Below are 144,179 nucleotides of genomic sequence, written 5' to 3'. Positions count from 1 at the left end.
AAACTTTTAAAAATTTTCCCCCAAACTTCACTTCTCACATTAATGAAATAACATTTTATTAATGATAGATATGTAATGAAATGCCCTTCCCTTAGCAGGTAAAGTCCCTCTAAACTCATTAAGAAAAATTACATTTTGCAGAGCTAATAATTTTGAAAGAAAAGAGGTCACAAAATATTAGGTAATACATTTGTATACTTGGGAACTATTGGGTAATACGATCCAGGTGAGCTGTAGAGTTAGTTTAGAGCTCACACTTGACCAAGAATGACGTCAATTTATTGTCCTTGAAAGATCAGAAGGTTGAGAAATTTTACTCGGCAAATTGGAGTCTTCTTTTCACTTAAGTTGGATCACCTTCAGTTGCATAGTTATTCTCCCCAGAAGTTGAAAGGTGATGGAAATTCTACCTCAGTGGTCATTTGCCAGAAAACATATATAGAATGGAAGTGATGTAGTGACCCGCCTAATGCCAGACATTTCTACAAAAATAATAATCAATCAAAGCAAATCTCAGAAGAACTAAAAAGAAAAAAAAAAAGAAAGAAAAAAAGGCATACAGTGAAAAACAATGAGAATTAGGGAGTGAAATAGGAAAAACAGAAGGAAGACATTAATATGAGAGTGGTCCTTATCCAAAATATTGAAGAAGGAAGAGGAGAAGGTTGAGCCAGTAACTGGCATATAGATAGAAATGTAGGAAAAGTTAGCAATACTTTAAAAAGTTATGGAATAACGTGAGTTAAAAAAATTTACCAATTCTTCTTCCCCATCCACCTGAAAAACAAAACGAAAAGATCCAAGAAAGAAAGAAAAAGAGAATTGAAAATTATTTTAAAATTTATACTTAAAATCAAATTCAATCTTATTCAAAACCAGAAATACACAAAACAGTAACACACATACAGAGAATGCACAACACAGAGGAGTGCGCTCACACACACACACACACACACACACAGTCACACATACCGAGTGACCAAACCCACACTTTTGCTCAAGGATATTCTCTAGAAATGGAGAGGGGAATAAACTGAATCATTTTACTACACTGAGAGAGAATTGTAAGGACATTAGTTCCAGAGGTAACCTTTTGAAAAAGTTTTTAATCAGTTTTGTTCTTAGTTTCTCATTATTTATTTTGTAGGATATAATCAGCTAATTGTACTTTCAAGTGGGAAACTAAATGAAGAGAACTTTCTATGGTGAAGTCTATAACTCACCATAGGACTAATAAGATCAAAGTGAACTCTAGAGTTAGCTTAGAGCTCACACTTGACCAAGAATGACATCAATTTACTGTGTTTGAAAGACTGGGGTTGAGAAATTTCACTCAGCAAATTGGAGTCTTCTTTTCACTTAAGTTGGATCACCTTCAGTTGCATAGTTATTCTCCCCAGAAGTTGAAAGGTGACGGAAATTCTACCTCAGTGATCATTTTCCAGAAAACATATATAGAATGGAAGTGATGTAGGCACCAGCCTAATGCCAGACATCTCTACAAAAATAATAGTCAATCAGGGCAAGCCTCTGAAGAGCTAACAGGAAAAAAAGAAAAAAAACATGTTTACAGAAAAGAAAAGGCATACAGTGAAAAACAAGGAGAATTAGGGAGTGAAATAGGAAAAACAGAAGGAAGACATTAATATGAGAGTGGTCCTTATCCAAAATATTGAAGAAGGAAGAGGAGAAGGTTGAGCCAGGAACTGGCATATAGATAGAAATGTAGGAAAAGTTAGCAATAGTTTAAAATTTATGGAAGAATGTGAGTTAAAAAATTTTTACCAAGTAGTTTTCGTAGTCCACCTGAAAAACAAAACGAAAAGATCCATGAAAAGATCCAAGAAAGAAAGAAAAAGAGAATTGAAAATTATTTTAAAATTTATATTTAAAATCAAATTCAATCTTATTCAAAACCAGAAATACACAAAACAGTAGCACACATATAGAAAACGTACATACAAACAGGAGCGCGCTCGTGCACACACCCACACACACACACACACTCTGAGAACCGAGAGATGAAACCCACACTTTTGCTCAAGGATGTTCTCCAGAAACAGAGAGAGGCATAAACTGAATCATTTCACTACACTGAGAGAGAATTGTAGGAACATTTGTTCCAGAGGTAATCTTTTGAAAAAGTTTAATCACTTTTATTCTTAGTTAGTTTCTCATTATTCATTTTTAAGATATAATCAGCTAATAGTACTTTCAAGTGGGAAATGAAATGAAGAGAACTTCTATGGTGAAGTCTATAATCACCACAGTTACAGTCTATAACTCAGCATAGGAGTGGATTGCAAGATCTTATGCTATCTGTATTTTCAGTTTTTAAAGGAACCTTCATAGTGTCTCCCATAGTGTCTACACCAATACACATTCCCACCACTCATTATACGTGTATATATCACTGAATCATTTTGCTATACTGGTGAAAAAATTACAGTATTGAAAATCAACTATAGTGCCATAAAAAAACTATTTTGTATTATGAAAGTCTTTAACATCATATTAGGTAATTGCCTCTCATGCAAAATGAAAACTGATATTTTAGAGATATATTTTAAGAGAGCTTTTCCTGAACTAGAAGTCCTTCTACCATTATTTATCAGGAAATTCAATTTGACACAATTAAAATTGTATTATTGAAAATGCAAAAATAGAAAAAGCAGTATCATTGTACATTAAAATTTTCCCAGGAGAATCACGTAAAATTATTGCTAAACCTGGAAATGCTTCAATAACATATTAAAGAGCAGTGGATAAAAAAGCCCCAAATTCACAATAGCTGATGACTGATATTAAGTCTTATTTGAGAGGACAATGGATGATAAACATCACTCACATGACAGACACCTTCTGTCACTGCTAAATGTTTGGGGAAATATCATTGGCAAAGCAATAGTCCCTTCAACTTGGTATATGTTACAGAGTTTCTGTGTTGGGACGTGTTTCATAAAGACAAACAAAATGTGCTTATCAACCTAATGCCTTTCATCTCACCAACTTCTCAGGAAACCTATTGTAAGTCTCCAGAAAACAGAAAAAGCCAATGTCATAGGGAAGGAACGGTATGGAATAAAAAAAGAAGGAATGGAAAATAATGGAAGGTTGGGAAATTGAAAGGAAGTTAACTTAAGGTAACTTAAGAAAGAACTGCATGAACATTTAATGTGAGGGAAAGGTAGGCATCCATGAGAAGAGCGAGACAATAGATAGACACAGATTAAAGGGCAGGAATTGTTAATTCAGTGAGAAACCATCATTCACATGGGGTTAGGAGAAACAGATCTTTTGAAAACTTACCTACTCTTTTCTGAGGTCTTTCTGAAAAATAAAATGGAGAGATCAATGTAAATATAATGTAAAATGGGAAAGTAGTTCAAATTTAACACAGAATTTATATTTCAATTTGAACCCACATGGATGTGCACACAGATAAAATCAGACACCATTGCATGAAGTCACACACACACACACACACACACACACTCACACACACTCATACATGTTCAGTGGTTCAGAGCTCAGTTTTATCGGAACAATGTTTCCCTCAAAATGAAAACAAAGATAAAATGAGTGAATATTCTTGTTTGAGAACTTTTTTACAAACAGCAGTTCTCGTGCTAAGCTTTCAGATGTTCATCATCCGTTTAGATACAATTAGGCTTTTCTGCTTGAGTTTATAAGATGTAGTAAGTAATTTTCCTTTACTTAATCTCATATTCAGTTGGATTTTTATGACATCTAAGTGATATAAAGCAGCCACAAACAATGAATTGAAGTATCTCACACCAGTGCTTCTAGAGGTACCATAGGGTATATCCCCTTGGTCTCACTATTAAGAATACTTTCATCAATCGATTAATACATAGCAGTTTGCATGTAAATTTCTCTTTCAACTATGTCTAAATGAAAATTTTCTTAACTAATTTCCATGAAAAGGAATAAAAGTATTAAATGGCAGTGAGATGAGCCTAAATCAAGTGACCTTAGCATGTCTCGGAAATAGTTTCACTTCAACCACTTTCAAAAGGCATTATTCCAAAGGTATATAATTAGTAAAGTGTACTTAACTCCAACAGAATACCTGCAAACATTGCAATTACAGGACAAATCAAAGAGCAGTTTTGTGGGATAATTGAATAGCCAATGTAGAGGGAAACTTCAGTTGCAAAAATATGACTGGAGAGGAAGTCGTGTAAAATAAGCACATATCGGAGTTGAGAAAGATGATCCTTGGAAGCTGAAGTGAAAGGCGTAAGTACATTTGAAACCATGCTTAGGTACACAGGGAGGTACATTCATGAGACTTACCATTTTCTTCTTCACATTTGTCATTAACTAAAGGAGAGAAAGAAATCATTCATTCAAAATGGGACACAGTGTCAGAAAGCAGAAGGACAAATTTTCAAGCATTTCCATAACTGTTTCTGAGACTTGTCTTCTGAGAATTGAAACTGCAAATTTTAGAAACCATCTGACCAAAGGAAATGTTATTTCACTTCCATACGTGGCAAAGGGACAAAGAGGGACATCCCAGAATGCAAGGCAGTAGAGCAGCACTCTCTCTGAGTTAATGGATAAGAGATATGTCAATTGTTGGTTTGTTTTGGGCCTTCTACCTTTTTTAGAATAAAATGAAGACACACTCATACACATACAAAAAAGTGGTCCTTGAAAAGAAAGAAAAAGAATAAATTACAAGCACCATATTTTGAATACTCTGGGCATAGCAGTACTCATAAACGGCTTCACACAAACATTAAATTGACATGTACTTGAAGTGAATTCCCTTTGAAATAGAAATTATCATTTAAAATTATTATTACATGGGGCATGTTAAAGTTCTAATTGAATTATATTTTTATTGTAATACAACATCTCAGGGAAAATCCCGGGATAATGGTTTCCATTTCTTTCATGTAAAAAATTGAGAATTGAGAGGTACCTAACAGTTAAAATTCCATGTGAACTGAATTCCCTTTACAAATATATAATAGGAATTGATGTTTAATAAAATTAAATTGTTTCATTGAAATGTTAAAAGAGAAAGAACAGTTAGCATGCTTGTATTTATAAAAATTTCTGTGAGAATCATAAAAACTTCATATACTTTGGAACACTTAGCTCATGCTTCATATCCGTGGAATAATGAGCCTCCAATCTAATACTTAACCAATGAATAGTATCTGAGTATACATGCCTTGAAAAGACAATGGATGGACAGACTGAAATCAGCAAGTGAGGCTCTTCTTTCCTCTCTTAGATTATGAAAGTATCAGTGGCATAAAATTTGGTCCATGAACATGAAATATGTGACAGGAGTCTTAATACTGGATGTGTGCCAGGAATATATACAAAATGGAAAGGATACTCCTATCAACCTAGTGCCCTACACCTCACCACTTTCTAAGTGAAATTATAGCAAGTGTCTGGAAAACAGAAAAAGCTAGCGTGCGTAGGGAAAGAATGCTATGGAATTGGGGGGGAAGGAATGAGAAAATATGGAAGGTGGAACTTGAAAGAAGGAGAATTTAATCTTGGAAAAGTCCATAAGCTATTTATTGAGGAAGCAAAGTTAGACATCCAGGAGACGTGGGAACTAATGGGTGGCATCAGATTAAAAGGCAGGGAATGTTAAGGCAACATGAGAGTAGTTATTTGGGGGGGGTTTACAGGTTTTCAGAAAATTTATACATAAAAATAAACATACAAGGACACAGATAACCACACACACACACACACACACACACACATGCGTGCGTGCACAAATATAGAGGTATAGAGACAATTTTGTCCAGAAAGTATTCTCTCTGGCAAGAAAATGGTACTAAATTAGTGAATTTATTGATCTGTGAGAAAATTTTAGGAACAGTAGTTCTCATGGTTGCTTAAAAATTTTTTCCTATTCCTTTTAGACATCAGTTAGGGTTTTATTATTCAGTTCGTACAATTTCTTAAATCCTTTGGCATTTAACTTACATGTATCATTGATTCTACTTTCGGAAGTAACTATGTTCCACAATAAATTCTAGGTGGGAAGATCCTGAGGCACTGCTTCTAGAGATAATAGAGGGCAATCTACCTGGGCTCCTTTATTCACAATATTCTCACAAACTGATAAATGCATAACCTTGTGTTTTGTAAATTTCTATTTTAAAAAATGCCTACCTAATGTTCTTATTAATCAAATTCCATGATAAGAAGGAAATGAAGTAGTACATGGCAAGCGAAATGGTCTAAGTCAAAGGACCTGACATAGCCTGGAAAAAACTTTCATATCAGTGTTACTGAAAGTGCTAATACTTCAGATGTGTATGTTTAATAAAAATTGGTTGGCTCAAAAGTAATGTCTGCACAGATTGAAGCAAAAAGTCAAATCATAAAAGACAAATCAGTTATCCCAGAATGTGGGAGGATAATTGAATAGCAAATAAAGATGGCAACCTTTGGTGCAAAAATAAGATTGGAGGGAAAATCATGCAAGCATATATGCTAGGTCCAATGAGAAAGATGTTTGTAAGGAATTTAAAAGAAAATACAAAAAAACAGATGAAACTTTGACTATGTACTCAGGGAAAAACCTTAATGTGATTTACCATTTTATTCTTCACATTTACTGAGAAAATAAAAGGAAGAAAGAAGCAATGAATTTAAAATGATGGCACATTGTCAGGAAGGAATGCAGATAAAAAATTCAAACACTGCTATAGTTTTCACTGAGATCCTAACTGACACACATTGGTGAGAATTGGAGCCACAAGACTGAAGATCATGTTACCAATCAGAAAAAAATGTGTTATTAATTTATTTATTTTTATTTCCATTCACCCACTGATGAAAAAAAGAACACAATTGGAAACACACCATGCAAGGAAGTTGGATGAAATGCTATTCTACCCGTCGAGGATACCAGACATATCAATCATGCACCTTACACAGGGAAAATTTAGTCACAGGACATCCAATGCACTTGGCTTCTGCTTCTTTTGACCCATAACTGATAAAAGGAGAGATACATCGGAATCAACATTCCAGCCAGAGTATATTATCTATCTCCACTGCAGCTTTATTTGGCTGTGTAATTAGTTCTTGACAGTGGAATATGAATAAAAGTTACAGGGGTTAATTCTTGCCTGAGTCAGTTCTCCGTTGTGACTTTCCCATGATCTCTTCTCTTTCTGCAGTAAAAATTGTTAAAAATTATTTATTTCATAACTTTTGTTAAATTTATTCAATTGTCCCAATTTAAAAAAATTGTGATGTGTATGTCAGATAATGTTTTAACTATATTTTCTTCTAGGAGGTTTATTGTATCTTGTCTTAAAAATGTTCTCCTATGACAGTCCACCCAATCAACAGAAATAAAAGCAAGAATAAACAAATGGGACCTAATTAAACTTACAAGCTTCTGCACAGCAAAGGACACCATAAATAAAATGACAACCTATGGAATGGGAGAAAATTTTTGCAAGTGAAACCGACAAAGGCTTGATCTCCAGAATATATAAGCAGCTCATATGACTTAATAAGAAAAAAACAAACAACCCAATCCAAAAATGGGCAAAAGACCGAAACAAGCAATTTTCTAAGGAAGAAATACAAATGATCAATAGGCACATGAAAAAAATGCTCAGTATCACTAATTATCAGAGAAATGCAAATCAAAACTATGATGATGTATCACTTCACAGCAGTCAGAATGGCCATCATTCAAAAGTCCACAAATGATAAATGCTGGAGAGGCTGTGGAGAAAAGGAAACCCTCCTACACTGCTGGTGGGAATGCAGTTTGGTGCAGCCACTGTGGAAAACAGTATGGAGAGTCCTCAAAAGACTAGGAATAGACTTACCATATGACCCAGGAATCCTGCTCCTGGGCATGTATCCAGAAGGAACCCTACTTCAAAGTGACACCTGCACCCCAGTGTTCATAGCAGCACTATTTACAATAGCCAAGACATGGAAACAGGCTAAATGTCCATCGACAGGTGACTGGATAAAGAAGGAGTGGTATATTTATACAATGGAATACTATTCAGCCATAAAAAACAACAACATAATGCCATTTGCAGCAACATGGATATTCCTGGAGAATGTCATTCTAAGTGAAGTAAGCCAGAAAGACAAAGAAAAATACCATATGAGATCGCTTATATGTGGAATCTAAAAAAAAAAAAAAAAGAACAGAAATACAAAAAAAAAACAGACTCATAGATATAGAATACAAACTTGTGGTTGTCAAGAGGGAGGAGGGTGGGAAGGGACAGACTGGGATTTCAAAATGTAGAATAGATAAACAAGATTATACTGTATAGTACAGGGAAATATATACAAGATCTTATGGTAGCTCACAGAGAAAAAAATGTGACAATGAATATATGTATGTTCATGTATAACTGAAAAATTGTTCTCTACAATGGAATTCGACGTAACATTGTAAAGTGATTATAACTCAATAAAAACTGTTAAAAAGTTGTGATGGAATAAACATAAAAATTTACTATATTAACCATTTTTCAGCATAGAGTTTGGTTGTATTAAGTACATTCATATTGTGCAAACATCACCAGCAACCATTTCCAGAACTGTTTTCACCTTGCAACACTGAAACTCTGTACCTATTAAACATTAACTCCCTATGATTTCTTCTCCCCAGCTCCTGAAAACAGCTATTCTTTCTTTCTTTTATTTCCTTTAAAAAAAAAAAACAATTCTCCCTATTCACCAAGCTCCAGTCTCTGGTAGCCACCATTCTACTCTGTTTCTATGAGTTTGGCTTTTTTTCGCCAAAGAGTCCACATATAAATTAGATCATGTAATATTTGTCTCTATATATCTGCCTTATTTCACTTAGCAAAATGTCATCTGGGTTAATCCATCTTATCAAAAACAGGTAAGATTTTATTCTCTTTTTAAGGCTGAATAATGTATCATTGCATACCTATGCACATTTTCTTTATACATTCATCTGTTGATGTTGTACACTTAGGCTTTTCAATATCTTAGTTATTGTGTATAATGCAGCGGTGAACATAAAGAGTACAGATGTTGCTTTGAGATCCTGATTTTACTTCTTTTAAATATATAACAGAAACAGGATTGCTGGATCATATGATAGTTTTAATTTTTGAGGAACTACCATACTGTTTTCCACGAGAATTGTAGCAGTTTACATTCCCACCAACAGTGCACAAGAATTCACTTTTCTCCACAATCTCCCCAACATTTGTTATCTTTTGTCTTTGTGATAATAGCCTTTACAATGAGTGTGAGGTGATATCGTGCTGCATTAGCTGGATGATTAAGACGTTGAGCACATTTTCATGTATCCCTTGAACATTTGTATATCTTCTTTGGAGAAATGTTTATTCAGGGTCTATGCTCAATTTTTTAAAAGTTTTGGTTTTGTTTTGTTTTGTTTGCTATGGGGTTGTTTGAGTTCTTTATATTTACTTACTATACTAATACCTATCGGATATATGATTTGCAGTTTTTTCTCCCATTTTCTCAGACGCCTTTTCATTTTGCTGATTGTTTCCTTTGGCGTGCAGAAACTATGTAGTTTGATGTAGTCCACTACTTATTTTTGTTTTTGTTACTTAATTCTTTTGGTGTTAAATCCAAACAAATCATCACCAATACCAATGTCAAAGAGCTTTTCCTCTTATGATTTCTTCTAGTAGTTTTATGACTTCAGATCTTATGTTTAAGTCTTTAATCAATTTTGGGTTGATTTGTAAGATAGGGTTCAAATTTCATTTTTCTGGATTTGGTTATCCAATTTTCCCTACACCATTTATTGAAGAGAGTACTCTTTCTCCTTTGTGTATTATTAGCATCTTTATCAAAAAGTAATTGAACTTACCTTCGTGAGTTTCTTCTGGGCTCATGATTATGTTCTATTGGTCCTTGTCTTTGTTTATATGCCAGTATCACACAACTTTGATTACTTTAGCTTTGTAATATAGTTTGAAATGAGGAAGTTTGATGCCTCCAGCTTTATTTTTCTTTCTTGAAACTTCAGTGGCTATTTGGGGTCTTTTGTGGTTCTGTCCAAGTGTTAGGATGCTTTTTTCTATTTTTGTAAAAAGTGCCATTGTAATTAAGGCAAGTATTACACTGAATCTGCAGATTACTCCGAGTACTATGGATTGTTAACAAAATTGATTCTTCCAATCCATGAACATGAGATAACTTTTTATATATTTGTGTCTCCTTCAATCCCTTTCATCAGTATTATTATCATTTTCAGTGTACAGATATTTCATATCCATGGTTAAATTTATTCCTAAGTATTTTGTTCTTTTCGAAGCTATTGGAAATGGGACATTTTTATATATCTTTTTTAGGTAGTTCGTCATTACTGTACAGAAATGCCACCAATTTTTATATGTTGATTTTGTTTCCTACAAATACTGAATTTAGGTATTAGTTCTAACAATTTTCTTATGAAATCCTTATGGATTTCTACATATACTTTTATGTCATCTGCAAACAGAGACAATTTTAAGTCTTCCTTTCTGATCAGATGCCTTTTACTTCTTTAATTTTTTATTTATTTTTGCCTTAATGATCTGGCTATGATTTTGAGTACAAACATACCTTGGAGATATTGCAAGTTCAGTTCCAGACCACCACAATAAAGCAGATACTGTAATAAAATGAATCATACAAATTTTTCGTGTTCCAGTACACATAAAAGTCATGTTTACACTATATTGTAGTCTATTAAGTGTACAATAGAATTATGCCTTAAAAATGCACATACCTTAATTAAAAATACTTTACTGCTAAAAAATGCTAACCATAATCTGACAATGCAGGGTTGCCACAAACACAATTTGTAAAAAAAAAATAAAAAAGCATTATCTACAAAGCACAATAGAGTAAAGTGCAATAAAAAGAGATATGCCTGAGCTACAATGAATAGAAGTTGCAAGAGTGGACATGTGTCTTATTTCTGATCTGATCTGAAAAACTTTTCAGCTTTTCACCATTGAGTAAGACGTTACTTGTGTATTGTTCACATGTGACCCACATATATTCATATTTCCTTTTGAGGTACCAAGTTTTGGTAAACATGTGAAGTAATTGGAATTTTCATAGCCTTCTGCCAATAGGTAAGTCACAGTGAACATTTTGGAAATCAGTTTGTCAGATATAAAGTGGGCTGGTATATGTTTAAGTTAAAGCAATGTCTGCCTCTAAATGGAGAATTAGCCTACTAACAAACTGACCCTCCTCACAGAAAGTAACTATAAACTTTGAATGAAGTATAAAAAGCAACTACTTGAGAGCCCTGGAGAGTTAACAAAAGCAGACAGAATTTGTTGGGGAGTCAAAACCTGAAGCAAGCGACCAGCATAAAGCAAGTTTTCTAATTTTTGTGCCTTTACCCTGAGGCGGCCAGTTAGCAGTGTTGCTTACATTCTAGTAGAAAGTCTCATATTTTTATTTATAGGGACCAGAGGAAGAACTAAGAACACAGGAGAATGAGAGAGGAATGCAGGATAGGGGAGAGCCAAAAGGGAAACCCAGAGTCTTGTACACATTTATGCCAAATCCCTCAGAGTTGTCAACCATGCACATGGGAATGACTTTCAAAGTCCCAACTGAAATCTAAGTTGGGCATCACAGTGTTTGCAGTTTGAGTTTAAGCAAGTTAACTGTCCAGTAAAGCAAATAATTCAATAGCCTTTGGAAATATATAAAAGACTTCAGAGTGTTTGTAACATAACATTCAAACTGTCCATGTTATAGTCCAATATTATATGATATATGAAGCATTAGGAAAATGTGACACACATTTTTATCTCGAGAGAAAAGGTAAATAATAGATGGCATTCCAGAAATGAACTAAGTGTTGGAAATTTCCAACAATGACTCTAAAGCTGCTATCATAACTATGATCAATGAGATAAATGAAAACATGTTCATTTTGAATACAAAGAGAAAATCTCAGTAGAGAATAAGAAAATACAAAAAGGAATCACATGGGAATTTTTAAACTAAAAAAAGACAATATAAAAATTTATCATAAATAGGCTTATGGAAGAAAGAATTTAACAAAAGAAAGTGTTAATAAACATGAACATAATAATTATCCAAACCAAGAAGAGAGAGGTGTAAGATGGGGGAAAACAACAGAGTCCAAGGGACTTGTGGGACAATAGCAAAAAGAATTACATATAGATATGTGGAATAAGAGAAAGAAAGGGGAGAGAGACTATGTTAGAAACATATTTGAAGAAGTAATGGTTCTTTTTCAAATTCTCCTCCTAAATTTAGTGAAAGACAACAATTTGAGGTTCCAGTCAGTTCAGAGAATCCCCAACAGGATAAATATGAAGAACATCATGCTTAGATACACGATATTGACACTGAAAAATCCAAAGATAAGGAGAAGAACTTCAGAATAGCCAGAAAAGTGACATATTCCATAAGGAAAACAATGATTTGGCAATGTAGAATGTTATCAGAAACTCTGGAAGGCCAAAGGCAGTGAACAATATCTCTATAAAGTTTAAAAAAAATAGTTTTCAACTCAAAATTCTAATTTAAGCAAAGATACCCTTCAAAGTTAATGACAAATAAAGATAGTTTATGGTAATTAAAAGCTATAAGAGTCACCATCAGACTCACACCTTAAATGCTAGAAGAAATTCTTTAGAATAAATGAAAATAATATAAGAAAAATCAGAGCTTCAGAAAAGAATGAAGAGCACTAGAGGTAGTAAATATCTAGGTATATGAAATAGTCCACTTTTCTTTTAGAGATGTACATATCTGTTTAAAAACACAGAACATTGTTATGTGTTCTTCATAAATTATGGAGGTAGAGGAGCTAAAAGGACCTATGTTGTTACTGTTTATATATTTTAAATAAAATACATATACAATAATAATGCAAAGGGTTGACGCTAAAAAGTCAAAGAATAAATTAAAATAGTCTCCTATCCTAAAAATGTTCAAGTAATCAAAAGGAAAATGAAAAGGGAGGACAGAGCACACAAATCAGAGGAGACAATTAAAAATACATGTGAAATGGTAAACGCAAATCCAACCATATCAATAATTACACCAACCTATTGCAGAATGTACCCGAGAAGCAAAGTGAATGCAAAGTATAAGTAGAAGAAAGGAAATACTTACACTATTTTGAGTGCTTGGGTACCAGCTTGTCAATTTCCACAAAACAACTGAAATCTACAAAATACAAGAGACAATAATTGAGAAAAAATTTTAAAGCCAAAAGTTGATTCTTTGCTAAGAGCAACAAAATTGATAAAATACTCATTTATGAGAGCAAGAATTTTGAAAGAGGTAACACAAATGACTAATATTAGGAATAAAGGAGGAGCTGTAACTATAAATTCTGTATATATTAAAAGGATAATGAGAGAATATCTTTTGTCAACTTCTAGAAACAAATTGGACAACCTTGATTAAATTTTAAAAATTCTTGAAAATACAACTTACTACAGGTGATGCAAGAGAAACATAAAATGTCATTATCCCTAAGTTATTAAAGAAATAGAATTTGTTAACAAAACCTTTCCACAGAAAAAGTTCAGAACAGTGATTTCACTGGGGAACTCTTTTGACCATCTAAAGCAGAAATAACACCAGCCTTTCACTAAATTCTTGCAGAAAATAGTGAAGGAGGGAACATTTATCAATTTGGGTCATGAGATCAGTATTAACTCCTAAAACAAAACCTGGCAAAAAGTAATTTCCACGTCAACAACACTCATAAACAAAGACACAGAATCCAATACATATGAGAAGATTGGGGTCAACAGAATGTATCTCAGCAATGCAAGAATGGTCAATATTCTCAAAGCAGTCAATGCAATTCATCATATTAACAAAATAAAAGGAAAAAATCACTTTAAAGGATTTTTCAAGAGCATTTGACAAAATACACCATCTGTTCATAGTTCAAAAAATTAAAATGCTATTAAAATAGGACTAGAGGGGAATTTCCTCCATCTGATCAATGGTGTTTATGATAAACCCTAAAGCTTAAGTCGTACTTGATGGGGAAATACTGAATGTTTTCCTCCAAGGTTGAAAAACAGGAAAGGAGCCCACTCTCACCACTTCTTCTCAATAATTTACTTGAGGTACTAGCCATTGCAGCAAAAAGAAAAAAAACATAAAAATCAGTAAGGAAAAGAATAGAACTATATTTGCAGATAATGTGTAGAATATACACGCAAAAAATTCTAGGGAATCTACAAAGCAGCTACAACAACTAATAAGTATATTTAGCAGGGACACAAAATACAAAGTTAATATGTAAATATTAATTTAAGTTTATGCAGTAACAATAAACAGATGATAAAGTGTAGAGAAAACTCCAGTTTTATTAGCAAAAATGTAAAATACTTAAAAATGTACATAACAAAAGCATATAGTATCTCTTCCTTGAAAACTACAGATTATTAAGGAAAGCATGAAAAATTTAAAAAAGCATGAAAGGAAAGAAATAACTTTTTTATGGATTGTGAGGCTCATTATGGTTAAAATGTCAATTCTCCCCAAATTCATCTATAGCATCAACATATTTCTCAGCAAAGTTTCAGCTGCCTTTTTCTTTTGTGGAAATTCACCGTCTGATAACAAAGGGCTTAAACTAGTCAACGTAATATTAAAAAAAAGAAAAAAGTTGGGGGTTTATATATATATTTTTTAATTTCAATAAAGCTATGGTAACTCCGAAGTTTGTTGTTAGCATTAGGAGAGATACATAGACTAATGTACCTGAATGATTAATACAGAAACCCATCCATATGTATACGCTTAATTGATTTGTAACCAAGATGCCAAAGCCATTCAGGGGGAGGAATGAATAATCTTTCAATAAAACAACTGGATAGCCACATGGGAAAAAATAATCAGCAACCTTAACCTTAACGATATTTTAAAAAATTCAAAAAAGCTCATAGAGCTTCATAGAAATACAAAAGTTATAAATCTTCTGGAAAAACACAAAGGAGAAATTTTTTGCAACTTTGGACTAAGCATGTATTTCTTAGAACATGTAAAGCTTGAATCAAAAAAAATTATGAATTGGACCTTAACAAAATTTAAAATTTTATTCTTCAATGGGTGTAGTGAAGGAAACAAAAGGGGAAAATATTTACAAAATAGCTGGCAAATATGTATGGTACAATACGGCCAATTCTGCAGGTAATGTATTTCCTTATGGAACGAAAGAAAACTGATAAAAAATAGTCAGCAAAAGCCTAACTGATACAGTTCTTTCGGTTTTGTTTTATTTTTAAATAAAATTTTTATTTGGGCATTTGTATAAGAAGAGAATTATGTTTTTAAATCTTATAGAACTCTTTCTACGTGCATTGTAATATTATCGTGATTTTCATATTCTGTTTTAGACATTATTATTAAATAGAAGACTATAAGGAAAAGGTCCCATTTTCCTAATTTGTTTATGAAGGATTGAGTTTAGGGAAAGAGGTACAATAAAGAAATGGGTCTCAGAGTGTTCTCAGCTGAGAAAAAAAAAAAAAGCCTGTTGGACAAACAATGATGGAAGGAGAACAGAGATATTAAAGAAGGACATAGAGACCATGGGAGGGATATAGAACCAACAGAGCCAGAGCCAGACAGGTTCTGAGGACCAGAGTGCCGAGGGGGGAGCCCAGGACCCAAGGTTGGAGAAGACACGGTTCTCCTAGAGGTCCCCTAGAAAACCCTTAAGGTTTTCTAACTATGGAAAGAAAGAAAGAAAAGATCAACAATTCATGAGGGTCAAAACGCTAAATTTAGGCCTTTGTTTTTTTCTAAATTTGTCACATCTACATTGACCTTTCTCAAGCCCTTCTCACACACGCGCGCGCACCCCCCCCCCCAACTCCACTTCTAATTCCCCAGCAAACAACATTCGTTTTTAACTCACCTGGCTGAATCTCCAACAAAGCAGTGTCAGTGTCCTCTCCTCCCCTCTTGAGGCCCCTCTGAACACTGAAGCCTAGCACCTGGAAGCTCCAGGCCACCCAGTTGTCTTCCTCCTTGTTCTGTAACCAGCGGAGGTAGGAGAGCAGCCCAAGGGCAGGAAGTACCAGAGAAGGGGACTCTGGACTGCACTTTACTCCTCTTTGTTCATATGATGGTAATAAATATGAACTGACATGAACATAAAGCTGATATGTGTGCTCCTATGAAGACACATACTCACACACACACACACACACAAAATTTATAAACCCTCTGAGGAATGGCTGTCCTTCCTATTTTTATTACTATTAATTTCAAGAGACTAACATAGAGATTTAAGTGAACTATTATTATACCAACTTTCTAGATTTATGCTTTTACCTTTTTCAGAGTAAGCATGGTGTGTATATACTGCCACTATAGTTTTGTGCAATCTAGACTTATTAAGCTTACAGTTTGTGGAAAATCGACCTGGGACATTGAAGGTAGCTGATTCTTAATTTTACATCTCCAGCCTTGAAAGGTGGTGGTTTTCACATCCCTTAACCTATGAGCTTAATAATTGCTATTAACTCTCTTACTACTGTTGAGATTGTTATTGCATACCAATGTAAAAACAAAGTCAAATGGGGAAAAATTAAGCCAGAAATAACTCAAGTCCTACCATAAAAATTCCATTGAAACTGTCAGGAATTTCTACTAAGTAAACCCTGTAATTCTAGGCTTCTCAGGTGAGAGACTTTGGCCTTTTGCTGACGACAGGGGTGGGGGATGGTTTCTCTACTGTTTACTCACTATGGAGTCCAGAAAAAAAGTTAGTAATGATAAAGGCATTTCTGGGAAATCACTCAGAAATCTTTCGCTTCGAATCGTAACCTTATTGGTAAAAACAACTGGTTCAGCTTCCCTAGTTGAGACTAGCCTGTGTCTCCCTCGGGTATGTCAGTCCTCTGTGTAACTTTCCTTCCATTTCAGTTTTTGGCACTTTTTCACTTTTTGATTTTGTGTTGTGTTGCCTCAAGTGTGAACTCCATGGCCCAACCTGTTGGTGTCACAGTGGGACTTGAGTCAGGTACACCTCTCATAAGGGCAGATGAGAAACCGCCATGGCATACACTCCTCCAAGTACATTGATTTCCTTCAAAATGTATTTTCAACAATAGGATTAAATCATATGTCAAATAAAAGGACAATCATTTATTTGTCCCTCCTAGTGCTCAGAAAACAATTTCCTTGATATCCAGCTTATTGTAATTTTGTTAGTTTATACTCACTTGCACAGTGTGAAACATGGCAAAAATTTGGTAAATGCATTTAGAACAAATGAGCAGTTGAATGAATTTCATATGCCTTTATATTTATTAATTTTCTTCACTCTATTGCAACCTACATTTTCAAAGTAGTTCAAATAGACTAATCCATACATCTGTTTCCAACGGTTGCTGATTTTCACATCTCTATTTGCTCTCCATGAATTCTCTACTGAGTGTCATAAGGAGCCTGTCTTTCTGTCATTCTCTTTCTCTTCTTTCCCTTCTTGGCATATTGTTGATCTTTGAACATAGAACTTTAGAAAATATGAGAAAGTCATATGAATGTTTTTATTGCCCAGATAAGAATAATTGCAAAAGTAAGTAAATCAGCCGTAACTGATGACTTAGCAAGGATATCTATCTGGGCTATAAATTGGTTCACCTTTGTAATTTATTCCGTGAGACTGCAGAGCAGTTATTTTTCTTATCACTGGGAGAGTAATCTGCTGTATAAATATTTTATGTGTTTCAGTTTTGAAAACTGAAGAATGTTATAGGGTTCATAAAAAGAAACTAAAACATTGGTACATTTCAGTGGCAAAGTCATGATAAAAATGGTGCACAAGAGTAATCAGAGGAAAAATTTGAAACCTAACAAACAAATATGCAATGCAGGTCGGAAGGAATTTCAAAAAGACTAAAGAGAAAATATCTGAAAGACCCCACAGAATATTGGAAGGTTATTTCTGCAGAGAGAAAGCAAGCATTGGCTATGGAGGTCATTATTAACTGATCGCTAGTGACTGGTTTTTAGTATCAGGGTCATGAATCTCAGCTCAGTCTGGGGTTGTTTAGATACCAACCTTATGGGACATGGTAATGTGCGAGTAATGTGTGAGCTCCCTTCTCAAAAAGACCAAATGGTGGCAAATCCTGAGAATAATTATAACTGAGAAGCAAAAGTGCAACTGGAACAATTTCTAAGATTACCTGCACAAACAATGCTACAATGTCTTGCCCTTTCTCATCATCTCAGGCTCTTGGAGATGTCCCTCTTTTCCAGAGCGTACTGTTCCCTCTGCTCTCAGGGTGTTTCTCTCAGGGTCTTGGCCTCTGGTGGCATTAACTCTCCACCAGATGCATTAATCCTGCAGATTATTTTAGTCAACTCATACATGCAGCCTAAGTGAGCATTTTAACCACTGGTAAACTGATATTCTTCTCCCTTAAAGCGCTTTTCCACGACACATCTTCTTATTCAGTCTTCAGTACTGGGCTCAAATATCACGGCCTCTGTTCTTTCCCAGGCATAATCACTTCCCGTAGTATCTTCTCTCCAATCACTTCCATCTTTCATGCTCTGCTCTCCTTTCTACCTAAACATATCTTTTGGTGTTTCCCATTTGAAAACAAAACAAATTTAAGCAAAGCTATTCAAAACAAGCACAAACTAAATTCCTTCCTTCTAACCTGCATTCTGTTTTAGATCCTGTCATATCTTTCTTTCTTTTACAGTCAGTGTTTCTTTGAGAGAGTGGTCTACACTCAGCTCTTTCGCTTCCCTAATATCCATGCACTCTTCAAACCCCATCAGTCTGCTTAAGTGCCTTAGCCAGGTCTCTTGTGCTCTGCTTGGACACTTGAACTAACTTGACCCTCCACAGCATTGGACATGTATGGTCACTAAGACCGTAACACTGAAGTCTTGTTTGATTACCATGAACTAGCATTCTTTTTTGTTTCTATGGGTCCCCATAGGCCAATCACAGGGTCTTTCTCTTCATCCTAGCCCTTAACCTCTTCCCTATACTCCAACTATGTATGTTAAGCGTTCATTCTGAGCTCCTGACATATATTTAACAACTTCTAGAACATCTTCTTTTGGTCATCTTGCTTGTACTTCAAATTCAGCATATGCAAACATGACCATTTGCTCCTCAAATTTTGTCCTGTGGCCTGTAAGCTTATCATCAGAGAATGCCAAATCATCCACTCATGATATTGCACATGTTCAACATTTTCTGATCATGAATATTTAGAAAAATGAATTTTGAAAGATACAATATTTTCTTTTTCTTTTTACTTTTTAGTATTTTAATAGACTTTTAATATTTTTGCCACTATTTTATTTTATTTTATTTTATTTTATTTTTTATTGAAGTATAGCCAATTTACAATGTTGTGTCAATCCCTGGTATACAACATAATAGTTCAGTCATACATATATGTACATATATTCATTTTCATATTCTTTTTCATTATAGGTTACTACAAGATATTGAATATAGTTCCCTGTGCTATACAGTATAAACTTAATTGTTTATCCACTTTATCTACAGTAGTTAGTATCTGCAAATCTCAATCTCCCAATTTATCCCTTCCCACTGTATTCCCCTGGGTAACTATAAGTTTGTTTTCTAAATCTGTGATTTTGTTTCTGTTTCGTAAATGGGTTCATTTGTGTCTTTTATCATTTTTTACATTCCACATATAAATGATGTTGTATGGCATTTTTCTTTCTCTTTCTGGATTACTTCACTTAGAATGACAATAAAATAATACCAATTGCAGCAACATGGATGGACGTGGAGATTGTCATTCTAAGTGCCCTCTTTTCCCCTCTGAATGCCACTAAGTTAGAAGACTGAGAACAATTGAATTATTTTTTATTTGAAACTTTTAATTTTATCTTTCTGCATATCACTTTGTAAATGTAGTACAAAACCCAAAGGTAAAAAAGAGTATAAAACAAAAAGTTATTCTTCCCTTACTCCTATCTTTGTCACTTTAAGTTTGTAATATTAAAGAAATTATAACACTGTATGGGTGATCACATGCACTAGTTCCTTGTGTATATTTATAATGATAATATGATTACATTAAATGAGAGTATGTCTATACATATATGTCTATGTATATATATTTCATTACACATACCACATGCAACACACAGTTTTTCACCCTGCACCATGCTTTGGGGGAGCTGTTTATGAAGGAGATAAAATAATAGGGAGAAGCATAAAAATGAATAAGAAAAAGTAACTTGCTTCTGGTATAGGAGAATTCATGTCATGGTCCATGCATCAATACACACTGACCCGCAGCTTAAATGGTGCTCCTAGCACAGGGGCACCTGTGCTGCTTCAGACACTGGACAGATGGTCAAATGCCCTGAATCGCTGGACCAAAGTCTGAAAAATGGCCTTAAGGGCCCATCAAAGGATCCTTGAGACAAGGTGTGAATGTGGGATTTATCTGTCATATTATAAAATGAGATACGCCCCTCCTCATATTCTAGGAAAATACATACTGTGGCAGGGTGCTCCTTTAAAGTAAGTTGTGTTTCTGGAGAGGTGAGTGCCCAGTACTCATCCTTATAAAACCTGATGGCCCAGAAACCATCCTCTGGTTTTATAGAAATCCTCCCCTTCCTCGTTACATGAGGCCTACAAATTCCCAGGTCCCAGGCTCCACTGTCCCCGACTTCTACTTCCCAGTAGCATCTCCCTGAAGTGATGACTTGATGACCCAGCACACAGGGAAGGGAGTAAAATCTCTGTGGATCCTCAGGTAGATCTTGAGGCTTCTCTCCCCAGATTATACGTCTGTTCTTTTCAGACAAGATGAGGGCAGGATGAGCTGTGACTGGATCCAGAGTAACGTCCACTGCAAAGACAATAACCCTTTCAATCTCTAAAAAAGAGAGATTCTGGAAGCAAAGATACAAGCCTGAGATATCTTTGAGCTTGCGGGATGGGAATATATACCCATGTGGAGGCTTTCATCAGCCCTCTTCCAACAAATCCTGAGACTGATCCTGGGAATAAGGAGTCGAGTTCCTCTTAGGTCATCAGGGAATGACTCACCAGCCTGGAAAAATTCCTTCCTCCAGTCTGAAAAGAAAATAAATATGCATTGTCAGACCTAGTATCTGAATTTCCTGGTGCAAGAGGTAATTTCTTCTTTCCAATACTTCTTTTGCTAATGACCCAAATTTATTCTATAACTTTTGCTTGAACTAAAGTTTCCACTGCTTTTCGTATTAAATATAATCATAATAATTAATTCCTCTATTATACTTTATGTAGTGCAGACTTCATATATTCCCAACATACAGTTATCTTCTTAAACAAATAGCAAAATTACATGTCTGCCTCTCAGCATCTTCACCGCATTTAGGTGAGACAATGTCACTGACTTGTGGCCAAACAAGTGTGCTCAGCAGGGAGCCATACCATTTCCAGTTTTGACTTTAAAATAGTTCATGTGAACTTTTTCACTCTCATTCTCATTCTAACACTTTCCTACCTATCGCCAGAACCGCAAGACCCTAAAAACAGAGCAGACAGAAGACTAGAAAAAAACTAGTTCTCAGAGTTGCCCAGGAGCGCTACTGACACAGGTATACTCATATTACCAGTATGAATGGGTTAAACCACAGAGATATGGGAGTTGCTTTTTATAAAAATCAAAGTTGATTACACTGATCAAGGCAGAAAGTGCTATCATAAAATGAAAGTGAAATACTGCAGCCAACACTTAAAAAAGTGTGATCTGGTTTCGTGCATAGGCAATAGAGTGATAAAACAGTTAAAACTAACTGCATGTGGAGACATCCATGATAGGAAGAGACAAAACTGATGCTAAAACTGTTTCCTACGACCGTTTAAAAAATATATCTTGTGCCCTAAACAGGACCTAAAGGAATGAACTTGAAAAGAGAGTATTCATTGGGTCTATTATTGACATTCTATTAAAAAATTCATTTTTAAAATATTCACCTTTGTTTCAAGAGTAAGTGCAAATTAGTTTTAAAAATTCCTAAAATGGGTAAATTTTCAGAGTTTAAAAAGGTAACTTTTTCTAGACCAAGAGTCAGCAGATTGGCCCAGGAGCCAAATTCAGCCTACCACCCGTCATTTGTGTACATACAGTTTTATTGTAACACAACCATACTAACTCATTATGCAGTGCCTATGGCTGCTTTTGTGCTAAAAGGGCACAGCTGAGTAATTGTGACAGAGACTACATAGCCCACAAACCTTAAAATATTTACAATCTTGGCTTTTACAGAACAAGTAAGGCAATCACTTTTGTAGGCCACCTGAAATAAAAGATGAAATTAAAAGTGCATTTTTAGCACAAAGGAATAGTGCAATTTCTTTAATGAACCAAATGACTTGGGAAAGTTAAGAATGAGCAAAGATCACAATGATGGACTTCTTACAATTTTACCAGGTAGCTTCAAGAGAGAAACCATGAAGAAGACACATAAGGAAAAAAATGAAATTGACAAATGTATCTACAGTTGTACTTTGGAAATAGCTATTGACACATGAAACTAACTGGTTAGAAGGAAATTTATGAGAAGTGCACTAAATTTGGAGAAAAATGTTGTCAAAAATAAGATTAAGAGTACTTCTGGAATGGTCGAGTGAATAGCTCAGCAAATCCCTTCCCCAAAAGCAACAATTAAGACTGGAAAGATTGTCCAAAATGACTACTTTACAGCACTGGAAATTGACAAAGGTACATATCAAATTGAAAAACACTCATTCATGAAAAAATATTTTAAATGATTAATAAAAGGCTGCCCATAAAAGGATGATTTCCAGTTACAAAAAAATTAAACTAGAAATAAAAATCAGAAGGAAATTTTAGATTTAAACAACATTTGGATATTAATTAATATATTTAAAAATAATCTGTGAATCAAAAAGGAAATCAAAAAAATTTTTGAAGATATTTTGGATTGAATAAAAATGAAAACGCTACCTACCAAACTTTATTGGATGCAGCTAAAAGTAATGCCTAGAGGAAATTTAGAACTTTAAATGTCTTAAGTAGAACAAGAGTATTATCTTAAATCAATAGCCTAAGCTTCTCTCTGAAGGAACAAAACAGAGAAGCTTAGCTTAAAGTAGTCAAAATAAGGAAATAATAAAGACTAAGTTAGAAACCTGTGATGAAAAACAAAATTCATTAGAGAAAATCAATAAATCAAATATTGCTTCTTTTAAAAGTCAGCAAATTTTACTAGACTGCTCAATAATAATGAGAAACCCAGTTATCAAAATCAGATATGAAAGAGGAGACATCACTATTGAATCTACAGAATTTAGAAGGCTCAAATGAAACTTCTACTAAAATTGCATGCCAATAAATTAGACTTAGATGAAATGCACAAATTCTTCAACGTACACAAATTACTCAAAATGACATAAGGAATAGAAAATCTGGATAGATCTATAACAAGTAAAATAATTGAATTGTTCACTGAAAATCCCACTAAAAAGTTCCCAGGCCCAGATGATTTTATTGGTGAGTTTCATCAAACATTTAAAGAATAAAAAAATACCAATATTCAACAAAATCTTCTAGAAAACAGAAGAGGGTAGAGCACTTCCCTTCTCATTCTGAGGCTAGTATCACCCTGGTACTAAAGCCAGACAAAGACATCACAAATATCCCTCATGAATACAGATGCAAAAACTCTCAGTAAAATAATAGTAAACCTAGTATAACAACTCATACAAAAATTATTATAGATCACCACCAAGTGAGGTTCATTCCCAGAATGCAAGATCAGCTTAACATGTAAAAATCAATTAATATAATAAACAATACTAATAAAATAATGGACAAAATAGCATAATCATCTCAATAGGCACAGTTAAAGCATTTGATAAAATCCAATACCTATTCATTATTTAAAAAACTATTAACAAATTAGGAATAGAAGGGAAGTTTTTCAACCTGATAAAGTCTATCTATGAAAAATTTACAACTGAAAAAATATGTCATGGTAAAATAATAAATGCTTTCACTCCATGATAGGAATCAAGGATGGATGCTTATGCTATTTCTATTCAACATTATAATGAAAATTCTATATAGTCCATTTTTTAAAGTCAGATTTGAAAAAAAGAAGCAAAATTCCTTTTATTCATAGTTGATTCATCTTACCCATAGAAAATCATAAAAGTATCTACAAAATCTACTGAAACTAAAAAAAGTAAATGGATTCAGCAAGTCATAGGATAAAAAAAATCAATATACAAAAATCTATTGCAGTACTATATATTAACAATGAAAAGTCTGAAATAAAATTAAGAAAACAATTCCATTCACAAGTGGATAAAAACATCAAATACTCAGTAAGACATTTAATAAAAAAGTAACAAAACTTGTAAACAAAAAAACTACAAAACATTTCTGACACAAAGAAGATATGAGTAAAAAGAGAAACATTTCAAAGTCACGAGGAGGAAGACTCACTGTTACTGAAACAGCAGTTGATCCCAAATTTATCTATGGAGTCAATAACATTCCTATCAAAATTCCAGCAGGCTTTTATTTTTCTGCAGAAATTTTCAGCCTCATCCTAAATTTCATATGAAAATGCAGAGGAACCAGAATAGCCAAATTAATCATTTAAAAGAAATTCAAAATGAGAAGACTTGTACTTTCCAATTTCAGAAAATACTATAAAGTCACAGAGATGAAGACAGTGTGATATTAGCCTAAAGATAGACAAATTGATCAGTGGAACAGAATTTTGAACCCGGAAATCAATTTATGATCAGTTGATTTTTTTTTAAAAAGTGACAATACAATTCAATGAGGAAAAGCATACTCTTTTCAAGAGCTGGTGTTAACACAACTGACTACCTACATATAAAAAGATGTATTTAGACCTTTCCCTCAACTCACACAAAACAATTAACTCAAAATTTGTTATAGACCTAAAGGTAACAGCTAAAACTATAAATTTTTCAGTAGAAAAAATTAGGGAAAAAATGTGATAATCTTGAGTTATGCAAGAAGTACTAATACATGACACCAAAAACTCAAAATGAGAAAAGAAAAAAAACCTGATAAATTGGACCTTATCAAAATAAAAACTTTCAAAATACACCAATAATAAAATGAAAGAAAAATACACAGATGGGGAGAAAATATATTTAAACCACTTATCTGATAAAAGATTTATATCCAAATATATAAAGATTTCTTACAAGTCAATAATAACATAAAGACATCCTAATTAAAAAACGGCAAAATAGTTAAACATTTCACTAAGGAACACATATAAATGGCTATAAACCATGTGACATAATGTTCAACATCATTGTACATTAGGGAAACTCAAATTAATACTGTGGTGAGATACATTTCACATTCAATAAGATGGCTATAATAAAAATTATGGATAACAAAGGTTGTCATATATTTCTGTTCAAAATGTAAAATGGTGCGAACTCTCTGGTAAACAGTTTGACAATTCAAATAAACATTAAACACAAATGTACTATGTGATTCAGAATTTCCACTCCTAAGTATATATTCAAGAGAAATGAAACACATTTTCACACAAAGATGTGTACATAAATATTTCCAGCAGAGCTGCTCATAAAACTTCAAAAGTAAAAGTGTTCTAATGCCTATCAACTGGGGAATGAAAAAGCACAATGTGGCGTATCCATACAATGGGATACCACCTGACAATAAAAAGGAACCAACTACTGAAACATGCTGAAATGTGATTCTCAAAAACGTTATGCTAAGTGAAAAAAACCAGACACAAAAGACCATATATTATATGATTTCAATTGTATATGTCCAGGAAAGGCAAATCTATACCAACAGAAAGTGGATTAGCAGTTGCCTGGGACTGGGAACCAGGACTGGCTGAAAACAGAAACTTGAGATCTCTTTGACGTGATGGAAATCTTCTAAAAATGGATTTGGTGATGGCTGTCCAACTATGTAAATATTTTAAAAATCACTGATTTTTTAAAAATGAGTAAACACTTAAAATGAACCAATGTATAATATGTAAACAACACTTCAATAAAGCCTTTTCAAAAAACAAGGTCAAACTAGCAAGTTCTTCAAGCATGAAAGCTACACACATATTTTGTAACACTGAATTTGCACAAGACAGAGAAGTGTGCTACGATACGATGCATTTGAAGGGGGCATGAGTGAAAAGTCACTAAAGACAATGAGAAGCAAGTTACACCTTAACAACAAAATAAGGGTCCATATAATCAGGAAAATTCTTCCACCCTCAGAAAAGAGGGTCTTCACAATGTCTGCCTGATGGGGGGGGTCTTAATGCTGTTGTTAAATGATGCCTCTTCTGTTTTCTCCTTCCTTATTCCAAATAGAAAAATTTATTCCACATTTTACTGCAGTTCATCTGATAATGAAGAGTGCCGATAACTCCTCTCCTTAAGTACACAGATTACAAGCTCTGAAAAGTCACATCTGCCTAAAGAAGAGGACTGGACATCCAGAGATCCTGGCCTTTGAGTAAACCGCAGTAACCGGACGGACCCTTGGCTAGGCTTTTTGAGGATGGATTGCATGAGTTATATACATGGGAAGAAGCTTTAAACTGATCTTTGGTTACCTCTAACAATATTTATTACTTTTTTTTTAATTTCTAGACAAAAAAGCTAAACATTTCCCAGCTCCCATTGTGTCTTGGTGAAACCACATGAATGAGAACTGGCCTATGTAGGCAGAAGTGGTAAGCACCATGCAGCCTCTGCCATAAAACATTTTTCTTTAGTGATCTTCACATTTTTTTCTTCCCCCCAAATTTTGGCTTAAATTAAGGGACATCTAGCATATTGAAAAGCTACACAAGGGGAAGAGTCCAGATCAAAATCAGTGCTTGGAGGACATCCTCCAAGTGGAGCTTCTTAACAAGGAATCTTTGTGTGTGCATAAGAGGTACCTGCTAGCTTGCTCAACCACTAGGATTTGGTGTTTGTTTGAAAAAGTAGCTGGAATTAATCGACATATATTTATATATAACCTCTTAGGAATTGTGAAAAAGGAAAAAAAGTAAATTTATTAGACTAAAATCAATACTGTTTTCACTTCTTAATATCTGCTTTAATTGACTAGTGTCTTATGAGATGCAGGTGAGAAAAAGATGAAAAGAAAAATACTTTAAAAGTTCTCATTCTTGCCATGTTTTCTATGGACCAGAACTTATGTTCTATATATTTGTCTCTCTCATATGGTAGTTAGTAGCTTGATGTTTTACAGAATTTAGGGCCTTAATTATATTAATTATATATCTTAGAATCATCTTCTTCAGAGCAATGTACTCACCTGGGTACAATGATGTCTTCTGCCAGCCTGCAAGTAAACAAAATGAGAAAATATGATTATGCTTTCCTGGTCCTTCTCATATCTTTTCACCTCTCCTCACCATCATTCTCTAAGTATTCAGTTACTTATTTACCTCTCCATCCCTTTCCTTCCTCACAATAGTATGTCCATACCTTTAACCTGAAAATGGCTGGGTTTGTGTATGTGTGTGGAAAAAATTAAGTCAGAAGGAAAGTCAAACAAAAAGCAAGAGAAAGAAGAAAAGGAAATAAGGGAAGGATGGAAAGAAAGGTAGATAGTTTGAGAAATGAAGACAGAAAGAATGGGTAATGGACAAAACGGAAGGAAGGAAGGGAAGAAGGAGGAAAGAAGAAAAGTAAGGAATTAGGAAGAACAGAGGTGAAAGAATAAAGAACTGAAAAGAGGGAGACAGAGTGAAACAGGAAAGAGTGGTAAGGGAAGGGAAGAGAAAAGGAAGGAAAACTTGGGAAATGTCCATTAAAGCTACATTTTTTTTCATGTCCATCTTGATAAAAGGACATTCTAAATTAGGAAGGAAAATGAATTAACTGAATTTGTTACAGATTCCCTTCCACTTCTGGGTCTACACAGTGAGCACATGCAGTGGTATATTATGCCTGACTCTTTCTGCAAAGGAGGTTTAGAGAAGGGTTAAGTGTCTTATTATTTGTGGAATTTGATCCCATGAGTTACTTACTGTTCCTAAACTGAGCTTTCCTCTCACCTGAAAGAAGAGGCACACATAAGACTGGGACTCTCAAATAGATGAAGATGCAGGAAAAAAAAATGCATTCTTCTGAGGAGTTTATTAGAATCATTACTGTCACATTCATCAAGCCATTGCTCCCTTCTGAAATTGTTTTTCATGGATAAAATTAAGTTGAATCACATGATTTTAAGCACTTAAGCAAGGTAAGCAGGTAAATTATTCCTAACATGATAGCTGCAATATAAAGAGCCAACAGGGAAATGCAGAAGATACCTAAAATAAGGAGCTAAGGGGAAAGAATGAAGTGAGGCAAGGGGCCACCATAGTCTGACACAATCTTGTAAGCATTTAACTATTAGAACACATTTACCAATTTCCTTTTGCAAGTTTCCTGAAAAACAAAAGTGAAAAGCCCATTTTAATGTTACAGAGAAAGAAAAATTAAAGTTGCTTGGAAAGATTACACACAATGACATATATTAGCTTATTAAGGTTTTAAAAAACCCTCCATTCTCTCTTTTATAACACATTTCAAAAAAAAAGAAAATAAGAAAACATACTACATGTTAATATAGATAATAGATAATATAGACAATTTTACAGTTAAAATTCAAGAGGGAACTTATCAAATCCCCCCATGAAGTATTCTTTTTAAACTAATTTAGAGTGCTGATGTTCGTGATTATCATCACCTGCAGTGTTGTCATGCTATACATCATCTGTGCGATAGAAGCTACAATTTATTCAGCATTTCCAATGACTTAAATATATGCTAAGGGCTTTAAGTAATTAATCAATATTTGCAAAGTAACTGTGATGTAATGCTGTTCGGTTCACAAAAGATCTGAGAATCAAAGGGGTTAAGTTTCTGTTGGTAAATGGACAGACCAATGATTTGAACCCAGGTCTGTTAACCTGCAAAATGAAGACTTCTTATCACTATGCCGTAAATCTCCACCCCTAGTCCAGCCAGCTGAGGCTTCAGTCACAAGGTGGAGAACAGTGGCGTTCTCTACAAGGAACAACCTACCGTATTTTTTAAAAAGTATCTTGCATAGAAGAGCTTTAAAGTTTTTCTTAGAATCAGATTGTGGGCGTAGTAAGTACCATGAGAGTTCTTTCAAATATGTTCTCATATTAGAATTTCACTCATCTCAGAGCCATGAGAAGGAGTTACTGTTAGCATCATGGAGACAACCAAAAAATAATACAGTAGAGAAAGAAGGGTGAGTGGGAAAAGTGAGTTAACCAGTGGGAGAATTAAGAGGGAAACAAGTAAGAGAAGTTGTAAGATAGTAAGAATGAATAAAAATCACAAAAGTGAAAATTATACAGAGGAAGTAGGAGAAATGGAAAAGGGAGGAAGCAAGAAAAATCACTATAGAAAGATCACATCTTATAAATTGTCGTTAAAGTTTACCATTTTCTTTCTTAAGTTGATCTGAAAAAATAAAAAGAGTAATATAAGAACTCTTAAGAAACAGCCAATAGGAAGATCATATTTTGTAAAGAGTCATTAAAGTTTACCATTTTCTTTCCTAAGTTGATCTGAAAAAATAAAAAGAGTAATATAAGAACTCTTATGAAGCAGCCAATAGGAAGATCGTATTTTGTAAAGAGTCATTAAAGTTTACCATTTTCTTTCCTAAGTTGATCTGAAAAAATAAAAAGAGTAATATAAGAATTCTTATGAAGCAGCCAATAGGAAGATCATATTTTGTAAAGAGTCATTAAAGTTTACCATTTTCTTTCCTAAGTTGATCTGAAAAATAAAAAGAGTAATATAAAAATCACTATGAAACAGAAACAAAAGAAACACAAAAATCTTGCCTAAATCTCTCTACCTATTCCAAATATAATAGGTTAGCCATTTCAAAGGGGAAAACTATACTTATTTTCTACGTATTTCACTGTGAAATATACAAGAGTCAAAGTTGCTTTATGCCAAAAGGTAAAGTAGATTAAAAATTTTTAATTTATCATTATTAAACTTAAAAATCCCACAGTGATTTTAGACATAATAACATCGTTGTTATCATCATCACCATCGTCACTGCCGTGACCACAATTACTATTGACATTCCTTGATTGCTTTCGCTGTACGAGACTCTGTGAAACATGTTTTAGAAGTACCATTACATTTTGTCATCAGAAGTGCTCTGGATAAGTTATTACACTTATGCAGAAGGGTAAACTGAGGTTAGAGCAAGGACACACTACTTGCTGAGTTCCCCACAGTTACTTATTTCAGAGTCAGAACTTCATCCAAAGTCTGTCTGATATGAAAATTAATGATTTTATCTAATGGAATAATCTGTTCTGTTTTCTGTATTATCTCTGGGCACTTCAGCATCATTTTAAAGAATAGCTTTTCATCTTCTGTGTTAAACAGCATGTCAAATGATCGATGAGGCTTAGTAATGAATTAATATTTAAAAGCAAACTGGACATCCTCTGTCCCTGGAAACAGCGTGATGAAAAGGTGAGATCCTAAATGGTAAGAGGCAGAGCTAGCCATTATTTTGGAGATCATCTAAGTAACAGATAGTGAAGAGTTGTTTTTTTTTTCTTTAGAGCAATTCAATTTTTATAAAGGTGAAGTGTTAGTTGTCTTTTGTTTGTGTGATGTGCAAGTTCCTAGATTATTAAGAGTATATGGCAGTAAAATTCATATAACTTGCTTTCATTTACACACTATTTTCAACTCCACAACGCACTCTCATTCTTCATTGCCTTTGACATGGATATATCTGGAGCTTATAAAGGTTTATATGGGTTAGAAGTAGACTTCCTCTTCTGTTTCATGATCCTAGTTGCTGTGCTATGTACTAAAGTCCCTATTCTGTTTTATACAAAATTTAAAACTATTTTTTCTGCATATGGCCTCTCTCTCATTGTCTTTGTTATTGTTTGTTTTGACCTTTATTAAAATATAATTCTCCCATTGTCTCCTAGGTAGAGAAGTTTTAAGCATATAGTTGTTTGTTATTTTTAACCAACCTACTCCAATGATTCATCAATATTATAGTTTATTTTCTTTCAATTTAACTTGATATGTGATAAAAGAGGAAAAAACAGGTCACACATTTACCTGTCTATTTTATTATTAGGAAAAGATATTTTCAGTGAAAGGAAAAAGCATTAGGGTAAAGCAGCACCCTGAGATACTATGTAGTACTGTGTAACACTGTGTAATGCACAGCAAGACTGTGTAAAGAGTTTGGCAGACCCTGAAAAAGTTAAACATAGTATATCATACTTTTGATTCTTATTTCAACCACATTATTTGAAAATCTAATTAGTGATTTAACATCTTGGCTCCTTTATTCTACTAGGACACTTATATTGCTACAAATATTAATTCATGTATGTAAGCCTCTCTTATTCGTTTTTATGTTCTATTGCATTCATAATATGTGCTCAAAATGAGTCAGACCTAAAAGCAAAAGCTTAAAACTGTAAAACTCTTAAAAAAAAACATAATGGTACATTTTTATGTCCTTGCATTTGAAATGGATTCTTAGAAATGACACCAATGCACAAGCAACAAAGAAAAAAAAACAACAGATAATTTAAACTTAATAAAAATCGAAAACTTCTGTGCATCAAAAGATCAGAAAGTGAAGAGACAAGATACAGAGTGGGAGAAAATATTTGCAAATTATGAATTTAAGGGCTTAGTATCAAGAATACATATAGAAAAAAAAACTCTGATTGCTCAATAACAAAAAGAACCCAGTTTCAAAATGAGCAAAGGACTTGAACAGACATTTCTCCAAGGAAGATGTACAAATGGTCAACTAGCATACGAAAAAATGCCCAACTTCTTTTGTCATTAGGGAGATAAAAATCAAAACCACAATGAGATACCACTTTACAGGCCATAGTATGGCTATAATTTTAAAAAATGAAAAATGACAAGTGTTGTTGAGATTGCAGAGAAACTGGAATTCTAATACATTGCTAGTTGTAATGTAAAATGGTGCCATCTCTATGCGAAACAGTTTTGCAGATGCTCAAAAAGTTAAACAAAGTGTATCGTATGATGCAGCAATTGCTAGGTATAAAGCCCCCAAGTTGAAAACAGGCATTAAAACAAATACATATATAGAAATATGCAAAGGAACACCATTCACAATGATCAAAATGTATGCAAAGCCCAAATGCTCACCAACAGTTTATGGATAAACAAAATGTGATATACCCATACAATGAAGTGTGACTCATCATTACTCAGGAACGAAGTAGTGATACATGCTACAACATGAGCGAACCTCAAAAACTTTATGCAAGTGAAAGAAGGAGGCAGACATAAAGGTGGCATATTGTATAATCCCGTGCATATGAGATCCTACCAGAATAGGTAAATTCACAGAGGCAGACAGCAGACTGATATACTAAGGGAAAGTTCTATTCTACCTAATGTGAAGATATTGGAATCCTTTCCTTGTTATTGTCTAAAACTGGCTTTGCTGCAATGATATCTTTGTAAGTGGATCAAAATTTGAAACTCACCATTTCCTTTTGTTTTCTCTGCAAAACAAGTAAGATAAATATTGATTAAAATATTTAAAGTAATTCACAAATAAAATTACAGAGCATCAAGTGTTAATCCTTTTACAGGCAAAACTCTATTCTACATAATGCCAAGTTACCAAGAACATTGCTTTTATATAAGCCAGGTCTGATTTTTCTTCAATTACTTATTTTCTATTTGGGTGGAGATAAACTCTCCTTTTACTTCCTTTCTCTGAATAATCAGACTAGACAGATTCATTTGTTTCCAATAAACTGATATAACTCACAAATGAATTGAGGTTCAAATTGATTAGGTTAATTAAATTAATTAGATTAATTAAATCCTTTGTATATGGATGAAGATAAAACACCTTTCTCTTTCTTCATGTTTTCTAAAAAAAAAAAAAAGGAAGAAATTTTTTACTTTCAGAATTGATAAACTCTTCATCTTATCTCTACCCACGATGGTCCTCCCTTTCTCTCTCTTACTCCCTCTCGTGCCATTTCCCTTAACTTTGCAGAACTTCCTTTAGAATTTCTCATCAAACATTCTGATAACAAACTCCATGACATTGCTTTCTTCCATTCATGATTGTCTTCATTTTGTTCTTTATTGAAGTCTTTTTCACTGAATATCTAGAATTCTGGGTTGACAGTCTTCTCATTCAGCATTTTAATGGTGTTGCTTCACTGTATTCTTGATCCTGTGATTTCTGAATGTGAAACCACCTAATCTTGAATAATTTCTCCTCTGTTGTCTTCCTTTAGATACTTTCAGGAATTACTTATTTATCTTTGGTTTCCAAGAAATATGACTGTGATATATCTAGGCATGTAGTTATTCTTGGAGTTTATTCTGCTTGTATATTGCCGAGCACTTTGCAACCTTTAATTTAAATCCTCACCAAGTTTGAGAAATTTTTGACATTCTTCTTCAAATATATTTTATACCTCAATCTTGCTCTTTCCTCTGGGAATCTCGTGATTTTTGTGTTAGAACTTTTGATATTATCTTAGTTTCTCCACAGCTCTGTTCATTGTTTAAATTTATTTTCTTTTCTATTCTTTAGATTTTAAAAACTCTGTAGATTTGTCCTCCAGTTTCTAGTCTTTTTTACTTTGTCATCTACCATCTGTTATATTTAAATTTCAGATATTATATTTTTCAGTTCTAAAATTTTGATTTGGCTATTTTTTCTAGTTTCTGTTACCCTAAGAAATTTCAACTGTTTATTTATTCATTCATTCATCTGTTAATTTTAAAGAAGTGTTTTCAGAAACTTTGCAATTTGTGGGAATGATACACTTGATGAATTGCAGTTTGTCAAAATTTTCCTAATCCATGTTGTCTAGAATTAAATAAATGAGTTCCTATCAAAAGTGAAAAGTAAACAATAGAGTGAGACTGTCACATCTCTTGCCTCCAATTCTGCTTTTATAATATGAAGGTCAGATCCTGCTCATCTTTGTTACCATCACTATTCAAGAACCATGTCAAAATGTGTGAGTGGTAGACAGTTCCCTTAAGATATCATGATTTCATTATTTAAATATTTAGTAACTTACCATTTTCATGGTATTCCTTCCAGAATACATAAGTAATAAAGAACACCCCTAAGAGGTAGAGAAGGCAATGTCCAAGGAAGGTGTCTACATCATCTGTTTTGAGGTGAGATCCTGAAAAATGCATGCCAGGGAGTTTTCTTATTAACGTCCATATCAATCCTATTGCTGTTTCTACAACAGAAGTTTTATTCCATACTTTGAGTAACCTGCAGGTCTATGACTAGGTTTCAGTCTTCATAAATAGACTTGAGGGATCTCATTACTTCTAAGTATCACAGGGGTGGATTGTAGCAGCCACTCAGAAGACAATGTGGGGCTGAATATCTCAGGACAGGCCAAGGGTTAGGGAGATGCTTCTCCTGTGTGTTGTGAAGGATTGTTGGGTGTGGACACCTCACAACAGTAAATGAGGGAATTGCTTCCAAATTCCAGAGATGCCCTCACCACTTTGCTATGTCCTATGAAACTAAACATGTTGTAAGGCAGGTTGGCTGACCATGGCCCACAGGCCAAATCAAGTCTGACATATATTTTTGGAAGGCTTGTGATTTTGAATGGATTTCACATTTTTGGATCATTGAAAAAATGAAAAGAATAGTATTTGTGACACAAAAATAAATTCAAACTTTGCTGTCCTTTGAATTCAGCTATGATTATTCATGTACATGTGGTCTATGGCTGTTTTTTCACTACAGTAACAGAGATGAGTAGTTGCATCAAGATTGTTTGTAGCACAGTGGCACAGTTGTAATTCAATATCATTGTGAGTGGCTGGACTATCACAGCATGGCAACACTTCATTTTATATCTTTGTTTTATTACCAGGGAATGCCAATCATGTCAAAACAAAAAAAGTAGACTTTGAATAAAATATTTTAAGGTATATTGGAGTGTGGATTATTTTATTATTGAATTATATTTATTTATTATGCAGTGATACTGTAGCTGTGCTAAAAAACAACAATAGATGTTGGCATTATCATCACAATACTTTCAGATTACAGTAAGGCAACTATAAGAAAAATTACAGAATTTAAAATTAATTCCCAAAGGAAACCTGCTCTTTGTGGTCAAAAGGCCAAGAAAGGGGAGTCTCACAAAACAAAAACTTTTAGACAATAACCCCCCTACTGCAACCCAGCACCACAGAGGAAACTGGGTCCCCACTCCCACTATTCAGCAAAGACTGAGGAGCCTACACATTCACCTTCACTTAACTAACAATGTACCCTTTCCCCTTCTGGTTGGTGTCAATGAAGGCAAAGTGGAGAGCTGGAACTTTCACTCCTGCTCAGTAAAAGAATAAAATTAGAATATTTTCTCACACCATATACAAAAATAAACTTAAACTGGGTTAAAGATCTAAAAATAAGACCAGAAACCATAAAACTGCTAGAAGAAAACATAGGCAGAACCCTCTTTGATATAAATCATAGCAATATTTTTTCTGGATCTGTCTCCCAAAGCAAAGGAAATAAAAGCAAAAATAAACAAATGGGACCTAATTAGACTTAAAAGCTTTTGCACAGCAAAGTAAATCATTGACAAAATGAAAAGACAACCTACTGAATGGGAGAAAATATTTTCTAATGATATGACTGATAAGGTGTTAATATCCAAAATGCATAAACAGCTCAACATCAAAAAACAAACACAACTCAACATCAAAAAAAAACCAACCTGATTAAAAATGCGCAGAGGACTTAAGTAGGCATTGTTTTCAAAGAAGACATACAGATGGCCAACAGGCACGTGAAAAGATGCTAACATCACTAATCATGAGGAAAATGCAAATCAAAACCACAAAACCTCACACCTGTTAGAATGGCTATCATCAAAAAGACAACAAATAATAAATTTTGACGATGATGTGGAGAAAAGGGAAAAACAATACACTGCTGGTGAAAATGTAAATTGGTACAGCTACTATGGAAAGCATTATGGAGGGTCCTCAAAAACAGAAATAGAATCACCATATGATCCAGCAATTTTACTCCTGGGTATGTATCCAAATAAAATGAAAACACTAATGTTATACGCCTTCCCCAGTATTCACAGCATCATTATTTACAATAACCAAGATATGGAAGCAACCTAAGTGTCCATCAACAAATGAATGAATAAAGAAGGTGCATATATATAAACATATAGAGATGTATGTATATAAGTATATATACGCATACATACATGTGTATGGAATATTTTCAGCCATAAAAAAGAATGAAATTTTTCCATTTGCAACAACATGGTATTCTGCTTAGTGAAATAAGTTACAGAAATAAAAATACTGTATATTTTCCCTTTTATGTAGAATCTAAAAAACAAAACAAATATAACAAAAGAGAAACAGACACAGATGCAGAGAATAAACTAGCGGTTATAAGTGGGAAGAAAGTTGGGGGAAGAGGGCAGATAGGGGAAGGGGATTAAGAGGTACAAACTACCAGGTATAAAATAGATAAGATACAAGAATGTAATGCACAGCTCAGGGAATATAGCCAATATTATATAATAATTTAAATGGAGTAAAATCTATAAAAATGTCAAATCAATATGTTGTATATTTGAAACTACTATATTATAAATCAATTAAAAATATATACCTCAGTTAAACCTCAATTAAAGACATATAGTAAAAAATTAAAAATATACCTCAGTTAAAAATATATAGTAAAAAATAATACACTTAAATATTTCAATTGTGTGTGTTTCACTTAATTACTTAAAACATCTAACTGAAAACTAATAGAGCTTAAGAGATGAGTTACCTCAAGATTTAAATTTGACTAAGAATCCAACAGAATTTTGTATAAAGAGTAATAGAAGGACTCACCTGTCTTTTCCAATTGATTTCCTAGAAATCAAAATGAGTACATATCATTACTTTAAAATAATATGTAAGATGAAATCTGAATTTTATTTGGTGAGGTACATGCATCACTATATGCAGAGACAGAATCACATCCAAGAGAATCAAATTTTAATGCAAAAAGCAGGAATCTGAGAAGTGAACAACAAACAGGAAACATCTTTTTTCATCTTTGAGTCTGATCTTTACTTTGAAAGCCTACATGAAAAAAACTCATTCATTCATTTTTTTAATACAATTTTTAAAGGGGGGAGGGGAAAAATAGGGGGAGGGAGTAGGAGGTACAAATTACTGGGTGTAAGACAGGCTACAAGGATGTATTATACAGTGTGGGGAATACAGCCAATAGTTTATAATAACTAACTGTAAATGGAGCATAATCTTTAAAAATTTTATGAAAAAATCATTCATTCCAAATGTAAATTTTACATATTAAAATTTTTTTCAGAAAGTGCATTTGAAGGTAATAATATGGTCTTACATGTCATTCAGATTATTTATTTGGTGTTTTCTTAAATAATTATTTAAATAATTGAGATAAATTCCAAAATTTGCAAGAGTTTAAGTAACTGAGATAAACCCATCTTTACTTAATTGAACTGGCTATAATATGACTCAATTATATTCTCACTTCTTTTTGTTTATATTATCATCTTCTTGCTAGGGACCTGCAGTTCTCTACTTCTCTCTCAAATGCCTGAGAGAATTGGACTTATTTACATAATTACTATTGGTACTGTTCAAGCAGGAAGTTTTGGTCCATTTCTAGGTAAATGGTCATATCTATTGGTACCTTTGTTCTTGCATCCAATCTTCTTCCTCAGAAAGTGACCAGATCACCTGCCTTTGTCTTATCTATCATGTACAATTACACTTTTTCTCCTAGTATTACACTGTAAATTCATTGGCAATGATCAACAGCAATGACTTATTACTAAATCAGCTGCTCATTTTTCAATAAATGTTCTTCAATTTTCTACAGCATGGATAATATGTACCACTTCATTCATTTTGAATATAAATTAATTTTTATTTCTATAACAACATTGTTTCCTACAACCACTTCTGTCCATATGACTCAATCTCTGTCACTTTTTTATCCTCATATTTTTCCATTACTGAATATTGCCTTTGAAATTAATCTGTTATCTATATGACATATATATATATATAATCATAAGTAAGGCAATGAGAAAATTGTGTTAAATTTTAAAAATTGTATATAATTATCACTGATGGAGAAAACATAACAAATTACACTTTTTCCTGTTATATTTGCATAATTTTAGATTCTAAAAAGATTAGTCAATAATAGCAAAAATATTTCTGCATAATATATGGTCTTGTACATAAGAAAACACAGAGGAAACTTACCTGCACACTTCAACGATTCTACTGAAAAGATAACAGCAACAAAAGATGTTCATTAAATATTGCAACTCAATTAAATGCTTAAAGTTAACATCAAAGTAGTCCAATGCCATATTCTTGCATGAAATGTTTTTAGAACATAATACAAATCTTTACGTTAGGATAATTTGAATGATACCCCACTGATGGCCAGAAATAACTTTTTTCTAATCTCTGTTCATGAGTTGTCCTTGATTGTTCATTTTTCCAATCAGAGAAGGTTAATTACTTACCCACAGTCTCATTATATATCAATTTTTTTCAGGACTTACTGTGAATTAGAATATTGACCACTATAGGTTGAATCTCTACTCCTAAAATGCAACTACTGCACATTAAAATGTATTCATCATGAATATTAAAAGCATCTTGGAATTCCACAACAACATGTTCCTTAAAAGAAGCCTTTATTTCATTATTACACAGAGTGGCCAGTATGAGAATGTTGGTTTTCAGTCCTATAAGGTAATTTTTCATGACTTTAGAATTCATATATCACACTTATTAATTGCTAATTTCTAGTTATATATTTGAAATAAATGACGTTCTAGTGACATATAGAAAAGGGTACATGGAAGTCAGGTTGAACAGATCTGAGAAAGTAAAAGATCCAAGTCTTATGCCTTGTACCCTGAGGTCTGCTCTATGTTTGTGACTCAAATACTTTTCTTAGAAGCGTTAGACATATAAGCACTCTCTCTCTTTCCTTTTCTCTTTCTCTTTCACACACACACACAGACACACACACAGTAGTATCAAAAAATAAAACTCACCTTCATAATTCTCATTCTTCATATATAATTTTATATGGTGATCTATTGGGTAAATCACCATTTTAGGAAGCAAATAGTTTTACGTCTGTTACTCGTGGCACAAAGAAAATTCCCAACTTGTTTCTGAGTTGTGTTGGCAGGATTTTGAAATGTCTTTGTGTTCCCTCTACAAACACAGGGGGAAGATATTACACAAGCCAGGGCAATATCCCTGAATCACAGAGAAGTTTCAGCCACGTGAATCAGGTTTTTCGCTCCTGAGCGCTGTAGCAAGGCGGAGTACGGAATTAGTAAGAAACAGGGCAGGAGACTCTGGACTCTGGTCCTTTGGGATTAAAACAATACTTTAGTTGCAGTTGTTCATTTGATTATTTGAATAAATGCACGAATAATTACAAATACATAGAAAATCCATTGATAAATGGGAAATTAAGGTTTTTTTTTTTAAATTTCTCTTCATGCAAAACAACCTTAGAGTGTCTAGTACCGAAAGAGGAAGACATTTTTTGTTGACTTGATAATTTATATAGACCAATAAAACTGAGCCAGGGTTTTTGCAGAGTAGGTTCCTCTTCTTTTTTCTCCAAATTTTATCCACTGATTCCAGTCTCCTTGCCTCAAGAGTTTTCTTCAGCAGTCCAAATTCAGTTGCACCTAGACTCTGCCATGGGTTCTCTTTGTATCTCTAATCCTTAACTAGGCTCTTCAGTGAAGTCCCTGGGACTCCACCTCTGCCCTCTTCCCACAGCCATTTGATCACTTGCTCTAATTTTTTCAATATTTCAGTATCTTTGCTTTGTGCTTACACTCTTACACTTTCCTCTGCCTGGGAAACTCTTCCTCCAGATACTCCCACAAATATCTCCCCTTCACTCTTTCAGGTCTTTATTCACCTTTGCAGTGAGACTTTCCCTGGACAAACTGTCCAATGTCACCACTCTCCTTCAGTCCATACATACCATTGCTATTCTATCTTCTCCTTAGCGTTTATCCCCAGTTAATACTCTCCATATTTAACTTATTTAATGTTTATTATCTCCCTTCACAAGAATATAAACTCCCTTAAAGTGGGAATTTTTGTCTACTTTCTTTCCTGCTCAGTATCCACAGAGCCTGTATAAAATATGAATTAATGCAATTTTTAAATTGGTTAGTTAACTTTAAATGTTACTATTTTTCTTGGTTTTCTGCTCTAGTGAGAACCTCCAATAAACTTCAGAATAGATAAACCAACATTTTACAGCCTTACTCTGTTTTTCACATCTGGCTAACTCCCTTGCCTTCTGAGACTTCTACTTTCACGAAGAAAAGACTCGAAGGTCCAGAATTCAAGTCCTTGCTTTTCTTTCAGGTCAATCACAGTCATGTTTGGAAGGCAAATTAGTATAAAGGGGACCAAACACAAAATGATGTCACATAGTAATATGTGTATTCGTATTTTTAGTAGAATTATATGGTTATTATATCAGGTATAATTGTTTATTAGCATTTCCCTAGTATTCTTGGCACTACAAGTGTATCTCAGATATTGAGGGTTCAACCTCAGACAACCTCAATGAAGCAAATATTGCAATAAAGCTAGTCATACTAATTTTTTGATTTTCTGGTGCATTAAAAGTTATGTTTGCACTATACTGTAGTCTATTAAGTATGAAATAGGATTATGTCTTTAAAAAGTACATATCTTAAGTTAAAAATACTTTATTGCTAAAATATATTAGCCATCATCTGAGCCTTAAGCAAATCTTAGTCTTTTTGCAATAGTAGCATCAAAGATCACTGATCACAGATCACCCAAACAAACATAATAATGAACAAGTTCGAAATATTGTAAGAATTACCAAATGTGACACAGAGACATGAAATGAGCAAATGCTATTGGAAAAATGGCACTGAAAGACTTACTCTATGCAGGATTGTCACAAACTTCAATTTGTAAAAATCTCAGTATCTGCGAAGCACAATAATGCAAAGCATAATAAAACCAAGTATGCTTCTATTCTAACTTCAGTGAATTTTACAGTGCCTGCTTTAATACAGTCATTTGAAAATGATAGTTTTCAGTAAAGACTTTCTATTTAATGAAAGATGAGTAAAAAGTGCTCATCTACTGTTGTTAATCTGTTTCTCTTTTCTCCATCTTCCTGTAATCCGCACCGGCTTCCACCTGTTCTCAAGGACGTTAAAAATGAGTAGTTGTGATCATATTTAATGCTCTTTTTTACACTTTTACGGTGTCATGTTAAATGGACTGTGTCTAATTAGAAGTTACAGCCTCTCTTCTCTCTCTCTCTCACTGTATTTCGCTTGCTTTTTTTTTTTTTTTTGCTCTCTTCCTGGAAAACAGGAATGCTACTTCTTATTTACAAGATAAAACATATCAAGGTCATATAATGGATTTCTGAGGGAGAAGGGGATTTTCTTTAGAAATGTGTTCTTTTCTTATATAATTCTGTTGGATATAAATAGTTTGTACTCTTAAAATGAGAACATGAAAATTCTGGCACACACAAAACAAAATAATAAGTAGAGTTATCTATGGAAATGGAAAGAAGAAAAGAGGAGTTGGGAAGTGGGAAGGGTGGTCAAAGGAAAGAGGGTTTAGAGGGAGGACCAAAAAGTGAAAAGGAAAAATAACAATTTGTGAGAGATGAAAGATAGGGGTCCATTTCATATTTTTGCATGTGATTATACTGTTTTCTCAACTCCAATTATTTAAGAGACTATCCTTTTGCTACTGGGTATACTTGGCTCGTTTAGCAAGTATTAGTTGACCGCATAGGCAGAGGTTTATTTCTGGACTCTCAGTTCTGTTCCATTGGTCTATGTGTTTATTTTTATGCGAGTACCATATTGATTTAATTACTATAAGTTCGTAGCTTAGTTTGAAATCAAAATATGGGATAACTTTGGCTTTGTTCTTCTCTCCCAGAACTGTTTAGCTATTCAGGCCCTTTTGCAGTTCTATACCAATTTAGGAGTTTTTGGTCTTATTTCCGTAAAAATTTCTATTAGAATTTTGATATAGATTGCGTATTGATTTTATTCTTGGCTTTGGGTTGTATGAACATTTTCGCAATATTAATTCTTCTAGTCCATGGAAAATCTTTCCATTTTTTGGTACCTTCTTCAATATATTTTATTAAAATATTACTCTTTTCATTGGACAGATCATAGATCTTTCACTTTTGGTAATTTTTCCATAAGTATTTTATTTACTTTTTTGATACTATTGTGAATGAAATTATTTTATTTCTTTTTCAGGTATTTCTATGCTAGTGTATGAAAACACAACTGATTTTTGTATATTGACTTTATATCCTGCAACTTTACTAAATTCATTGATTAATTTCAATCGTTTTTTGGTTGAGTCTTTAGTATTTTCTCTGTTTAAGATCTTATCTTTAAATAATAACAATACTGCTTCTCTCTTTTTGGACGGCTTTCAGTTCTTACTTATTTTAATTTTATTGATTTAGTTTACACTTACAATAATATTCATAGATTTTTGAATTTTGGCAAATATATACCACTGTGTTTCCATCAACTCAATAAAGGATTAGAATTTTGGTCATCCCAGAAAGTTTCCTTATGCCCCTTTTCAGTCCCCTCCTCCAACTTAAGGCAAATATTGTTCTAGTTTCTTCCATCATAATTTTCTGGTGTAATGTTGTTTCTATCAGAAATTTGTTTCTTTTATTGGTCAGTAATATTCCATTATGTAAATATATGACCATTATATAAACAATTTGCTTAAACCTTTACCTATTCATGGGCATTTGTTTTGTTTCCAGTTTGGGGCAATTATGAATAACTGCATTTGCATTGCTGTGCAACTCTTTGTGGATATTTGTTTTCATTTTGCTTGGGTAAATATCATAACCAGCTTAGTTAGTAATAAAATGAATTATTTTTCGTTTTTTGAGGACTCTCCATACTATTTTCCATAGTGGCTGCACCAGTTTGCATTCCCACCAACAGTATACGTGGGTTCTCTTTTCTTCACATCTTTGCCAACATTTGACTTTTTTTTAACATTTTTTTATTGATGTATAATCATTTTACAATGTTGTGTCCAATTCCAGTGTTCAGCACAATTTTTCAGTCATTCATGGACATATACACACTCATTGTCACATTTTCTCTCTGAGTTACCATAACATTTTGTGTAACATTTGACTTTTTGATGATAGACATTCTAACAGGTGTGAGGTGACATCTCACTGAGGTTTTGATTTGCATTTCTCTAATAATTAGTCATGCTGGGTTTCTTTACACATGCCTGTTAGTCATCTGTATGTTCTAGAACTGGGCCAATTCATAGCATCTCTTATTCACCTTGGGTGGCATGAGAAGACAAGTGGAGGGAATGGGATTAGGGAAATAACTGGGCAATTCTCCCCTTTCACAGCCATCAAAAAGTGTAAAAGTAATCTTAAACCACGCTTAGTGAAGGTACAAAAATCTTCTCATTTTTGCCCAGCCAACCAGCCTTGTATCAATCTTCACTGTTATTGCTGAGAAACACATATTCTGAGCAATACAGCACAATCACGTGTGGTGTCAAAGCCCATCTGGCTACTCACCTGTTTTGAAATATTAACCCTGTTTCTAGATCAACATATCTCAACTCCAGTTACCCATTAGAGTCACTAAGAGCTTTCTAAAAAATACCATCGCCACGATCCCACCTCAGACTAATCAAACAGAAATTGTTTGAGGGTGGAAGGAAGGAAGACAACATAGGGCTATGAATCAGTAATTTTAAATATCTTCCCAAGTGATTATACTGTGCACCTGTTGCCAAAAAGCTGGCCTCTGTACCCCAATAGCCAAATTGAGAGCTGGAGGCAGAGTTTGGGGAAGATAGAAAAGAACAGCTTTATTGCTTTGCCAGGCAAAGGGAGTCATAGCAGGCTAATGCCTTTGAGACTGTGAGCCCATCTTGGGGTTGGGGTCTTGACGTTTTATAGAAAAATTGGATTGAACAGAAAAGGTGATAACGATCAGGATGTTTTACAGGATGTTATATTCTCTTCATCTTGGTAAGAACTTGCTGTTGTTATGGAGGTTTAGAAGGGTCTGCCCATTTTCTTGAGGGTTAGTCCATGACCTTCTTTCAAGACCTGTAGGGTAAAAGGATAAGTTACTCTAAGAGGGCACAGGGAGGGGAGTGTGTTAGTCATAAGATCAGTTTAGCTAGAAGTACAGGCCTGAACATCTCAAGAGCCATCTTGTTAGTTTTCTATTCTTTCACACCCAGGATTAAGAATCACAGTGCTGGGCTGACATCTCCATGCCTCCTGTCCCTTATCTGTCAGCTCCTGCTGGGCCCTCAGGTCAAGGTGAGGTGAAAGGGAGTGCATTCAAGGACCTTCTTACCAACCAGCCAGAAATATTCTGAACTCTGTTATTCTTGTTAAGAGTTTCAACCACCATTAATTGAGTGTTCTTGATCCATATCAGTATGTTAATGGGTATAAAGATACTGTGGTGCCTCACCCAAAAATGTGTTATATGTCTCTAAAAATCATGAGGGTAGTTAATGTATAATTGGTCTTTGAGTAAAGGTAGGGCAGAGTCCTTTGATTTCATCTTGGATTTAGTATTTCATTTTCCTTATTCTCTAAATACTCTGACTTCAAAGAATACATAAGGCAAGAGTGATCTTTGAAACGAGATTACAAGAATATGAGCTAACTTGTGAAGAAATTGAGGGTCATTACTCTGTGATTACACCTAATAAAATTTATTGCTGTATTATAAATGTAGAGAAGCTAGTCCAAAGTTCCCTGTATCTGTTATATTAACTAGTCTATTTCATCTTTTTCTGTGTCATTTTGTGTAAAGTTGGATAGTGAGCTCTACCTGTCATTCTATGTTATTTCATGAATCAACTCTAGAGAATCTTCTGGTCAGAACTCTTCTTGCTTACCTGATTTTCACAAATCTTTCCTGCTATCTTCATTGTTTCTAACAAAATATTCTGTACAACCTTAGGATACTGGGATATCTAGCTTTTCATCTCAATTTATAACCTTTAGCAAGACCTTCCCACAATCTCAGATCTATTGATAACCATTAAAATTTTATCTCTATGTCAGAACTGTGGGATTTTAAAGGTTGGAATTTCCTCCTGCTGTTGAACTAATCTTGCCCAAGTGAGTATTTTGTGGTATGAAATGCAAGGCGCTGATCATTTTAGATATCCCTTGTGTATCTGTCTGTGAGCTCACAGAGGCATTTTATTTAAAGAAAAAAGTGAAAGGAAAAAGAAAAATTTCTTATAATTCCAGCCAAGCTAGGAATGGCTTAGATCTGATACATTTAGGGTAGTGAATGTAGAACCAATTTTTAAACCTCCAAAACAAATAGCTTGATCTTATCCTTTGTGGTTTTGGCCTCAGTCGCTAGTCACTCAATAAGAGGTGACTTGAGATTTATTTGGTTATGTTTTGTTTTTAATAGTCCATAGGGAGTGTTTGAGTTTGAGAGGGGGTCAGTGCAATAGATGGTTATGAGATAAGTCACCCCATGAAGAGAACTACAGTCCAGGGGGTTTCCATGGCAATGGCCAAGGAATGTATTTCTGCACTGCACCCTCTTATTTGGATTTACTAGTGTCAGGACAGCTGCACGTGCTATGCCCTGAACCCTTCTGTGTAGTAGATGGTGATGTCGAAACTAAACAGATTAGAGCTAGTCTAGATTCACCACTTTCCAATTTATCCATTTTCAGTGTCACTTTCCTCATCTATAAAATGGGAATAATGCCATATTCACAAAGTATTGTAAAGCTTGAGAGAGATATTGTACATAGAACTTAATATAATGTCAATTTGGCATTGTGAAAACATTCAATAAATATTAGTTTTGGTTTTGGTTTTGAATTTTCAAAAGGATACTTATAAAATAGATGCATCATTTATATCCTCTGCAGATAAAGTGAACGATCCATTTATGTTTCCTTGACCATTCTTGCTTCTGTTATTTCTCCACACTCTTAACTAGCTTCTGCTGTGTAGCCAGTTAAGTGAGTTCAAAGCTGGTGAATCAGCAGTGAAGGAGGCAAGTTAATCTTGGTTTGGGGACCTGTCAGCTCCTACAACCTTCCACACATAAATCAGTTGATATAACTTCTGTAGAAATTGAGTTAACTTTTAAAATGAATCCCTGCCCACCTTCTTCCCTCTAAAAAACCCCCTGGTTGTGCGCGTAAGTGAGGAGAAATTAGCAATTGAGATGAACTTGGAGTGCACAGCTAATGCAGTCTGCCAAAATTTTCTAACACACTTTAAATAGACTTTCTGGATCATCATATTCACTATCTGAAGGATTTGAGAGAACTCCCAGTCACACTCCTAAACCATATTCCAAATATATCTCATAATTTTATCAGCATATTTCTTCTACTTATTTTCAACTACCACAAACTACTTATATAGAAGAATGCATATCAATGTCACTCTTTAATCATATGTAATCTGACACTACGGCCCACCCAAAAGCCCTGGGATTAATGTATGGGCAAATTATAACCTTATCTTAAATACTTTCTTAACTTTTCTTATTAATAAAAAAATCCTCAGTTTTAGAAGTATGCATCTTTGCTTCATCTGTGTAGCTCCCTTATAGTAAATGAATAATGCTGTAAACCAAGACATATTCACTTAAAAATTACTATACACTTAAGTTTTTTTCCCCTCCTAAATTGGCAAGAGCCCTGTTCAAAGCACTATATACTACATGACTCCTGATACCCAACAACACAAACCAGATATCAGGAAAAAAAAAGATTTTGGCAAATAAATCCAAATGCAGAGATGATAGTCTTGGTATATAAAATTCAAAGGGACAGTGGGATGACCTTGCATGTGGGATGTGGAACATAGAATTGACTTCAGAGAGTCTAGGTCTGTATGATACATTGGCAGCATTTGCTATAAGCAATGGCATAGGCTGCCTGAATAAGACAGAAGAAAATTCTTGCAGTTATCAAAGATAATTTCTACACATGAAGTATACAACTAGAGTAATAAACAACTTCAATACAAGTGCTAGAGATTTTTTGTAGGGGAGGGTATAGCTTAGTGGTAGAGTGCATGCTTAACATGCATGAGATTCTGGATTCAATCCCAGTCACCTTCATTAAAAATAAATAAATATATAAATAAACCTAATTACACCTCCCAAATAAATAAATAAACTTTAAAAAATAAAATAGAAATCATTACAAAAATAAATGCTAGAGATTTTCTTTTAAAAGTGATGGAAAATCTAATGTATGCAAAAATTAAAATGAATTTAATGTCTTACGTGACAAAAAAAAAAAGTCAGAGCTGACTGCCTTCCAGATATGGCATGTTAGAACCATGTCTTCATCTTTTGGCTCTGCACTTCTTCAAATTCCTGTCAAATCGATGGTAGAGTTCATCTTTGGGAAGGTCCACGGTAATATTAGGCTCATATCTTAACAGATTTAAGTCCAGTAAAAGATACAAATCTTTCCATCTCTGTAGCTCCCTCATTAGTCCAGAGATTCCCTCTGAATGGAGCAACTTGGGTAGCATGCTTACTCCCATAACTATTACTGTAGCTAGGAAAATTTGATACATGAACTGACTCAGTCTTACCCATAGTTCTGGGTTGGAACCTTGGTCAAAATTTATATTCCAAAAGTAATTGGAGACACAGTTCCTCAAAAGAACTTTGGGATTCTCTTATGAGAATAATTGGGAGAAGATTCTAGATATGCAAATACAACACATATTCATTTTAAGATATTAGAGTAGAAATATCAATTACAGAGTGTGGAAAATTCTCCCTCTATCCTCCTTTCACATTTGCCATGGTATATAATATAAACCTTATTTCTTTAGTCAAAACAGTACTCTTTGAACCCCGATGCTTCCTCTTGTTTCTTATGTGCTCTCACTAGGGGTTTTTGTTTATACTTTTATCACAGATGGGTTTTTTGTGTTTTTGTTTTTTACTGAAGTAGTCAGTTACAAAGTGTCAGTTTCTAGTGTACAGCACAAGGTCCCAGTCATGCATATACATACATATATTCGTTTTCATAGTCTACAGATGGGTTCTACTACCTCTCTGCTTTCTCTTTTCTTTTTTCCTAAGCAAATATTGAAGCATCCTTCAGTATACTCCTTTCAAATGCCTAATTAACAGTTGTCATTAATAGCACCAAACTATTACAGGATCAGTTATCTTCCATCATTCCAGGAACACATACAAATTATCATTGTGCATAGCTTATGTATATACAGAGGGTTTACTATTTATAGACCTGTTTACATCAATTATTACTTTAGTAAATAGTTAAGTATAGTATATCAGAAGAACAACATAAAAATGCATCAAATAATTTTATATTTCTAATTAGAATTTAATCTAGATCTTATTTTAATGTTCCTAATCCCCATCATAAAACTTTCACTTTCATAAATAATGGAATAAAACAATATAAATCTATAAAATAAGTGGAATATAAAAATGTATTCACTACATCTTGGCTCATTGGAAATATTTTGAATATTATTTTTAGTTGTGGTTCAAATCAGTTCCTTTTGTCTCAAAACTCTTGGTTATCTGTGTAGCTCTGTATTATATTTTGTCTCCATCTGTGAAACTTGGCTGCTTGGGCATCAAGCCCCTTAATAATTCTTGTAGAAAATACAATTTTTTAAAGTTATTTTAGTCAGCCTAGGCTGATGTGTCTGCCTCATGTTGTCAGGAGGAGTCATTTATGCTTGGCAAATCTGGAATCAGACCTAGTATCCATTATGTCAGAGATCTCTCTCACACACACACACACACACACACACACACACCCCCAATGCATAGTCACCTTTTACAGCATGTTTCATTTGTGTACTTTTATTTATGTATTGTAGTGCACCCCATTATAGGCTGGAACAATAATTTTCAGGTATAGTTTTCTCAATCATTGAAATTAATTTTATTATTATTAATATTTTTAATAATTTGTTAAACTCCAGGGGATCAACTTTTAACCTTTTAAAAATTTTATTGAAGTACAGTCAATTACAATGTATAAATTTCTGGTGTGCAGCACAATGTCCCAGTCATGCATATACACACATTCATTTTCATATTTTTTCTCATTAATGCTTGTTACAAGATATTGAATATAGTCCCCTGTGCTGTCTGGTTTCACTAAAGCTTTTAATGTGATTCCACTTTGTTTGCTTTAGCATATCATTTTCAGTTCTTTTAAAAATGTATAGTAATTTACACAAGCTCCTTCACTCCTCCAGTCATGTAAGAACATAGTGAGAAAGCCACCTATGAACAAGACTCTCGTCAGACACCCAATCTGCTGGCGTTTTGATCTTGGACTTCTAGCCTTCAGAACTGTGAGAAATAAATGTATAATGCTTACAAGCCACTGGCCTATGGTGTTTCTATTATAGCAGTCTGAACAGACCAAAACTGATTTTGGGATCTGGAGTTTATAATGATCAAATTTAGAATATGTTTTAGACTCTCATTTTTTCAAATCTTTCTTCTGTCCACATGCCTCTCCCTTCAAGGTCTCCAATTACCTTTGTCTTATGCCCCTTTAAAGTTTTCGATCAACTCACGGGTACTCTTTATTTTGTTAATTATTTTCTCCTCTATGTTTCATTTTAGATAGTTTGAATTTCTGTGCCCTCAAGTTCACAAATCATTTATTTCTGCAATGACTAATCTACTGTTAATCATATCCAATAAAATTTTCATCTCACAGATCATACTTTTCATCTCTAGAAGTTCAATTTGGGTCCTTCTTTTAAATGTATATCTCTAGTGAACTTTTTGAACATCCAGAATACAGTTACAATTTCTGTTTTAATATCCTTGTCTATAAAGTTGAACACCTGTATCAGTTCCATGTCAATTTTAATTTATTGATTTTCTGCTCATTATATGTTGTATTTTCCTGCTTCTTTCCTTGCCTGGTAGTTTTTAACTGAACGTTACACATTGTGAATTGTACGGTGTTGATCTTTGCTCTGGGATGAGTTTAAGATACCTGTAAACAATTTGGTTCACTTGACACTTACTTTTAAATTTGTTCATCAATATTGAATCAATTTTTAGTCTAGTGCTAATTATTCCCCATTAATGAGGCAAGGCTTTTCTGGGTACTCTATACAGTGCCCAGTGCATTTAAAAGATTTTCTAGTCTGGCTCGTAGACCACATTCCCTTCTCACCCCTGTTTAAGCACTGGTTACTGCTTCTTCTAATCATTTCCTTTTAATATAATAGATAATTTTGATTGGAGGGAAAAGAAGAAAGGCCTTTCCTTACCTCTGCTAGTGGTCATACTTAGAATCGCCATGAATACAAAGTAGTCATTCTCCTTAGCAACATCTTGGGCAAAGCATTCAAATTTCTCTCTCATAATTCAGTGAGATCCATACCTCGATATGCTCTCATTTGATTCTGGTTTCCCCAGACAGCCATTATGTTGGCGTCATCACGTGTTAGAATTGGATTTTGATTGATATTTACTTTTTCTTTCTCAAATTATCCTTGCATTTAAGAAATAACTTAGCTTGTTATCAAAGTACAGTTTAACTTTTCTCCCTCGGCATTTGAAAACAGCACTCTTTTGTTATTTTTATTCAGTGTTACTGTCAAGAAATCTGAGGTATATCTAAGTTTTATTCCTTGAGCAGTGCCACCAAAGTGTGATCCACAGACCAGTGTATATTTACAACTGTTTCCTACTAGTTCTTTACGAAACAAACACAGAAATAGAGCATTACAAAAATTTAGAGAAATGACAGAAAATATTAGGTAAATTGTATCTAATAATAAAATTACTCCTTGTAATTGTATGCCTTTGTTTTTTATTCACTTCATTATGTTTCCAGTAATTTATTTCAGAAAAGTATGAGTCTGTGATATATAATGCATAACGCAAGAGATATTTACAACAATAACCAAAAGAGAAAAAAAAAAAGATTCTTCTCTGCAGATTGCTTGAGAAACACTGCTTGATGTGATTAGAAATTTTGCTCATGCAGATTCAAGGAGCCTTAAGCCAGGAGTCCTCCTAATCAGTGGCCCTGAGGACATCCATCAGGACTGGAGTCCTAGGGTTTACAGAGAATTTGCTACTGCCTTCATGGTATATAGATTCTTTTTCTGTGTCACTTACTATCATGCAGATGGGGAGAGCCCCATGGATTTAAGTTTGAAGTAAGGATAGAGTGACCCAGAGAAATCGGCCTGAGTGAAGGAGAAGATGTGGGTTCCATCAGTCATGTTATAGAAAGAAATGTCATTGTCCTCATAATCCAAGAATATCACAATCTTTTGTGGACACTCTTCCACCAGAAGCTTTTCTGGGGAAATGTCTGGGCGATAACCGGTGAGAGCACTGTATTCACGTCCTTTCTTCTCTAAGACTCTGTACTTCTTTAGTAGATCACTTTTTAAATCACTCCTCTCTGTGGGCTTCTCATAAATGCCTAGAGTCCATTCATCCGCATCCCCGACATCCACTTCCCAATAGTATCTCCCTGAAGTGAACCCTGTCGCTTTTAGTGCCGTAAGTTTGCAGTCTCCCTGCATGTCTTCTCTGAAGTTCTCTTTTCTCTCTGGGTAAGAATCGTCCTGATGAAAGTTTTCTTGATTTAAAGCCACAGGAGCTGGAATTTTTTTTAAAAAGGAAAGAAAAGGGCCAATATTGTATACTTCAGAGAACTGTTGTACAGGGCAAACCTTAACAAACAGAGCAAACGTGAAAGAACACTGCTCTGAACGTGTGTTGGGGGAGGTGGGTTTGATGTGCTCTCATCTTGAGTTCAAGGCTACTTACCTTCTCTTATCTACACTGTCAGTGTCTCAGCAGAACGCCAGAGTGAGCAGGGGACTTGCAGTATGTATTTGAGAATAGTGTACTATGTTCTCTGCCAATTAGACCTATGTTCCTCAGTTAGTAACAGGCTCCGTGTGAGCTGACCTCTCTGCAAAGAACAGCGCGATTACTCTTGCTGTTTTGAGCACTTTTCACTTAGTTTGCGGTCTCCTCAGCTGAGGGGCTCTATTAATTTCTATTTCAGAACCACGGGGACCCCACAGATGAGAAAGCTGTGTCCATATATGAAAGTAGAAGCGCTAGCAGAATAGCTAATCCTAGAGGTAATTTTCAGTCCAGGCTAATATTATTTTCATGTTCTTCCCTTGCTTGACCAGAACGGTGCCTCTGTCTTTTCAACAAGGAGATGATGTTAGGAAGGAAAAAGAGGGTCTCAGAGGGCAGATTGGAAGGGAGCCAAAAAGATAAATAAAGAACCACTTACCAGGTTGGAACTGTTCCTTTCTCCAATCTGAAAAAAAGTAACATAAATTGAAACTGAGATGGAAGCACCCCCAGGGAATGGAAAGGAGGTAAGACGCTTCCTCCCCTAACTCATCACCTTCTCCGCTCAACACTCTCTTCCTCCTCTAAGCCCCACAAACTCTGGTAGTGTCCAGAAACTACAGGACAAAAAGTATGTCTCCTGTGCTCTATGTCAGGCTAGAAACTATCCCACAATTCAGCCCGAAGCTGGGCCTCATTCTCCAGTCTGAGCCAGGCTGACCTGGGGCAGGGTCTGCTGCTCCACATGCCACTCTACTGTGCTCTCAAGACCTTTATGGACCTCCTCACTGATGTGTTTTTCATTTCATTTCATTTCATTTCATTTATGTTTTTTCCAGCTTATGACGTTCACAGAGTAAAGCATAAGTTTATGACCAAGGCATTTAAACTGACTCATTATTTTGACCTCAATTGTAATCAGATTGTTTATGTTTTTCTCCAGAGACAGATTCCTCATGGGAAATAGAATTGCATCTGTTTCTGCTGCGGCTGTGGTAGAATTACAGGGCTTGTGATTTTATTTAAAGATTGAATACTCTCATTAGAGTCTTAGGACAATAGGCAGGTAAGGACATATCCATAACTCTTGATTGGCGCAGCTCTGTGGCCTCTCACGAAACCGGCCTCCTGTGAGAAGTGTTAGCACTCTGATGCAGAGAATCTGTGAATATGCGAGTCAAGCAGGACATATGAGATCATGTAACCCAGTCTCTTCATCTTAGAGTTAAGGACACTGAGGCCAAGAAAGAGAAAATAGCCCGATTGCTCATCTGTAATTGGTAGAGTTGGAACTAAAACCCAAAGGCCTTCCTTTACACTTTGCTCGCTCCTTTAGAAATATAGGAACTTTTTTCAGCATCTTATAAAGAAAATGCTTAATAGAAACTGCTTAATCAGCTTTAATCCTTGGGAAGAGTTCCTCTGACCTCCTCTTATCTAAGCACTTAACAGGCTGTGTGTAGTTTACTGGCTCCTAGCTTACTTCCCTCAATGGACTTTAAGTTCCATAGGGTCAGAGATAATAGCTTATACCAACATCTAGCACAATGTCTAGCATATAAAAATTGCACACGTATACAGTCAAGGAATGACCTAGTATGTTTCTGAGGTCTAATTCTATATTACACACGCATGCACACCCAGAGTTAGAAAGCCACACAATACATAGACACAGATTTTAGAAGGTATAAAAAATAAGCAACTCCTCCTACCACCAGATAAACACATTTTTGCAAATGATATTAAAATATCTTGGAAGACTGTTTTTCAACTTTTTCAGACATAAACCTTTGTCCCTGTATATTGAATTTTACTTTATTTCAAATAGGTAAAATGAGTAAATTTACAGTTAAAGTATTTTTCCAAGTATTAAATATAAATACATTTTCTGTGTTTTAAACTTTATTTGTAGAATAGAAATGCTGACATAATATAGAGTATTCTTTAGTCTCCCAAATCTTATCAAAATCACTCTGTGTTCTGTGTCTTCCTTCTCCATAGTGGCTGGGCTAACAATTCATGTTGAGTCCTACCCTAGCTGTGTTGTAGAATTTACCTGTCACCAGTTACTTCTCCTTTATCATTAGCTCTGGAAAACAACTGATTATTTGAGCCTCCAAATACAAAATACTACAGAGTGATATCAAATAAATTGTCACAACTTTCACAAGTGTATGTGCGTGTGTGTGTGTGTGTGTGTGTGTGTGTGTTTATGATTCTGCTTATGACGCTCAGACTACCAGGGGCACTTGGAGAGATCAGGGCCAGATGGTTACGTACCAGGATATAGCAAGGCCTTTTTCCAATCTAAAACAGAAAAAATACAGATAAAATAAGATGAGACATTAATCTGGGGTCTCATATTTCTCTTCCTTTCCCTTGTCTCTCTTCTGCTAATCATCATTAAATCTCTTAGTCTTTCTTTTCCTCAAAGGATAGGGAGCTGAGAAATTGTTGGGCATCAGGACATCAGTTAGCATGAGAGTCCCTTACCTTCTTGGTATAATGCCTTTCGCCTTTCTGAAAGAAACAATGTTCAGTGAGAGATCCGGAACAGGTGTGAAAAGCAGAACAAATTCTACACAGGACATGAGAAGAAACAAGACTTACCAAGGTCTGCCTTGAGGTTTTCTGAAAGAGGAAGAGAAATAAAATCCATCAAATTGGGTTTTAGTTGCTCTTGAGTTTGGTGAGCAGCTGAATTAATTCTATTTGGCCATCTCTTATGGGTCCCATTGTTCAGTGGATGAGAAACATCAGCAAACATGTATGTCAAATGCAAAACACCAAGTGCTAAGAAAAGTTACATGGAAAGTTTCGTGGGGCCACACAGGAAGGAATGCCCAGGCTTCATGGGAATTTAAGATTCCTTAGTTATTTCTGAAGCTTATTCTTGAAGCACAAAGGGGAAGAGAAGATAAGGGAAGACATTTCTACAAAGAGAAACAGCAGCCGAGGCTGGGGCACAGAGGCATGAACAGGCTTGGGGCAGACTGGGGGCCTCATGACCCCTGCCCACAGCTCTCCTAACTCCCCACATGGTTTTCTCCTTTCCCTAAGACTTCCAGCTCAGTGGAATTCTTGGTACCCTGTGTTCTGCTTGGGGTTCTTTGGCAATCTTTTATTTCCCCAACCACCCTACGCAGCCTGTATCTGCAAGTTTTCCATAAACCTCTGATTTGACCTGCTGCCCTGATTTACCTTTGACTTCAAGCACCTGTTCCTTTTCTCCCCTCATCTTATCCTTTTCATGAGATTCTTTCTTCCTTTCCATTACTTCTCTTTCTTTGGCTTTATGTTCTCTCCAGCCGGCGTAGCTGATCCCAATGAGGAGAAGCCCCAGCACAGGGAGGGTCCCAGCCAGAGCTGCCTTCCATGGAGACGTCCTGGGGAAGAAGGCCTCTGACGCAGGCATGTGGAGACACGGTGAGAGACTGCCCCCTCTCCAAGGGCCTGCCGGCCCTCCGTGCCCTTCACACAGCCCAGCTCTGCCTTGGGGTTTGTGCCTTACTGACCTGGGAGGAAGACGGCCGACACTCTCTCCTGGCCGGAGAGGGTGTTCTGGATGGAGCAGGTCACGTTGCCCGCAGAGCTATCTGTGACCACAAGAGATGCCTCCACATGGAACAGCCCATCTCCATCCTGGGTCTGAGACTCAGAGAGGGATGGCAGCTTCATTCCCGCCATGCCGCTCCACTGCACCCTGGGTTTGGGGAACCAGCCACCCGAGGAGCACAGAACTCGGATCCCGCCATCCTCGGGGCCCCTCATGTGAACGTGAGGGGCAGAGCCCACGCCTGAGGAGAGAAGGCATGTGCCTGAGGCCTGAGGTCCTTGAGGGCTCAGGAGTCCCTGGGGCGGAAGGCCTAACTGCCCCTCACCAGGCTGATGAGAAAACGGAAACTCAGAGTTCAAGAAACTGCTCACAGCCAGTGCTAGGCTTAATTGTGATTCAGTTTTTAAATCAACTTAATGCCTTTGCACTTTACATGGACTGATAGCTCTGGGGTCATTCCAAAAGAGAAAAGAACAGGGACAATTACAGTCAGAAAAAAGGAGTTTAATTCTATTAAGTTGTCTTTCCCTACTGATTGAGAAAAAGAATATTTGAAGGTGTCAGTACCTATCTGAATTCATATAGTTAACTAATTTCTGAGATCTTTTTGGATATCAAAATATCCTCAGAAATATTTCCTTCTTTGTTTAAAAGCAAAGAGTGTATAGTCTTATCCTCACCATACAGTTTAGGAAATCGACATTCTACAAGGTAAAGTTGTATATCAACACGTGGACGCTCACAAGAAATGCCAGGTTAAGAGGGCTCTCATCTTCCCTTTTTGCTCTACACCGTGACATACACTGTGTGCTAAGTTAACATACCTACAACACGCAGCTCCACAGTGGCTTCTTGGGAGATGCGACCATCGTTAAAATGACACCAATACTGGCCATCATCAGAGGCACGGATGTTTTGGATCAGCAGGGCCACAGCCCCTTTGCCGATGGAGTCCCCCACCAACTCTGTCCTGCCACGGTACTCCAGCATTTGCTCCCCGTCTTGTTCCTGTCCATTCTGGTACACAAGCACAGCGGGGGAGAGCTGGGCTCGGTACCACCGGATCTGCATGTGGGCGGCATTCTGCTCAGGGGACAGCTGGCAGGGCAGGGTGGCATCTGCCCCTAGCAACACCATGATGGGCTGAGCTGGTCCCTTTACAGAAAACCCGGACACTGCATGAAAATCAGAGACAGATGGGGGAATGAGTGAGGGAGATGAGATGATACACCCACCTCCATTTCTTTATTTAGAGACTCAAACAGTTCTTTTTTTAATTATTCCTTTTTTTAATCCTTTTTTTTTAATTGAAGTACAGTCAATTACAATGTGTCAATTTCTGGTGTGCAGCACAATGTCCCAGCCATACATATACGTACATACATTTGTTTTCATATTCTAGTTCTTTCTTATTTGTATTATTTTCCAAAAAACAGTTACATATTATATTTTATAACCTAACTTCCTCAGCTGTATTCCCCAGAGGTAGCAACTGTGATATTTTGGCATTTGAGAAGACGTGTGTTTTCTATACATTTACAAACAGTATTTATATGTAAATTATGTAAATCCTATGTAAAAGAGATTTCTTGAGAATTAAACGTGGCAGTGTGACATTAAGCAAGTTTCCCTTTTTTGGTGGGAGGAGAATGGAAGGTACTTCTCTCCTCACTCATCCCTTTGTCTCCCACTGCTCTGCTCCTAGGAGGGTAAGTAGACATTTCTGACCTTGAGATTTAGGTTACTGTGCGTTGGGGGTTAGGCAGGATTAATGGCGTTTTATCCCAAAATGAAAAGCAGTATTTATAAAGTGAGGTAGACCTTTTTAAAAAAGTAACTATGAAGGCTTGAAATCATAGAGAATTTTTTTTTCATAAAAATTATTTTCTTGAGAGGAGTGCAGGACTTGGAGATCAGTGGCTCCAGGTGTTGAGGCAGGTCAGGCCTTGGCTGGATTCCCCAGGGAAAGGAAGGAGGATGCTGTAGACCAAAATGAGACTTTGTCTGAATTATAAAATATGCTCCTTTCTCAAGTAACTTACAATCATCTGCTTGAAAATGACTTTAGTATAGAAATCCACGATGTTTAAGAGGAAATGGTAACCCCTGGGCAGGACTTGCCTTGGCTTGCACTGGCAGAGGGCCAGGATATTGTGGATCTGTGAAAGGTCAGGGATTTTAGGCCTGCAAATGCAGTGACTCTGAGCTGGGAAGAGTTCAGAGAGGCGTGGCTGTGTGAGTGCCCACGTGTACTGAGCACACATGGCAAGAGCACATGAGCTTAGAGGAAGGTGCCTGTGGCCAGTCTGTCCCAGAGAGTGTGGATCAGGCCATCCGGGCAAAGAACGTGACATCGGCCATTCTGCTGGACTGAAGCCAAGGTCCCCCTTCTTTTCCATTCCTGTATAAAACCCAGGGTATTGGTATAACTAACAGATATACGTCCTTAGCTAAGTGATACAGAGCTATTGGCCACTCATGTTAAATGAGCCCTTTAATTTGAGAAAAGATATTTGACATTACTTAGAGGTACATGCAGTGGAAAAACTTCATTCTGTTTCACATAAATGGGATCATTATACACCAATTTCTTCAACAAGGAACTTGCAACTATTTTAGTACATGTAGCCAGCTCTACTGATTGTTTTGGGTACTGCCTACACCATCGTGTTTGAGCTTTTCCTATACTGGTGACTATTGCTTCCAATTTAGTGTTACTACAAACAGCCCTGCAATAAACATTTTAAACATACATGTATATAAACACAGACAGCTTTTCTTTAGGGTAAATTATTATAGAATTGCTGAGTCAACATATATGAAAATTAAATATTTTGATACTTACTGCCTAATCTACTTCAAATTTAGGAGACAATAACAGAAAAGTGTCATTATTGTGACCTCGTAGTTGGTTTCTCTTCAAACCTGGAGTCTGAACACTTTATCTTGAGGAGCCCTTTTATTTTATGAAGGAAGGACTTGTGTTCCAGGAATAATAAATCATTTGTCCAAGATTGTAACCAGATAGTGCCCAGTGATCCTGAGTCCAAATTCTTTGCACTGAAACTTGGGTTTTTTTGGCAGTGTAAACATTACAAAGTATATTTTAATGAACAGTTACATCAGATTTCAACAGGCTGAAATCACTTATATTCAATAAAGATTTAGATAAATATTACAGCTGACTTTTGTGAAGTCAGATCAAAGGAGTAAGGGATGTTGATATGAAGGAGATTACTCCCACCCTTGAAGCCTCTTGTTGGCTGCAGATGCAGCCACAGTTTCCCCAGATATAACTGCCTTTGAGAGGGTGCGGAATTGTGACTGATGGACTCATTATATGAGAAGAGCCACTGCAAACAAACCAAAAAATGAAATGCATGAGGGAGACCACTGACCTGCGGAGCACCACGTGGACATCTGGAGAAGGAGGAGAGTGGGGAGAAAGCCAGCAGAGAAGAAACAGGGAACACCCACCATCTTCTTCAGAGCAGAAAGTGGAGCACACTGGAGGCACCAAATGTTCATTCTGACAACGAGGTACTCTGTAGGAGAAGGTGGCGAGAAGCCAGGCAAGTGAAAGTTCTTAGGGAAGAAAAAACTCCCCTGTTCAAAGGCATACTTTTAGACACAGTTTTTGGTATGTTTTCCCTCACAGACCTTAAGACAAATACCACCAACTTCCACCCTTCCCAATGGGTTTTTTTTTTTTCTTTCCTCTTTTTTTTTTCTGAAAACTAACCGTTTCCCCAGCAGGTGTAGAAATCTGTAAAACGTTCTCTGGTGTCCCGTGGGCTCTCTTGCTTCTGTGTGGATTCACCTTCTCAGCAGGGCTCTCTTGAAATTGAAGCCCCTGAGTTCAAAGTTGAGAAATGAAGTCAGACACAAAATGGGTCCACTCCTCTCAGCCAAGCTACTTTCCTCCTTCATTCATTCATTCATTCATTCCTACATACATTTATTTACTTATTTTGACCACAAATACTCTTGTGGCTTAACTCCTTAAAGGGAAGGGAGTTTTCTCACCACATGACCCAGAACCCAAGCCCTTCTTTTTTCAGGACCCACATGTCCCACAAACACACCTGCACATCACCACACATTTCTCTCTCACCATCCAGATGAGCCAGGGGGTTTCTCAGAGGCTCCTGGGCAGCTCAGTGCCTCTACAAGGCCTGGCTCCAGAGACAGTTTGCACCTCGTTGTACTTGTGGTCAGCGTCCAAGAGTGTGTGCAGCTGCAGGGGCTGGAAACAGCAGGCTTCTAATCCGACTCTGGATTGGGAAAATATTCTTAGGAAGGGGAACAAACAAGGCTGCCAAGAGGCACTCGCACTTGAATGCTTCTCCTAGAATGGGCTCAAGGAGAAGATCACAACCTGCCTCCAGTGAAGTTCTAGTTACTTCGAAAGCGGAAGTAAAAAAGGTCATCCCAGGGGACTTTGGACTGGGCTGAGCTATAGAATGGCAGGAACTCTGAAGTTGTTTCGGTCGAAAATGCTCAGTGTAGGTCCTTCCTGCCACCTGTAAAGGGCTGAAATCACGTGATTCAGGGAGAAGGAATCATCTTCCTGTATATTCAGGTTGGTTGGTCATCCAAACGTTCAACTCGAATTTGGAGAATGAGCCCAAGAGAAGCACGCTTCCTCCTACCACACCGCCGCTGGCATCGGAAGCCGCGTGCAGAGCTGCACAGGGGCAAAGTCAGAGGTCGCAAATGGAAGGTTCTGTGCTCCGGGAAACTTACAGCTGTATTTCGAAAACCTTAGTGTTCCCAAAAGTAGAATAGATATAACAACACAGTTGTCAGTGCCAGATACAGAATGGCCAAAAGGCATTTTCTTTCCCTTTCACACTCTTTCCAAATTTAATTAGTGTTTCTTCATGTCACACAGGTTTACAGATAATCAGGGACACAGACAGCAATTGCATAAATATTCTTGTGAAAGCCCCTAACTGTCTGGCCAAGCAAAGACCAAGATCCTAAATAAATATTCTTTACAAACAGTGGGGATCCATTTGCTTTTTTTAAGAAATAAAAAGTATTGAGATATAATTCACGTACAATGGAATGCATGGTTTTAAAACATGCATTTCTATGAGTTTTCACAAATGCTTGCACTCATGTCACCACCACCTTGATCAAAATATGCATGATTTTGGTCTCTTGAAAATTTCCCTCATGCCCATCATCAGTCAGTCCATTCCGGGAAAAACAAACAATATCTGATATAAATCATCATCGCTTAGTCCTAGCTATTCTAAAATTTCAAAAACAACAAAATGGAGTCATAGAGTATGTGTGCTTTTGCGTTTGGCTTCTTTGGCTAAAAAAGAAAATGGTTTTTTTGAGATTCAACCACGTTATGTGTATCAATACATTTTAAATTTTTTATTGCTGAATAATGTCGCATTGTTTGAATATAGGACAATCTATTCTGCAGTTCTCTTTGGGGCTGCCTCCCCATCCCATGCAGGCCCTTCTCCTTCTATTCAAGTTCTTTCACACCATGCTGGGCAGCCCTCCACCTCCTCCCTAAGGCCCTCCTGTCTCATTTGGAGTCTGATACCCACCTAATGGTTAGGTCTAAATACTGAGGAGTGGGAAGGGAAAACTGAAGGAGAAAAGGATGGGCTGAAGACACGACTTGCCTCTTCTGTTTACTTGGAAGTGTATGGTATATGTTTGCATGTGTATTCTATCTCAAAATGGAAACACATTAATATACATTTCCAACAAAGCTTGAAAAATTAAGAAAAAACGAGCTTGAAAAATTTATATACATGTCTTGGACATTTTCCCCAATTACAGAGAATTGTTTGAGTAAAGCCAATTAATCTGTAGAAAACATTTTGAGGGAATTATACTGAATACATACCAGTGTTTGTGTGTTTAAGAGAGAAAGGTAAAGGGGGCGGGGAGGAGAGAGAGAGAGAACTACAAGGTATTATTGATTTCAAAGAGCAGTTTTTAAAACAGTGTGAACAAAATGACCTTATTTGTTTAAGAAAGATCAAAGGATAGACATCAAAATCACAGGAAAATAATGGTAAGGTATATATTTCTTACTGGCACAAGTGTGGGTGTTTCTATTATTTTTGCTTATCTCTAATTTTTAGATTTCTCTAACATAAAAAAGTAAAGAATATCATGTGTATATAAAGATTTGTAATCCAAATATAAAGTGTATTAGGAAGGATTCACTCATAGGAGATGCAGGATTGGGAAAACAATCAGCATTCTTGGGAATGAAAAATTGGCTTAAAGTAGAAAACAAATAGAAGTGTCACATATCAGAGTAGCCAATGCTGAAGATCAAAACTTTGGGCTAGAAAAAAATAGAGTTATTATATTCTCTCAGAATATGGTACGTTAAATCAAAGAGATAAAATTGAGGAAATATAAGTTAAGCATAATAAATCCAACACTTCAACATCCACCTAGTATGTTTTCCAAAATGGAAAGGAGATTAGGGACAAGAATCAGAAAAAAGGGCACTTCATAAAAAGTTGGACTATTGCAGAAAAAAAAGAGTCATTTATACATGAATTCTTGTAAAGCACAGTGGAGGAAGGGGTTAGATAAGTTTCACACTGGGTCATTCTGTTAATCCTAAGTGGATTTCTACTAATCAAAAAATAAGAGAAATTATTGGATCTCACCAAGTCATTAAGCAAAAGATTTGATGTAGCATAGTTGTTATATTATTTAAAACCTCTGTGACTTCATTTACATGTTCTAGAATGATTCTGTTCATTTCTGATTAATTATGATTTAAAAAATTTTTGAGTTCCCAACTGATTTTTGCATTTTTAAATTCCGCTATGTTTTTAGAACCATGCAATCCTTGAAAGTTACATGTTCTTAACGAACACCCTTATCTGCAGAGGAAACCTTGTTTCTTTTAATGATTTCTGTCTGAATGTTATTTTTATTTTAATTTTAATATTGTCATACGTAAAGTTTTGTTAGAATGTGTCTGGTTTATATCTGTTTATTGCTTCTTTTCCTATGTCTCCTACAAACCATACATAGTTGTTCAATCTCAGGTGCAGAATTTCAAAAATATAAATTAGAGCTTTCTTAATTCTTTCAGGCTTTAACTTGGAGTGTCTTTCTGTCATTCTAAGCAAGAAAAACAAATATTCTAGAACTCAAAGGATCTGAGGGATCTTCAAAACAAAAATGAATTCTGTAGACCCAGGACAGCAAAATCATCCTTGCCTCTCATTGTTTACAGTATGGAAGGAGGATGAATGTTTTTGGAGAACCATTTGGGGACTTTCATACTATTTTTCTGCCATCCTGGTTGCGATGGATGTAACCCAGATATCAGTGGGGGAAATTTCTACGTCTGAGAGAAGATACGAATGGGCCGTGTCTTTTCAATTCCCTGTCTAATGGAATGAGGGGCCTAACTGGGAGATGAAAATTTATTATCAGAATGGCAGATATATTGAGGTGAATTCAACAAAACATCAAAATAAAAATTGCCAACACTTATAAAGAATGTAAAAATTACTGACGCTCTTCTAAGTGCTTCACATCTATTAATTTATGTAATCCTTAGGATAGGTACTACTATTGAACCCATTGTCAGATGAGGAAACTGAGGCACGGAGAGTTTATGTAACTTGCTCAAAACTTTGAGCTTATAAGTAGTCTTACCAGGATTTTTAACTCAGGCCATCGAGTTCTAATATTTATGCTATTAACTTGGAAAATCTACTTCAGAGAGAAAGAAATCGCTTGTTTTTGATCCTCTCCTTGTAAGTATGTAATTATTAGATGAGTTTATTATTCATGCCTGGTCAAAGTTCTCTTTCCTTACTTTATTTTACTTTCAATTTTGAACATGTCTGCCTAGCAGACAAGAAGCACACTGCTGAGTGGTTCCTGAGTAGGGGCCATCTTTCTTCCCTTCAGAAAGAGTTTTCTGAAACACTTTTAATAACCACCTAAAGCTTCCTGGGGGCTCCAAGGTTTCCAACGTCTGATATTCCCTCGGCATCTTGGAGACCCGCAGGCAGCCGCGAGAGGGTGACCTGGAGGAACGGCGGAGAGTGCATCTTCCCGGTGCCTGCGGCAGTGAGGGGGAGAAGTTCCAGGATGCCTTCGTCCCTGTAAGAAGAACTCAGAAGATGTGAGTGGGGCAAGAGGGTGAGTGAGGGAATCTGGGCAAGGACACTGGGGGTTGACAGGGCAAGCTGAGTTACATCTGCTCCTTCATCATATAGGAACCTTGGGGAGAAAGTTTGCGGGGCCAGAGTAACATTTGTGCTAAAGCCATCTCTCTCAGTGGCTGCTTGTTCGCTGCCTTTCCTCTGTGTTCACATCCATTGAATAAAATGTTCTTGAGTTTAGAGATCTTGTGGTCAGCTTTATCACTGCAGAACACGGCTGTTGAGATGAAGACTGTTTTCTTGGCAAAGGGAAACGAAAGTTCTTTGTGAAAGTCAGTCTTCCCTGATGTTCCCTGAGACGCTACAGTTGTTTGAGAGCTTCAGGAGGTCATTTCTTAGAAGCACTGTGAACCACCTTAGCTGCAGTCTTTTCAACCTTGTGGGTCCCTTTTTTTTTTTTTTTCTTCTTTTTTTTTTTTTTCACTCTAGCTATTTTCAGGACCTCGCTCTGTGTCATACTGCTCTCTGCTCTGGGAAAGATGGTGTGTTCCTTGGATCTCTCTTTGCCGAGAGACTTCTTCTTTATCCTGCTTCTCCAGGTGTCCATGTGGGGCTCAGGTGAGAATATTTTATATTTCCTATATGTGGATTCTCTTGTTCTCTGAACAGAAGAATTAAACCACTTCATCATGTCTCATATCTACCTAGATTAATTTCAAATATTTTATTTTGATATAATAATGTATTTGCCCATACACGATGGCAAGTAAATCATTATATGGTCATTTTAGAGAGGAGGACCAGATAGAATTACTTTACTGATGACTTCTAGTTCATTCAGATCTCAGCTTCTGGAGGAATGCATTTTCTGATGCGCAAGACCTGATTAAAAACTCTAGCTCCCCTCCTCCTTCACTGAATTCACCCCCATGGCAATTTAAAAATCATTTGTTTAATACTTGATCATTCTGTTGATTATAAGATCCACAAGGGTAGAAATCCGCCTTGTCTTGTTCACTGCCATCTTCAGCCTGAATTTGTGCTGCAAATTATTGCTGCGTGAGTGGGAGAGAGAATGTCCATGGGGCTCTACTGGGCCAGTACTGACGCTGTTCTCAAATCCAGGCAGGTTATTCTGATATTCTTTTCATTTGTGGCTCTATTCCACAGATTCATTTTCGGTGATTGGCCCCTCGGAGCCCATTGTGGCCATGCTGGGTGCAGACACGGTGCTGCCCTGTCGCGTGTTCCCAGCCATGAGCCTGGAGAACATGGAGCTCCGCTGGTTCCGCTCCCAGTTCTCAGAGGCTGTGTACGTGTATCAGGACGGGATGGAGCAGACAGGAGAACAGCTGGCAGATTTCAGAGGGAGAGCAGAGCTGGTGAAAGACTACATCACTGAGGGAAGAGTGGCTGTGAGAATCCACAGCCTCCGCGTCTCAGACGATGGAATGTACAAGTGTTTTTTTAAAAAGGGAAGTGATTTTGAAGAAGCCGTTTTGGAGCTAAAAGTGATAGGTGAGTAATTATCTGAAAATGTAGATTACTCTAAGGGAAATGTAACTGTTCTGTGTTTGATTTGGAGGGGAGGATGGTGAACAGAACAAAGACAAAAAGACAGGTTTGCTTGGAGCTGGCCAACATCCTAAACACTGGAGTTAACCCCAAATCCTCTTACTCTGTTTATGCATGTATTGTGCTGTACTTTAAAATTGCACTATTTCCAGAAATATCTACCAAAAAATAGGTCACTTAATTCCCTCTATGTCTCCTCTCACACATTTTGAAGGAGGGCACCATGATTACCAAAACGTTCCATTAACCTCAGAGGCCAGATCCCATTTGGCTACTGTGATGCACAGAGGCTTACCCGGAACTGTCAGTGGTCAAGTACTAAATGCGCTGTTTGGAGAAAGTGACCGTGAGGGTTTGACAGAACAGACTGATACTGCAGAAAAAGGAACAAAAAAAGCATCATCCAAGGATTGAGGCTGGAAAATAATTAACATTCAGGAGCTTAGTGAAGCAGAAATAGAGAAAACCATTAACGGAGTGGCTTTCAGGGAAATAAAAAGGCCCTGCAGATAGGGGCAAATGTGAAAGGCTGGAATACACTGAGGATTGGCCCACAGAACATTGAATTGATCACTATGAGTGTTATCATCATTGGTGCTGTTTTGTTTTTAATTATAATAAAATTATAACTCATTGCATCAAACTCAAACATTTCAGAAAGGTAAGAATATAAATGATTATCTTTTTTTCCCTTCAATATTCCTTTTCTCTTCCTAGGTAACTCTTAATGCCAGACTGTTCTGTGCCATTTCAGTTATCTCTTTTTATATAATAAATTTTATATATAATTATATTTATATATAATTAAATTGAAAAATAATTGTGTATAAAATAATAAAATATATTATGTAATTATAATATGTAATATATTTATATAGCAGATCTTAATCTCTGTTCATAAACTAGTTTTCAAAAATGTTTATGTTTACTTATTTAAAAACAAAATTAATTCTGTCTTCAAGCCCTCAGCCAATCAGGCTCGTGTGAAGTTATATCTTAGTTTTTATTGGAGCTTCCTGTCCCTCTCTTGAATAATAATTGTGCAAAGATCCCTGGAGTCTAATGCAGCCCATCACATTCAGGACTCAGCGAATCTCCTCCAGGATTGGTCCCCCACTGGTTAGCACCAGGATGATCATCATCCCAGCCTTTGTTACATCTTTCCTCATTGACTCATGAAAGATTGCTACAAATATTATTAAAAACTTTAGATGCAGCTCTTCAAGAGCCACCTGAAGATCTCCGTCTCTTCCTTAGGTTTTGAGAAATCTCCCCTTCATTCTATCAAAATTTCTTTTTATTCCGCTTAAGGACACTAGCTCATCGACATTATTTTTTCTCACCCATATTATATAATTGCTGTAACTAACTTACGCATTCAGCAATGTAGGAAGAACGAGCTTTTTTATGCTGTTCCTGCTTTTATCACTGAAGCTGATATAATATAATTGGGGTCAGGAGAGAGAAAAACTTAGAGGACAATTCAAGTAACAGTTACTGAAGCACAGTTAAAAACACTATTAAAATGTCAATTAATTTTTGTTTCATATACGTATACTGGCTCCCTCGTGGACTCACTTCACCTTGTTACCTCCATCTTTGAGATAATCTTTACTCAGTGGAAGAAAGAAAACTTGGAAAATTACAAGAGGAAATTGTTTAAGGAAGAGACCAGAAGAAGTCTCAATTTCAGCGCAGAAAGATAGTCTTCCTTGAGACTCTAAGAAATGGAATAAGCATATGATATAGATATAGAGTAGATATACTGATTTTCTTTCTGAAAGAATTCAACATTGGCAAATTTTACTCTGCTCCTTTCCTATTATCCTTCTATGGCCAATTGCAGATATGCATGCATAGAGGAGATAAGACAGGCGTTGGTTATAAGTGTCAGTATCAGATTCATTGCTCTTACAATTTTTGAATCTCAGATACACACTTATCTCATGGAAAAAGAAAAGAAACCCCCTCCATCCATTGAGAACTATGGTGCTTTGTTCATCTCCCCCAACTGGTGTATCTGTGAAACATTAGGGACTTCTGGACAAAAAAAAATGTCCAAGTCTCAGATAAATGACTTTCCTCTCCAGGTCTGGGTTCCAATCCTCATATTTTCATGGTGGGTCCAGAAGATGGAGGAATACGGCTGAAGTGCACAGGCAAAGGATGGTTTCCCCAGCCTGAAGTTCAGTGGAAAGATGCAAAGGAAGAGAGGATCCCGTCTCTCTCTGAAGACCAGACGCAAGATGATGATGGGTTATTTCAGACTGAGGCGTCTCTCATTGTGAGAGACAGCTCAAAGACAGAAGTGTCCTGTTCCATGAAGAACCCCTTCTTTGGACAAGAGCAAGTGGAAACCATTTTTATCCCAGGTCAGTGTGCTCATTTGGGGGGGCAATTCACGTAACAGTTATTGAAGCACTGTTAAAAACATTAAAATGTAAGTAAGGGGGAAGTAAGGGGTGGGGGGGATACTGGGGACCTGGGATGGGATAGGCTTGCTTGGTGTACGTTTTTGATCAGGTTTTGGGCACCCTGTGTCAGAACCCTTCTTCCCTAGGACCTCTCCTTGGAAGGTAGCATTCACTGTGACTTTCGTGATACTTGGGATTTCCGTTGGTGCTATTGTGTATTTGGCTCTGAAAGAAAAACAGGAAAAGAAAAATGTATCAGAAGTTGAGAAGGAAAAGAAGAAAGAAAGAAAAGCCAAAGGTAAAACTGTGAATCAGACTTGGTGGGGATCTGTGAATTTATGGGTTTGTTAACATGGATGGCATCTTTTGGGAACACAGAAATATATATACGGTTGAGTTAGAGCCCCAAGATCTCCATGAGAAAAAAATATTATTACAGAGTTCATTGGAAAGAAAAAACTCACAGTATAAACATAGGGTTTTTCTTTAATAGTCATAATAAATTTCAATTAAGGTAATTTTTTGTTCTAGGTACATGGAAGTAGCATTCAGGATCTGGATTTAGGAACACAGTCTAGAAAATAAACCTTGGGTTTATTTTTTTTAACCTTAGGTTTATTTTCTGTTAAATCCATTTTATTATTTTCTTTCTTTTTTAGAATCACTTGAGAAGGAGCTTGGTAAGTTATCCATTTTCTTTGCTCTAATAGAGGAAATAGAGTCCTTATTCTATGCCGTATGTCTGGCATCTCACAGGCTGTTATTCCTTTTCAGCCAGAAGGAAGACATTATATCAGCAAGGTGAGTTATATTGATGTGATTGTTGGGTCGACCATCTCACCTGCCCCTCTGTTCTAGTCACTTCTTATTTACCTTGCTGGTGAGGAAGGGATCCCTACCCTAAATAGTATAAAATGGTCAAACATATGACACACAACACTGAACAGATGAGACTGACAGCAGTTTTTAAATTACATATACTCACGTCCTAGGGAGAAGGACACCATGAGCCATGCAGGACCACGTGGGGGTTGCACTTGAGAGCACAATGAGCTAGCAAGGGCTGTGGGAGGCAGGCTCCGTAGTTATAAGAGGATGAGATGCCTCTGTTTTCTGCGGAAGCATGAAATTGGCTTGTTTGAATAATTTTGCAGGCTGACGGTGAGGTGAAGCACATTAGGTTAAAGACCAGGTGGGGTTAGGTTGCCTTGGCCAACAGAGAAATTAGCTGATAGGGGAGTTTTCCGTGCTGGGTGGAGGGCATATCGGGTGAGAGCAGGCAAATTAGGCATTTGGAGTCCTGTGAAGCTCAAAAGTGTGAAGGCAGCACATAAAATTTTAAGCTTTCCAATACTTTCATAATTCAAGCCTATCCCTGCCTTGAAAAACAAAACAAACAAACAAACAAAAACAACAAAAAATTAAAAAAACAGAACCTCACATTTGATCACAAATGTGGAATGTGGAAAACGTGAGAAATAAAGCGGGAGATGTACAAGAGGACAAGCACATCAGAACTGTCACTGAGTGACGGACACGGCAGCGCAGCACCATCATAACCCTTCCGCTTCCACGTGGTCACAGCGTTGCCATGCTCTGAAGTGAAGTTCCAATGAATGGGAGAATCTACTTCCTTTGTTTTTTGGTTTTTTTTTTCAGATTGGAGAAAAGCGGAGTTATATGCTGGTGAGTAACTGGTGTTGTCTTGGGCTTCAGGTGCTTCAGGATTTCATGAGGCATTTCCAGGGCAGTTTTCAGAAAAGTGCCAACTTTTGGAGATTTTACTTTGAATCTGGGAGTTCAAAAAAATACAAGGGATAAGGGGATAAGTATCTCACTCGTTCAAAGGACATGTTCTTGGCATATTTTCCCTTTTTTGTTTTTTCTTTTTAGACTGGAGAAAGGAACTGTTCGAAGCAGGTGAGTGACCTTACTATTTTGTCTCACATAATCTTTTCTATACAAATGAGAAAACACTCTATAATACCTAGCTGGTTATTCACTTCGTGGCTTTTGCTTCAGTCTCATGCAGAAATGTGAACAGATTTCTTACTGTTCTGACATCATTCATTCATTCATTCAGCATAAAATTATACAACTATTTATTCAGTGCCAAATGAATAAAGCAGATCTTGTCCGACTTCATGGGAAAGTGCATGTACAAACGGTGATGAATATTATGGAAGGATAAGAGAATGCCATGAGAAAAAAAAATGGTGGATTCAAAGAATTCCCCTGAGGAATTGATATTTAATCTGAGACTTAAGTGATATTTAAGTGAGACTTTAGATTTATTCATGCAGATAACATTGACAGAGTAGCTGAGGCAGAAGGAAGTCTACTACATAACCAGTCTGAGACAGAGAAGGGTTTGTTGCATCTCAGCGCAAGTGGAAAATGGCCCCTGATCATCTTAGAGTCTTTCCAGAATTATGAGTCAACTGTTACTACTGTATGCTACTTAACTCTGAATATCCCTGTGTCCACAAACATTTCCTAATTAATGTAATCCTCCAAAAGTTAAAATATATTCTAATTCCTCACATACAAATTCTTATGAGAAAAATTTTCATTATTGAAGACGTGGGGTTTGCTACTAGAGTTAGCACTGGTGCCACTCGCACTCCTGGTGTTAGTGTTACTACAACCATTGGAAGCTACCATCTACCACGTGCTCATCACGGGCAGGGTAAAGCACTATGTTCTCTGCACACTGTCTCGTGTGCTTCTCACTGTGCTGTGCTGAGGTGTCATCATCATATGCATCTTCATGAGGTTACAGTGAGGCTGAGCAAGGCAAAGGAACTCCAAGATCACAGCTCCTAAAGACAGCGTGGTTATCACAATTCAGATCTTTCTGACCACAGAGTTGGGATTTCGACTATTAGAAATATAATAAGAGTGTGTGAGACTAGATGACTTATTTATTACATAAGCCCACAGAAAAATGACACCGAAGAAGCGCAAATGAAAGTAGACATGCTGTGATTGGCAATGTGACATCGCTTAGTTATTAAGAGCGGGCAGTAAAGCAGTCAGCGTCTGCATGAGGTTAGAGAAACCCCAACTTGAAATATCTGATCCTGAGGGTTTTCAGATGAGACATCCTTCTTGGCTAAATGGTCTCAGTCTGTCTGGAACACATGGTTATCTAAGGTCCAATTCAACCCTGACCTTCTTTGACCTACACAACATGTGTCTCCTATGAACTGACATAGAATAGAACATAAACTGTCTTACCTTATCTTCCATTTCTCTCCCTCTTGTTTTTCTTCATTTTCCTTTCCTAGTAATTTGAATCTTTCCTAAAGTCACCCCATCTCCATGGTGGAATGATATTCATTTTTTTCCCCCCAAACCTGCAGTGGATGTTACTCTGGATTTAGACACAGCTCATCACAAGCTCAAGTTATCTGAGAGCAGAAAACAAGTTTGTTTAAAAGAGAATGATCCTCAGAATGGTGACGCCTCAACACACCAAGAGCAAGAAGAGTCTGAAACCATCTCCAGTGTTTTGGGCCAGGATGACCTTACCCCAGGGAGACATTTCTGGGAGGTAGAAGTGAGTATGAAGACAGAAGCTGGATCTGGAACTAGATGTGCTCTGGGTGTTTGTGCAGTTACAGCAAAAAGAGAGGGGTGGTTTGCAGAAAGTCCAGAGAAGAATTTCTGGGTGGTAACATACAAGGAAGGAGAAGTCATTTCCCAGAAAGGGTCTCTGTCACTGAGACAGTGGCCCCGCAGGATTGGAGTTTTCCTGGACTGGGATGCTGGGAACGTGTCCTTTTACAACATGATCGATGGGTCCCACATCCATTCTTTTACTGGAATCTCCTTCTGTGGGAAATTTCGTCCTTATTTTAGTCTTCAGGGTGATGGCACATCTTTGACTATCTGCTCAGCTTCAGATAAGAATGAAAATTGTCCTGATTTTTCTGCAAAGTCTTCTGTAACTCATTTAAGTAGCTGTGATCTAAGTGTCCCCGAAGAAGCTAACTCTCTATTATGTCCATAAGAAGTGAAGTGTCAGCACATCTGCTGCCTCCGCCTGAACTTCTTATGGGTGTTTCTCCAAGAAAGCTGCCCTTCTCCAAGAGCAGGTCAGCCTCACTGGGTATGAACTCAGCCCCTTGCAAAGAGACAGGGAGACGGGGAGAGAAGTGGGAACAGCTGGAAAACGCCTGGGGGAGTTTCCTCTAGTGCTACCTTTGGGGAAGCCCTCTTTGTGGACAGCAACGATTTGTCACAAGAAAACTCCAGCTAAACGCGTGGGCCTTTCTTCAGTTCTGGCACTTACTGTGTTTTGAAGTAAATATGTTTACAGCTACATTTAAAAAGAAAATCTCTCTTCCTACTATTTTTGTTATCAAATATGGAGGAGGGTGTGGTGCATGAAGGGAAGGGTCCCAGTTGAGTAAATTCTTAATACACAGGCTGCGGTTGGAGATACACAGAAATCTGCTCAAGTCTTTTAAAAGTTAATGACTCAGCTTGTCTTTTCCTTAGACTTTGGTGTCCATCAGCTTCTAAACTTGGACTTTGCCAAGGGGTGGGGAGGACTAATAAACAACTATAAACCATTTGAGCAGGAGACCAAGCCTTCTGGGAAGGAAGAGCACACCCCTCCCCCCTTTTTTAAAACAAGTTCTCACTGATCAGCAAGTCCAGAATTGTGAGTATGTGAATATAAAAGGAAAGGGCTTTGCAATGTATGTTTTCGGAGAAAAAAGTCAGTTCTTTCTGACCATGTTCTTCCCGCTGTTGAGGGTTTCCTTTGCCTTTAATGCATCTAAGCCTCTGCAGCTGTTTATTACGAAGCTTGCGTCTTCCGGAATGTAATATACGAGCGTCTCCTGTCAAATAAACCCTCTCTTTCTGACAATAAAAGAGATCAACTTAGATCTACTTAGATTTTTCTGTACAGCCAGCAGATCCTTAAATGGCAAGTCCCTTTAACAATCTCTTTTGGAAGATAAACCTCTTTGGCAAAATTTCCCTAAAACACGGCCACTAGAGGGCAAAGCCAGTATTTGAACCCAAGAAGAATAAATCCAGATCCCAGAATATTAACTTTACTGAATTAAGGCAACGTCTTAAATGGCAAGAAGTAGTAAAAGCAGGAGCGAGGCAAGTGAATGGTGGGAAAATATTAGTAGGTATAATCAAATGGACATGGTGGCTGAGAGGATATGTGGGGATAACAGCAAAATGGGTACAAATGGTATTGGAAGTATGGCATGGAACAGGAAGGGCAGTGGGTTCAGTTTTGGGTATTTGACTTTTGTTTATACTCAAGACATTCAGCATGAGGTTACCAAATGAGTTTTCAGTATGTCTCCTGCAAGAATTAAATTCCTACTTTATTCTATAGCAGGATTCTTCTACCTGTCACTTCACTCCCTTTAGTGGTTTTTTGTCCTTCTAACTTAGACATTGGGGAGCAAAGGCTGGAGGTGTTCAGTGAAAGACTGTGTGACAGTTGATGCTCTACTGGAATCAGGGTTATAGAAATGTTTTCAGGGACAACACCATCCAGCATATCCTCATCTCTAGCTGCGGGTAAGTCAACAAGCAGTGAAGGGTCTCCGAGTAGCCCGTGGTTTCCAGCAATGTAATAATCTTAAATTCACCACCTGACTCCATCAATTGATTCCTATTGCTAGACTACTCTGGCAATCCCATTTTGAGTAGAGTTCAAGAAGATTTGGTAAGACATTCAAAAAACAAAGAGACTTCACTAGAAGAAAGAAATATCTTAGGGCAGGAATTATGTCTTATTAAGCATTTTACTCTAGGACCTAGCACAGTGAATTCTACAGATAAGGTATTTAATAAATATTCTATTTATGAATCTTTTCACACATTCCACAGATGTTTGTTGACCAACGAATAAATGCCATTTTTCTAGGTTGTGAGGATATACAGAAAAGAAAAATATCACTGCCTTAAAGGAACTTATAGTCTCTGACAAGTGAGGACAAAGTCCTGCACGGGGGTTGACAGAATTACTCTCTCTGGTTTCTTCCTGTCCTTTCCTTGAAACTGAGATCCGTCCAATCTGCACATCAGTTGTGAGAGTTGCCATGCTTTGCATGACTACAGCCAGCCCTCTGTGCATCAGCAGTGAGAAGGAACGGGATCCTTGATGGGCCGATCCAGTTACTCATCCATTAGTCACAGTAATTATTTCCATGTTTGGGGCGTCTTATCCAAGCACCAACCAGTCTCTTTCCCTGTGGTTTTTCTACCTGGAATTGGAACTGAGAAAGCAAATCAACCCCCAATTTGGGAAGCTAACAGAAAATATGTTTCTTAATACATAGTGAAAGATTTTGACTGATGAAAAACACATTTCATGACACTCTCCTAGGGAAAATGTATGTATTTATCTATTGGGCCTATACAAGCCCATAGGACTAACAAGTAAAAAATTAGGTTGAGTGGGCAGGCCAATTCAAAAAAAAAAAAAAAAGAAAGAAAGAAAAGAAAGAAAGGACAGTTAACCTCAGACATTATTAAATAAAATATTTTTAATTATATTAAATCATAACAAAGTAGCATCAAAAATATTTTAAAGCAAAGCTACTATATTTATTAACAAATTTGTCTTCAAAAATGTAAGGGGTACATAAAGGTGTGTCAGAAATGTTTGTACCAAAAACATGTAAATCATTTATGAAATCCCAGAAAATATAATACACAAAGTGAACCTTGATGTAACTCTGGACTTTAGTTGAAAATAGTGTATCGGTATCAGTTCATGAGTTGTAACAAATGTACTACACCGATCGAGCTGTTCATAGCAGAGGAAACAGAGGGGTGAGAGGAGAGGGATATGGGAGTGCTCCGGATTTTCCACTCAGTTTTGTTGTAAACCTAAAACAGCTCTTAAAAAAATAAAATCTTTTTATTTTTTTAAGGAATGAAGTACTGGTACATGCTACAACATGGATGAACTTTGAAAACATTATGCTAAGTAAAAAAATACAGACACAAAAAACCCACATATTTTACAACTGCATTTGCATTTATGTGAAATACCCCATATAGGTAAATTCACAGAGACAGAAAGTAGATTGGGGGCTGGAGGCAGGGGGAAATGGGTATGACTGCTTGACGGTTATAGAGTTTCCTTTTGGAGTAATCAAAATATTCTGGAACTGGATATTGAAGATGGTTGCACACTTTGTGAGGGTAAAAATACAAGTGAATTGTACACTTTAAAATAGCTTAAACAATGAATTTTATGTTATGTGTATTTTACCACAATTGAAAAAATGTAAAACTAAATAAAATAAATGTGTAAATACTTGTGAAAGAATAATGCATAGTTTCAAACGTAAAGTTAGGAGCTTAAAAATGGAGAAAGAAATTATGAACCAGAAGAGAAAACTCTGGAATGCTGCAGAAAAAAAATCTTCAAAGGACAGCAGGAACCGTGGTGTCTGCCTCCCTAGACGGCAGCAGAGTGTCATTTGCTGGTATTCCTCATTCTCACTTCAGATGATTTTCAGACTTTCTCCAAATCTTTATTTCTTCACATTCTTTCTTCTTCTACCTGTAGCTTCTCCTTCCTAATTCATTATAACTTTAAAATATTTTTATTTCCATTGCATTTTATTACTTGTGTTGCATTTATTGCTTATGTTTATTGTACAATTACTAATTTTAAGTTGTGTTTTTTTCACTCTAAAAAATAAGTTTGATGTTTACATATACATGACACATAACTAATTTTTCTCTTGGACTAGAATTTCTGAAAAGTTTCTTCACTCCGCATTCTCAATCAACTTTCTGAAAAAGTCTGGTGCCGGGATTCCACACTTCATGGGATTTTCAAGATTACATCTTGGTAATCAGGTTTTTCTCCTTGTATTCAGTTGTATTTTCTCTTCCTTGTTTTTAACTATATTTTTGTTTACTCAGCCCTCCTTGCATAATTAATTGTCACTTTCCTAAAGAAACCAATCAGATACTTGGTCATTCCTCTCACTTCCTCGTCTAGGCTAAATTGCATTTCCCATTGGATTTTCTAAGGGTCCTTTGTCATCAGATATCAGATTGTGATCAGTGGGCAGGATATCAGAGAGCTTGGATACAATAGGTCACTGAAAGAATCAGTCTCCTGGTCAGATTTGAGGCCAGAGTGTGGTTAAAGCCTCTTGATTTGGTACTTGGGTGATGGTGTGAGTTCCCTTCAAGTGGCTGGTGAAAGGAGAGAAAGGCTGGGATTCAGAATATAATCCCGGTTTCCAGAATCCTAGGTTATTATTTTCCTTGGAGGAGTTGCAGAGGCTCCCTTGGGTGCAGGAAAGATGTCAAGAGAACATACATTAGGGAACCAAAGAATGAAGTGGGGAATGCAGAATTTCAGAGAAGGAAACTGAGGGGAAGGTATACACAGGGCACTTGCTGTTCATGTTATAAAAGGAGAAGTGTCCAGAGGGCGTAGTCAAGGGTGATTCTAATCTGTCCTGGGAACATGTGCAGGGAGAGGAGGAGGAGAGGAGAGGTGATGGCCCAGTACTCATTTCCATAATAACCCATTGCTCAAACCCATTCTCAGATGGCATAGAGATGACTCCATGACATTGTCCTTGGCAACACTCAGGACCAGTGCTTCCCTGTCCCTAAACTCCACCTCTCAGACCCATCTGCCTGACATGAGCCCCTCCTGGCCCAGAGCATTGAGGAGGTTGTGAAGTCTCTACAGATCTCTGGCTGCTTGATTGACCTTGGGCCACATGCTCGTTTTCCTCAGAAAGGATTGCTTCTGGTGAGCTGTATTTGGGTCCAATGTCTCATTCACTGCAGAGAAAGAAAATTCATTCTGATAAGAATCAGTATGGGAGCATCTTAAAAATATTAATTTCATGATATTAACATCCAAATGGGCAAACAAAAGTTATAGTAACTTAAGAAATTCAAAGTGGAAGAAATTTCTAGGGCACACCAAACAACCTATCAATCCCTGGAAAGTCTTTCCTGGGCAGAAATAACCAATAAGCATCATATTTGTAATGATTTTAGTGAAATGTTCATGCCAATAGCATCCCAGTTAAGTCTCAGCTCTCAGCCTTGAAAGCAAGGCTGGCTATGCCACATTTTTTCTTCTTCTACCTTAACTGGATCACTTGGGAATGTGGACAGGGGTGGGAGGGTGAAATGATTGTCTTTTAATCCTTTTGCTTCTATTATAACTGTAAACTCTGATCTCGTTCAGCACTGATCCTCAATTACACGTGTGTAAGCCATGGACTCTCGTGTTTTACTGATCACTGAATATCCACTGAATGCCTCTGTGTGTGCCTGCTGAAAAGAGAGGCCAGGGAAAGTGTACAGTAAGGTTCCCACCACAAAGCGTGCTTCACACTGTTTCTGTTTGCCTGACTTACCTCGTCTACAGCAGCACCTCCAGATCAAGCCCACAGCTCCAATAAGAAGCAATCCCCAAATAATTGGTATCATCCGTGGAAAAGTCATCCTGAACTCTGAAACGGAAACCCCAGAATCACATTAAATCATGAAATTGGGAAAATGTCAAGATCTTCCTTTTCATCTGAGCAGCTCCTGGGCTGAGGAGGAGGGTTAGAATTGGTCCTGTCAAGAAGGAATTTGGTCTTCTCCTCCTTGCTCTGCAGACGCTGAGGAGAGACCAGAGGTTTATGCTGATTTTACTGTTTGCTCCTCTCAGAAACCACCCCCTCACACACACACACACACACACACACGCACACACTTCCCTTCTCTTTTCCAATTATATCATCACCATCACTGGAACAACAAGGGTGACAAAAAGATAAAATCACCAAGTCCAAGGCCATGAAGATAATGTTGAGGAAAATTAGTTTCTAATCCAGAAGAAAACCCATCATGAGGGGAAAAAAGTGATACCGTTTTCACAACAGAAGAAAAGAATTTGTAGATATAGTGACAAGAGAGTCAGTTCTTGGAATTTGGTATGTAACAATGTAACAATGTAACCTTAGAGCTTTAGCTGGGGATTTCTAGAAGAGACTCAAAAGAGTAGAATCTCTAGGTGTCCAGAAGACCAGCTTTGCAAGAGCCATCAAGAGGTTTCATCAGAAAGAAAAAAGGAAAAATAGAAAAGCGATATGATGAGTAAGTCTGGGTCGGTGTGCGTATTTATCTCCCAAATCTGAGAGGAACGCATGGAGTCACTAACCTGAAAGAGAGAAAGCTGTCACTTTCTCCTCACCGAGAAGGGGGTTGCTGATGGAGCAGGTCACGTTCACAGTGGAGCTGTTTGTGATCAGTAGAAACGCCTCCACGCGGAATAGCCCGTGGCTGCCTTGAGTCAGGTCCTGGGAAAACGATGGTATGGCCTTTCCTTCCACGTCCCTCCACTGTACATGGGGCTGTGGGAACCACCCTTCTGAAGTGCACAGTAGCTTTATTTCTCCATCCTTCCATTCCTCCACGGAGATCAGAGGGGAAGAACCAAGACCTGAGGAATAGAAACCAAGGAAGGCAACTTAGAGTCTCTGAAAGTGGTTATATAGCCAGTGACTTCACCGAGAGGAAAGAGGGGGAATCAGAAGCTTGGGGAAGAGACCAAAGTTTATTGGGAAATTACACTCCACTTAGGGATGATGCTAGCAGGAGTCTTTACTTGTTTCCTTTTGTTTACATATATAATATTTTTATTTTTATTTTATGTATTCCTAAAATCATCCTAGGACAGGTTAAGGGATCCAATACATTTCAAATCCATTTTTTTTTCTTCTATACCTGAAACAGAATAACTTTGACCAGGGCATGAGTCATATGGCCAAGAAAAAAAATGAAAGTGAATAAGAGAATACTCTCAAAGATCAAAATCCTATACATATATGTGTCCAATGGCAAAAATGATAGCTTTCTTTTTTTTAACATTTTTTATTGATTTATAATCATTTTACAATGTTGTGTCAAATTCGAATGATAGCTTTCATTTAACTTTTCAACATGCACTCCCATAGATAATTTTTAAATATATTTATTAATTTGGATACACCATAAGTGGAAGAAACAAGTAGATTATCCCTGATTTTGGCTATGAACACAATGGAATTTGCTAACATTGGAAAACCAATTTTCACTCATAAATAGAAGCAGTGGGACATCATGATGTGGGGAGTAACTTTGCCTTTCCTCTTCCATCCCTGCCAATACTGTCAATATTTATGATTTTTGCTTCTACAGTGGATCTGGTTTAGTCTTCATCATCATAATTTCTAATAACTATACATTTCCCAGAATTCTAACAACACACTGAAATAATGAGTCCTGTGTAGTTATGGAGTAAAATTCCCAGACTTCACTAGATGTACAGCCACTTTATGGAGATCTAGAGACGATACAAATTCTACACACACAGAATTAAATCTGGTCCACTTGTGTTTCTGGACTTGATGACATCTCTTGCACATTGGAGCGTTTAATATAAATTTGATGAGTGAATGGACATTAAGAAAATTTTAGTGCTAGAGACAATTTCCATGAACTAGGAAGTTAAAGCAGTAGAAACAGATGTTGAATTCAAAACATCTATCTAGAGTCCTTACCTACGATCTTCAGATCCAGATTGGCTTCCTGGTAGACACCATCTTTTTCAAAAAGGCACTGGTACTGTCCATCATCTGAAATTCTGGCATTGTTTATCTGCAGGGTCAGCCTCCCCTCATTGATGGTATCGCTCACCAATACAGTCCTGCCTCTGTACTCGGCCATCTGCTCTCCAGCCACATGGTCCCCATCCATGTAGACATAAACAGCAGGATCGGACCCACCTCACCTCCATGCTCTGTGCATTAGTCTTAGGGGACAGGGAACAGGTTAATCGTATGTCTTCTCCCACTCTGACCAGGATGGGCTGGGAAGGTCCAATCACCTTTAAGGAAGCTGAAAAAACACAATGAAAGATTCAAAATGGAGCCAAGAGTGTCATCAGCAAGAACATTTTGGGTTGTTTAGAACCCAGGGGCATCCCGGGGGGGGCTGATAATCTCATCATCATATCATTTAATCCTGTCTCAACCAGCTTATTCAATAAGTGGGCTATCTCATTCCTCAAATACAGTAAACCATGTCATGTCATATCATATCATATCATATCATATCATATCATATCATATCATATCATGACTCTTACTTAGAACCTGACACTACATTAGGGATTAAGTTCAATATGTTTATATTAAAGTGACAAAAAATAGAGACCAATGACTTACTAAAATCACCGATAAGTGATTAAAAGCACATACTCTTAAGTCAGCTAGACAGAGATTAGAAGGCAAATATCACAATTTCTTCGTGGTTTTCAGCAAACCACATAATGTCTCTAAGATTGTTTCCCACCTGTAAAATGAGGACAAATCTATTCATCTTTAAAATTATTGTAAGAAAAGAAAATAACTCCTGAAGAGGACTTGGCATAGTGCCGAGCATATAATTAACCTTTCAAAAAATTAGTCATAATTTTTAAAATCAGTAACATTATTTGACAGGGTGGGAAGTAGAAATTCAGCCTCAGGACTTCTACAGAAAGCTCAGCTTGCCTCTGAGCGCTTAGGCACAAGCCCTAACAACCAGAGGCGGCTGCGACTCTCCTGGTTCTCTCCATTAACAGCACACCCTTGAAGCTCCTGAGGGCCCAGCCCTCCTCCCGACCGGGAGCCAAGGGAAGCTCCAACTTTTCATCTTGTTTAACTGTGGTCCCAGAAGGTGTGCACAACACTAGGACATCAGGCTGTATTTTGTGTGCTGGGTTTCCAATGGACACGGCGATTTGGTTCAGATAACTCCAAGAAATGACTCTTCACCGAAAATCTTCCTAAGGGACAGAGACGTGGCTCGACCTGCCCCAGTCACAGGCTTGGCTCTCTGAGCCATAACTAACCAGTCAAGGTTTCCGTCCTGTCACAAGCAGATGCCACCCCAGGCAGGAGGGCGTCTGACTTGGAAGGTCAGGCTCACAGGTGTGCAGCTCTCCTCCAACTGTGGCGTTACCTTTGACCGTCCCAAGTCCTTCCCCTTTATCTTTATGGCCCAAAGGGGTCAGAAGTGTCACAACAGACTCTGGCAGAGATTGGGGTGTGTTTGCCACCCTAATTTTCCTCTAAAACTCCTACATGGGCTGAAAAGTGGGCTTAAACTCACCTAATGCGCAACAAGCACACATACACACACACCTACACACATTTTCCTGTAACCGGTGTTTTGAGGGAGAGTAGGGTATTGGAAGGAGAAAGTGAACGGGCAGGGAGCAGGCTGGCCATCATGGGCTGGGAGAAGAGGACACCGAAAGGAAGAAAAGGAGGAAGATGATAAAGCAATAAAGAGAAACCAAAAGTGGCTCAAAAATCAGTTGGTTATTGTTTAAACCACTTATCTGAGGTCCAATAAAATAATACCTGCATCCGACTATAAAGTAAAAAAAAAAAAAAAAACCAGAAAATGATCACCTCACAGGCTGCATCCAGGAAAGTAACAGCCCCTCCTGACAGTGATGAGGTTGGGCCCACGGGGTGAGCAGCAGGGGCAGAAACTGCAGCAGGGCCAGAGGCGGCAGGAGCGGGGGAGGACCACCGGTTCTCATGATGCCTCTGCACTTACACCAGAAACTCACACTAGGGCTCCCAGAGCTTGGCCGGCCGATCTGTGCCACCCTCTACACACACCAGACGCAGCTCCCTTTCCTCCCGCCCAGTAGGACGGAGCTGGCGTCTGCAGCCATCTTGGGCATCTCTCCGAGGCTCACTGGGGTCCCCACGGACACTGAAAGTGGTAGGTCATGGAGGGCAAAGGTGCCTGCGGGAGACTGCGCTTGCTTTGTGGGTCCCTCCAGTACTAACTGAACGTGAGACTGGGCAGGTCCTGCCTTGCTTTCTCATCTGGATCACGAGCAGTCGCCGTGGCTGCACATGGTTTGTCCAGGGAGCACCACCTCCCTCCGGGGAGGGCAGAGGCTCATCTAGACTCGTGCTTGCAACCACATCTACGTACCGAGCTCCGCCTGCAGTTTCTCTGGAAAAATAATGAGAATAACATATTAAACATTTTGGTCTAAGGGAAAGGAGAGAAAATGTTTCAAAAAATAATAAAATCAAGTCCTCCATTTTATTGATATGCTTGATTCATAAGAAAGAAACTAAATGCAGAAAAATAATAATTTTTTTCCCACCAATCTCCTAGTGGTCCAGCTGCTTTTCCTTTTCTCTGTGCAACAAAAATGCTCTTGGGTCAACCACCTACACACATTTCAACCGCCCTCTGATTCTGTTTGTTTCTGCCTGTATTTAACATACTAGTATTTAACTATTTTATTAAAATAATATTATGTTTATAAATGCATCAAATGTATAAAATATATGGACATAGACAATTATCACCCATAATTACACACTGAGAGATAAAACATATAAATATATGTATATGTTTTATAATTTATATATATATATAGTTGGCTCCTTTTGACATTAACATACAATATTTATTTTAACTTTTTTCCCTGTATCCATTTATATGAGTAACTGTGTACTTGCATCCTTATATCTAAATATAGAGTATGTCCCAAAACTCTTAGCACAGTTCTAAATTTATTTACAGCCAATAAACTTTACATGATTGGAAATCTCTATTTATAGATAGATAGATGAATAGACAGATATAATCTTTATCATTGAGGAGTCCGTCATGACAATTTTTTTCAACCATTAAATTTATTTGAAAATACCATTTTTCCTCAATGCTATAATGTATAGTAACATAATACACTTAACGCTCCACTGTTGTGTTGGGTTTCTGGCAGTAGTTTGTGTTGCTGTTTATAAATGAGGCTGTGATTACGATGCTACTATGTAAACAGCTGTCTCCATCTCTGATTAGCTTCAGATGATAGGTTCCAAGAAGTAACTGACACAAATTCAGCATAGGAAAACATTTTGGTTGAAAGAATGTAGTTATTTTCTTTACAATGTAACACATACTTGTGAGTAAAGTAAATTAATAAAAAAGAAAAAGAAGGACTTGAAAATTAATCAGGATATATAGTGTGTATATTTCTAGCCATAAATAGTTCTATAGTTTTTAATGTATATTACTAAATGTTAGATTTTTTTCTTGATTAAAAAATACTGGGTGCTATGGAACTGTCCCTGTGACCTTTCCTGCTAATCTGAGCACCTTGGTCCGGGAGGCAGAGCACTGACCTGGGATGGAGATATGTGACCCCTTCTCCTCAGTGAGCGTGGGGTTGTGGATGAAGCAGGACACGGCCTCTGGAAGGGGATTCCTGACCACGAGAGTGCTTTCCACATAGTACAAGCCGTCTTCATCTTGGACGTGATGCTCAGAGACAGTCAGCAACTTTTCTCCCGTGATGTCTTGCCAAGAAACCTGAGGTTCTGGGAACCAGCCTTTTGCAGTGCACACAAGCTGGACTCCATTCTCCACAGATTCCTCCATGTGGATGTAAGGGGCGGACCCCAGACCTGAGGAAAGACACAGCCCTGAGGCCCAGAGCCCACGGAGGCACAAATAGAGGCTGAGAGTCCAGTGACGGTGCTCAGAGGGAGCGCCAGGAGTTCAGCGTTTTGGGGAGCAAACAGTGGCCCAAAGTCTTCTTCCCATTCAAACTGGAGTTTGCACACACTTTATATGTACCCCAGTCTGATTCTTTATATTTTAGTATATGAGCAGTATTTGTATGCAGATCCAGACAGGAAAATAAGGGGAAAGGACATAATGACATTTTGTTTCCATCTCTAGTACTGCAAACAAAGATTTATTCATGAACTCTCTCATGCCACAAACTCTGCCTTTTTCATCTTATTGTAGCAGGCACTTTGTCTCACCTGTTGGATAATAGCTTGACTCTAATTTAAATAGAATATTTAATATAAGGGGAGAAATCACCTCCAGGGAAAATGTTCTTCCCCTCCCTTTTGTTGGTGGTTGTGACCTTGAGATGCAAACAGATAACCTGGGGTGTGTAAAGTGGCAAGCTTCATGAGGAGTTCCTCAGCCTAAATATTCCATTCCATGGGAAGATGTTTTTGAAACAGCCCAGTTTTATACAATCAGGAAATTCTTTCTGTATTCAACATAACTCTCAAACCCAAACAAAGGTGATTATATTTTCCATAGATGGTGATTCTGTCTCTATCACTTGCCGGAGGACAGAGACCCACTTCCTCAGTTAGGGCCTTAGAAAATGCATGTTTGGTTTTCAGATATTCCTGGTGAAACGCCTTGGTATGTGCCCTCCACTGTGCACATCTCACAAGTACGGGGATTTCCTCCACTTTGAATCACCCTGAACATATTAGCAGTAATAATCATAGTCACAGGTGGTACTCAAAAAGGTGTCAGGGAACAGCCTCATGGGGGAGCAAAGAAGGAAGCAGCATCGGCCGGAGACGTTAGCACCTCCAGAGAGCCATTTCTCCAATGAGGGAAAGAGATTCACCTGATTTTGTCTTTAGCACATGATGGAGTTACTCCTGCCAGGGAACCATGTGATAGTCCACTTTTCAGATATTTTGTTTTCCCACAGAGAAATCCTTTCTTCACTCTCCTTCTTCCAACTCCTCCCTACTTTGCCAACACAACAGCATCATACAGAACCTTGCCCTTCACAGTGGGCATGTCCAAGAGCATCCTCGATCCCCCAGTTCACTGAACAGGAGTATATGATAATCCCCACAAAACACAGTGTTCTTAACCTCTTCAGTCTCATCAGGAGCCTTCTAACGGGAGGTGTTACACAAAGAAACAAAGTGTTCACTTCTCAGTCCCTGTATTTTCAGGCTGAGTAGAGAACACAGATGTAACACAGCAACAGACCCGCCCTTGTGCACCAGTCCGCATGGCGTAGGTTCTTGCCTCCGCAAAACTGTTAAAGGCTACATGTCATCAACTGTAAATAGTCCTCAAGAATAGTCAAAACGTGTAACTTAAATCTGGGGAAACTGTGTATGGGTGAGCTCACTTTAAAGACTTCAGAAGCACTTGCCTTCAAGTGAATCGGGAATGGAGAACTGGGCAGTAGCAATTACCTTGATGACGCAAAGGGAATTCTTCCGTTGGCAATAAGCTCACCACAAATTAATATACCTCTCTTTCCAAGACCTTATGTCTTTCCCCCGATATTCACCTGCTACTCTGAGCCACAAGCTTGTCTCCCCACAGTAGTTTCCCTCTTGGAAGCGGCACCAGTACTGCCCATCGTCGGATGGTTGGATGCTGTGAATCTTCAGAGCCACGGTTCCCTCAGCAATGTTGTCCTGTATCCACTCTGCCCGGTCTCTGTATCCCTCCATCTGTGTCCCCGTCACCTCAGCTCCGTCCCGGTACGCGAACACAGGTGTGCTGGGCTCTGAGCGGTGCCACCGCACTTCCATGTGCGCCGCGGTTCTCCTGGGAAGGAGCTGACAGGTCAGGACGGCATCTTCTCCGACCACGGCCAGGACAGGACGGGCGGAACCAATCACTCTGAAGTCATCTACAAAAGAGGGACAACGAGAGCCAGGAAAAGCCAACTGGAGGATCAATATGTTTGCTTTGGGAGGTCCAGCCTCTCAAAATGGAGGCATCTGGAGGAGGGAAAGCTTTATTTTCAATGTTCTAGAGAAATCCAGCATTATGATGTGTGATGGGAAGTGGGGCAAATCCATTATTCTCAATGAGATTTTGAGATTTGGAATCTCAATTTCTTAATCTTTAAGATACTAAACCCTCCATCTTAAGGTTGTTTTTATTCTCAAATAAGTTAGTGTATAAATTGATTTTTCAGTTGGGAACTTTATTAGTTAGTGACTTACTTTTTATTTTATCGTGATTTATTTTATAGTCAGTAATTTCACTTCAGTGACTGAATTATAATCAGTCATTTTTCCTAAAATTTAGGTAATAGGTTTATCCAATAGACTATTCAGCTTTTTGGGACTGCTCTTGTCCTAGGTAAAGCTTTTTTGGTTGTTTTTCTTTTTTGTTTGTTTGTTTATTTGGTTGGTTTTTTGTTTGTTTGTTTTTTGGTCTGGGGCAGGCAAGACTCCAGCGACTGGGGCTATGTAAAGTGTTGTTTTTGCAAGGACATTTTGTAGTGAATTAAGGGTCATGATTTGTGTAAAGAGTTGAAGCCTCCCAATCAAATTTTAAGTCATGTTTGACCTCTTCGTTATCTGCAAATTGAAGAGATGCTGAACAGTTCTGTCTGTTACTACGCTTAATCATTTCATCTGTCGTGTATATGATGTTTTTTCCTCATCCTAAAATGCTCCAGGGCCATTGGCACTTTCTCTGTGCAGATCCAATCTTCCTAAGAAGGAATAGCATCTTGCTTAGTTGCTGCTCGATACCAAATAGATGGTGCTCAGAGGTGACTGTGGGACTTGGGTGGTGATCTGCTTGCGTTCTGCATGGATGCAATCTAGAGATAAAGCCAGAACTGGAGTCCTACCATCTGGTTGGCTTTTTCTTTTTCTTTTTTTTAACACGTTAGGAAGGAGTATCACACAGAGGTTTCTGGCAGCCTCACCACATCATGTAGTTTCTGGCAGCCTCAGTCTGGAGCCTGTGTCTCCTCGGGTCCTGTCCAGAGACTCCCCACTTTGCCACCCTGTGTGTTCCTTGGGCTCCAATGTTACCCACTGACATCAAATTTTCACAATCCTGTTTCAAGTTGCAATATTTTGACCAACAAACTTTAGCTACTGAGATTTCCAAGCCTAATTCTTGGAGGTCTCCTTCTAGTTTCTTATTTCCAAGTATTTTTATGCTGTTTAATTTATGGTTAAAAGCAGCCACTCTTTTCACCCCCAAAGTGCTGTTCTGAATAGAAGCACAAGAATGGATGACTTAACGTGTTCCAGTGTTTTCCACGTACAGCCTCATTTAATCTTAAAGCGTGTGCCAGCCTATGAGACATAGGTAGGCTGTTATCCTTATCATAGAGGTGAGAAAACTAAGGCAGAAGGTATTCAAGTAAGTTCCAAAGATAACACAGCTGAGAGTGGAGGAGCCCTTTTTGGAACACAGGTGCTCCGGCTCCTGGATCTCCACTCTTAACGTTGTACTGGCCTTTTGAATTTCGATCTCTGCACCCAGGCTGGACCTCTGAGACACTCGAGTATACAGTCAAAGGAAGAAGAGCGTCCTACCTGACTGCCTCATGCTGAGCAATACAAAGAGGAAGGAGGCAGCTATGCCAGACAGACTGTATCCCGGAAAATCCACCATCCTCCCTGGAGCAAACACAAGAGAAAACATGATGGCGCCTAAATGAGGCTGTGATACAGCAAGCGTTTCTGTGGTTCCCGATGGCTGTGCAGACACGAGGGATGACATCAGAGCCTTCCACTGTCAGATGATGCAATGGGCTTGGCTCCCTTTCTCTGCATTTATCCATCATTTCCACACTCTTACTTACTGTGTTGTACTTTAAGCTCTTCGGGGGCCCTGAAGGAAGATTTCTGACAAATGAAAATGTCTTCTGGGCTAAAAGGACAAAAACACTACCATAGACCACCTGCTGTCAGCGTGCTGAAAATCTTTGGCATTTTTTTTTTTTTGTAAATAAATAACCAGACTTAGATTGTAAGCTTTAAATCAAAACATTTTAATTATAAGTTTCTGACATCTCCATTTTACCATTTAATGTAACCACCATTGATATTAAAAATGGTAAACTTTGATACTGTCAAGCGATATGATCTAACATGCCTGTGTATCATCAAATTCTCAAAAACCCACGTTCCATTTACTCTTCTGTATAAAGTGCAAGTATTAAGATGCAGCAATAAATGCTGCTGCTGTTCAGTCAGTAGGTAAATAACCATTCCAGATTTCAAGGTCTATGCATGTACTGTTAAAATTCATGCCAAAGAAAATTACAAATTTCTAGATGTCCCGAGTCATTAGAGGAATTTTTTCAGTTAAAAAAAAAACAAAACTTCAAAAGTTAAATCCTCAGATTGCCAAGTAACCATAGAGGAAAATAAATCAATTCGTGAAGCTGGGAGCTCATTTATCCATATAAACTTAATAGACAAACGTTTTTAGGAGAGAAAGGAAAGGAAAGTGAGGGTTCTTGGAGATGAGGTGAGTTGTGTTTACCTCTGTGACCTTGGGCATCTTACTCTGTTTTCGTGAACCCCTCCTTTCTCTCGTCTCTGGAGGAGACAGTCACTCCTAACATTTCTGCAGCTGCACTGTCGCCAGACACAGAAGCAAGGCTCGGGGGCACAAGCCCAACGTCAGCCACGACAAACGAGTAACGTGGTCCTGGTTTTCTGAGTCTGGTCTAGAGCCCCTTCCTCGCCCAGCCTGCTTCACAGCAACCCTGTGAGGATCTGGTAAACTCTGGCAGCACTTCGCAAAGTTTAGAGTGGGGTGTGAGTGCAAAATACAGGAGGGAGGCATTAGGACAAGTGGCAGGGTTTCCCTGCCGGGTGCCTGCGCATCCGCATGTACACCACGTGTCTCTATGCCCCAGTTCCTCATCTTAGCCACCTTCCCCAGCCTCCCCTCACCATCCTCCACCAGCCACTCTCCAATCCACTCACGCGTCTCCCTCTTTCCTTGGGGACGAAACCAGGGGCTGCTGGGTCGTCTTCTCACTGGGTCTCAGGTGTACCCTTCATCCACAGGGCAGGTGTCCAAAGACAGGTCAGAGCCTGACGTGCTGACTGGAGGGAGAATTGAGCACAGCCAGAGCGGGTGGAGGGGCCCCTGTTTCCCAGGGGCTTTGGGTGAAGGAGGGTTTAAGCCGCCTCCCCTAAACTGAAGGAAGAGCCAAATCCCTGAAGATGAGCTTCCAATCAGACCTGCACGTTCGCCTCCTACAGCTGTAATCCTCTGAAAAGTGAAACTCAGATGGCGAGTGACCTTTGACTGGGCTGAGTTATGAGCTCCTTAGACCTGCAGACAAAACGGTGACACTGACCCTCCCCCTCTTCCTGGGGAAGCCAGGCCACGGCTGTGCCATCTCTCAGGTCCTCGCAGCGCACTGCACGCTGGGGTCTGTCTGGACCGTCCCCTCTGCCTCCCTACACATCAAGGACTCCTGTCTAATCCCAAATTTCCCCCAGAACACAGCGCTCCTGGGGCTTGGAGTCGGAAGCAATCTTGAATATCAAATACCCACCCCTTCCCCTCTTTTCATGGTAAGAAAACAGAGTCCCAGAGAAAGGAATTACCTTCTCCAGGCTCAGAGCGCCAGGCCAGGGGTCCATCTGAGCCAGTTTATTGCTCTTACAACTTTGGTCCTTTATCTCCCTTTGCTGGCAGATAAAGAGCTTAATTATTTTCAGACATTAAACGGAAGAAATCAAATAAGCTTCTTAACACGATGTTTGGGCACAAAAATTATGATAGAGACACTGTTGTGTTTGTGTTGGTTTAGGTTAGATTTTCCTTTAAATCTTCAGTTTTTCTTGAATCAGAGTCCAAGTACCCGGGGGGTCCGCAGACACAGGCATACCTCCCTTTGTCATGCTTCCCAGATCATTGTGTTTTGGGGGGGTTGTGTTTGTTTTGTTTGGGTTGGTTTTTTTTTTTTTTTTGGTTTTTTACAAATTGAAGTTTTGAGGCAACCCTGAATCAATCAGGTTTATCAGCACCATTTTTCCAACAGCGTTTGCTCTCTTCATGTCTCTGTGTCACATTTTCATAATTCTCTCAACATTTCTGACTTTTTCACTATTATTCTGTTTGTTATGCTGATCTGTGATCAGTGATCTTTGATGTCATCCTACAACTCACTGAAGGCTTAGGCGATGATGAGTATTTTTTAGCAGTAAAGTATTTTTTAATTAAGATATGTACATTTTTTAGACACAATGCTATTGCACACTTAGTAGACCACAGTGTGGTGTAAACATAACCTTTATATGCACTGGGAAGCCAAAAAATGTATGTGACTCACTTTATTATGATACTCGCTTTATCATAGTGGTCTGGAACCGAACCTGCAGTATCTCCAAGGTATGCCTCTATATACTCAGAAATTCAAGAGTTCGCTAGGACAATTTAAATTTAATTCTAGACGTTCACTTCAATGTAAAATACAAGCACATACAACATTGTGATGTGAGAGCATTTTAGTTGATTTTTTTTTTCCTGACGTTTCTTCTCCCCTGGTACGACAGCCGATAAGTATTTGGGCCACCTGACTTGAAATCATTATTCTTTCTTTCTTTCTTTCTTTCTTTCTTTCTTTCTTTCTTTCTTTCTTTCTTTCTTTCTTTCTTTCTTTCTTTCTTTCTTTCTTTCTTTCTTTCTTTCTTTTTTTTTTTTTTTTTTGGAGGTAATTAGGTTTATTTATTTATTTATTCTTAGAGGAGGTACTGGGAATTGAAAAAAATAATTAGGCATTGATGAAAGCTTCTTTGCCCTGTTTCTCTCAATTAGAGTGGAGAGGGCAGTGCCCCACTTCACCTTTGGGTCCCAGGGTGGCGATGGTGACACAGCTGTCTCTCTCCCACAATAGCTTCAAAGAGAAGAATTAAAGGGAAAGCTACCCAAGGCAAGAGGACAAAGTCCTGAAGGCTCAATGCTTGGAATGAAAGTTTGCTGCCTCGAACGTTGGCACGGGATGATGCAGCAAGGGGAGAGGGATGGCGTGCATGTAACATCATCACCACTGACATGCGGAGGTCGGGGCCGACCAGGGGCAGTGTGATCGTGACATACAGGGGGAGTCAATGCTGTAACATGAGGTGAGCCTTCCCCACCCACCCTGTACTATCTCCTACCTCGGAACTTAGAAATAACCCTGGGCGGAGGGCCGTTTTTCAACCATTAATAGTTGTGAAAGCCACAGAGTTTAACTGGAAATTACTAGATTAATGCCTTTGCTATAAGACAGTATAGGGTTTGACATAAAAATTAGGATCAGGAATAGGAAAATACAGAAATTTATTTTTTCACACCCAATTTTGTGGTTTGAAACTATTCTACCTGTTACACATAATCTGTATCATCTTGATGGTATATTGTGTTGGAATTTTCCCAGGACCTTAGGACTTGTCTTTGCATTTTGTTTAGATCAGTCATGCTACCACCAACCGACCACTTAAAGAAGCTCTGTTTAAATGTTCGTGCATCTCTTCTCAAAAAGCCCTTAAAAGGGACACCAGTTTTTTTTTTAATATTTTTTATTGATTTATAATCATTTTACAATGTTGTGTCAAATTCCAGTGTTCAGCACAATTTTTCAGTCATTCATGGACATATACACACTCATTGTCACATTTTTTTCTCTGTGATTTATCTTAACATTTTGTGTATATTTCCCTGTGCTATACAGTGTAATCTTGTTTATCTATTCTACAATTTTGAAATCCCAGTCTATCCCTTCCCACCCTCTACCCCCCGGTAACCACAAGTCTGTATTCTCTGGCCATGAGTCTATTTCTTTTTTTTTTTTTTACATTTTTTATTGATTCATAATCATTTTACAGTGTTGTGTCAAATTCCAGTGTTCAGCACAATTTTTCAGTCATTCATGGACATATACACACTCATTGTCACATTTTTTTCTCTGTGATTTATCATAACATTTTGTGTGTATTTCCCTGTGCTATACAGTGTAATCTTGTTTATCTATTCTACAATTTTGAAATCCCAGTCTATCCCTTCCCACCCTCTACCCCCCCCCCCCCCCGGTAACCACAAGTCTATATTCTCTGTCCATGAGTCTATTTCTGTCCTGTATTTATGCTTTGTTTTTGTTTGTTTTTGTTTTTTAGATTCCACATATGAGCGATCTCATATGGTATTTTTCTTTCTCTTTCTGGCTTACTTCACTTAGAATGACATTCTCTAGGATCATCCATGTTGCTGCAAATGGCATTATGTTGTCGGTTTTTATGGCTGAGTAGTATTCCATTGTATAAATATACCACCGCTTCTTTATCCAGTCACCTGTTGATGGACATTTAGGTTGTTTCCATGTTTTGGCTATTGTAAATAGTGCTGCTATGAACATTGGGGTGCAGGTGTCATCCTGAAGTAGATTTCCTTCTGGGTACAAGCCCAGGAGTGGGATTCCTGGGTCATATGGTAAGTCTATTCCTAGTCTTTAGAGGAATCTCCACACTGTTTTCCATAGTGGCTGCACCAAACTGCATTCCCACCAGCAGTGTAGGAGGGTTCCCCTTTCTCCACAGCCTCTCCAGCATTTGTCATTTGTGGATTTTTGAATGACGGCCATTCTGACTGGTGTGAGGTGATACCTCATTGTAGTTTTGATTTGCATTTCTCTGATAATTAGTGATATTGAGCATTTTTTCATGTGCTTTTTGATCATTTGTATGTCTTCCTTGGAGAGTTGCTTGTTTAGGTCTTCTGCCCATTTTTGGATTGGGTTGTTTATTTTTTCCTTATTGAGTCGTATGAGCTGCTTATATATTTTGGAGATCAAGCCTTTGTCGGTTTCACTTGCAAAAATTTTCTCCCATTCCGTAGGTTTTCTTCTTGTTTTATTTCTGGTTTCCTTTGCTCTGCAGAAGCTTGTAAGTTTCATTAGGTCCCATTTGTTTATTCTTGCTTTTATTTCTTCTAGGAGAAAATTTTTGAAATGTATGTCAGATAATGTTTTGCCTATGTTTTCCTCTAGGAGGTTTATTGTATCTTGTCTTATGTTTAAGTCTTTAATCCATTTTGAGTTGATTTTTGTATATGGTGTAAGGGTGTGTTCTAGCGTCATTGTTTTACATGCTGCTGTCCAGTTTTCCCAACACCATTTGCTGAAGAGACTGTCTTTATTCCATTGTATATTCTTGCCTCCTTTGTCGAAGATGAGTTGACCAAAAGTTTGTGGGTTCATTTCTGGGCTCTCTATTCTGTTCCATTGGTCTATATGTCTGTTTTGGTACCAATACCATGCTGTCTTGATGACTGTAGCTCTATAGTATTGTCTGAAGTCTGGGAGAGTTATTCCTCCAGCCTCTTTCTTTCTCTTCAGTAATGCTTTAGCAATTCTAGGTCGTTGATGGTTCCATATAAATTTTATTATGATTTGTTCTAGTTCTGTGTAATATGTCCTGGGTAATTGGATAGGGATTGCATTAAATCTGTAGATTGCCTTGGGCAGTGTGACCATTTTAACAATATTGATTCTTCCAATCCAAGAGCATGGAATATCTTTCCATTTTTTAAAGTCTTCTTTAATTTCCTTCATCAATGGTTTATAGTTTTCTGTGTATAATTCTTTCGCCTCCTTGGTTAGATTTATTCCCAGATATTTTATTACTTTGGGTGCTATTTTAAAGGGGATTGTTTCTTTACTTTCTTTTTCTGTTGATTTATCGTTAGTGTAAAGAAAAGCAACTGATTTTTGAACATTAATTTTGTAACCTGCTACCTTGCTGAATTCTTCGATCAGCTCTAGTAGCTTTTTTGTGGACCTTTTAGGGTTTTCTATATATAGTAACATGTCATCAGCATATAATGACACTTTTACCTCTTCTTTTCCAATTTGGATCCCTTTTATTTCTTTCTCTTGTCTGATTGCTGTGGCTAGGACTTCCAGGACTATATTGAATAGGAGTGGTGATAGTGGGCATCCTTGTCTTGTCCCAGATTTTAGTGGGAAGCTTTTGAGTTTTTCACCATTGAGAACTATGCTGGCTATAGGTTTGTCATATATAGCTTTTATTATGTTGAGATATGTTCCCTCTTTACCCACTTTGGCGAGAGTTTTTATCATAAATGGGTGTTGAATTTTATCAAATGCTTTTTCTGCATCGATTGAGATGATCATGTGGTTTTTGCCCTTTCTCTTGTTGATGGGATGTATTACATTGATTGATTTGCGTATGTTGAACCAGCCTTGTGTCCCTGGGATGAACCCCACTTGGTCATGATGTATAATCTTTTTTATGTGTTGTTGGATTCTATTTGCTAAAATTTTGGTGAGGATTTTGGCGTCTATGTTCATCAGTGATATTGGCCTATAATTCTCTTTTTTTGTAGTGTCTTTGCCTGGTTTTGGTATCAGGGTGATGGTGGCTTCATAGAATGAGTTTGGGAGTATTCCCTCCTTTTCAATCGTCTGGAAGAGTTTGAGAAGGACTGGTATGAGTTCTTCTTTGTATGTTTGGTAGAATTCCCCGGTGAAGCCATCCGGTCCTGGACTTTTATTTGTAGGGAGGTTTTTAATTGTTATTTCTATTTCCTTTCTAGTGATCGGATTGTTCAAGTGTTCAGTTTCTTCTTGATTCAGTTTTGGTGGACAGTATGTTTCCAGAAACTTGTCCATCTCCTCTAGGTTATCCAGTTTGGTTCCATATAGTTTTTCATAATATTCTCGTATGATATTCTGTATTTCTATTTTGTTTGTTGTAATTTCTCCATTTTCCTTTCTTATTTTGCTAATTTGTGCTCTCTCTTTTTTCTTCTTTGTGAGTTTGGCCAGAGGTTTGTCGACTTTATTTACTTTTTCAAAAAACCAGCTTTTGGTTTGGTTGATTTTTTTCTATGGCCTTGTTAATCTCTATTGTATTTAATTCCTCTCTGATCTTTATTATTTCCTTCCTTCTGCTGCTTTTTGGGGCTTTTTGTTCTTCTTTTTCTAATTGATTCAGGTGGTGGGTTAACTTGTTTATTTGAGATTGTTCTTCTTTTTTGAGGAAGGCCTGTATCGCTATCAACTTCCCTCTTAGCACTGCCTTTGCTGTGTCCCATAGGTTTTGAGTGGTTGTGCTTTCATTACCATTTGTCTCAAGGTATTTTTTAATTTCAGCTTTGATTTCCTCATTGATCCATTGTTTTTTCAATAACATATTGTTTAATCTCCATGCTTTCCTTCTTTTCTCCTTTGTTTCTCTGTTGTTGATTTCCAGTTTCATGGCATTGTGGTCAGTAAAGATGCTTGAGATAATTTCTATCTTCTTAAATTTGTTGAGGTTTCTTTTGTGTCCAAGTACATGATCGATCCTGGAAAATGTTCCGTGTGCACTTGAAAAGAATGTATATTCTATTTTTGGGGGGTGTAAAGCTCTGAAAATATCCACCAAATCTAGTTTTTCTATTGTAGTATTTAATTTCTCTGTTGCCTTGTTTATTTTCTGCCTGGAAGATCTGTCTAGTGATGTTAATGCAGTGTTAAAATCTCCAACTATGATTGTATTCCCATCAATATCCCCCTTTATCTCTGTTAGTAATTCTTGTATGTACTTAGGTGCTCCTATATTGGGTGCATATATATTAACGAGTGTAATATCTTCATCTTGTATCACTCCTTTAATCATTATAAAATGTCCTTCTTTATCTTTCTTTATGGCCTTTGTTTTAAAGTCTATTTTGTCTGAAATCAGTACTGCGACACCTGCTTTTTTGGCTTTTCCATTTGCATGGAATATCCTTTTCCATCCTTTCACTCTCAATCTATATGTGTCCTTCTCCCTAAAGTGGGTCTCTTGTATGCAGCATATTGAAGGTTTTTGCTTTATTATCCACTCTGCCACTCTATGTCTTTTGACTGGAGCATTTAGTCCATTAACATTTACAGTAATTAATGATAGATATGTGTTTATTGCCATTTTGAACTTATCTTTGCAGTTGAATTGGTACATCCTCTTTGTTCCTTTCTTCTTCCTTTTGTGGTTTGGTAATTTTCCTTTGTATTATCATGGATTTTATTTAATTTTTGTGACTCCCTTGTAAATTTTCGACTTGTGGTTACCCTTTTTTGTAAATCTATTAACCTATACCCGTTTTTAATAAATTGATAATAACATGATCTCAAACCCACCCTACTGTTAAAAAAATTTAAAAAAAGAAAGAAAAAAAATTCTATATTTCCCTGCCTCCCTCTCCCACTATCAGTGATTTGTATGTCTTCTTTTAAAATTTCGTGTTTTCTTTATTTGTAATTCATGAGTTATCACCTTTCCAGTTGTACGTTTCTCATTTCTGTAGCATCCTGCTGCTTTTCTATTTAGAATAGCCCTTTCAATATTTCTTTTAGCATGGGTTTAGTGTTGCTAAACTCCTGCAGCTTTTTTTTTTGTCTGTGAAACTCTTTATTTCTCCTTCTATCCTAAAGGATAGCCTTGCTGGATAAAGTATCCTAGGCTGCATCTTTTTTTCATTCAGGGCTTTGAATATATCTTGCCACTCCCTTCTGGCCTGTAGTGTCTGTGTAGAGAAATCAGCTGAGAGCCTTATGGGGGTTCCTTTGTAGTTCACTCTTTGCTTTTCTCTTGCTGCCTTTAGAATCATTTCTTTATCCTTGACTCTGGCCATCTTGATTATGATATGTCTTGGTGTGGGTCTATTTGGGTTCTTCCTGTTTGGGACCCTCTGAGCTTCCTGTACTTGGATATCTGATTCCTTCTTTAAGTTTGGGAAGTTTTCAGTCATGATTTCTTCAAAAACCTTTTCAATTCCCTTTGATCCTTCTTCCCCCTCTGGGACCTCTATTATGCGAAGATTGGGATGCTTTATATTATCCCATAGGTCCCTTGTGCTATTATCATTATTTTTTATTTGCTTATCTTGTAGTTCTTCTGAATGGGTGCTTTCTGTTGCCCTGTCTTCTAGATCACTAATTCGTTCCTCTGCATTAACTAGTTGGCTTTGCACCGCTGTTAGATCATTCCTCATCTCTGTCAATGAGTTTTCCCATTTTGCTTGGCTCTTCTTTATAGCTTCAATTTCATTTTTGACATATTTTATTTCTCTAAGCATTATCTCTTTTAATTCCTTCAGCAATTTGATCACTCCTTTTTTGAAATCTTGATCTAGTAGGCTATCGATGTCTATTTCATTGAGCTTTCTTTCAGGGGATTCCTCTTGTTCTTTTAATTGGGAAAGGTTTCTCTGCTTCTTCATCTTGCTCATACCTCTCTGGCACTGTGGTTTATGGAGTATCAGTTGTCTATTTTGGAGCTTAAGGATTTTATCTATCTAATGCCTATTTAGGAATACAACTTAGGGAAAAAAAGAAAAAAGAAAAAAAGAGAAAAAAATAAGAGAGAGAGAGAAAGATTTTTAAAAGAAGGGAGAAAGAGGGTTTGAAAACAATGTATAATGAATAATAGAAGAGCAGGTTGAAGCAGAGTATTAATCGGGTGGAGACATCCTTTTAAAACCTTTAAAAAAAAGGGGGGGGTGGGGAGATGAATATATGTGTTTGAAGCCTGTGTCTAATCAATAACAGGACATCAAAACCCAAGAGAAATAGAAATGAATTAAGAAGTAAAAATTAAGAGAGTAATTGAAAATAGAACAGGTAAAAACAGATTAAAAAAAAAAACAAAAACAAAAAAAAACAAAACAAAAAAATACCAAAAACAAAAAGGGGGGGGGGGGTTGTCAGTGTTCTCCTGGAGTGTGTGTGCTTTTAATGTGATGTCCTTCTGTCTTCGTCCTGTTTTGGAAACTCAGCTTGTTTTCACAGGCCCTCCGGTGGCGCCCTCTTCTGTGCTGCTCCCAGCACCTGTCGGCAAGCAGATCGCGCCTCCTCCTAACACGGGGTCAGATGCAGCTCTCCTCTGCTGCGGGCGGGCGGGTCACTGCCCCTCCGGATGCCGCAGTCAGATGTTGCAGACTGGCCAGGCTGGAGGGCGGGTCGTGCTCCTTCCCAGCACCTCGGTCAGGGGTTGTGTTCCTGCCCGACAGGCGGGGGGCCGCTCTCCCCCTGCCTGCGCCGCCGGTAGCTCCGCTGCTCTGTGCGGCTGCGCGCTCTGCGCCGGCGCTCCGCCCCGGTCGGCGCTCCGCCCTGGTCGCGCTCCGTGGGTGGGCTCGGGGAAGACCTAGGGGCAGCCTCGTCCCTGCTCTGAGCCAAGACCCAGCTGCTTGTTTGTCTTTGTGGAGCAAGTTCTCTGGGGGACCAGAATGGAAGGATCCTATCTGCCCAGGGCTGTAGGCCCGTCTCAGTCTGGCCCTTGAGGCTGCTAAGCCCTTCGGTGCGGACGCAGGTTTCGCCTCTGCCCCCGCCTGGGTGCTCAGCGCCGAAGAATATGGCGGCTCTGCCTGGGCCCCGCCCCTCTTCCCCTGAAAAGTTTCCTTGGGTTTTCAGAGATGGGGGTATGCACCCTTCCCCCAAGAGCACATCAACCTTGCTGTTTTATGGAGGGTCCAGGTTGTTCTGTCCTGTACACCCACAGCCCCGGCGCCCAGCCCCTTGCAGTCCCCCGGAGCTGCCTCCGTGCAGCCGCCCCCGTCCTCCGCCCGGCTTGTGCAGCCTGGCCCTGCCTGCTGCTGCCGGCCCGCATCTCAGGCTGGGTGTCGGGGGGACGCTCTGTGCCCGTTTAACTTAGTTCTGTCAGACAAGGGCTGCTCTGTACAGATCCGAGCCTTGGAGGCTCCCCCTCCGTCCCGCTGGCCTCTCAATTGGAGAGGGGAGACCCAGCGAGCAAGCGCCAGTCCTCCTTTGCCGCTTCCTCCCCGCGGGACCAGTCCCGCGCTGCTTTGCCTTTTGTTCTTTCTTTTTTCCTTTTCTCCTACCAGATTTTTGGCGTCTTTATCTTTTGAAGAGGGCGATGATCTGTTGGAGTCCCTCAGGTGCTCTGGTTGGCTGAGTGGGTCTGTAGATATGGGTCTTGGTGTATTTGTGGGAGAGGGTGACTTACAAGCGTCCTTCTACTCCGCCATCTTGCCCGGAAGTCCCTGTTTTCCTATTTCTTTTCACTGCTTTTAGGGCTGGAATAATTTAGAGTAGTGTTTTCCAGGGTATACTACAGCCTACAGGATTTTATCATCCTTACATTAGAAAAGAGTTTGCAAACTTTATTTGATCAAGAAGATTATCACAGAACTAATGTTCTATGAAGCCACATTTGGCGAATTAATAGCTTAGGGTTCTTTAAACTAAAAGGTCTTATGCCCATCCACCATTCACTATAACTGTCTTTGATTTTCACACTAGCAGAATCAACACTACTATTGATTTTGCTTTTTTAATCATAAGCCTGTAACTGGTTCTCAGCATGCAGTACGTGTATCAGGATGCTCTCTCTGGTCACTGTAAATAAGGAAAGAGTGAGTTTAATTTGGTAGTAGACATTGCCTTGTATTTGGGGAGTTAGAAGGCTGAGGCTCCAATTCCAGTTCTGGCATCTAGTAAAATATGTGATTTTGGACAAGTAAGTCAGATAATTTAATTTAAATAATCAAAGCCTTAATTTACTCATCTATAAAATAGGAAAAAACATTTACAAGATATATCCTTAACTTTAACATGAAACAACAGGTATAAAATATGTGAAATTGTGAACACTAAAATGCAAGACATAATTATCACAGAATTAAGTACTTTACATAAACTTATCAGAGTTGTACAATGTAAAACACTTTTATAATTTGTTGGTTTTCAACTGTGACATGAAGTTTATATAAATGTAGAAATTCCTTGGAATTTCTGTAACAGTTCTTCTCTTTTGGGTTATTTTTAAAGAAAATAAGTGATCAGATTGTATTTAACAAAACAGAACAAAAAAGAGAGTGGTATGCTAGGTCTTCTACTATAAAGTAATAAAATATCACACACTGAGTACCTTAAACAATAGACATTTATTGTATTGTAGTTCTAGAGGCAAGAAGTGTGATGTCAAGGTGTGGCAGGGCTATGCCCGCTGAAGGTGCTGGGGAAGAATCTGTTCCAAGCCTCTCTCATAGTGTCTAGTGGTTTGCCAGCAATCTTGGACATTCTTGGCTGTGGCAACAAAGCTCTGAACTGAAATGTCATTCTCCCTGTGTGCATGTCTATGTCCACATTTCCCTTTTTTATAAGGACAACAGTCTTATTGTTTTAGGGACCCACTCTGCTCCATCTTACCTAATGATATCTGCAATGATCTTATTTCCAAACAAAGTCACCTTCTGAAGGTTAGGACTTTCAACATATGAATTTAGGAGAAGTAGTGAGGGAGATACAATTTAACCTATAATATAGAGTATATTGAGAAGGAAATGGGAATCAGAGAAATAGAAACAGGGTTTTTAGATAATTATTTTGAGAAGTTTGATTGTGAAAGACCAAAGGGTATAAAGGAGGATCTAGAGTCGGTGAAAAATTGTATTGTTTTGATTTTCATATGGGCAAGATTTTGAAAAACGTAAGATTCATGGGAAAAAGCTAGGAGAAAGTTGAGAGAAAAAAATGATGGATCCCAGTACCAGAGAGGACAGTACAGGATGGATGGAGAGAAAGATGTGTTGGTGTTCCCTGTGCAGAAAGGAGGATACTCTAATATAAAACTCAGGGAGGAGTATTGGAGAGGTAGGGCTTTAGGTAGATTTGTTATATTTGTTACTACAAAGATGAGACAATTCTCTTCTGATTGATTCCAATTATTATTATTAATATTATTTTTCAAAGTGGGAACACAGTTATATATTTAGAGTAAGGTGGGAGTAGATTTGGAAGTTTAACAAAAATAGAATTGCTAATGAAATTGACAGTACAATAACAAGGAAATGCAGATTGCTGGAGAAGCATGGGAAGATTACTTGATAGTGCTGATATCCAAGCTGTGATACGTGATTACAGGGTATAGAGCAACAATCTGCTCATATATGTGGATCTGTATAGCATGAAAAGGGATAATTAGATTCATCCATATTTGGGGTTTTGCCAAGCAGATGTAAAATAAGGACAATGAGGCCAGGGAGTTTTACACAGTAGTAAGATAATACTTAAAATTATTAACTGTGGTACCTATAAAGGAAAAGGTAGGAAAAAGTCAGAAGGAATCGGTGATTCAGGAGAAACTGAAAGGCCCTCATGAGCCTGACACATTGGAGTAGCTAAGCAAGGAAGTACAGGGCTTTACACCTCCAGTTTCATCTGAATACTCAACTGTGATTGTCATCTGCTACCATCCTTAAAGGGAGGGTGCATGAGTTAGTACTGGATTCAATCACAACTGAGAAAAAAACAACATATAAATGTCTTAAAGATATAATAGTTTATTTCTTATTGAAAAGAATTGAGTAGTTCCATAAAGTTGTCACAAACCCAAGCTCATTCCATTTTCTTTTCCATCTGTGTCATATTACATGATCAGAGGTGTTCTTTAGAGTTCCATCCATCATGCTACATTCCAACCATCAGAACAATTAGAGAAAAAAAGAAAAGCACACAAGTTTCCTTTAAAGACACATCCCAGAAATCATACTGAATAGTTCAGTTTATAAAGCACTGACTATGATTTAGTCACATTCTGCAGGTAAGGCTACGAAATCTAATCTTTGTACTAGGCTGTCACAAGGCATAGTAATAAGAGAATAACATAAATTAAGAAGAAGGGAGAATTGATATGAGGGGCAGCCATGAGTCTGTGTCTTAGAGCTTCATCCTGAGAATAAATCCATAAGGAGTAAGAAAAAATCAATCTGTGACTAGCGGGGAGAATTGTGATCATATTTGGAAACGAAAGTCATTATTCGTGGAAGAGTAGGCATATGGATTACATCAGCATGTTCTACTCCACCTGGACAATGGTCAAGGGGCCTGAGTCAGAGGACCAAAGTCTGAAAAATGGTCTTAGGACATGATGGAATACGTTCTGGGAAAAGGTGAAAATGTGGGATCCATCTGTCATGTTATAGAAAGATACATCTCCACCCTCATAATCCAAGAATATCCCCACACCAAGGGGTTTTTCTTTTAGAGTAAGAAGAGCTTCTGGGGATGTGAGGGCCCAGTACTCCCCCTCATAGAGCCTGATGGCCCAGAAACCATTGTTTGGTGACATTATGACCTTCCTAGCCCTTTCAACATTATTCCTACAAATCCCCAGGTCCCAGGAATGTGTGTTCTCAACCTTTACTTCCCAGAAGTATCTCCCTTTGCTGATATGCAGGTTACCAAGCACACAAGGAAAAGAATGGAATCTCTCTGTGGAGTTGGGTAGATCTTGCTGCCTTTCTTGCCAGGTTACTCTTCTTCCCTCTTCAGACAGGAGGAGGGCAGGATGGGCAGTGTCTGCATCCAGAGTTATATTTACTGCAAAGAAATGTGACCATCACATTTCTAGGAAGGGTCTCAGTAGCCCTGGACCAGAGTGTCCCCATTCTGTGAGGGTGTCTCTGGCCCTGGGTGGATCCAGTTCATCTCCATCCGTCTTCCCCTGGTACTACCCTACATGGAGCAGGGTCCCTCTTGCACCACCATAGACTCACCAGTGTGGAACTCTTCTTTCCTCCAATCTGCAAGGAACAAATGAACATGAGAAGTCACTATCTGACAGCTAAAGCAGCCTATCTGTCCAGAATACTATGCTAATAATTTCCTTAGGAATAATTCAAGAATAACAGCAATTGAAGAAAATACTCTTTTATATACTTGAACCTCTATTTACAAGAGGTGAAATTATGTCTGACTTGAAGACTTGCCCCATCTCTATGCTCTCCTCACCAACATTAATATTTATAATCTATTTAGGATGTTTGAGAGGAAATAGGGGACATGGTGAGTCTGACCAAATAACTTATTTTTCACTTTAGTTTCCTCAGGTTTTAGCAGACAATAAGCATTTTACCTAAACTCAAAATGCAATGTTAGATGTAATTAAAGATAATAAAACTATTAAGATTTAATGTTTCAAATACATTCTGTTAAAATAGTGAGTAAACTACTGAATTCATGAAATGAATACTTGGAGTTTCTTTGATTATCAGCATATTGATTTGTATACAGTAGATGTTCATTTAAAATATCTCTCATAATATGACATTCTTCATCAGAGTTCATATTACTCACCAGGATACAATTTTGATTCCCTCCAAGCTGCAAAAGAACAAAATTGGAAACCATTTACCTTTTTTTTCCTTCCATATTTTCTCTTGTATTTTCCATTTCACCGTTTGTCACATTTCTTGTGAATTCTTTGGACTTCCTCTTTCTATCCTATATTTTCATATTCCATTTTTTCAAGCATATAGAAATGATCAGGTGGAGGACAGATAGAAATGTAGGACAACAGAAAGGTGGGGGTTGGGAGGAGGAGCGGAAAGGAAGGACCATAAAATGAAGGAAGGAAGGAGGAAGGAGGAAGAACATGTGGAATCACCAGTGGTTTGCACTTCAGAGAGAATTTATTGAAAGTACTGGAATTTATAAAGTTAATGCTTCCAATGCTGATTTGCCTATTATAAATATGTTTCTTATATTTCTGCATCCTGAACCACTGCTATAGGGGCAGACTGCGAGGAGAGACAGAATGAAGAATTCTGAGAGATAGATTTTACTCACCAGACTTGAATTGAGCCTTCCTCCTATCTAAGAGAAAAGACACAATTATGTGTGTGAAAAAAATATATATATATACAGGTTTCTTAACATCATAAAGAAAATGCAAGTAATGCCATACATTTGCCAATATTTATGTCTAAAAGTTGGTAAGTAATGTCCGTTTCAAAAGCAATAAAATTGCTAAAGTTAATTCCATTTGACAACTCCACTACAATTTGAAGATTATAATCGATATGTAGAAACATGAGAATTTAATAATTCTTGTAATGGGATACCAAAGATAATGTAGGATTATCTTAGAAATTAGCGATAGACTTTAGAGATATTTTATCAATGAAATCTATTAGAGAGAGTGAAAAATACATGTATCAAGACTTAATGGAAGAAGAAATTATTGAATTAATAATTAAGTGGATTAAAATAAAGATGAAAGAACAGTAATAATTATTGTTTTTTTTTAACATTTTTTGATTTATAATCATTTTACAATGTTGTGTCAAATTCCAGGGTTCAGCACAATTTTTCAGTCATTCATGGACATATACACATTCATTGTCATTTTTTTCTCTGTGATTTATCATAACATTTTGTGTATATTTCCCTGTGCTATACAGTGTAATCTTGTTTATCTATTCTACAATTTTGAAAAAAGAAAAAACATAGTCATACAAAAATATTTATATAACTGTGTCACTTGAGAATATGGTCAAGTGAAGTGGACTGACTAGTTTCAAGATTACACTTGACATCAGTGTATACAAAGTGAAAGGTCAGCAAAAGAGAAACTTATCTCACTCAGCAGCTTTGGAGTCTGACTGCTTCCCTTGAATACTGGATCAATGTCATATCTAAAGCAATAGGGACTCCATCTCAGAGCACATGTTGGGGAACCCAAGTTAAAGGAAGCTTTCTATTGAATGGAAACAACCACATTCTTCTTAACCTAATCCTCTGCATATCACCAACCTTCTAATGAAATTATGGTAAACACCAGGAAGATAGAATCCTAAGAATACAGCAAAGGAAGAAAAGAGAAAGAATAAAAACTAGAAGAGAGGATGAGAAGGAAACTTAGTATGGGAGGAATTCAGGAAGTCAAAACAAAAATGGATAGGTTAATTTAAATCTATAAGAAAGTGAAGGAAAGACAGGAGTAAGTAAGAGGTGAATGTTTAGAAAAGATAAGAAAAAACATTTCTAGGAAATACACCAGTTTTAAAAAGTCATAAAATTTACCAATTTCTTCCTGGAGTTCTGAAAAACAAATGGAAAACTCATGTAAATATCAAGGAAAATCAATAGAAAATTAAAATGAAAATAAAGTTTCCACTTCAGAATAAATAGATGGGTAAATGTAATTAGATAAAACAAATAAACAAAACAAAAACTGTGATGCCAAGAAATTACATTTTCATCTTAGAGAGAAAGTAAGTGATTTTTTTCTAATTGACTGAATAAAAGAAAAATGAAGTTTAGACTTGCAGACAAAAAATATTGCCTTTCATTCCAATAAACTAAAAACACTACCCACTGTCAAGCTATCAGCCACTGCAGCTGCCCAACAGTGCACCCTGAGGGAAATCTGGATTGAGAAATTCAAGATACTGGCCCTAGTATTTATGATGCATATCAAAAGAACAATTTCAAAAAACCCAGACTCTTGCATTTTCCCATGCATAGAAAAGCACTAAAATCATTCATTGGAGATACCTGTTTTTGAGATTAGCAGTAATCTTTTGATGTTCATCTACATGGTTGGTTTATGTGTGTGTGTGTGTGTGTCTGTGTGTGTATTTAATTCAGCAAAAACTCCTATATATCCTGGCTTCTCACTTTCCTTTTTGGAACTGTTCCTCACAGCTATCCAAGAGGCTGTCTTCTAGAATACAGTCTTAGTAAGGTCCCAGAATAAAGCATACTCAAACTTTTAAGTTGTGCATTTTTTTTCAGTCAAAAATTTTGGTAACAAGTGTAGGCGCCCAGAGCAGACTTTTCTCCTTAGCCTGAACTCTAAGAGGATCCAGAGCCTTGGTACAGCAGAGGCCCCCTTGTGCCCATCCGCTTCCTTGGAGAGTCCAGATGAATTTGAGTGAGTCTTTCCTGGGTCTTGGATCTCCCATTATTAGTTGATGATCCTACGTTTTATTTAGTAGTGTTAAACTCCTTGCCAGAAGACTAGGTTTTCTTGAAACTTAGTTTCAAGGAGAGGTATCTGGGTTATCCTCAGCTGAAAGACACTGAGTGGGTTATCTTCAGTTAAGAGACATTGGAAAGATTTTATTATTACACTCAGAACTTACAAGTATTTGCTTAATTGAAATTTAAAAAATTACCTAAAGATGGCCAAATGGTTGTTTTAACATACCAAAATTAATTTTTACTGCATGTGCAGCTAAAGAAAAAAGCTAGTTTGATAAAACATCGTTTCAGAATTCTGATCTTGTAGGAACAAAAGCCTTTCTAGGGGTAACATACATTTCTTTCCCTGTGCCTTTGAGATGCAAATGTTTCTATATAATCTTCTTGATCTTGGGTGTGTGTGGTTTTTGTTTGTTTGGGTTTTTGTTTTTGTTTTTTGCTGTGTTTTGAGAGCTTGTTCTCTGCTATCTGGAAGGGATACATATAGTGTACACTTGGCAGCCAGTCTAACAGACTGGGATTCTGAGCAGTCATCTTTTCTGGCTGTGCCAACCCTTACAGAAATTCATCATAATGGGTCCAAGCCAATAAGGGACCTGTCATCTCAATCTCTGTGCTGGTACAATGAAGACCCTCTACTTTCTTAGTAAACATTCTAGATGTTGTGATGGCTAAATCCTTTGCACTCTCTTGTGGGGATGCATCTTGCATCTTATTGGTTTGAGTTGCTATTAAAATAAACTCATCAGTGGCCAGACAATGCGTCTTTTAAATTGGAGAAACTTCTAAACTGCCATTGTTTTCGTAGCTGTGTTGTATAAAGCATCCGAAGCAGTGAATTAGAGAATACTGATCCCACTGTTTCTAGAGAAAATGCAGGGTTGGGTTCTTATTCACAGCTTCCTCAAGAAATGATTACATAACCTTTTTTCTTTTTTTTGGTAATTTCTAATTTAACTCATGCCAAAATCAAGGTCATCGTATATCAGTCAGCTTTTGAGAATAAAATGCAAACACATGAAACAAGATAAAGTTACTTAAAAAGAGATGAGGAAGAGAAAAAAAGCACCCATTTGTCCAAAAAGTGTACAGCAGTAGTTACATGAAGCCTGCTACATGCAGGAAGGGATATTCCTAAATTCCACTTCCTCTGAAAGCAAAGATATAACTAAAAGTGTTATTAGAAAAAGAGGATACCATATATTTAATTAAAATATTTGTGTTTTGTGAAAAAAAATCTTTGAAAACTATGCAGGGCAATATCTTCTCTCTTTCACATTAAAAGAAATCAGAATAGGGAGGTGTATCATCATTGAACTTTCTTTATGATAGAAGATCATTTTACAAACACTTAAAAAGAATTGAAGTGTGCCAAACTGATAATTGTGCCAGTAAAATAAAAAATATGAAGTAAAATTCCTATCACTGTATATTTAAAAACTTTTATTAAAAATCATGTAAAATACTTGCATACCTGGGAATGCTTGGGTTATATGTTCAAAAGCAGTGGAAGAATGTCCCTCACGTTTACATTTGACAAATGAATGATATCAAAAGTTACACAGGTTTTGAAAAGACAACGGAGAGAGAAATATGGGAGAAGTCCGTAAGCAATACTTCAGGTTACATTCAGTAGAAGTGTGAGCCAATGAATGACAAATAAATAAAAAGACTGCAATGTTAAAATCATTTGAAAAGCAGCCATTTTAAAAGGCTTTTGGATATAAAGGAACATCAGAGAAAATTTACTAGCTTTGTTCTGAAGTTCTTCTGAATAATAAAATAGAAAATCCATGCAAATTTCATTGGAAAAAAACATAATGTGAATTCGAATTTATTGAAAAATACATAAGATTAAACTTATGATCTTATGATGTATATAAACATACACACACATGCACACACACAAACAGTGGCAGAAAGCACCTTTTATGCAAAGAATTTATTTAAAAATGAAAAGGAGAAGAATGAGTAAACTTTATGAATTGAAAAAAATAATTATTTCTCTGGTTTGTCACCTTATAAAAATTATCTTGATCCCATTCAAATTACTTAAATATCTATTACTTGGGTTCTTAGCCTTAATAAGTTATTTGACAAGTGCTAAATATATAGTCAATGCTCATTATTGTGGTAGCTCTTGTTGTACAAGTAGACACAGTCACTGAATTAAAGAATACTGAACCACTGCTACAAGATAACATAAAAGGTTAGGTTCCTGGGTGCCCCTCTACTCCAAAGTTTTCTCTAACCAATGAATATGTAACCTTGTTTTATGTTGGTTTCTATTTCAGTTCATTCCTACATGAAGCTCATCTTAATCAAATCACATGAAAGAAAGGAAATGACCCTCTACACATAAGGCAGAGGGTTCAAAATCAAATAACTTGGACATATGTTGGACAAAACTTTCACATTAGTTCTTGAATATGCCACTTCTTCAGAAGTATATGATTAATAAAATTTACCTGACAGGGAGGGTCTGTTTATGTCACCTGAAACAACATGACAAATTAAAGAAATCATAATGGGGGAAATTGAACTTTGAATACATGACAGGGGTCCCAAGTTAATGAAAGTGTTCCAGAAAATAAATATGGAATGTAAGCCATGTGCCCATCAGTCTCATCCCCTTTTTCTCACAAAATTCATATTGAAACTATCAAGACTCTGGATGACAGAATAAGACAATGTTTATAGGAAGGAACATATGAATGAAAAGGGAAGCACTAGGAAAGAATCAGGTGCAAGGTATCAAAAACAGAGAGAATTTAATATAGGATAAGTTCATAAACAAAAACACTGAGTGGGGAGAGGTATACATCCAGAAGCAGCATGAGCCAACAGATGACATATAGATAAAAAAAAAAAAGTTAAACGAACCAAGAAAGTGTTTGTTTAAAGATTATTGGAACAAAAAGGTTGTCAGAGAAATTTACCCATCTTCTCCAGATCATCAGAAAAATAAATAGGAAACACCCAGGTAAATATAATGGGATAAAAACACAGGGGAGATTTAAATTTAGTGAAAAATTCACATACAATGTTAAATATACCAGGGTTTAGACAGATGCACACACATACAAACACGTGTGCGGGTACACACAAATACCAATGCACCTGAAAGCTTCATTTTGCCCTGAGAGTATTGGCCCAAAATTAAAAGACGAAAATGAATGATCCTACTGATTGGATGAAATTTTTCAGGATTATTAGTGGTCGTGTTTACCATTTTGAAACATTACTTGGACCCCTTTTAGGTGATTGGTTACCTTTAATAAGTTTCTTGGATACTGCTAAATATAAATCATCAATTCTCCTCCTTGTTTTAGCTTTGTTGTTTAAACTATCCAAAAACAGTTAATTCGAGAATCCTGAACCACTGCTTCTAGAGAAAAGGCAGGGTTTGGTTCTTAAGAACCTCTCTTCACATTTTGTTACACAATGACTACATAACTTGGCTTTTGGTGAATTTCTATTTCTGCTCACGGCAAAATGAAGCTCACCTTATTTCAGTCACCTTCTCAGAATAAAATGCAAATACACACCCATACAAAACAGGGTTAGTTAAAAAGAGATGAGGAAACAAAGGGAAAAACACTTTTTTGTTCAAAACAATGTCTATAGCAGTGGCTACATGCAGCCTGCTACATACGTTACAGAGATAAATTTGATTCCCTCTGAAAACATACTGAAAAATGTCATTAGAAAAATAACATATTAAACTTTTGGAAAATATGTTTGTGTTTTATGAAAAAACATTTAATAGTTTCTTATATCATTTGCATTAAAATTTAGAATTGAGAAATGTATTATTATTGGAGTTTTCATAAGACATCAAATCCTTCTACAGATATTTGAAGGAATTGCAGTTTGCCAAATTGACAGTTGTGTCAATAAAGTAAAAAAGAATGAATTAAAATTACTTTAATTGGATATAAAAAATTCTAGGAAAAATTATGTGAAGTATTTGAATACTTGGGGACACTTGGAGAATAGGCTTAAGAGCAGTGTAAGAATGACTCTCCAGCTTACACTTGAGCAACAAATTATATAGGAATTTATACAGGCTTTCAAAGACCAGAGAATGGAGGACTATGGGAGAAGTTCACAGGCAAAAAATTGCCTTAGAATAGTAGAGATCTGGGAGAGTGCAAGTCAGTGATGGCATATTGATAAAAAGCTGGGAGATGTTTAAGACATCAGGAAAGTAGTCATTTTATAGTGTTTTGGGAGTAAAGAGATATCAAAGTTCATTTACCAACTCTTTTCTGAAGTTCATCTGTAAAATAAAATGAAAAGTCAAGTAAATTTCATTGGAAAGAAACATGAAGAAAATTCAGATTTATTGAAAAACTTGTAGGTAAAATAAATTATCAAGAGGCAGATTAAATATACTTCAATAAAAAATAACCCCCCAAAGATGCAGATAAATACAGAAGACAGACACACTTACACAAACACACACAGATGTACAAAAACACTCAGCATCTGAAAGCTTCCTTTTGAGAAATAAATAGTATTCAATAAACGAATAGAGAGGGAAAATTAATACATTTTCTGTATTGAGAAAACTTTAGAAATATTATTTCTGGTAATTACCTGATAAATCTTTTCATGATTTCTTTTGAAATTACTTAGTCTTCTACTACTCAGTTTTTTATCTTTAATAAGTTATCTGACTGCTGCTAAATATATACACTCAATGCTCCTATACTGGTACCTTTACTATATATAATCATCAAACACTGAATTACAAAATCCTGAACTAGTGTCTCATAAGATATTTGGGTCAGGTCAGGTCAGGTCAGGTTCTTGGGTGCCTCTGTTCACATAATTTTGTTTACTGATTAATACATAACTGTATTTTATGGGAGTTTGCTTTTAATTTTTCTTCAGTGAATTTTAATTTCACTAAGTTGGATGAAAAGACAAGAAAGGAAGTATTAAATGGCAGTAAAAGGGCTTCTAAATGAAATGACTGAAACTATCTTGGACAAAACTTTCAGATCAGAAACTTTAAAAATAGAAAAAATTTACATATTAATATTATTAGTATATATTTGACAAAAAGGAATTTTTTTTGCACAAATAGCAAGGACAGGATAAATCAAAGGAAAATGAGCATTGAATAACAAATGAGGACAAAAAAAAACCCCAAACATACAAAACAGAAACAGACTTATAGACATAGAATACAAACTTGTGGTTGCCAGGGGGACTGGGGGTGGGACAGGACTGGGATTTCAAATTGTAGAATAGATAAACAAGATTGTACTGTGTAGCACAGGGAAATATATACAGGATCTTGTGGTGGCTCACAGCTAAAGAGAATGTGACAATGCATGTACGTATGTTCATGTATAACTGAAAAATTATGCTCAACACTGGAATTTGACACAACATTGTAAAATGACTATAACTCAATAAAAAAATGTTTAAACATGAAAAGAAGAGAATATATGAAGATGATAAACTTCAGTTGAAATAACAATAAAATGATAAAAATATGATATAAATTTATAAATGTAGTTTGGAGTTGAAAAAGATAATCATTGTGTTACTGAGCAGGACCCTACTGTCATCAGTGACCATCTGGTATCTGTAATGGTTTTTGTAACTGCCTAACTGTATCATGGTTTAAAGAGTTTTTCTCATGCTCTTGCTGACCAGAGGTAGGCTGGAGAGGAGGGAGGCTTGGGTGATCCACCCAACCTCCTTGTGGTGCTGTGTGCAGGGATCATGCTCAGTGTCCTGCTTTTGCCCCCAGTGCCCTGTTTTTGACCTTGGTATCCTGTTTTGGACCTCAGTGCTCTCCTCTTGACCCCAACACCTCAGAAACGGCAATTGGGCATTTTGTGCATTTTGTTAATAACTTGCCCCAAGTGCAGGTGTCTGCAGTTGTTTTTGGCCCTTTGTGGTTTCCTTGTATCCTGTTGTTCAAGCTGCAGGATTCAACCTGCAGCAGGAGGTCGCAAGTCTCAGCATGCTTAAAAGGCTAAAGGCACTTATCAACTTGACTTTAAATGGCACAAGTTTTTCTCTAGAGCTCTTTTCCATGGACCCCACCTTCCTATGCATCCTTTTCTCTAGGTAACAAGAATATTAAAAGAATCCCAGAGCCAGAGGTGAACTTCATACCCAGGTGAGGGAAAGGAGCTGCTGCATCTGCAAAATCAAGAACAACTTTGCAACAATTTGTTACCCTATATACAATCTCTGTGGAAACTAGCTTGGACCCGTGAAGTTTTACTCTAAAACCACCTGCCTTCTTTACCCAACAGGCTCACAGTGTTAGAAGCATTAGCCCACTGTGATCTCCTTTAGCCTGGCAAAGGAATAAAGCTGCCTTTTCTACTTCATCCAGAACTCTGTCCTCGAGTCTTGATTCAGTAAGCAGGATAGAGAGGCCATGTTTTAGCAACAATTGAGCGTTGAAGACAAATGATAAATAAACAGATGAAATGTAACAAAATACAAAGTGTAAAATATCAATGGGACTTGCCTTTCTTCTGTTCACTCTTAGCTGAAAGATAAAAGGGAGAAATAACCATTCAAACAAATGAAGGCACAACATCAGGGAGAGGAGAACAATTTGACACTCTTTCATTGTTTATTCTTTCCTTAAAACTGGCCCACCTTCCTAGGAATTGGAATCAAAGTTTCCAAACACTGTGTAACTCATGAGAGGCAATGTTATTTCATATTCTCTCACACCTTTGTGAAAAAGGAATTAAGATAGGAAGGGAAATAAAGACAACATAGAGTGAACTTCCCCTGTTATAAGCCATGACAATCATTGATCTTGCTTTTGACTTTCTGCTCTTTCACAGTAAAAGACAAAGTTGCTCACATATATGAGACAAATATCTAAAATGTTATGGGAAAGCATACAGAAAATACCCCCATATTAAAAGCTATATATGTAATGGTAGTCATATTAAAACCACTTCATACATTAATGAGATATGTTCCCAAATTTCATTGAATCTGTAAGCCAAAACATGATTGAAAATATCATTATAAAAAAGGGATGTTAAACTCTGAATAAGTTTATCAGTGCTTTATGAAAAATATTTTGGATTTATCCTAGGACAACAGCGTCCACTGACATTCATATAAAAAATTCTGTATTGATATATGTATTGTACATAAACTTTCCTTAAAATGTAACATCCTTCTGCAAACATTGAAAAGATATTGCAGTTTGCAGAATTAATAACTGTGTGAATAAAAATGCAAAAGAAAGAACATTTACTATAGGTGAAAAAAAGACAGGAAAATATTGTAAAATATTTATAAAATTTGGAAACTCGTGTAATATGTTCAAGAACAGTAAAAGAGTGAGACTCAGTCTAACACAACCAGTGGAGGACATCAGAATTCCCACAATCTCTGACAGGACAATGGAGGGAGAAACTTCATTCAGTAAATTTGGAATCCTCTCTTCTGTTAAGTTTTGGGGAAATAGCAATAGCACAGTAATGGCCCCTTCACTTGGATACTTGAAAGCGTCCTACATTATGGATGTTTTCCAGAATATATATAGAGTGTGGAAACCCATTAGTCCAAACCCCTCTGTCCCACAAATTCACAATGCTAGTATGGCATATCTCTGGACGACAGAGAAAGCAAATGTTATAGGGAAGGAAAGGTATGGAATAAAAAAAGGTGCAAAGGGAATTGATGGAACATTCGGGAAGAAGGTGGAGAGAAGGGAATAAGAAAGAAGTCCATATCCAAAAATTGGATAGAGAAGAATGGACATCCAGGAAGGGGAGCCAATGAATAGCATAGTGATAAAAAAGAAACAAACAAACAAAAACATAATGTTAAAGGTATCATGGAAGCAGACACTGGAAGTTATTGGAATGGAAGCTTGTCAGAAATTTACCAGTTTTTTCCTGAAGATCATCTGAAAAATAAAATGGAAAGATTAATTTAAAGACCATTGAAAACAAACATGAACAGAAATCAAATTTAAAAAAAATCCCTAAACAATGTATAATGTATTGAAAGCAGATAAACACATACACATATACACATGTGCACACAATATGAACCCACCAATAGTGGCTGAAAGCTGCTCTCTTTTATTCAGAGAATAGTCTACAAGAAAAGGAAACAAAAAGGATAAAGAAGAGAGAAATATGGGTGAACTCCGTAATCAAAAATTTGAGTAACAGTAGTAGATATCTCAAAGAAGTGGGGGCCAAAGAACGACAAATTGATAAAAAGCTGGAAATATTAAATATAACAGAATATAAAAAAATTATAAATATTTTGAGAGTAAAGAAATGTCAGAGATAATTCATGAATTTTTTTTCTGAAATTCTTCTTAAAATTGAAGAGAAATACAGCAAAAATTCATTGCAATGCAAAATTCATCTATAAATTAAAACTATCAGGATGCAGATAACTGTAAATGCAAGCACATGAAGTTCAAACACACAGCATAGAGTCACACATACAGTACTCACACACATACACAAATACGATGCTTGAGAGCTCAGTTTTATCCAAAGAGTGTTCTCCAAAAACTGAAAATAGTCATAAAATAAGTGATTTCACTGAGTTGAGCAAAAAAAATAGGATTAGTAGTTTTCTTAGCTGCATTTTAAAAATGTTCTGAATCCCTTTGACTATAGGCATTTTTTGTAAGACTTAATAAATTGGTAGCATTTAATCAATGTGTATCATCATTAAATCAAGATTTTGCAGTAGCTAAGTGGCATAAAAAAGCAAGAATAACTAAACTAGAGGATCCTGAACACTGCTCTAGAGGTACCACAGGGTCAGTTTTTGTGGGAACTTCCATTTGCAACATTTTATCCATCGATAATATAAACTAGTGTTTTGTGAATTTCTATTTTAACTAATGCCTAAATTAAGGACTTCACAGTTAAACCCCATAAAAGGAAAAGAAATGAAGGCTTAAATGGCAGGGAAGGGGGTCTAAGTCAAAAGACTTTTATCTTGGACAAAACCATCACATTGGCTACACTGAAAATGCCAATACTAGAGAGGGGAACAATTAATAAAATTTACTTGTGTCTAATGAAATATCTGCATAGATTGTAAAAATAGAACAAATCAAGGACGAATATTTGGACGAGAAATAAATGAAAAATAAAGATGGCACCTTCAGTTAGAAAAGTAAGATTCCATAGAAAATCTTGTAAAATATGCATATTTTGGAGTTAAAAAGGTTATTGTAGGGATTTAAGAGGAAAGCTCAATAAGAGAAGGAATTGATTTTAAACAGGGAAATACATTAGTATGACTTATCTTTTTCTTCACATTTATTGTTAAAATAAAAGGAGGAAAGAAACAATTCAAAATGAGGGTACAATGTGAGGAAGGGATGAGGACAAAAATGTGAAAAACTTCTTTAGTTTTCTCTTGGGTTCAAATGGACCCATGCTTATGAGAAATTAAACTATGGTGTTCAAAGCTCATCTCATTAATGAGAAGTAATGTAGTTTTATTTCCATTCACTTCATTTCATTAAAGGGTCTAAGATTGGAAACGGCCTCATCAGAGGAGGTAGAATAGGAGTTTTGCAGGGTTAAACAATATTCATCATTGGGCTTCTGTTGACCCAGAAACCTTTTTCAGAATAAAAAACTTACATGACAGACATAGGAGACATGTATTTTAAAAATGATGAGGAAACACAGTAAAGGGACCTTTCTGTACACATGGGGTTAATGAAGCAGTAGACACTTTTAGCCACCTACAAACTGTAAAGGGATGTTACTAAATCCCATTTCCCTTCAAACTAAGGTGTAAGTGAAAAATATCAAGAAGATAGAGGAGTTAAAATTTAGTGTTTGGATTGGTGTTTTTTTTTGAAGAAATCTTAAAATTTTCCACAAACATCATTTCTCATATCATTAACATAACATTTCATTAATGATACATGTTATCAGATGACCTTCTGTTAACAGGTGAAATCCTTCTAAAGATACTAAGAAAATCTGTGGTTTCAGAGCCAGTAATTTTGAAAAGAAGAGGATGTACAATTATACATAACACATGTGTATACCCGGGAAAAATTGGGCAACAGGGTCATGGTGAATGGGAGAGTTAGGATAGAGGTTATGCTTGACTGAGGAATGACATCTGAAAGGTTAGTCATTTCAAGGGCACAAGGTGGATAATATATACTCAACAAATTAGGAGTTTTCCTTCCACTGAAGTTTATAGTAGGCATCAGTTGCATAATTATTGTCCCTTGAAATTGACATGTCACAGATATTCTATATCTGGGGGTCATTTGCCTGAAAGTACATGCAGGATGGAAGGAATGTCTTGATCAACTTAATAAACTGCATCCCTACAAATACCATAATCTAATCGCAGCATTTTTCTGGTGATATAAAAAACAAGAAAAAAAAACCCTAGTGGTTACAGAGAACAAAAGCTTTGTAATGCAAAAAAAAAAAAAAAAGAAGAAAGAAAGAAAGAGGAAGTGATGAAATAAGAGATAAACAGATGGAAGAAATTAATATGGGAGAAGTTGACATCCAAAAACTTGGACAGGGAATAGAGGAAGGATAAACAAATTGATGGCATATAGAGAGAAGGCCAGGGAATGTTAGAAAAAATTTCAAGTATTATGAGGCAAAGAATGTGACAAAATTTACCAAAAGTTTTTCCATGAGCATCTGAAAAATAAAATATCCATATAAATTGAAAAAAATTCAATCTTATTAAGAAATTTGGATTTTCAATTAAATTTGTCGGTATTCAGAAAGACACAAACAACAAAGGAAAAAATACATTGAGCAGGCTTATAAACACTGGAGGCCATACACACAGAAACACACACACACACACACACACTCACACATCGACACTCATCAAACCCTCACCTTGCACAAGGATATCCTCCAGAAATGGGCAGGGGCTTAAACTGAGTGATTACACTACATTGAGGGAGAATTTTAGTCCTAGGGGCTAACTTTGAAAAAAGTTCTTAAATATTTTGACATTAGTTAGGCTTTCATTATTTACTCAGATACTGTAAGCTATTTGGCTGCTACTACATGTGTTCAGAGATCAGGGTAGTTATGTTCAAGAAACAAGACACAAACGCTGAATGAGAGGGCTAACCCCCTTCTAGAGATTCCATGCGGTCATGTACTGGACCTCTCTATTCACATTTACGTCAGTCAGTGAACATATTCCCCGATTTTTGTGGGTTTCTCTTTCAACCCAAGGCAAAAGGAAGCTCATCTGAATTAAATCTCATGTAAGGAAGGGACATGAAATATTCAACACCAGTGATACAAGTTCTAAATCACAGAACATGAACACATCTTGGACAAACACGTTACACATCAGCCACACTGAAAATGATAGTACTCAGAGGTATCTGGTTACTAGTATTAACTGGATGAGAAGAGAATGTCTGCAGAGACTGTAACCACAGGACAAAGCACAGAAGTACCACTGGGAAAAATTGAATAGCTAATGAATGTGGCAAACATCTGCTGAAAAGCAAATAGACAAGACAATTCCTGCAAGACTATGTGTATACCGAATTCAATAAATTGATAACTAGCTGAATGCAGATAAACACAGACACACACAGACACACACACGTGCAGTGGATGAGGGCTCATTTTGTCAGGAGACTATACTCCCAAAGAAGAGTAGGGGTGATATTTAAAAGTATTCTCTTAATGGAGGATGGTTATTAAAATACTAGTTTTGAAAGTTACTTTTTAAAAGTATTCTTCACCTATATTGAATGTAGTAGCGCTCTTAGTATTTGCATTGAACTCTAATACTCTCTTAACGTGTGACGAAATAGATGGAGCCTACTTCATTACTGTAACACCTAAGACTTAGTAGAAGCCAAGAACAGTAAGTTAGCATCTTGTGTCAGTGTTGTAGAGAAATGCAGGTTTGTTTCCCAGGTGATTCTAGTCACAGTTTTGTCAACTGATGGATACATACACGTCTGTAATGGGAATTTCTGTTTTTGCTAAAGCCAAAGTGGAGCAGTTGTTAATGAACTGACGTGAAGAGACAGGGTTTAAGTACTGAACGATAGTGCAAGTGGTGGTGCATCAAAGGGCTGGGCATAGAAGGGAGAAAAGTCACACTTCAGAAGCCCGGACGTGGCAAGATGCAGAAATGTATCATGACTAACATTTTGTAGACTCAAAAGTAATGTCTGCTTACATTGTCTCAGTAAGAGAAATCACAAAGTTGATAAGGGGAAAATTGGGTAACAAATACAGAAGCCATGCTTCACTTGGGAAAACTAAATAATAAGATAAATCATGGACGTTCTATGTAGGATGGTGTTGAGGAAGACGGAAGTTGCGTGCTGAAGAAAAATGATACGAAACAGGTGAAAGCATGCTTGGGTGCACAGTGAAATATTGATGAGACATGCTTCTTTCCTCTACACACTAACTGGTCAATAAAGGAAGAAAAAACCCTTCAAATTCATTCGAAATAACAAGTCAAGCCAGGTAGGGAGGAGGTTAAACATTTGAAACCCTTTCTTGGTTTTTTTCTTGGGTTCAAATGGAATCACATTCGTAAGAGTTGGAACCATAAGGTTTCAAAATCCATCTCACTAGTGAGAAGTCATGCAGTTTTAATTCCTCACAGTCCTTTTTGCAAGAGGATGTATGATTTGAAATGGCCCACCAAGAGGAGGGAGAATGGGAGTTCTTTGGGTTTAGAAATACAATCATGTCGTGTGTGGGTCGCTCAGCCTTTGTCAGAAAAAAACACTGATGTGAAGAAATAGAGGGGAGACATATTTGAAAAGTGATGAGGAAACAGACAGTAAAGGGCCCTTCTGTACACATGGGGTAATGGAGCAGTCACCACTGGTAGCCTCTGCAAAGTGTAGAGAGATACATGGCTGAACTGGATTTCTCCCAAAACAAAAACCTAAATGAAATCTAACAAGAGGAGAGTGGTCCTTATCCAAAAATATTGGAGAAGGAAGAGGAGAACGATGAGCCAGGAACTGGCATATAGATAGAAAGGTAGGAATAGTTAGCAGTGGTTTTAAAGTTATGGAACAATATGAGTTAAAAATATTTTACCAAATATTTTTCGTAGTTCACCTGAAAAACAAAAAGAAAAGATCCATGAAAAGATCCAAGAAACAAAGAAAAAGTGAATTGAAAATTATTTTAAAATTTATATTTAAAGTCAAATTCAATCTTATTCAAAACCAGAATTATAGAAAACAGTAATACATATACAGAGAACGGACATACACACAGGACCAGACACACACACACCTCAGAAATGCAGAGTGACCAAACCCATACTTTTTCTCAAGGATATTTTCCAGAAATGGAGTGGGGCATAAACTGAATCATTTTAGTACACTGAGACAGAGTTGTAAAAACATTTTTTACAGAAGCAATCTTTTGAAAAAATTTTTAATCAGTTTTATTCTTAGTTTCTCATTATTCATTTTCTTAAATATAATAAGCTATTGTAGTTTCAATTGAGAAACGAAATGAAGAGAACTTTCTATGGTGAATTCTATAACTCACCACAGTTATAATCTATAACGCACCATAGGAGTGAATTGAAAGATCATATACTAACTATATTTTTAGTTTTCAAAGGAACCTTCATAGTGTCTTCCAATACACATTCCCACCACTGATTATGTATGCATATATCACTGAATCTTTTTGCTGTACTCCTGAAGAAAATACAATATTGTAAATCAACCATAGTTCAATAAAAAACTATTCCATATTAAGAAAATCTTTGACATCATATTAGGTAATTGCATCGCATGCAAAATGAAAACTGATATGTTAGAGAGATATTTTAATAGAGCTTCTCCTGATCTAGAAGTCCTTCTGTCATTATTTATCAGGAAATTCTATTTGACACAATTAAAATTGTATTATTGAAAATGCAAAAATAGAAAAAGCAGTATCATTGTACATTAAAAATTTCCCAGGAGAATCATGTAAAATTATTTGCAAACGTGGAACTGCTTGGACAACATATTAAAGAGCAGTGGATAAAAGAGCCTCAAGTTTACATTAACTGATGACTGATATTAACTCTTAATTGAGAGGACAATGGATGACAAACATCACTCACACGACAGACACCTTCTGCCACCTCTAAATGTTTGGGGAAATATCATTGGCATAGCAATAGTCTCTTCAACTTGGTATATGTTGCAGAGTTCCTATCTTTGGACGTGTTTCATAAAGACAAACAAAATGTCCTTATCAACCTAATGCCCTTCATCTCACCAGCTTCTCAGGGAACCTATTACAAGTCTCTAGAAAACAGAAAAAGCCAATGTCATAGGGAAAGAACGGTATGGAATGAAAAAAGAAGGAGTGGAAAATAATGGAAGGTTGGGAAATTGAAAGGAAGTTAACTTAAGAAAGAGTTGCGTAAATATTTAATTGTGAGGGAAAGGCAGGCATCCCACAGAAGTGAGACAATGGATGGATACAGATTAAAGGGCAGGAAATGTTAATTCAGTGAGAAACCATCATTCTCATGGGGTTAGGAGAAACAGGTCTTTTGAAAACTTACCTACTTTTCTCTGAGGTCTTTCTGAAAAATAAAATGGAGAGATCAATTTAAATATAATGTAAAAATGGGAAAGTAATTCACATTTAATGAAAAATTTATATTTCAATTTGCACCCACGTGGATGTGCACAGATACACACAATCAGATACCATTGCATGAAGTCACACACACAAATACATGTGCAGTGGTTCAGACCTCAGATGTATCCAAAAAATGGTCCCCTCAAAATGAAAGCAAACATAAAACGAGTGAATATTTTTATTTGGGAACTTTTTTACAAATAGCAGTTCTCGTGCTAAACTTTCAAATGTTCCTCATCCCTTTAGATGCAACTAGGCTTTTCTGATTGAGTTTGTAAGATGTAGTAAGTACTTTTCCTTTACTTAATCTGTGTGTTCAGTTGGGTTTTTATGACATCTAAGTGATATAAAGCAGCCACAAACAATGAATTGGAGGATCTCACACCACTGCTTCTAGCGATACCATAGGATGTATCCCCTTGGCCGCACTATTAAGAATATTTTCATCACTCGATGAATACGTAACAGTGTGCGTGTGAATTTCTCTTTCAACTATGCCTAAGTGAAAATTTTCTTAACTAATTTCCATGAAAAGAAAAAACAAAGGATTAAAGGGCTGTGAGGTGGGCCTAAATATATGAGGTGGATGCTCACATATCTCGGAAAAAAGTTTCACTTCAGCCACTTTGAAAAGCCATTACTTCAAAGGTAAATCAGTAAAATGTACCTGACTCTTAAGGAATGTCTGCAAACATTGTGATTACAGGAGAAATCAAAGAGCAATTTTGGGGGATAATTGAATAGCCAATGAGGAGGGAAACTTCAGTTGCAATGTAAGACTGGAGAGGACGTCATGTAAAAGAAGCACACATTGGAGCTGAGAAAGATGATCCTTGGAAGCTGAAGTGAAAAGCATAAGTAAAGTTGAAATCATGCTTAGGTACGCAGGGAGGTACATTCATGAGACTTACCATTTTCTTCTTCACTTTTGTCATTAACTAAAGGAAAGAAAGAAATCATTCATTCAAAATGAGACACAGTGTCAGAAAGGAGAAGGACAAATTTTCAAGCATTTCCATGGTTGTTTCTGAGACTTGTCTTCTGAGAATTGAAACTGCAAACGTCAGAGACCATCTGCCCAGTCAAAGGAAGTGTTATTTCACGTCCATACATGACAAAGGGACAAAGAGGGACATCCCAGAGTGCAAGGCAGTAGAGCAGCACCCTCTCTGGGTTAATGGATAAGAGATATGTCAATTGTTGGTTTGTTTTGGGCCTTCTACCTTTTTTAGAATAAAATGAAGACACACTCATACACACACACAAAAAGTGGTCCTTGAAAAGAAAGAAAAAGAATAAATTACAAGCACCATATTTTCAATACTCTGCGCATAGCAGTACTCATATACGGCTTCATACAAATATTAAATTGACATGTACTTGAAATGAATTCCTTTTGAAACAGAAGTTATCATTTAACATATTAATTACATGGCGCATGTTAAAGTTCTAATTGAGTTATATTTGTAGTGTAATCAAACATCTCAGGGAACATCCCGGGATAATGGTTGCCATGTATTTCATGTAAAAAATTCAGAATTGAGAGGTACATTAACAGTTGAAAATTCCATGTGAATAAAATTCCCTCTACTAATATATAACACAATTGAAATTTACTAAAAATTAAATTGTTTCACTGAAAAGGTAAAAGAGAAAGAACAAATGGTATGGTTGTATTTATAAAAATCAGGGCCATTTCCTGGACACATTGAAAAAAAAACGAAAAGAGAGAAAGAAAGAAAAACCCCTAATAGTTACAAAGGAGAAAACGTTTGTAATACAAAAAGATAAAAGGGAATTGATGGAATCGGGCAAGAAGACATGGAAGAAATTAATATTGGTGCAGTAGACATCCAAAAATTGAAGAGGGAAGAAAGGAAGGATGAGCCAATTGATGGCAAATAGATACAAAGTCAGGAAAGTTAGCACTCATTTGAAGGGTTCTGGGGCAAAGAATGCGAGAATAGTTACCAACTGGTTTTCCGGAAACATCTGAAAAATAAAATGAGAAGTCCAAGGAAATATCAAAAGAAAGAAAAACAAATTGAATTCAATCTTACTGAAAATTTTGGGCAGACAATTAAATGTATTAGTAGTCAGGTACACACACAGAAAACAGGAAAACAGACACGGAACAGGTCTATAAACACAGGAGTACATATTCACAGAAACACACACACACACACTCACACACACACATACATCCACAGTCACCAAACCCTCACTTCACATAAGCATATTCTCCAGAAATGCACAGGGGCTTAAACTGAGTGATTTTTCCACATTGAGAGAGAATTTAATGACTGTTAGTCCTGGGGGTTACCCCAGGAGTTAAAATTTAGTGTTTGGATTGGTGTTTTTTTTGAAGAAATCTTAAAATTTTCCACAAACATCATTTCTCATATCATTAACATAACATTTCATTAATGATACATGTTATCAGATGACCTTCTGTTAACAGGTGAAATCCTTCTAAAGATACTAAGAAAATCTGTGGTTTCAGAGCCAGTAATTTTGAAAAAAAAGAGGATGTACAATTATACATAACACATGTGTATACCCGGGAAAAACTGGGCAACAGGGTCATGGTGAATGGGAGAGTTAGGATAGAGGTTATGCTTGACTGAGGAATGACATCTGAAAGGTTAGTCATTTCAAGGGCACAAGGTGGATAATATATACTCAACAAATTAGGAGTTTTCCTTCCACTGAAGTTTATAGTAGGCATCAGTTGCATAATTATTGTCCCTTGAAATTGACATGTCACAGATATTCTATATCTGGGGGTCATTTGCCTGAAAGTACATGCAGGATGGAAGGAATGTTTTGATCAACTTAATAAACTGCATCCCTACAAATACCATAATCAAATCGCAGCATTTTTCTGGTGATATAAAAAACAAGAAAAAAAAACCCTAGTGGTTACAGAGAACAAAAGCTTTGTAATGCAAAAAAAAAAAAAAAAAAGAAGAAGAAGAAGAAAGAAAGAAAGAGAAGGTGATGAAATAAGAGATAAACAGATGGAAGAAATTAATACGGGAGAAACTGACATCCAAAAACTTGGACAGGGAATAGAGGAAGGATAAACAAATTGATGGCATATAGAGAGAAGGCCAGGGAATGTTAGAAAAAATTTCAAGTATTATAAGGCAAAGAATGTGACAAAATTTACCAAAAGTTTTTCCATGAGCATCTGAAAAATAAAATATCCATATAAATTGAAAAAAATTCAATCTTATTAAGAAATTTGGATTTTCAATTAAATTTGTCGGTATTCAGAAAGACACAAACAACAAAGGAAAAAATACATTGAGCAGGCTTATAAACACTGGAGGCCATACACACAGAAACCACACACACACACACACACACACACACACACACACACACTCACACATCGACACTCATCAAACCCTAACCTTGCACAAGGATATCCTCCAGAAATGGACAGGGGCTTAAACTGAGTGATTACACTACATTGAGGGAGAATTTTAGCCCTGGGGGTTACCTTTGTAAAAAATTCTTAAATATTTTGACATTAGTTAGGCTTTCATTATTTACTCAGATACTGTAAGCTATTTGGCTGCTACAACATGTGTTCAGAGATCAGGGTAGTTATGTTCAAGAAACAGGACACAAACGCTGAATGAGAGGGCTAACCCCCTTCTAGAGATTCCATGCGGTCATGTACTGGACCTCTCTATTAACATTTACGTCAGTCAGTGAACATATTCCCCTATTTTGTGGGTTTCTCTTTCAACCCAAGGCAAAAGGAAGCTCATCTGAATTAAATCTCATGTAAGGAAGGGACATGAAATATTTCAACACCAGTGATACAAGTTCTAAATCACAGATCACGTCTTGGACAAACACGTTATGCATCAGCCACACTGAAAATGATAGTACTCCAGAGGTATCTGGTTACTAGCATTAATTTGACAAGAAGACAATGTCTGCAGAGACTGCAACCACAGGACAAAGCACAAAAGTACCAACGGGAAAAATTGAATAGCTGATGAATGTGGCAAACATCCGTTGAAAAGCAAATAGACAACACAATTCCTGCAAGACTATGTGTATACCGAATTTGAAGACAGTGGTTGGGCACTGAACAAGGTGACGATGACAAATGAAAGCATGACCAGATACACAGGGGCAAACATTAACAGGATTTGCCTTTTTGTCCTCTCACTTACCGATCAAGTGAAAAAACAAAGAATTCCCTTAAATGTGGATAAAATGTTGGAAAGGGAGGAGGTTAAATTTTTCAAACACTGACATTCTTTTCGGTGGAGTCCTAACTGACACACATTTCTGAGCAATGGAGCCATGACATTCAAAGCTCATTTCACCAAGTAGAAAAAATATTTTTGCACTTCTGTGTATGCCTGTGTGTCCCCAAAAATGTGACTGAAAATGACATCATGCAAAGAGGTAGTATAGGCCTCCGTCAGGTGTAAGAGTCACATCAATTATTGGTCTGGCATTGGACCTTACTTCTTTATCAGGGTACACAGAACACCAACCCGCACTCATTCACAAGAGAGGTGCTTGAAAAGAGATGAGGAAGAACACAGTAAAGGGACAGATCTGTCCAAACATCTACCTGTAACGGTAGTCATATCAAGTGTGTACTTGCATTAATTTGATCTATTCCTGAATGGAATTATCTTTGGAATAAACATTATCACTGAAAACTGCCATTTGAAGATATTAAAGATGTAAGGACTACATCCTGTTGTACAAGGAAAAAGAAAATCTCTTTGGCAACTTCCCAGGCAATGGATTCTTCGTCTTTCACCTCTAAAGTTGAGAATAGAGAGAGGGAGATAAACAATTTATACATATATACATATATTTTGGGGGAGGGTGGGTGAAAGGGAGGAGAAGTAATTAGGTTTATTGATTTTTTTCAGAGGAGGTACTAGGAATTGAAGCCAGGGCCTTGTGCAAGCTAAGCATGCAATTTTCCACGTGACCTGTACCCTCCCCCCCACGATAAACAACTTAAAATTTCAGTCATGTGAAAGAAGGTAGTGAGTTACAACTTTTAGAATATGTCCCGTTTCGTTCCTGAATTTCTATAGAAAAATACAATGGAAATATTAAGGTCAATACTACGGAAGTGGAAAACTAAGAAACAACATTGTTTGACAAACTTCACAATGAATTGATAACTAGCTGAATGCAGATAAACACAGACACACAAACACACACACGTGCAGTGGATGAGGGCTCATTTTGTCAGGAGACTATACTCCCAAAGAAGAGTAGGGGTGATATTTAAAAGTATTCTCTTAATGGAGGATGGTTATTAAAAACTAGTTTTGAAAGTTACTTTTTAAAAATATTCTTCACCTATATTGAATGTAGTAGCGCTCTTAGTATTTGCATTGAACTCTAATACTCTCTTAAAGTGTGATGAAATAGATGGAGCCTACTTCATTACTGTAATACCTAAGACTTAGTAGAAGCCAGGAACAGTAAGTTAGCATTTTGTATCAGTGTTGTAGAGAAATGCAGGTTTGTTTTCCAGGTGATTCTAGTCACAGTTTTGTCAACTGATGGATACATACACGTCTGTAATGGGAATTTCTGTTTTTGCAAAAGACAAAGTGGAGCCGTTATTAATGAACTGACGTGAAGAGACAGGGTTTAAGTACTGAACGATAGTGCAAGTGTTGATGCATCAAAGGGCTGAGCATAGAAGGGAGAAAAGTCACACTTCCGAGGCCCGGACGTGGCAAGATGCAGAAATGTATCATGACTAACATTTTGTAGACTCAAAATAAATGTCTGCTTAGATTGTGTCAATACGAGAAATCACAAAGTTGATAAGGGGAAATTGGGTAACAAATACAGAAGCCATGCATCACTTGGGAAAACTAAATAATAAGATAAATCATGGACGTTCTATGTAGGATGGTGTTGAGGAAGACGGAAGTTGCGTGCTGAAGAAAAATGATACGAAACAGGTGAAAGCATGCTTGGGTGCACAATGAAATATTGATGAGACATGCTTCTTTCCTCTACACACTAACTGATCAATAAAGGAAGAAAAAAACCCTTCAAATTCATTCGAAATAACAAGTCAAGCCAGGTAGGGAGGAGCTTAAACACTTGAAACCCTTTCTTGGTTTTTCTCTTGGGTCCAAATGGAATCACATTCGTAAGAGTTGGAACCATAAGGTTTCAAAATCCATCTCACTAGTGAGAAGTAATGCAGTTTTAATTCCACACAGTCCTTTGTGCAAGAGGATATATGATTTGAAGCGGCCCCACAAGAGGAGGGAGAATTGGAGTCCTTTGGGGTTAGAAATACAATCACGTCGTGTGTGTGTCCTTCAGCCTTTGTCAGAATAAAACACTGATGTGAAGAAATAGAGGGGAGACATATTTGAAAAGTGATGAGGAAACAGACAGTAAAGGGCCCTTCTGTACACATGGGGTAATGGAGCAGTCACCACTGGTAGCCTCTGCAAAGTGTAGAGGGATACATGGCTGAACTGAATTTCTCCCAAAACAAAAACGTATATGAAAACTATCAAGAGGAGACTGAGTTAAAACTTAGCGTTTAACTTTGTATCTTCTGAAGAACCCTTTTAAAATTTCCCAGGCAAGATTACTTTTCATGTCACTGACACAACATTTTATTAATGACAATATGTTATCAGGTAACATTCTGTTAACAGGCAAAGCCCTTCTAAAGGTATTCAGAAATCTACAGTTTGCAGAAATAGTAATTTGGAAAGAAATGAGGCCGTACAATGAGATGTAAATCATGTGTGTACCTGGGGACAACTGGGTAATAGGACCAGGGTGAATGGGAGAGTCAGCTTAGAGTTCACACTTGATCAAGGAACGACATCTGAAGTTTAGCTTTTGAAAGAGCATAAGGTGGAGAAAAGATACTCAGCAAATTTTGTGTTTTTGCTCCACTGCAGCTTTAGTTGGTATCGGTTGTATAATCAGAAATTTCAAAGAGATCCTATCTCTGTGGTCATTTGCATAAAATATATACGTAGGACTGAAGCAATGTCATGATCAGCCTACTAACCCTCATCTCTGCAAATATCAAAAGCAAATCAGGGCCATTCCCTGGAAACATTAAAAAAGAAATAGAGAGAGACAGAGAGAACGAGAGAGAGAGAGAGAGAGAGACAGAGACAGAGACAGAGACACAGAGAGAGAGAGAGAGGCAGAAAGAAAGGAGGGAAGGAAGGAAGAACCCCTTATGGTTACAAAGAAGAAAATGTTTGTAGTACAAAAGAATAAAAGGGAATTGATGGAATTGGGGAAGAAGATATGGAAGAAATGAATATTGTAGTTGAGATCCAAAAATTGGAGAGGGAAGAAAGGAAGGATGAGCCAATTGGTGGCATACAGATACAAAGGCAGGAAAGTCAGAACTCATTTAAAGGGTTATGGGGCAAAGAATGTGAGAATAGTTACCAATTGGTTTTCCGGAAACATCTGAAAAACAAAATGAAAAGTCCAAGGAAATATCAAAAGAAAGAGAAACAAATAGAATTCAATTTTATTCAAGATTTTGCACTGACAACTAAATGGTTAGTAGTCAGGTACACACACAAAAAACAAGAAAACATACATGGAACAGGCCTATAGTCACAGGAGGAAATATTCACACAAACACACACACAAACACTCACACATCCACAGTGACCAAACCCTTACTCTGCACAGGGATATTTTCTAGAAATGGAGAGCGGTTTCAACTAAATGATTTCACTACATTGATAACAGTTTTAGGACTCTTAGTCCTGGAGATTACCTTTTTAAAAAATGCTTAAATATGTCTGATATTAGTTATACCTTCATTATATATTTTGCAAAATATAAAAAACTATTGGGCTGCTGCCACGTTTATTCAGTGATCAGGGTATTTGTGTTCAATAAACTGAATTAGAAGACTAGAAAACCCTACTAGAGATTACACACAGTATGTACTGAGTCTCTCTATTCACTTTTATGTCAGTCGATGAACACATCACCCTGTATTTGTGGGTTTCTATTTCAACTCATGCCTAAATGAAGGGCACGTGAATTAAATCTCAAGAGACAAAGGGAAATGAAATAGTCATTGCCAGTGACACAAATTCTAAGTTACAGGGCTTATGTCTCTCAGACAAACATTACAGATCTTAAAATGACGGTGCTTCAGAGGTATGTGATTACTGGCATTAACTAGAGAGGAAGAAAATGTCTACAGAGACTGATGCAGCAGGACCAGTCACAGAAGTACCAATGGGGAACACTGTATAAGTAATTAATTTGCCAAACATCCACTGAAATGCGATTAGATGAGTCAAAATCATACAAGAATATGTGTATATTGTATTTGATTAAGATGGCAATTGAGCATTGCAGACAAGATTCCAATAAACAGTGAAAGCATGACCAGATACACAGGGATAAACAATAACTAGATTTGCTTTCTTCTCCTCACAGTTACTGTCCTTTTTTTTTAAATTTTATTGAGTTATAGACAGTTTTCAATGTTGAGTCAATTTCTGGTGTACAGCACAATTTTTCAGTCATACATGAATATACATGTATTCATTTTCATATTCTTTTTCACTGTGAGCTACTACAAGGACAGTTACTGTTTAAGTAAAAAAATAAATAAACAATTCCCTCAAAATGAGGAGTGAATGTTGGAAGAGAGGAGTTTTAAATTTTCAAACACTGTAATACATTTCTGAGGGGTCCTAACTGACACATGTTTCTGAGCACTGGAACCAGGAGATTCAAAGGTCATTTCACCGGGAAGAGGAAATATTGTTGCCATTCTATATATGCTTGTGTGTCAAAATGAGTAAGAGTGAAAATGATATCACGTAATACCTACACATATTGTAATAGATAAGAGCTATCGGCGCCCTCTCTCAGGGATAAAGGTCCTACACATCATTGGTATTCCATTGGAACTTTGTCGTTTTTCAGGACTCATAGAAAACAAACACAAACCCATTCACAAGAGAGGTAGTTGGAAAGAAATGAGGAAGAACAGAGTAATGGCACCCATCTTCCTCAAAGCTACCTGTAATGATAGTCTTATAAATCCTGCTATATACATTAATTTGATATATTCGTGAATTCTATTATTTTAAAAATAATACTTATCACTGAAAACTGTTATGAAAAGATGTTAAAACTTAAAAATATTATCCAATTGTTTTAAAAAAATTCTTTGGAAACTTTCCAGGGCAATGATTTCCTTATCTTTCACATCAAGAGATGAGAATTGAGAGGGAGAGAGAGAAACAATGGAACATTTCCTGCTATTTAAACTTCTTTTGTAAACATCCAACAACTTTCTGGTTGTTGAGGTGTTCATTGTGTCCTTCAAAGTGCAGAACGAAAAACAAAGAAGAAGAAGATGAAAGAAAACCTTCCAAAAACACCATTGGAAATATTGTGAAACCTAAGAGTGCTAGGGTATGTATTCAAGCACAGTGGAGGAATGTGCCTCAAGAAGGAGAGAGAGGAGAATTTACACAGGCTTTGAAGCGAAAATTAGTAGGTGAACTTCACCCAGCCTCTTAGGCATCTTCTCTGATCTCTGCAGCTTTGGGGAAGTATTATCAAAACAAATGTGGGCCATTGAAATTGGAAAGTAACGGAGGTCCTAACTAGGGATGTTTCCTGGAAGCTAAACAGAGTGGAACCCAGTGCCTTTTATCGTAATGTCCATAATCTCATCAACATTTAAGACATTCTATTAAAAGTATCCAAAAACATACAAAGATAAAGTTAACAGGAAAGAAATGATATAGGATGGAAAAATAAGGATTTGAAATGGATTGTACAAGTGGAGACTAGATGGAGAGAACATTTTATGGGGAGGTCCATACGTAAAATTGCGAGAGGTAAAGGTCGACATCCAGGAGAAGGGAAAGACAAAGAAAACATAGGGACTGAGTACTGGGAATGTTAAGGGCTGAAGAAATCAGCCGTGAAAAAGGGATTCTACGGTTTTAGAATACTTACCATTTTTCAGAATCCTGTCATCAGAATTTTTAGGATACTTGTCATCTCTTCCCTCAGGTTCTTTAAAAAAAAAAAAACAAAATGGAAGATTAATGTCAATAATATGGAAATGGAAAACCAGGAAACCAAAGTTGTTACAAAATTCATACATATAAAGTTAAATGATCTGAATGCGGGTACACGCACACAGACGGGCACACACACACACGTACACACAGTGAATTAGAGCTGATTTTGTCAAGGAAACATTCTCCCAAAGGAGAATAGGAATAAAAATAAATATCATCTAAATTAAGGAAAAGTATCATAATAACAGTTCTGAAGTGCACATTTTTAAAATGTTCTTTATTTTGACATTCCTAGAGCTATTATTATTGGATTCATTAGCTATAATACTTCTTTGCCTGTTAATACATAGATGCAATCAACTTCATTATTGTAATACCTAAGTTGTGTGAAGAAGACATGTATGTTGAATTAACATCATGAACCAGTCTTGTAGAGGAAATTCAGGGATCTTTTCCTGGATGATTCTATTCATATTTCTCTTAACCGATCAATAAATAACTTCATGTGATACGACATTCTAGTGTAGCTAAAGCCTACTGAGGCATGTCTTAATAAAAACCCATGAAAAGAGGGAGTTTAAGTACCAAATGTTAGTTTGAAAGCATTTGTACATCAAGGACTGAGATTATATTGGAGAAAACTCACACTTCACAAGCTTGGAAAAGGCAAATCATTGAAATGTATTATTACTAACATTTACTGACCAAAAAAAATCTGCCTAGATAGTATCAAGAAGAGGAATCACAGAAGTACTAATGGGAGAAATTAAAAAACAATGGAGAAGGCAAACTTCCTTTGGAAAGACTAAATAGGAAGACAGACACGTAAGCTCTATGTACAGTGTTGTTTGGGCATAGGGAAATGGAGTATTGAAGACAAAGGTACAAGAAACAAATGAAAGCATGCTCTAGTACACAGGGAAATACCTTATGAGACATGACTTTTCCCTCTTCACACTAATCCATCAATAAAAATAAGAAAACAGCAACTCATTCCATGTAAGATGATAATGTCAGGAAGGGAGGAAGCGAGGGCTTCAAAAATACATAATATTTACTTAGTTTTCTCTTAGGTTCAAATGAGCATACATTTATGAGATTTCAAGCCTTAAAGTTTGAAGTCCATATAGCCAATGAGAAGTACTGTAGTTTTAATTCCATAACCCCTATTTTGCAAAGGGCCTAAGATTGGAAACTTTTCCATAAGATGAGGTAGAACAGGAGCTCCTGTTGGGCTTGTGTTGGCTCTTCTAAGTTTGTTCAAAATAAAATACTAATGTAAAGGAATAGAGGGAAGATATACTTAAAAAGTGATGAGAAAACATACAGTAAAGGGCCCTTCTGTGCACAGGGGCTAATGGAACAGTCACCACTTTGAGCCTCCTAAAAACTGTGAAGAGATACATGGCTAAACTGAATTCCTCCTGAAACAAAAATGTAGATGGAAAATATCAAGAGGATAGAGGAGGTAAAAAATTAGTGTTTAAATTAGTGTGTTCTGAAAGACTTTAAAAAATTTTTCCCCAAAACTTCACTTCTCAGATTAACGAAATAACATTGTATTAATGATAGATATGTAATTAAATGCCCTTCTCTTAGCAGGTAAAGCTCCCTGTAAACTCATTAAGAAAAATTACATTTTGCAGAGCTAATAATTTTGAAAGAAAAGAGGTCACAAAATATTAGCTAATACATTTGTTTACTTGGGAACAATTGGGTAATATGATCAAGGTGAACTGTAGTTAGAGCTCACACTTGACCAAGAATGACGTCAATTTATTGTCCTTGAAAGATCAGAAGGTTGAGAAATTTCACTCGGCAAATTGGAGTCTTCTTTTCACTTAAGTTGGATCAGCTTCAGTTGCATAGTTATTCTCCCCAGAACTTGAAAGGTGAGGGAAATTCTACCTCAGTGGTCATTTGCCAGAAAACATATATAGAATGGAAGTGATGTAGTGACCAGCCTAAGGCCAGTCATCTCTACAAAAATAATAATCAGTCAAGGCAAGTCTCTGAAGTACTAAAAGTAAAAAAAAAAAAAAAAAAAGAAAAGAAAAGGCATGCAGTGAAAAACAAGGAAAATTAGGGAGTGAAATAGGAAAAACAGAAGGAAGACATTAATATGAGAGTGGTCCTTATCCAAAATATTGGAGAGGGAAGAGAAGAAGGATGTGCCAGGAACTGGTATATAGATAAAAAGGTAGGAAAAGCTAGAAATAGTTAGAAAGGTATGGAACAATGCGCATTAAAAAAATTTAGCATACAGTCCTGGTAGTTCATCTGAAAAACAAAAAGAAAACATCCATGAAAAGATCCAAGAAAGAAAGAAAAAGAGAATTGAAAATTATTTTAAAATTTATATTTAAAGTCAAATTCAATCTTATTCAAAACCAGAATTACAGAGACCAGTAATGCATACACAGAGAACGGACATACACACAGGAGCAGACACACACACACACTCACAAATGCAGAGTGACCAAACCCATACTTTTGCTCAAGGATATTTTCCAGAAATGGAGAGGAGCATAAACTGAATCATTTTAGTACACTGAGAGAGAATTGTAAAAACATTATTTACAGAAGTAATCTTTTGAAAAAGTTTTTGATCACTTTCTTCTTAGTTTCTCATTATTCATTTTGTAAGATATAATCAGCTAATTGTACTTTCAAGTGGGAAACGAAATGAAGAGAACTTCTATGGTGAAGCCTCTAATCACCACGGTTATAGTCTATAACTCACCATAGGAGTGGATTGCAAGATCATATGCTATCTCTATTTTCAGTTTTTAAAGGAACCTTCATAGTGTCTTCCATAGTGTCTACACCAGTACACATTCCCACCACTAGTTAATTATACATGTACATATCACTGAATCATTTTGCTATACTCGTGAAAAAAATACAGTATTGTAAATCAACTATAGTTCAATAAAAAAAAAGCTTTTGTATTATGAAAATCTTTAACATCATATTAGGGAATTGCATCTCATGCAAAATGAAAAAGGATATTTTAGAGATATGTTTTAATAGAGCTTTTCCTGAACTAGAAGTCCTTCTATCATTATTTATCAGGAAATTCAATTTGACACAGTTAAAATTGTATTATTGAAAATGCAAAAATAGAAAAAGCAGTATGATTGTACATTAAAAATTTCCCAGGAGAATTATGTAAAATTATTGCTAAACCTGGAAATGCTTCAATAACATATTAAAGAGCAGTGGATAAAAGAGCCTCAAATTCACATTAACTGATGACTGATATTAAGTCTTATTTGAGAGGACAACGGATAATAAACATCACTCACATGACAGACACCTTCTGTCGCCTCTAAATGTTTGGGGAAATATCATTGGCATAGCAATGGTCTCTTCAACTTGGTGTATGTTACAGAGTGTGTGTGTTGAGATGTGTTTCATATAACAAACAAAATGTCCTTATCAACCGAATGCCCTTCATCTCACCAGTTTCTCAGGGAACCTACTGCAGGTCTCTAGAAAACAGAAAACGCCAGTCATAGGGAAAGAACGGTATGGAATGAAAAAAAGAAGGAGTGGAAAATAATGGAAGGTTGGGAAATTGAAAGGAAGTTAACTTAAGGTAAGTTAAGAAAGAGCTGCATGAACATTTAATTGTGAGGGAAAGGTAGGCATCCAGGAGAAGAGCGAGACAATAGATAGACACAGATTAAAGGGCAGGAAATGTTAATTCAGTGACAAACCATCATTCTCATGGGGTTAGGAGAAACAAAACTTTTGAAAACTTACCTACTGTTTCCTGAGGTCTTTCTGAAAAATAAAATGGAAAGATCAATGTAAATATAATGTAAAAATGGAAAAGTAATTCACATCTAACGCAAAATTTATATTTCAATTTGAACCCACGTGGATGTGCACACAGATACACACAATCAGATACCACTGCATGAAGTCACACACACACAAACATATACATATGCAGTGGTTGAGAGCTCAGTTTTATCTGAAAACTGTTTCCCTCAAAATGAAAGCAAAGATAAAATGCGTGAATAATCTTGCCTGAGAACTTGTTACAAATAGCAGTTCTCGTGCCAAACTTTCAAGTGTTCCTCATCCCTTTAGATACAATTAGGCTTTTCTGATTGAGTTTGTAAGATGTAGTAAGTACTTTTCCTTTACTTAATCTGTGTGTTCCGTTGGGTTTTTATGACATCTAAGTGATACAAAGCAGCCACAAACAACGAATTGGAGGATCTCACACCACTGCTTCTAGCGGTACCATAGGGTGTATCCCCTCAGTTGCACTAGTAAGAATACTTTCATCACTCGATGAATACATAACAGTGTGCGTGTGAATTTCTCTTTCAACTATGCCTAAATGAAAAATTTTCTTAACTAATTTCCACGAAAAGGAAAAAAAAAGTATTAAATGGCAGTGAGGTGAGCCAAAATCAAGTGACCTGAGCATGTCTTGGAAAAAGTTTCACTTCAGCCATCCAGAAAAGCCATTACTCCAAAGATATATAATAGTAAAAGTTATTGGCTCCAAAGGAATGTCTGCAAAAATTGCAATTACAGGACAAATCAAAGAGCAATTTTGGGGGATAATTAAATAGCCAATGAGGTGCGAAACTTCAGTAGCAAAGTAAGACTGGAGAGGAAGTCATGTAAAAGAAGCGCATATTGGAGTTGAGAAAGATGATCCTTGGAAGCTGAAGTGAAAGGCATAAGTACAGTTGAAACCACGCTTAGGTACACAGGGAGGTACATGCATGAGACTTACCATTTTCTTCTTCACATTCGTCATTAACTAAAGGAGAGAAAGAAATCATTCATCCAAAATGAGACACAGTGTTAGAAAGGAGAAGGACAAATTTTCAAGCATTTCCATAGCTGTTTCTGAGACTTGTCTTCTGAGAATTGAAACTGCAAACGTCAGAGACCATCTGCCCAGTCAAAGGAAGTGTTATTTCACTCCCGTACACCTCCTCATGACAAAGGGACAAAGAGGGACATCCCAGAATGCAAGGCAGTAGAGCAGCACTCGCTCTGGGTTAAAGGATATGGGATATGTCAACTGTTGGTTTGTTTTGGGCCTTCTACCTTTTTTAGAATAAAATGAAGACACACTCATACACACACAAAAAAAGTGGTCCTTGAAAACAAAGAAAAAGAATAGATTACAAGCACAAATTTTTAAATACTCTTGGCATAGCGGTACTCATATACAGCTTCATACAAACATTAAATTGATATATACTTGAATTGAATTCCGTTTGAAATAGAAATTATCATTTAACATATTAATTACATAGAGCATGTTAAAGTTCTAATTGAGTTATATTTGTATTGTAATCAAACGTCTCAGGAAAAATCCCGGGATAATGGTTTCCATGTATTTCATGTAAAAAATTGAGAATTGAGAGGTAGATTAACAGTTGAAAATTCCATGTGAATAAAATTCCCTCTACTAATATATAGTATACTTGAAATTTAATAAATTAAATTGTTTCATTGAAAAGGTAAAAGAGAAAGAACAAATGGTATGGTTGTATTTATAATAACCTGGGCCATCTCCTGGACACATTGAAAACAAAAAAACGAAAAGAGAGAAAGAAACAAAAACCCCTAATGGTTACAGAGGAGAAAACGTTTGTAATACAAAAGGATAAAAGGGAATTGATGGAATCAGGCAAGAAGACATGGAAGAAATTAATATTGGTGTAGTTGAGTTCCAAAACTTGGAGAGGGAAGGAAGGAAGGATGAGCCAATTGGTGGCATGTAGATACAAAGTCAGGAAAGTTAGCACTCATTGAAAGGGTTATGGGGCAAAGAATGCGAGAAAAGTTACCAAGTGGTTTTCCAGAAACATCTGAAAAATAAAATGAAAAGTCCAAGGAAATATCAAAAGAAAGAAAAACAAATTGAATTCAATCTTACTGAAAATTTTGGGCAGACAATTAAATGTATTAGTAGTCAGGTACACACACAGAAAACAGGAAAACAGACACGGAACAGGTCTATAAACACAGGAGTACATATTCACAGAAACACACACACACAGACGCTCACACACTCACACTCACGCTCACACATCTACAGTCACCAAACCCTCACTTCACATAAGCATATTCTCCAGAAATGCACAGGGGCTTAAACTGAGTGATTTTTCCACATTGAGAGAGAATTTTAGGACTGTTAGTCCTGGGGGTTACCTTTTTAAAAGTTCTTAAATATTTTGACATTAGTTAGGCTTTCATTATTTAGTCAGATATTATAAGCCATTTGGCTGCTACTACATGCGTTCGGGGATCAGGGTAGTTATGTTCAATAAACTGGACACAAACGCTGAATGAGAGGGCTAACCCCCTTCTAGAGATTCCATGTGCTCGTGTACTGGACCTCTCTATTCACATTTATGTTAGTCAATGAACATATTACCCAATTTTTGTGGGTTTCTATTTCAACACAAGGCAAAAGGAAGCTCATCTGAATTAAATCTCATGTAAGGAAGGTACATGAAATATTCAACACCAGTGATACAAGTTCTAAATCACAGAACATGAACACGCCTTGGACAAACACATTGTGCATCAGCCACACTGAAAATGATAGTGCTCCAGAGGTATCTGGTTACTAGCATTAACTGGACAAGAAGAGAATGTCTGCAGAGACCGCAACCACAGGACAAAGCACAAAAGTACCACTGACAAAAACTGAATAGCTAATGACTGTGGCAAACATCCGCTGAAAAGCAAATAGATGAGGCAATTCCTGCAAGACAACGTGCATACCGAGTTTGAAGACAGTGACTGGGCACGGAACAGGGTGACAATAACAAATGAAAGCATGACCAGATATACAGGGGCAAACATTAACAGGATTTGCCTTTGTCTCCTCTCATTTACTGATCACGTGAAAAAACAAAGAATTCCCTTAAATGTGGATAAAATGTTGGAAAGCTAGGAGGTTAAATTTTTCAAACACTGACATTCTTTTCGGTGGAGTCCTAACTGACACACATTTCTGAGCAATGGAGCCATGACATTCAAAGCTCATTTCACCAAGTAGAAAAAATATTTTTGCACTTCTGTGTATGCCTGTGTGTCCCAAAAAATGTGACTGAAAATGACATCATGCAAAGAGGTAGTATAGGCCTCCCTCAGGTGTAAAAGTCACATCAATTATTGGTCTGGCATTGGACCTTACTTCTTCATCAGGGTACACAGAAAACAAACCCACACTCATTCACAAGAGAGGTACTTGAAAAGCGATGAGGAAGAACACAGTAAAGGGACAGATCTGTCCAAACATCTACCTGTAACGGTAGTCATATCAAGTGTGTACTTGCATTAATTTGATCTATTCCTGAATGGAATTATCTTTGGAATAAACATTATCACTGATAACTGCCATTAGAAGATATTAAAGATGTAAGGACTACATCCTGTTGTACAAGGAAAAAGAAAATCTCTTTGGCAACTTCCCAGGCGATGGATTCTTGGTCTTTCACCTCTAAAGTTGAGAATAGAGAGAGGGAGATAAACAATTTATATACATATATACATATATTTTGGGGGAGGGTGGGTGAAAGGGAGGAGAAGTAATTAGGTTTATTGATTTACTTTCAGAGGAGGTACTAGGAATCGAAGCCAGGGCCCTGTGCAAGCTAAGCATGCAATTTTCCACGTGACCTGTACCCTCCTCCCCACGATAAACAACTTAATATTTCAGTCGTGTGAAAGAAGGTAGTCAGTTACAACTTTTAGAATATGTACCGTTTCGTTCCTGAATTTCTATAGAAAAATAAAATGGAAATATTAAGGTCAATACTACGGAAGTGGAAAACCAAGAAACAAAATTTTTTGACAGACTTCACAATGAATTGATAACTAGCTGAATGCAATAAACACAGACACACAAATACACGCACGTGCAGTGGATGAGGGCTCATTTTGTCCGGGGCTATACTCCCAAAGAAGAGTAGGGGTAATATTTAAAAGTATTCTCTTAACGGAGGAAGGTTATTAAAATACTAGTTTTGAAAGTTACTTTTTAAAAATATTCTTCACCTATATTGAATGTAGTAGCGCTCTTAGTATTTGCATTGAACTCTAATACTCTCTTAAAGTGTGACTAAATAGATGGAGCCTACTTCATTACTGTAATACCTAAGACTTAGTAGAAGCCAGGAACACTGACTTAGCATTTTGTATCAGTGTTGTAGAGAAATGCAGGTTTGTTTTCCAGGTGATTCTAGTCACAGTTTTGTCAACTGATGGCTACATACATGTCTGTAATGGGAATTATTGTTTTTGCTAAAGCCAAAGTGGAGCCGTTGTTAATGAACTGACGTGAAGAGACAGGGTTTAAGTACTGAACGATAGTGCAAGTGTTGATGCATCAAAGGGCTGAGCATAGAAGGGAGAAAAGTCACACTTCCGAGGCCCGGACGTGGCAAGATGCAGAAATGTATCATGACTAACATTTTGTAGACTCAAAAGTAATGTCTGCTTACATTGTCTCAGTAAGAGAAATCACAAAGTTGATAAGGGGAAAATTGGGTAACAAATACAGAAGCCATGCTTCACTTGGGAAAACTAAATAATAAGATAAATTATGGACATTCTATGTAGGATGGTGTTGAGGAAGACGGAAGTTGCGTGCTGAAGAAAAATGATACGAAACAGGTGAAAGCATGCTTGGGTGCACAGTGAAATATTGATGAGACATGCTTCTTTCCTCTACACACTAACTGGTCAATAAAGGAAGAAAAAACCCTTCAAATTCATTCGAAATAACAAGTCAAGCCAGGTAGGGAGGAGCTTAAACATGTGAAACCCTTTCTTGGTTTTTCTGTTGGGTTCAAATGGAATCACATTCGTAAGAGTTGGAACCATAAGGTTTCAAAATCCATCTCACTAGTGAGAAGTAATGCAGTTTTAATTCCACACAGTCCTTTGTGCAAGAGGATGTATGATTTGAAACGGCCCCACAAGAGGAGGGAGAATTGGAGTTCTTTGGGGTTAGAAATACAATCACGTCGTGTGTGGGTCCTTCAGTCTTTGTCAGAATAAAACACTGATGTGAAGAAATAGAGGGGAGACATATTTGAAAAGTGATGAGGAAACAGACAGTAAAGGGCCCTTCTGTACACATGGGGTAATGGAGCAGTCACCACTGGTAGCCTCTGCAAAGTGTAGAGGGATACATGGCTGAACTGAATTTCTCCCAAAACAAAAACGTATATGAAAACTATCAAGAGGAGACTGAGTTAAAACTTAGCGTTTAACTTTGTATCTTCTGAAGAACCCTTTTAAAATTTCCCAGGCAAGATTACTTTTCATGTCACTGACACAACATTTTATTAATGACAATATGTTATCAGGTAACATTCTGTTAACAGGCAAAGCCCTTCTAGAGGTATTCAGAAATCTACAGTTTGCAGAAATAGTAATTTGGAAAGACATGAGGCCGTACAATGGGATGTAAATCATGTGTGTACCTGGGGACAACTGGGTAATAGGACCAGGGTGAATGGGAGAGTCAGCTTAGAGTTCACACTTCATCAAGGAACGGCATCTGAAGTTTAGCTTTTGAAAAGAGCATAAGGTGGAGAAAAGATACTCAGCAAATTTTGTGTTTTCACTCCACTGCAGCTTTAGTTGGTATCGGTCGTATAATCAGAAATTTGAAAGAGATCTTATCTTTGTGGTCATTTGCATAAAATATATACGTAGGACTGAAGCAATGTCATGATCAGCCTACTAACCCTCATCTCTGCAAATATCAAAAGCAAATCAGGGCCATTCCCTGGAAACATTAAAAAAGAAATAGAGACAGAGAGAGAGAGAGAGAGAGACAGAGAGACAGAGAGAGAGAGCGACAGAGACACAGAGAGAGAGAGAGAGGCAGAAAGAAAGGAGGGAAGGAAGGAAGGAAGAACCCCTTATGGTTACAAAGAAGAAAATGTTTGTACTACAAAGGAATAAAAGGGAATTGATGGAATTGGGGAAGAAGATATGGAAGAAATGAATATTATAGTTGAGATCCAAAAATTGGAGAGGGAAGAAAGGAAGGATAAGCCAATTGGTGGCATACAGATACAAAGGCAGGAAAGTCAGAACTCATTTAAAGGGTTATGGGGCAAAGAATGTGAGAATAGGTACCAATTGGTTTTCCGGAAACATCTGAAAAACAAAATGAAAAGTCCAAGGAAATATCAAAAGAAAGAGAAACAAATAGAATTCAATTTTATTCAAGATTTTGCACTGACAACTAAATGTTTAGTAGTCAGGTACACACACAAAAAACAAGAAAACATACATGGAACAGGCCTATAGTCACAGGAGGAAATATTCACACAAACACACACACAAACACTCACACATCCACAGTGACCAAACCCTTACTCTGCACAGGGATATTTTCTAGAAATGGAGAGCGGTTTCAACTAAATGATTTCACTACATTGATAACAGTTTTAGGACTCTAGTCCTGGAGATTACCTTTTTAAAAAATGCTTAAATATGTCTGATATTAGTTATACCTTCCTTATATATTTTGCAAAATATAAAAAACTATTTGGCTGCTGCCACGTTTATTCAGTGATCAGGGTATTTGTGTTCAATAAACTGGACACAAACGCTGAATTAGAAGACTAGAAATCCCTACTAGAGATTACACACAGTATGTACTGAGTCTCTCTATTCACTTTTATGTCAGTCGATGAACACATCACCCTGTATTTGTGGGTTTCTATTTCAACTCATGCCTAAATGAAGGGCACGTGAATTAAATCTCAAGAGACAAAGGGAAATGAAATAGTCATTGCCAGTGACACAAATTCTAAGTTACAGGGCTTATGTCTCTCAGACAAACATTACAGATCTTAAAATGACGGTGCTTCAGAGGTATGTGATTACTGGCATTAACTAGAGAGGAAGAAAATGTCTACAGAGACTGACGCAGCAGGACCAGTCACAGAAGTACCAACGGCGAACACTGTATAAGTATTTAATTTGCCAAACATCCACTGAAAAGCGATTAGATGAGTCAAAATCATACAAGAATATGTGTATATTGTATTTGATTAAGATGGCAATTGAGCATTGCAGACAAGATTCCAATAAACAGTGAAAGCATGACCAGATACACAGGGATAAACAATAACTAGATTTGTTTTCTTCTCCTCACAGTTACTGTCCTTTTTTTTTTTTTAAATTTTATTGAGTTATAGACAGTTTTGAATGTTGAGTCAATTTCTGGTGTTCACCACAATTTTCCAGTCATACATGAATATACATGTATTCATTTTCATATTCTTTTTCACTGTGAGCTACTACAAGGACACTTACTGTTTAAGTAAAAAAATAAGTAAACAATTCCCTCAAAATGAGGAGTGAATGTTGGAAGAGAGGTATTTTAAATTTTCAAACACTGCAATACATTTCTGAGGGGTCCTAACTGACACATATTTCTGAGCACTGGAACCAGGAGATTCAAAGATCATTTCACCAGGAAGAGGAAATATTGTTGCTATTCTATATATGCTTGTGTGTCAAAATGAGTAAGAGTGAAAATGATATCACGTAATACCTATACATATTGTAATACATAAGAGCTATTGGCGCCCTCTCTCAGGGAAAAGGTCCTACACATCATTGGTCTTCCATCGGAACTTTGTCGTTTTTCAGGACTCATAGAAAACAAACACAAACCCATTCACAAGAGAGGTAGTTGGAAAGAAATGAGGAAGAACAGAGTAGTGGCACTCATCTTCCTCAAAGCTATGTGTAATGATAGTCTTATAAATCCTGCTATATACATTAATTTGATATACTCGTGAATTCTATTATTTTAAAAATAATACTTATCACTGGAAACTGTATGAAAAGATGTTAAAACTTAAAAATATTATCCAATTGTTTTAAAAAAATTCTTTGGAAACTTTCCAGGGCAATGATTTCCTTATCTTTCACATCAAGAGATGAGAATTGAGAGGAAGCGAGAGAAACAATGGAACATTTTCTGCTATTTAAACTTCTTTTGTAAACATCCAACAACTTTCTGGTTGTTGAGGTGTTCATTGTGTCATTCAAAGTGCAAAACAAAAAACAAAGAAGAAGAAGATGAAAGAAAAACTTCCAAAAACACCATTGGAAATATTGTTAAACCTAAGAGTGCTAGGGTATGTATTCAAGCACAGTGAAGAAATGTGCCTCAAGAAGGAGAGAGAGGAGAATTTACACAGGCTTTGAAGCGAAAATTAATAGGTGAATTTCACCCAGCCTCTTAGGCATCTTCTCTGATCTCTGCAGCTTTGGGGAAGTATTATCAAAACAAATGTGGGCCATTGAAATTGGAAAGTAATGGAGGTCCTAACTAGGGATGTTTCCTGGAAGCTATACAGAGTGGAACCCAAACAGAGTGGAACCCAGTGCCTTTTATACTAATGTCCATAATCTCATCAACATTTTAGACATTCTATTAAAAGTATCTAAAAACATACAAAGATAATGTTAACACGAAAGATATGATAAAGGATGGAAAAATAAGGATTTGAAATGGATTGTACAAGTGGAGACTAGATGGAGAGAACATTTTATGGGGAGGTCCATACGTAAAATTGCGAGAGGTAAAGGTCGACATTCAGGAGAAGAGAAAGACAAAGAAAACATAGGGACTGAGTACTGGGTATGTTAAGGGCTCAAGAAATCACCCGTGAAAAAGGGATTCTACAGTTTTTAGAATACTTACAATTTTTCAGAATCCTGTCATCAGAATTTTTAGGATACTTTTTATCTCTTCCCTCAGGTTCTTTAAAAAAAAACAAACAAAATGGAAGATTAATGTCAATAATATGGAAATGGAACACCAGGAAACCAAAGTTGTTACAAAATATATACATATAAAGTTAAATTATCAGAATGCAGGTACACGCACACAGAGGGGCACACACACACATGTACACACAGTGAATTAGAGCTGATTTTGTCAAGGAAACATTCTCCCAAAGGAGAATAGGAATAAAAATAAATATCATCTATAATTAAGGAAAAGTATCATAATAACAATTCTGAAGTGCACATTATTAAAATGCTCTTTATTTTGACATTACTAGAGCTATTATTATTGGATTCATTAGCTATAATACTTCTTTGCCTGTTAATACATAGATGCAATCAACTTCATTATTGTAATACCCAAGTTGTGTGAAGAAGACATGTATGTTGAATTAACATCATGAACCAGTCTTGTAGAGGAAATTCAGGGATCTTTTCCTGGATGATTCTATTCACATTTCTCTCAACCGATCAATAAATAACTTCATGTGATATGACATTCTATTGTAGCTAAAGCCTACTAAGGCATGTCTTAATAAAAACCCATGAAAAGATGGAGTTTAAGTACCAAATGTTAGTTTGAAAACATTTGTACATCAAGGACTGAGAATATATTGGAGAAAACTCACACTTCACAAGCTTGGAAAAGGCAAATCATTGAAATGCATTATTAGTAACATTTAGTGACAAAAAAATTCTGCCTAGATAGTATCAAGAAGAGGAATCACAGAAGTACTAATGGGAGAAATTAAAAAACAATGGAGAAGGCAAACTTCCTTTGGAAAGACTAAATAGCAAGACAAACACATAAGCTCTATGTACAGTGTTGTTTGGGCATAGGGAAATTGAGTATTGAAGAGAAAGGTACAAGAAACAAATGATAGCATGCTCTAGTACACAGTGAAATACCTTATGAGACATGACTTTTCCCTCTTCACACTAATCCATCAATAAAAATAAGAAAACAGCAACTCATTCCATGTAAGATGATAATGTCAGGAAGGGAGGAAGCGAGGGCTTCAAAAATACATAATATTTACTTAGTTTTCTCTTAGGTTCAAATGAGCATATATTTATGAGATTTCAAGCCTTAAAGTTTGAAGTCCATATAGCCAATGAGAAGTGTTGTAGTTTTAATTCCATAAACCTCTATTTTGCAAAGGGTCTAATATTGGAAACTTTTCCATAAGATGAGGTAGAACAGGAGCTCCTGTTGGGCTTGTGTTGGCTCTTCTAAGTTTGTTCAAAATAAAATACTAACGTAAAGGAAGATAGGGAAGATATACTTAAAAAGTGATGAGAGAACATACAGTAAAGGGCCCTGCTGTGCACAGGGGCTAATGGAACAGTCACCACTTTCAGCCTCCTAAAAACTGTGAAGAGATACATGGCTAAACTGAATTTCTCCTGAAACAAAGTGTAGATGGAAAATATCAAGAGGATAGAGGAGGTAAAAAATTAGTGTTTAAATTAGTGTGTTCTGAAAGACTTTAAAAAATTTTCC

General features: G+C 36.8%; 3 protein-coding genes across 3 annotated transcripts; 1 reads left to right on the top strand and 2 right to left on the bottom strand.

Annotated features, from left to right (window-relative positions):
• Window positions 1-51,410: 51,410 nt before the first annotated feature.
• On the bottom strand, window positions 51,411-59,200 carry LOC116284688 (butyrophilin-like protein 1). Its single transcript, XM_072944701.1, has 9 exons — window positions 59,071-59,200; window positions 56,497-56,847; window positions 55,632-55,913; window positions 55,318-55,518; window positions 54,727-54,747; window positions 54,610-54,636; window positions 54,397-54,423; window positions 52,556-52,582; window positions 51,411-51,901 (listed from the first exon to the last, which is right to left on the bottom strand). Exons 1-9 carry the CDS (start codon window positions 59,198-59,200, stop codon window positions 51,411-51,413), a joined length of 1,557 nt encoding a protein of 518 aa, XP_072800802.1.
• A 5,134-nt stretch (window positions 59,201-64,334) lies between these two features.
• Window positions 64,335-71,799, top strand: LOC102533895 (butyrophilin subfamily 3 member A2-like). Its single transcript, XM_072944700.1, has 9 exons — window positions 64,335-64,413; window positions 64,966-65,313; window positions 67,461-67,742; window positions 67,915-68,082; window positions 68,444-68,464; window positions 68,559-68,585; window positions 69,444-69,470; window positions 69,678-69,704; window positions 71,150-71,799. Exons 1-9 carry the CDS (start codon window positions 64,335-64,337, stop codon window positions 71,797-71,799), a joined length of 1,629 nt encoding a protein of 542 aa, XP_072800801.1.
• Window positions 71,800-75,255: 3,456 nt separating this feature from the next.
• Window positions 75,256-87,026, bottom strand: LOC102537202 (butyrophilin-like protein 2). The gene is given in 10 exon segments (XM_072944699.1): window positions 75,256-75,317; window positions 76,055-76,104; window positions 77,173-77,275; window positions 77,971-78,252; window positions 79,352-79,566; window positions 79,568-79,688; window positions 81,792-81,812; window positions 82,997-83,278; window positions 84,943-85,290; window positions 86,948-87,026. Coding segments are annotated over 10 exon segments (1,563 nt in total).
• Window positions 87,027-144,179: the final 57,153 nt, after the last annotated feature.

This window comes from Vicugna pacos, chromosome 20 (genome assembly GCF_048564905.1).
Source record: "Vicugna pacos chromosome 20, VicPac4, whole genome shotgun sequence".
NCBI classification, from domain to species: Eukaryota; Metazoa; Chordata; class Mammalia; order Artiodactyla; family Camelidae; genus Vicugna; species Vicugna pacos.
This window is presented reverse-complemented; position numbering and strand designations above follow the sequence as displayed.

Excerpts from the sequence above, each read along its gene's own strand:
- LOC116284688 (XM_072944701.1), bottom strand. The coding sequence starts at position 59,200 with ATGAACATTTGGTGCCTCCAGTGTGCTCCACTTTCTGCTCTGAAGAAG. Across the intron at positions 56,848-59,070 it reads GTCCACGTGGTGCTCCGCAG|TGTCCGGGTTTTCTGTAAAG; the intron begins GTCAGTGGTCTC and ends ATTTTCATGCAG. Across the intron at positions 51,902-52,555 it reads AAAGGAACAGTTCCAACCTG|CTCCTGTGGCTTTAAATCAA; the intron begins GTAAGTGGTTCT and ends AAAAAATTCCAG.
- LOC102533895 (XM_072944700.1), top strand. The coding sequence starts at position 64,335 with ATGGTGTGTTCCTTGGATCTCTCTTTGCCGAGAGACTTCTTCTTTATC. Across the intron at positions 69,471-69,677 it reads AAAAGCGGAGTTATATGCTG|ACTGGAGAAAGGAACTGTTC; the intron begins GTGAGTAACTGG and ends TTTTCTTTTTAG. Across the intron at positions 69,705-71,149 it reads AAAGGAACTGTTCGAAGCAG|TGGATGTTACTCTGGATTTA; the intron begins GTGAGTGACCTT and ends CCAAACCTGCAG.